General features: G+C 40.5%; 3 protein-coding genes and 1 long non-coding RNA gene across 9 annotated transcripts; 2 read left to right on the top strand and 2 right to left on the bottom strand.

Annotated features, from left to right (window-relative positions):
• The first annotated feature begins 2,375 nt into the window (after window positions 1-2,375).
• mon2 (MON2 homolog, regulator of endosome-to-Golgi trafficking) lies at window positions 2,376-36,769 on the top strand. Of its 4 annotated transcripts, XM_005451054.4 has the most exons (36): window positions 2,376-2,894; window positions 10,981-11,044; window positions 12,090-12,217; window positions 14,409-14,540; window positions 14,627-14,756; window positions 14,947-15,044; window positions 15,368-15,493; window positions 15,729-15,923; window positions 16,294-16,418; window positions 16,685-16,824; window positions 16,954-17,107; window positions 17,482-17,672; window positions 18,016-18,097; window positions 20,361-20,542; window positions 21,165-21,277; window positions 22,171-22,275; window positions 22,567-22,647; window positions 22,771-22,844; window positions 23,074-23,164; window positions 23,309-23,410; window positions 24,693-24,695; window positions 25,513-25,623; window positions 27,355-27,530; window positions 28,058-28,220; window positions 28,803-29,096; window positions 29,197-29,395; window positions 29,569-30,212; window positions 30,585-30,728; window positions 31,691-31,708; window positions 32,291-32,419; window positions 33,458-33,648; window positions 33,726-33,786; window positions 33,878-34,001; window positions 34,227-34,434; window positions 35,439-35,521; window positions 35,966-36,769. In XM_005451054.4, the coding sequence occupies exons 1-36, from the start codon at window positions 2,787-2,789 to the stop codon at window positions 36,127-36,129; spliced, it is 5,133 nt and encodes a 1,710-aa protein (XP_005451111.1). In that variant the 5' UTR covers window positions 2,376-2,786; the 3' UTR covers window positions 36,130-36,769. The 4 variants fall into 4 exon arrangements, with proteins under 4 accessions (XP_005451111.1, XP_013125991.1, XP_013125992.1 ...); XM_013270537.3 differs by lacking the exon at window positions 24,693-24,695; XM_013270538.3 differs by lacking the exon at window positions 31,691-31,708 and having other exon boundaries at window positions 2,377-2,894.
• Window positions 36,770-42,197: 5,428 nt separating this feature from the next.
• On the bottom strand, window positions 42,198-91,420 carry ppm1h (protein phosphatase, Mg2+/Mn2+ dependent, 1H). 2 transcript variants are annotated; one of them, XM_005451058.4, is made up of 11 exons: window positions 91,265-91,420; window positions 79,646-80,045; window positions 68,933-69,098; window positions 66,770-67,126; window positions 59,775-59,887; window positions 58,733-58,817; window positions 58,393-58,511; window positions 52,147-52,210; window positions 50,148-50,255; window positions 44,641-44,792; window positions 42,198-44,294 (listed from the first exon to the last, which is right to left on the bottom strand). In XM_005451058.4, the coding sequence occupies exons 2-11, from the start codon at window positions 79,876-79,878 to the stop codon at window positions 44,147-44,149; spliced, it is 1,545 nt and encodes a 514-aa protein (XP_005451115.1). In that variant the 5' UTR covers window positions 79,879-80,045; window positions 91,265-91,420; the 3' UTR covers window positions 42,198-44,146. The 2 variants fall into 2 exon arrangements, with proteins under 2 accessions (XP_005451115.1, XP_005451114.1); XM_005451057.4 differs by lacking the exon at window positions 91,265-91,420 and adding an exon at window positions 80,139-80,725.
• Window positions 80,044-88,549, top strand: LOC112847247 (uncharacterized). The gene is made up of 2 exons (XR_003220683.1): window positions 80,044-80,216; window positions 83,790-88,549. It is a non-coding gene; the product is annotated as an uncharacterized LOC112847247 (long non-coding RNA).
• A 10,782-nt stretch (window positions 91,421-102,202) lies between the features above and the next one.
• Window positions 102,203-107,068, bottom strand: avpr1aa (arginine vasopressin receptor 1Aa). Of its 2 annotated transcripts, XM_003443925.5 has the most exons (3): window positions 105,981-107,067; window positions 104,005-104,226; window positions 102,203-103,601 (listed from the first exon to the last, which is right to left on the bottom strand). In XM_003443925.5, the coding sequence occupies exons 1-3, from the start codon at window positions 106,927-106,929 to the stop codon at window positions 103,489-103,491; spliced, it is 1,284 nt and encodes a 427-aa protein (XP_003443973.1). In that variant the 5' UTR covers window positions 106,930-107,067; the 3' UTR covers window positions 102,203-103,488. The 2 variants fall into 2 exon arrangements, with proteins under 2 accessions (XP_003443973.1, XP_013125963.1); XM_013270509.3 differs by having other exon boundaries at window positions 102,203-104,226; window positions 105,981-107,068.
• Window positions 107,069-111,593: the final 4,525 nt, after the last annotated feature.

The raw sequence follows: 111,593 nt of genomic DNA, 5'->3' as shown, positions 1-111,593 counted from the left end.
CTTATTAGATTTTTATAACTTTATGCTATTTGTCATATCAGAATGTCTCTATGACTGCTGTGTGAAGTGAGTCTCAGTATAAACTGTATTTCTGTATTATTAATATTATTATTTACATATGACACATATGACACTACTTCTGCTTCTAAAAATCACCCCTGACACCTATCTATGCCCACTCCACCTTGCCTGCACTCTCTTCTTCACCTCTCTTGTGCACTGTGTTTTGCTTTGGAAGTCATTTAGCTCACCTCCCTTCACTAACCCATGAACCGATCTGTCACTCCTACCACACACCTCACCACTGTCTCACTATTCTCATACAGTGCCACCCTCATATACATATGCTCCTAACTGATCGTCGCCTCTCTTCTAAACCTAGACTTAACAATTCTTTCCCATATCGTAATGGTGTGACTGCACATCACCCTTTTTTTTGAAAATTTGACCATGCTTATCCTTTCCCTAGACATCCGCTCACTCTCCAACACTGTGTTAAACTATCTAGTCAAAAACTCCACTGCCCTGTCTTCTGGACATATTCATACTTCTACAGGTTTGATTGGCATGGCCTCTTAATTCCTATGGAAGCCATTAAGGCGTGCTTAAATTTTCACATAGACTGTGTGTCTGTATTTTGGCTTAGTTTTTCATCAATAAATAATGACACCATGTGATATATCATGTTTTGTTCATGTCAGGTGGTATTTACCTCATTTTAAGGCTGGGGTCGGACGATATTTTATTTTTAAATCTCCTGGTATTTGAACCTTAGAACTGAAAAGGGCGCACTTTCTCTTTACCATGACTGTAGATGTCATATGCCGCTACACATCATCAGCATGAGAAATCGATGTATATATGTACAACACCGAAATGTTAGGCAGTATCAGCCATCATACCAGGTATTCCAGGCAGATGCATATGCACTCCCGGTTTTAGTTTCTAATCATTTTCTGTCTTATATTACATGCATAAAAATGTAGAGGTTTGTGAATTTACTTCCCCAAGCCCTTGGATCTTCAAAGTAGCAGACATTGTCTTACATCAGTATAAAGTATGACAGGCATTTAACAAATTCAAAAACAAAACATCAGAATCTCTTGTACAATAAAGTATTTATAGGCAGTGACCCTGAGGAGATGGTATGACTAACACAAACACTTCCTCTGTCGTTTCTTCAAAGTGGTGAAAATCCTCAGAAATATTAGGGAATTGCTTGGGGTATTCTCTTCTAGTGTTTTGACAGGATTCAGCATGTGGTCCTGAAGTAAAATGTCACAATTTGACATTTAGTGTCAGAAGTGTAAGTTAGTACAAAAGGTGAGGTACTGGCTAGAGTGCAGCACCAAGCTATTTGGTGTCAATTATTTAGTGTAACACCAGGTAAATGTGTTCTATAGCTGTTTTGATACAGAAAACATTGAATTAATCTGGTTGATGACTGGTTTAACAGAACCAACATGTTCAAAAGTAATAATTCCACTCCAACTGTAAAAGGATTGTTGCTGTGCTGCTGATAATATCGGGGTTGTTTTTCCACTCTTTTCATAGCAGTTAAAAGAGTCTAAGGTGTGAAAGTTTGCACTCCACCTCCCTAAAGACAAAAGCTCATTCCTTAGCAAGGCAGCACTGAAAGCAGCTGGTGAAGGGATCCATGTGAGATGCAGAACAAAGACCAAAATTAACATATTTATTTATTTATTTATTTATTTATTTTTTAAAAATCTGAACCTGGATGAAAAGAAAATCAGAAACTTGGTGCTGCTTTAAGTGGAACATTACAATCTGTTCTGGGTGACTGTAGACTGTAGATATATTTTTCAATCTCACAAACAATAGACACGCTGAATAATGCTCATAATTCATTTTCATGCATCATATCTTATGATAACAATTAACTGGGAGGCACATTTATGTTTAAAAAGTGCCATTCATGAACCGATGGCTTCTTTATTTAAGTAAATGCAGTGACTATATTGATGTCAAGACAAACTACTCAGAAATGCATGTCTATTTAATTGCTGAATTAATGCACAAACAAGTGAAACATTTTACGTTATATTCAGTTAAATTGAAGCTTAATTAGTCAGTTAAACGTATTTCATAAAATAATAAAATTGTTGATATTGCCAATAATCGTTTTTTTTTACTTGTTTTTGTAAGCACTGCAAAGACATTTCTAGACAGCCTCCTGCAGCCTCTTTCCGGGCCAATAGGTGGTGTCTGTGGACAGGTAACCGAGCAGAAGCACTGAGACCGTGGTCCAGCAGATCGGACTCCTGTGTGCTTCGTGGCTATCTGTCTGTGCCGACCTCTTCCTGCAGGGGTCGCTGCAGTCACCTGCATACGCCACTGTTTACGGAAGTCCGAGTGACGTGTCAGTGTCCAGCGAAGCATTGTGGGAAAGAAAGTGGAGCTGACACGGCCGCTGATGGCAGACTGCTCAATTTAGCAGATATCTTCGACTAGTAAGCAGCCGTAAGAAGCAGAAATTTACGGTAACGATGCGACTCCTCGAAGCTAATGTCAGCTGGCTGTGAGGAGGGCGGACGTATGCCGGTGTCATCGCTGCTCACCTGCGCACGGGCGCTCGAAGCACAGAAGTGGGATCCTGTGTCAATGGACCGCAGCGTTTTTATTTTCTTTTCCGAGGGAGGCGAATAAAGTAGTGACGGATTATATCCCCCCACGGTGGATGGGTGGTGGGGGGGCGACCGCGCTCCCACATTCCTTTCAACGTTTAAAGTATTTCTGAGGTTTTCTATCGAAAGGCGCCGTCAAAGATGTCGACCAGCAGTCCCGAGGCGGTGAAGAAATTACTGGAGAACATGCAGACGGATCTGCGGTCTCTCTCCATGGAGTGCAAGAAGAAATTCCCCCCTGTCAAAGAGGTTAGCCTGCTAGTTAGCTTCACCGAGCCCCGGTCTTTAGCAGTTTGCCCCCGTTTGTGAAGCTGGTTTAATGTTTTTATTAGGTTTTACATTAAAAAATGTATGAGCTCGTTCTCTCACAGCAACCGTGGGGCCTTTGAGTTGTTCCCATACTGTACTTCTCATAAGTTGTATCAGCTGCTGGGCCTCCCTACGCTTAATATGTTTGGTGTAATGTGTTTAAACAGAAGCAGATTCACAAAAACACTGAGCTAAACTTGTTTACGTAGCTACACTTTAAGTATCTTTGTTAGCTGTAACTTATGTCAAAGGCACTGAAGTAAAATTTTGAGTGGCTATGAAAAGGCAACTAAAAGTGAGAAAACGTGTATTTTGGGGATGGGGGTGAACTTACTATAAAAGCCAAGCAATGTAAATGTATTTTATTTTATATTATTTTATTTGATGCTCGCATCTTTGGGCAAGAGTGGTTGGACCACTGTCACCCACCTTGCATGGGGTTCACATCAAAGTTATTATAGTTAAGTAAAACTAAAAGATGAGAAAACTTTTTAGTTAGCTAAAATAAAAATAAAAACTAGACCACCTAGAACCAGAAGCAATTTTGTGAATGGGAAAAACAAACTAAAATAAAATGTATTATAGATGAAATATACTTAGTTTCTTATCGGTTAATTTGTTAAAATTTGCTATCACAAACTACCTGATGAGGCTTTTATAATCATGGTTTTTTTTTAGGCTTTTGATGTCTTCAAGACTGAGTCAGCTGATTTCAAAAGGTTCTGTTTATTTTTTAATATCTACAGATTGTTCTAAAATCTAAAACCAACACTGAAATTAATAAAAACTAAAGTTAAGCCAGTCAACCAGCTACTCACTGAAACTTAACTGAATGAAAAAGAAAAATTAAAAATGAAATAAAAAGTAATCAGAAAATACAAAACTGTATTAACTCAGACTCAGTGTCCATGCAGGTGGGTGGCTGCAGAAATCAAAGATATATGGGAAACGTAGTCATTTTTAAAACCAGATGCGATATGAGCATGGATGCCACAGATATCATTTGACAGGGAGTGATTCTCATGATATAAGGGAACAGGCCCTTAAAACCTTTATTCCAATTTATCTTTATTTTTTAAAGTAAAAAGTCTTTGTTTTTAGGGGCTTTGGTGATACTCGGCCTCTGTTAACCTGTCCTGTCTGCAGTCTGACACTGAGAGTTGGTTTCAACAGGCTTGCTAGTACTGACACAGCCAAGTGATTTCACACACATATTGTTGTTTGAATGACTTACTGTATTATTAAGGCCTTCACACTGGCTTTGTTGCGTGGCACTGTTCTGTTGGTGACATTTCTGATTACTCAATGACTGGAAAAACAATACAAGGCCGCGTACAAAAGAAGTACACTTGAACGTTTCACTTAGAAATGTAAGCAGTAGTAGCATGATAAAATGTCAAGTTTAACTGTGCAGCAGGCATATGCGGGGGCATAGACAACAATGTCGGCAACACTTGTAACTCATCAGTATTCATATTGGAACAACCGCTGGTAGTCGAGGCTGACGTCTTTATGTGAGGCTTTTGTGACCACAGCAGTACTCGTCAGCCAGCTCAGCAGAGCAATTCATATCACGCCATGGCAGCTTAGTTTGTTTCCCCTCAGGGTTCACCTTGGATAGAAGCAACATTCACATGGAGAAAAAAAAAGGGGAAATAGCTCAGCAAGGGCTTCCATTTCCTTTATGTTTCAGTCACTACAGATTTAGTCCATTGACTTCAGTGGTTGATGTTTCAAAATGAGTGGTATGGCCATCAAAAGACATGGCATGATGCGACTGATCTTACGTGTTGAACTGATTTCTGGCCCTTGCCTAAGGGGTCTTATGAAGTTGCTTCAAATATTGATTTATCATCAGTGAGGTTTTCCCATCCTTATCAGCCTTTTTTCCCCGAGGAATCAGAGTAGTGAAGAGATCCCTTTTGATGTTCCTCACAACCTGAGCTACCTCCTGCTCTGATCGATGGTGTTGTGATTGAAACAACGTTTTCCAGTCGAAACTGTCATGGTTAAATTTGTGGTGATGTTATCATGCGAGAAACAATCAGGGTTCTGTGGTTGCTCTTTGAATTGATTTGTGCAGCTTTTTCACCGTGCTAATGTGGCCATTTTTTTTCCTTCTCTTCCTTAGCGTCTAAGTTTTAGAGAACTTTTCTAGGGACTTCTAAGGGACTTATGTCTGTAGTTTAATTGTAAAACTAAAATCTCAGATCCTTGCAGCTTTACTACTGAAGAGCAAAATGTGCTTTTTCCATTTCCATTTCCTCTCCTGTTTCTCAGTCCATCTCCCACAGTGACACTACATGGAAGAGAATGAATCACATTGATTTTTTTCCTTTTTTCTTCTCCCCCAATCACTCATAGCCTGTCTTACAAAAACAGCACAACACATGTAATAGAATAGAATAGCCTTTTATTCTACAACCAAATTATTATATACATTTCAATTAAATAATGAATGAAATGGAAATAACTATTTGATCACTTGAATTTTTGTGTTCACTTCCAAACAAATGAACAGTCTCTAATTTTTATTGTATATAATTTTAATGGAGAGAAACATTATATCAACCAAAGATTTAGAAAAAATCCACTGTATAAAAGTTACAAATTAATTTGCATGTCATTGGGTGAAAAAAAAAAAAAAAAAAAAAAAGGTTAAGCTACAATTCAGAAAGAATCTGGCCTAAGCCTACCCCTAACCCATTGATTGATTGATTAGATTACAGATACTTCTGACCTCAACTCATTATGTGTCTAAAGCATACCTGTCCACAGAATCAGTTTCTTCCAATCCAACCTTTCCACCACCATGTGTGAGACCAAACAGGTGCCAAAAAATGTCAAGGACAAGGCTGTAGAGCTGCACACAGCCATCAGCAAGAAGCTTGGTGAGAAGGTGAAAACTGTCAATGTGGTTATTTGGAAATGACCATCAGTCACCCTCTGTCTGGAGACAAGAGCTTGCTGCATGGTACAGGACTTCACCAAACTAAAGGGCTAATGGATTGGGCCATATATCAACAGCCTCCTCTCCCTTGACTAGAAAACAAGATGGGTCTTGGATGAGTCTTTCAGCATGACAATTACCCAAAACATATCACTAAGGCAACAAAGAAGCAGCACATTAAGGTAATGAAGTGACCATAGCAAGTCTCCAGACCTCATTCCTATAGAAAATCTGTGGAGTGAGCTGAAGCTTCAGTCGCCAAGTGACACCCAAGAAACCTAAAGGATTTAGAGTTTCTGTAAAGAGGAGTGGGCTAAATTCCCTCCTCAGATGTTTCAAACCTGGTGACCAACTACAAGAAATGTCTTCCTACTGTGCTTGCCAACTAGGGTTTCTCCAAATACTAAGCCATGTTTTCACTGGGGCTCAAATACTTATTCCACTCAATGACATTGAAAACTGTTTATAACTTTTATGTAATGTGTATTTTGTAGGTTTTCGTTGATATTTTCTCCCTCTATCAATTACAATAAAATTACAATTAAAAATTAGAGAATGTAAGTGAGCGATCCTATAAGAGTGTCAAGTAATTATTTCCAGCCAGCCTTTGGCTATCTGTAGATTAGTCAGGTGCTCCCAACAGTATGTAGTTCAGAGTACCTGCTTGTCTTGGTAACCTCCAGAGTTACTAAGGGACTTATCAGCAACCCTTGTATGATTAGCAACTCACTTCCTAGATCTGCCATATATACTATACAGACACAAAATACCAGGCAGACACAACTCTCACTGTTACATTGAAAAAGGCCTTTCAGCAAGCGACTTCCAGAAAGTTACTCAGTTTAGTCTCACAGCACAGCATGTTTAAGGAAGTAAATCTGTGAGTTTCGCTAATGTTGTTTTTAGAAGACAGGAGCTGGTTTGTAGATCAGGGTCAGTTTGACTTCGGCCACTTCTCAAGAAACTCAAGAGTAAGAAGTACTAAAGTCTAAGGAGCTTGGAAAGAAAAGCGTCTGGACTTCTTTGAGTTGCTTGAAGACGTTTCACCTCTCATCTGAGAAGCTTCTTCAGTTCTAAGGGTCAGTTGGTGGGGAGTCCCAGATTTAAACCCAGTGGGAGCTTCCCCCCCAAAGAGGGACAAAGGACCCCCTGATGATCCTCTAATCACATGAGCCAAGGTGTGAAAGCGGGTGGGGGTCCCAATCAGCCAGGGTTTCGGGTGAGCTCATTGTGAAACCTGGCCCCACCTTATCATGCGATTTCCTGAGGTCAGATGGCCCAGGATGTGAGTGGGCGTTAAGGTGTCTGGGGAGGGAACTCAAAACTGGATTATAGATGGCAGACAGTTGGTGTCGTAAACCACCGCCTCTGTTCAAAGATGGTCGCTCACAGTGGACGTAAATGGCTTCTTTCACTCCTCTTTCAAACCATCTGTCCTCTCTGTCCAAAATGTGAACGTTGGCATCCTCAAAAGAGTGACCTTTGTCCTTTAGATGCAGATGAACTGCTGAGTCTTGTCCCGTGGAGGTGGCTCTTCTATGTTTTGCCATGCACTTGTGAAATGGCTGTTTGGTCTCTCCGATGTAGAGGTCTGGGCATTCCTCGCTGCACTGTACAGCAAGAAGTACTAAATGACTTTTTTTGTTTTTCTGTTTGTGTACTCCCAGTCAAGTCCTGAGATTTCAAACTTAGCATCTCATTCTTTATGTAATGTCCTCGAATCCCATATGTGGTCATGTTTACACAGTGTTTTGCATGATACTGATAATAGTCAGATAATAATATACTGGTGGTTGGTATCAGATTACCAGATAAATGATGTCTATTCTGAAAAGCAGTGACCTTTTGACTCTTTCCTTGTGTTGAGCACATTCAAAATTTTGTTTAGTGATGGCCTAAATAATCTGCTTTGAAAGCTGTTAAAATGAACACATACCAAGTGTTTTTGAAGATGGATACAAAGTCAAAGAATTAATTTTCAGCCAGGGATTCTCTGCAGCATGCTGCTTAATGTGACTGATAATGTATCTGTTCAGTGATACCAGAATAGTTGACTTTATGACTTGGATAAGAGGTCAAGGTTTTTAACTGGTAAGTTTCACTAGAGTAACACCTGCAGTTACCTTTGAATAGACTTTCAGATACACCAATAAAAGAACTCGTGCATTAACATAGACAGTTTCTGGTGCTTCTCTCTGTTGCAATGGCATCATCAGGCCAGTGGCATTTTCCTCAACAGTGTGGGGGCTTTTTAATGCTGACAGTTTTCCAGAGACAAGTGGAGGGGATACTTTTTACACTAGAAAGCTTAAACAGCACTTTCTATAAGGAAGCAGAGAGGAAGATGAGTTTGTCTGCTTTGAGAGAAATGTTGCAACTTCCTGTCAACCACAGACTCCAACAATTAGTAGGCTAATGTGAAAATATTTTTATTGTGAAAAGTTTTAATGGTTTTGTGAAAACTCACTGGCATTTTTTTCATATGGGAGGTTTCAGTTGGAGGCTGAATAAAGGAAACACAATCTGTTTCTAATTAGAGAACTTGCTTGTCTCTGTTCAACTGACACACAGATTGGCAGTTCATATATGCCTTTAGTTCTCCTTTTATTTTTATAGAGTAGTCACTGTGGTTATTAACAGATATGGCTACTTCGGCAAAGGCAAGCCTTTTAAACAGTACAATCCATTCTCTCATCACAATGTCAAAAACTTTGACTTAACAAAGTGTGCACATATTTCCCATGACTTTGTCTGCATGCTGCAATATTTTTAGTGCACTCTTTTGAGTTGAATAGATAGTTGTTGTTGCACAGGTTGCAAATGCACTCACTGGCCACTTCATTTATTACATCTTGCTAGTAACAGGTTGGACCCACGTTTCCCTTCAGAACTGCTTTAATCTTCATGATGCAAATTCAACAAGGTGCTGGAAACATTCATTAGAGATTTTTTTTGGTCCATATTGACATGACAGCATCACGCAGTTGCTGCAGATTTTTCAGCTGCACTTCCATTATACCAGTGTCCCGTTCCACCACATCTCAAAGGTGCCCTATTGGATTGAGATCTGGTGACTGGAGGTCATTTAGATGCACTGAACTCGCTGTCAGGAAACCAGTTTGAGATAATTTGAGATTTGTGACTTGGTGCGTTATCCTGTTGAAAGGAGTCCTCAGAAAATGGTTCAACTGAGGCCATAAAGGGATGGAAACGTTCAGCATGAATACTCAGTAGGTTGCAGTGTATTAAACCTGGTGGAACCTGGTGCGGTCTTCTGCTGCTGAAGCCCATCTGCTTCAAGGTTCAATGTGTTTGATTTAGAGATGCTCTCCTGAAAAACACCTTGGTTGTAACAAGTGGTTATGTTTCAGTCAGCTCAAAGCAGTGTAGCCATGCTTCTCTGACCTCTGACATCAATGAGACGTTTTCACCCAAAGAACTGACGCTGTTCTCTGTAAAGTCTAGAGATGGCTGTGCAGAAAATGCCTGTAGATCATCAGTTTTTTGCAAATCCTCATACCTGCCTGTCTCGCACCAACATCTGTGTTCACAGTCACTTAAATCACATTTCTTTTCCATTCTGATACTCACTTTGAACTTCAGCAGGTCTTGATCATGTCTACATGCTTAAATGCATCATGTTGCAGCCATGTGATTGGTTGATTACATATTTATGTTAACGAGCAGTTAAACAGTATATATTGTATTGTTTTAAGGGGTTCACAGTTGTGAAGATGGCACAATCCATCCTGGCCTGCAGTTAACAGCAAATGCTCATATTTGATATGCTGTGTAATTGTGCCAAATGTCTGTCATTGCTAACAGTTAATCATTATCAGAATTATTTAATATTAATTTTCTGTTGATTGAATAAACTATGTCGTAACTAATTGTTGCAGTATTAAACTCTTTCTGTCACAGCTAATGCAAAGCCAGAATTTGCTGTTCTGACGCTGGACTCTTCACTCGTCTCTGCTGATGGAAATATCAAAAGTAGCAACAGGAAGGTTGCAATTATTTCAGACTAAAAAAAGCTCTCTGCACTCCCCTCATTTTCCTGCAAGCCGTTATGGCTCAGTTTCTGAAACAAAAGGAGAAGAGGGAGAGCAGCATTTTTTTAAATTTTTTTAATTTTATTTTTTTAGAGATTAACTTTTAGGGAACTGTATGGTAAAAGATTTTCTGAAAAAGCTTAGCCATTAACCAGGGGTTGCTACCAGCCGTTTAGTAATTTGTGAATTGCGAACCTCCAAAGTGTCTTGACTTTTGTGACATGTTGGTGTAGTGTAATCATGTTGTTACAGTATTTATCCTGTCAGTGGTGCCTAATCCAAAGAGGTGTGCCTTTTTAAAAATGTCTTTCTTTAACCATCTATTAAAATTATACCAGCCTTTTAAAGAAAGAAGTGCACACACTGTACTTCTGTAGCCACAAAGGTTAAAGCATTATGTTGTTTTCGTGAGGAGAATTAATTAAAAAACTGCGGTAATGAAAGCCTGTTTTGCAGCAGAATACCTACAATGGCAAATACTAAATAGTATTTAAGAAAGAAAAAAAAAAAAAGGCAAGACAGATGGCAGTACTGGCCCTGCAGATGGCCTTTGGTTTAGAAGAACTGCTCATAATAACTTTTAAACAGTTTTTTAAAACATGTCTAAACAGGTGTTTTTGTATGTGGAACAACTGGGGCAAGAAGTGAGATTACAGTTAAAATTGAGACCACGTAGGAATGGTGAGTGGAGTATTGATGGGAAACAAAGATGGGAAAGAAAACATCTTGACAGGCTTGCCGTGGCATGCAGTTGTTGAAGAAAGATAAGAGCGGCCTCTCCGTCCCCACACGCCATTCTTCTCCTTTTACCCTTCCCCATTCAGCTTAGAGGAATACCTCACTGGGTGTTCCTCATAAGGTGAAGATGTTTTTCTACAACTGGGCCTTCCTATTTTCCGCTACACCCACCATTACAAGTAGCCATGTCTACCACCAGCGGTGCATGTATGCTGCATTGTCAGCATCTTTCAATTTGATGTCACATCAAACGGTTACCTAAATGTCTGCCCTCTTTCCTCTCTAGGCTGCAGAGTCTGGTATAGTGAAGATTAAGACGATAGCAGCCAGGAACACAGACATACTAGCAGGTGAGTGATAATAGAAGTACTTTGTTGTTCTTCAATTGGCTATGTGTGCAGAGCTAGTGCTTTAAACTGCAACAAGCTCATATTCAAATGTACAGGGAGACGGCAGTATTCACGATTTTCTGTTCACACACAACTGCATCCTGCATTCAAGTGACAGACTGAAATACTCACTGTGCTTTCATATATTTTCCTTTCATAATGCATGCATTCAGCCAAAGGCAAGTCATGTACAAACGGCCTTTGACTCCACCCCAAAAAAACAAACAAAAAAAAGTCATTGTGTTGTATTAGGTTATAAGATAAATGAGTCTTTTATTAACCTTCCTCTCTGAGCTTTGTTTGCAGTCTTTTTCTGACTCTTTCTAGCTTGTTGCTCTGAATTATTGAAGTATTTTCAAATGGGGCTGGTCTGTCAGCACTCGTATAGAAAATTGGTTCTAGCGCTGTCTCTGTAAACAAGTCCAGCTTTTTGGTAGCGTTTGCAGAGTTGACACATAGTTGACATTTCCTGAGTTCCACTGATGACTGTCCACAACCTGCTGCCCCTCTGTAGCTGTGAACTAGAGCTACAGAGCTCACTGTTCACTGTTTCAACTATAAGTTTACTTGACACATCAACTTTATGGGGATTAACTGTGAAACCTGTTGTGTAGGTGTAAATAACTGGTGAACCTAAATTCAGTTTAATGGAAAAGGAAATAATGCACTTTTCACTTTTAACTGCTGTTTAAAATGAGATGATAAAAACCTCAGTGCAAAATGGGAACCTTTTTTTTTATTGTTAGAGTAGTGTTGCATGATTCACACTCGAGAATAATTGTTATTATAAATTGGTACCTGAATTTATTCTTTTCATTTACTCTCCAAATTTTTGTTCTGCAGTACCAAACTTCATGAAATCAGAAGCCAATCAAAAGCAAACACATATGTATATATATATTTTTACTTTAAGGCGTTTTGTTAGAAGTAAATTGCATGATGACATCTTTAAAAAAAATCTCTTACAGGACTTTTTTCCCTTTCTTTGTGTCCCTTTTTCCTGCAGCCCTAAAGGAGAACAGCTCAGAGGTTGTGCAGCCTTTCCTGATGGGCTGTGGCACCAAAGAGCCAAAGATCACACAGCTGTGTTTGGCTGCCATCCAGAGACTCATGTCCCATGAGGTCGTATCTGAGGTGAGGGCTATAAGCTAGCCTTGTATTTGAAAATAGGATATTTATATGTGCATATGTATGATCTGCAGATGTGTACACAAGAAGGGAATTTAGTGTGTGGAAGGCCAAATAAAACCACAGTGTGGTAACAAGCAGTGCCGAATTGAGGACACTTTGATTGATACATGTTAATTTACAAGTAAGTAAGGAAGTAAGTGAAGACTGTTTTAAACCTCAATGTTTCATGCTCACCTTCAGTGTGTATGCATGGACAAATTAAGGTTTGATTGATATCCAGTTGGGTCAATACTGCAAGCACTGCTACACATCAATACCCAATCAGGCAGTGTAAATTTAATTTGACCTCGTTCCTGTCACTGGTGGTTACATCTGAAAGGCGCCGACCACCTTTACCACTTCCACTGCTCATTTTCGTGAAACCCGTTGGCCTAGAAAATCTATTACTTTAACAGTTTAACATCATCTTTATGCGCAGTGGCAGTTAAACAACTCAGAAGAACTGAGTGGAATAAGGTACCGATCTCAAGAAATGGGAAGCTGTAATAACTTCCAAATTGAAAGCGTCGTTTAATAGTAGCCTGTGAGATGGGTGAAGGGGTTTTCGACCTTTTAAATAACGCAGCTTAAGGAAGACCTGAGATGGGAGCGATTTCGAAGATGTTACCCCAGAGCTGTTAGCACACTGCAAAGCACGCTTTCTTCATTTTAATCATCATTTGTTGGATTACACTAAAATAGATTTCAAAGCTCTGTTTGTTTTTGTTTGTTTTCTTTTTTTTCCTTTGGTGGGAGAAAAGATGGGCTCGGCATTCCCTGAGAAAATTCTTTGTCAGAACTGGTCACGCCGGGTTACTTAGCGCTAATTCTGATCAACTATTTTTGTCACAGATCTCGCTCTCACGCTCTGTCTCTCTCTCTTTCCAAGCAGTAGTTTACCTCAAATACTGAAATGTTCTGAATCCCAGGACATCCAAGAAGAAAGTTAACTGAATTTAAACCCTTGTTGCTGACTAGAGGAAAAAAGGCTGTTTCTTAAAGCTGTATCCTTGACAATAGCTGCGAATTTTAACTGTGAATTAAAAAGAATCATACATTTTTAATAATTCAGATTCCTTGTTATTACTTCCCCCACTCACCAGTAGTAGACGGGTAGTAATGTTAGTTAAACAGACTGAGAGTTTAAGCATTTAGTATTTTATTTTACAAATACCAAAAAGGTTGCACACAAAAACAGCACAGCAAGGAGAGCAGGTTGATGCAGGTCAATCCAATAAAATAGAAAGCAGCTTCTAACCTGTGCTGTTTTGTTTCATAAAAAGAAAGAAAAAGAAATCCTAAACTTCTTGACCTCCATGCCCAAAACAACAAAACAATGCAGGAGTAGCTCCCCTAAAACAGTGGTCTCTAACAAAAGCAGGCAGGAGCAGAGGACAGGTGAACCACACCAAGTAGGCGGGACATAGGAGAAAGACAGGATGGTGAAGAAGTAAAGGCATCTCCAAACCAGCTGAGATTTAGTTCCCATCTATCTCCCCTCCTGTTCCAGAGGCCCGGAGCTATGGCCAAAAGCATGTCTTGTCTTTTCACAGTGATCTCAGTGATAAATTCATATCATTTCATTCTTGAATCCACCTGGACATTTGTGCCAAATTTGCAGAAGTTCCTTGAGGCATTGCTGAGATATTGCATTGAGGAGAGGAGACGACTCTAAAGCAGTGCCTTCAGGCAGGGCTGTGGCAGAGCATAAAACGCGTTCATATTTGAAAATTGAGTTTGTTTGTTATCTTGTGAATTGAGCCAGTTACACATAAAAGCAGCTGTTAGGGGGATGCATGTAGATTTATTTTGAATAGCTTGACCCGAGAAAGGACGTGCGGTGTCACTTACTATTAGCATCAGCAGAAACTGACAGTGAGATCTGGTGTTATTGAACTGGGTGATGTTGTAACCCCAAGCAGGCACAACCATCTGCTCCCACAAGAGTGTGTTTTTGTGCATGTCTATTATTTATGGCTGTTACCTTGGGCAAGCCAAAGGCCTGTTATCAGCTAGGAACTCTGATACTGCCTTCTAAATTCAGCTACGAGTGTGGCTGTGTACAGCTGTGTACGTATGTGCACAGATGCAGGTGTATGCACGAATTTCTCACAAAGATCAGTGGTTTAGTTTTGTGTGTGTTTGTGTGTAACAGGCAGCAGCAGGGAACATCATCAACATGTTGTGGCAGCTGATGGAAAATGGTTTGGAAGAGCTGAAACTTTTACAGACAGTCCTCGTCCTGTTGACCACCAACACAGTTGTACATGATGAAGTGCTATCCAAGGTAAAAACATATAATACATACGAACTGTGTGTGTCTAAGGATGAACAGTATAGTAGCAGTAGTTTGTTTCTTTCCCCTGTGCCCAGGCTATTGTGCTGTGTTTTCGTCTACACTTTACCAAGGACAACATCACCAACAACACAGCGGCTGCCACCGTCAGACAAGTTGTCACCGTGGTGTTTGAGAGGATGGTGGCCGAGGACGAGCGCTTTAAAGGTTAGAGTTCATTGGTTCTGAAAGTAGGAAGATGATGCAGTAAAATTCTGAGATGCTTAATATTATGGAGATGTGTGAAAAACTGAAAAGTACATCTTTACACCTTAAGCTATTTTAATAGAATATAGATAAAATGCTTTTTCATTGCAAGCTAATTTACTCTGTAATATATTTTGTATTTAATCTCAAGGCATTGTGGAGCAGCCCCCTCCTGTCCAGGGAAACACCAACCGTCGGTCTGTTAGCACTCTGAGACCCAGTGCAAAGGATGCATACATGCTGTTTCAGGTTTGTCCACCAGGGGGCGGTAGCCTTCTATCAACCGTCCTGCTCTCTTGTCAGAGTTGGTTAGACGCTGATTTTGAGATCTTTCTTATAACCTCAAATTGAGGTCCAGTAAAACTAATTCAGAAATATTTCTTTTCATCTCTGAAATGAAGGGAATTTTTTTAGAGCGATTCGGTTGTCTTGAAGTCTTTCACCCACATTACACTTTCATGTGATGATGATTGTTCTTCAGGCAGAGCTCAGTCAAAGCCCTGTTTCAGCCACTGTGATGTGGGTAGGACAACACTGCATTGTTTTGAAGGCTGTTGTTCACCTTCCTGCAGGACTTGTGCCAGCTGGTGAATGCTGACGCCCCCTACTGGCTGGTGGGGATGACAGAGATGACGCGGACATTTGGCCTTGAGCTGCTGGAGTCTGTTCTTAATGATTTCCCCGGTGTATTCCTGCAGGTAAAGAGAGAAAAAAGAGCGAGTTTGTGAACATCTAGACCAAAAAACAGGTGTCAGACCAGAAGTGGCAAAAAAGAGAAAAGTCTGCTCATTGTTAGGTTCCAACTTTTTTATTTTAAAAGGTTTAGATCCATCTGATCCGTCTTTTCCTTTAAATAAAATTCTTAATGAAACATTCTACAATAAAATAAATTAATTCACAGGATGTTTTGGTCTCCCTTTGTTTCCTACCCAGCATCAGGAGTTCAGTTTCCTGTTAAAAGAAAGAGTTTGTCCCCTCGTCATCAAGCTCTTCTCCCCTAACATCAAGTTCCGGCAGGGCAGCAGCAGCGCTGCTTCACCAGCTCCTGTTGAGAAACCTTACTTCCCCATCTGCATGAGGTTGCTGCGTGTGGTCTCCGTCCTCATCAAGCACTTCTACAGCTTACTGGTAAGTAACCGATTTGTTGCGATGGTTTGGTGATCAAAACAGTTGCCTGATGGTTGTTTTTTATGTCTAAGGGATTTTCTTAAGCACAGAGCTGATGCACTTAATTGATCCAGTCAGATTAGCATTGGCTTACCCAAGCAGTAGTTTTGTCTTAGTTCTCCTCCAAGCACTTTAATGAGCTTAACTACAATCGAGTAACTCAGCATTCCAGCTGTTTTTATTCAGTGGCATTTATTCAATTTTTGAGATGGAATTAATTTTTTTCTTTTTGCTCAAATTGATCAAAAAGCCGTTCCACTTCCACAAAGCCAGAAGGTATTCAAAGGTTTTGCATCACTTTCAGTCTGATATGTTTGTGCTTGGTTTGCAGGTGACTGAGTGTGAGATCTTCTTGTCTCTGTTGGTGAAATTTCTGGATGGGGAGAAGCCTCAGTGGCTCAGAGCAGTGGCTGTGGAATCAGTCCACAGACTGTGTGTGCAGCCTCATTTGTTACGGTAAGCAGCTTTTAAAAACAACACAGATTTTTAGTTACAGGGTCTGAAAACCAAAGTTTTTTTTCCTACTTTAGTTTAAAAAAATTTAGCTGATTCTGTGCAATTACATTCATTAAACCCTTTTGTGCCTAAGGTTGTTTAACTGTGTCTCAGAGTGCAGTTTGGCCTAATGAAACTTGGCAAAGTCTGAAGTGTCCTTTTTTTCTTTTTTTTTTCTAATACAACCCCACACTGCTGTGATCTCACTCTGCTCCTCTCTTTTTCAGCTCGTTCTGCCAGTCTTATGACATGAAGCAGCACTCCACTAAAGTGTTCAGAGACATTGTCAATGCCCTGGGATCCTTTATCCAGTCCCTCTTCATCGTTCCCAATGCGGGAAACGTGGCTGCTGTCGGCGTGCCAGCTGGTAAGTTGACTGAGTTGTCCTTATTTAGAATTTCTATTGATGTACAGGAGATGTGTTCGAATGGGCCTGAAATTCAGATTTACTGCACTTATACCCCCTTACCTCATTCCTCTCCGGCTTTCGTTGTAGGTGGGTCAGGTTCAGGTGCTCAAGGCACAGCACAAGGCGGTCCAGGCACAGGAGGGGTCAGCGGCGCCCTGACTACCCAGGCTGCATTTGAATACCGTGGTACCTGGATCCCCCTTATGACTGTTAGTGTCCAGGGAAGCGCCAAGGCCACCTAGTAAGAATTTCTTTTGTACATACTGAATAATCTCCCCTTATTTATTTTCCTTCGTGTGTTTATAAGGATGTAATTCCAGTCACAGATGCAGAAAGTAAACAGTTCCAGGACTGGCTAGCTTTGTGCTGCAAAGTGGCATAAATATAGACAAGCTTGTAATTTTTTTTATTTATTTTTTCCCCCTAAACTCTCTGAAAGATGTTGTTTCTGACGTTAATGATACAGCAGATCAAAAGTTATTTGCTGAAAAGAAATGGCTGCCTAACATGTTAATGATCGTTGGAAAAGGAGGCAGCGCTTATACGTCAAACTTCCAGACAGAAACTTCAGTTCACGTACTTCACCTCATTTCGCTTTTTCCCTCTCTCTCCCAGCTTAGAGATGCTGGACAAGGTTGAGCCCCCATCCATCCCAGAGGGCTATGCCATGTCAGTGGCCTTCAGTGCTCTGCTCGACCTGGTGAGGGGCATCACCACCATGATTGAAAGAGAACTGGCCGCGGAGGAGGCGGCAGCTGCTGAATTTAGAGAAGCTCACCCTGACCAGGAGTGGAAGCCGCAACCTGGTGAGAATGTACAGAAGGAAAAAATGTTCTTTGGAGCGTTTTATTCTCATGATACACCCTGACAAGAAGGATATTAATCAGTTGAAAATATATGAAAGCAGACATTTGGAGATGGGGAAGCAGTAGGGGTGTGTATAATGGTCTAGCCTGTCATGATTCTGGGTGGTAGCACTTGAACAAACTCTAGTGGCCACAATTATAACTGAACCTCTTTATAATTTCAAATAAGAAGTGGAAAAAAAATAGAGATGATCAATTTCTTTTCTTTTTCCCCAACATGAGACTGTCCAGACTGATATGATACCATTTAGGAATAAACCCTGTAATGTTTTGTTTGTCTCAGGGGCTCACCTGGTGTGGGAGGAGATGGTCAACGCCTGCTGGTGCGGTCTCTTGGCTGCACTGTCTCTGCTGCTGGATGCCAGGTACGGATTCTGGAGTCAGCAGACATGTTATATATTTACAGCAGTGATTCAGACAGGAACGTTTTAAAGCTTTAGTCATTTGTAAATTGCACCACATTAAAGATCACTTTAAACGCACGATGTATGCTTAACAGATGAATACACATTTTATTTCCCGCTCAAGTGTTTGTTAAATAGCACTTGAGCTGCTTCCTGTGTTACATTTGAATGGAACTGTCTTCTTGGAAGGCTTTCTGACATTAATAGGGGGTGAGTTTTTGTGCTGCTGAATACAGACATTATGATGTTGTAGTTATTAATTAATATTAATAATAGCTTTGTGTCCTGCATAACAACCCTCAGGTCAGTGGCTTAGAGTTTAATGGCCCATGTATACTTTTATTGGCCTGTGTTTTTATATTTTTAAGTAGTCATGCAATTTAATTAAAACAATATTTTATATGATTTCACTTACAGTCTGGAAAATGGTACAGAAGCCTTGAAATTAATATGGCGTGACCATATTATGGTCTCTCATGCGGTCATGTTCCCCTTTAGACTCCTTCTCTGTTAGCTGCAGGTATCGCTCCTGTGTTAAATAGGACGGCTGCCCTCAGCCTTCACGGAGCTGTATAATTTAAACAGTCTGGTATCTGGTGTCAGACTAAGTTAACTGTTCATCTGCATATTTTAATACAACTTGTGCACATTAATCTCGGTGTAAAACAAACAGCGGTGGATGGCGCAGCTACAGAGTTTGCTTTTCTTCACAGTTTGTTGAGTTTGTTGATCAGGTGGTCTGATGCAGGACTTCCGCTCACTTTTTCCAGTTAAGGTTTTAATGGTGATCAGATGTTTTGGTGCTGCTGTTTTGTATGCTAGAAACATGTTTTCTTTTACTCTGAGTTCGCCGTCTCAGTAATGGCTCTGCCTATTTACTGTTCACAGCGTGTAAACGCCATAGACTCTGGCTCCACATTAAACTTTGCCAGCGTCACCATCTCTGCTTCGTTTTTGCTGAAAAACTGGAGGCTGTCTGGACTTAGGGTTGTCAGACTTTTTTATTCATACACTGCTCCTAAATACGTTTGTAGTGCAGGTCTGTTTTAAGTTGCAAATGTGGGTGTACATCCTTTAACACAACAGCCCGCTACACAGCCGTGCATTAAACAAAGTATAGAAGCATTCGTGTTGAGAATTTTCAATAATCAAATTATATGAATTACTCGATGAATCGTTGCACCCCAGAATTATTAGCCCCCCTGATGCCAACATCATTTTTTGCTGGTCCCCACAGCATAATATTCCTAGCCCTGTGTTTCACTGTGGGGATGGAGTTCTTGTGGTTGTAGGTTTCTCCCTTCTTTCTCCAAACATAAGCAGCGTCTCTGTGGCCAAAGAGCTCTAGTTTTATCTCACCTGATCAAAGGACGCACTTCCAGTCCAGGTTGTCCTCAGCATACTTCACTGTCTGTTCTTCCTGTGTTTTTTCTTGGTCTGCAACCTCTCAGCCCATTCCTGTGCAGGATTCTAGTGATTCAATAAGTAACTAGCAGTTGTGACTTTAGACACATTTGTCACTAGTTTTCTTTCCAGCCTTTGAAATATTTTGCTTCCTGCCTCTGTCAGGCTCTGTGGCTCTCTTTGAATTTCTTAATGATACTTCTCACTACAGTTCTTGACACTTGGAGATGCTGTGATAGCTTTCTATATCCACCTCCTGCTTTGTGAGCATTAGCAATTCTTTTTCTCAAGTCTAAAGAGATTTCTTGTTTTTGACATGATGCTTTCTCAAGTGACAGCTCAAACAGTGTGTCAGTTGGAAGAAAACCCTTAGTTTTAACTTGAGTTTACAAGTTTTGAGCATTACAAAGTTAAAATGCATCATTGCAAAGCAGCAATTTGCGCTTTGGCTCAATAAAAAGGTCAGCTTTTCAGCTGCTAATAACAGCGACTCTGCTCATTTTTATTATTGTGTGCAAACAGAAATAATTGATGGTTTGTAAAGAAGACTAATCTGTTTAGACATGCTATGTTGAAAATTCTTCACATGGTCATAAAAGGACTTTCAAAGAAATTCAAATTTCATTGCTGGGTTTAATAATTTTGCCTTTATCTGTGTATATCCTATCATCTTCTAATAATGAATAAAAGTCTGATATAGCCTTGGCAGCATTTCCTAGGATATAAATATTAAATTAGACAATAAGGAATACAATCTGCAGTGTGTTATGTTTCACTTTTCTGTCCTCTTTCTTCCTTTTCTCACGTCTTGCGTGTTCAGCACTGATGAGACGGCGACTGAGAACATCTTGAAAGCAGAGCTGACCATGGCCTCGCTGTGTGGTCGTCTCGGCCTGGTGACACCTCGTGATGCCTTTATAACGGCCATCTGCAAGGCCTCTCTGCCCCCACACTACGCCCTAACTGTCCTCAGCAGCAACGCTGCCACCCTCTCCAGCAAAGGTGGGTGACTGAGAATGCCATCTAAAGATAAATACAAAACACATTTTCAAGGGAACTCAAGTTTCATATAACCTCTATTTTTGTTGTACAAGTATGTCAGGCATGTAGTTATTCACTTGTACACACCAAGAAATGCAAGAGAAAATACATGTTTTATACTGCAAACCATTAAAAGTCCCCATGTAAAGCCCTGAGGGATGGCCTCTGGTCACATGTGTTTAATGAGCAGGTCTAATCTCCCACATGGGTAAGATGTGCTCAACATGTAAACTGTTGGCACTCTGCCTGTCCCTGTTCTCCTGCTCTTGTTGCATTAATCCATAAGTTTTCACTGTGGCTTCTAATTAGACACACCAAGGAGAATGTGCCTGGGGAACGTATCCGTCCACACACAGCTGCTCTCAAGCCGGCCGCTCAGACTCTCACTATTTGCATATCAGCTTGTAGAGATAAAGCCGGCAAATTGGGTCTTGACTCAACGATGGGATGTTTGTCTTGGAGTTAATTAAGAGAGCTTTTCTTGCATGTTGTAAGCTTGCTACAAAATCCCCTCAAAAACCTTGACTCCTGTACGTGTGCGCGTGTGTATCAATATGTTTGTGTGTGTGCGTTTTCTCCACAGCTTATTCAATCCAGGGCCAGAATGTGCAGATTATCAGCCCCTCCAGTGAATCTCATCAGCAGGTGGTGGCTGTGGGGCAGCCACTAACTGCCCAGCCCCAGGGCACTGTCGTGGTAAGGACACACACATTTGGAAGACTTGGTGGTTACATACTCGATAAATGTAACAGATTTGCACATTTTAATTTGTGTAGGAGTTTTCCCAAAACAAAGCTCACAAGTGTTTTTTCTCAAAACAGGTTAGATTAACAGTAATCTTCCATAATGGAGACAATAGCAGTGGAGCTCTTGCTGTTGGGCGGGTTAAATCCAGATAAGGCAGGAAAACCGCTTTTCCACAATAAATAAATAAACAAATAAATAAATAAATAAATAAACAAATAGCAGCAGTTTGGTGAGTCCAAATGGGCTCCAAACAATCAAGATCAAAAAATAAAGTTTGATACATCTAACACTGAACTATGAGTGAAGTAAAAGTATATGGTTTTAATTTGTTGTTACTTTCAGTAAATATGAATTATATGTTCAGAATCAATTTTTTAAAAAAGCTCAAAAACAGGTAATACTGCTTAATTATATTTCTCGCCAGTATCAATGTGCATAGTAGATTATATTCCACCAATATTGACTGTGTGAAATAAGATGCTTTTCTTTGTCAGGGCCTTGTTCAGGTTGGTAGTTCTTAATAGATGCGGGACATCGATGTTTGTGCGCTGAAATGTTTCTTGAGGGCAAAAAGATTTGAACGTACCTGCACAGTGACCTCGATCCTGACCTGGAATAATCATGCAGAGTTTAAAGTTTTCCCTATAGTAATGTTAGCATATTGTTTTTATTTCCTTTGCTTTTACACTATGTTTCCGCCGCCTTCTTTTTGTTAACACACTTCTCATCGCCTGTGGTAAGATGGAATACTGTCATAATAATTTGTTCTATAGAGGCGACTCACTTGGTAATATACAGTGGGCTTTAGAATTGACTGTAACGTTACTCTCTCCCTCTTTTAGCTGACTGCCAAAAACATCCAGTGTATGCGAACCCTGCTCAACCTGGCTCACTGCCACGGAGCCGTGCTGGGCACCTCCTGGCAGCTGGTACTGGCTACCCTCCAGGTACTACAACCACCTACAGCCACACGCTTGCTTACTTACTTGCAACCACACACGTATGTGCACACTCATCTAATTAGACGTCACATACAAAGCCATTGCATGTAGAAATGCACAAACCTGTTCTTGCACTGTCTGCATTGTGCTGCTTTATGCACCTCTCAGAGAGAAAGTGGAATCATTCTTAGCACATTTGCATAAAAATAAATGTCTTTCAGCATGTTGGTGTACTTTTTCAAGACCTGATATAAACTTCTTTTTTTCAACTCTCCTTAACCTTCTTTTTTCTCCCAGCACTTAGTATGGATCCTCGGGCTTAAGCCAGGCGTGGGTGGTGCCTTGAAGCCCGGTCGAGCAGTGGAGGGCCCCAGTACGGTCAGTGTTTTGTTTTGTTTTTACATAACCTTTGTATTGAACTTGTAATACACATTATGTTTCCCAGTTCATTGTTGAAGGTGATGGGCTTACATGCTAATCGTATGTCTCCAACCTAAACAGGTGCTGACCACAGCAGTGATGACAGACCTGCCTGTCATCTCCAACATCCTGTCCAGACTGTTCGAGAGCTCTCAGTAAGGATCAGTGTGTCTAAGCATATGTAGACACTTTACTTACTTACCTGATGATCTTAAAATGGATATGTACAATAAACATTTGTTAGTAAATATGACTGGGAAGGAGCACAGTATTTTCTTAGCCAGACAGGGTAGTGTTGCCTGTTGCAAAATCAGAATTTTAAGTTATTAATGCTAAGCAGAATAGGCACATGTTATCTGAAATAAGTATTTTTCTGTCATCTAGGTACCTGGACGATGTGTCCCTGCATCACCTGATCAATGCTCTCTGTTCCCTCTCCCTGGAAGCGATGGAAATGGCTTATGGAAACAACAAGGTAAACGGTTTCTCTAGTTGACTGATGTTTAAGAAGAGATTTGAGTTTGATTCAAATCTTATAAGGAACTTGTGCTCCTGTGAAACGTATCCAGTGTTTTATTTTGGGTTTTTTACACCTTCTGTTTTGTGTTATTTTTTTCAGGAGCCGTCTCTGTTTGCAGTCGCCAAGCTGCTTGAAACCGGCTTGGTCAACATGGATCGCATAGAGATCCTGTGGAGACCCCTGACAGGCCACTTATTGGAGGTAATGACTACTTAGAACAGAAGCCTACACGTACATTTCATATTAAATGAGGTACAGTCTATTTTTTCTGTACCTCTTTGATCAAATATTGCATCATTTTAGCTTAATAAATAAATTTACCTGTTAAATTGGTTCTCAAGGTAAAGTCTTTGTCTTTGGAAATGTAGATTAATTATGCAGACATGAGTTCATGTAGTAGCTTAGACCAAAAAATGGCTTCTTTTTTTTTTTTTGTTAAATCAACTATACATTATTTAATCGCAGTGAATGGTGGTATTAGGTTTGTTTTTCCAGTACATATTTGTCTTAATACCACCAAATTTCCACTATACTGCTTACTATTCCTTAGTGTTATATAGAGGTGGGAATCACCATACATCCCACGATACGATACTATCACAATACTTACCACACGATACGATATTATTGCAATTTTTTAAAATATTTTGCGATATTCAGATTCTGTACATAAAGGTAAACTTTATTAATATTCATTTTATCTAATAGCAAAGTCTCACACTCAGTCTTTCTCTCATTTCAGTCAGTTTTATTGTTGACAAACTGAACGGTTTGTATTACGGTCTAGTCCAACTTAACTGAATGCAACCATCTGGTACAATTATGGCTATTCTGAACTATGCAATTTGTGAAAACTATGCAACCCCTTCAGCAACTGAAGAATTTGAAAGTAAATTAAAATAAAATATTATTTTACATTAAATAAAAAAGTTTTAAACTTAATTAAAATAAAACATGTCTTAAATTAAAATAAGCAAACTGTCATGTTTATTGCTGCCATAAAAAAAAAGTTAAACACATTTGGACAGTGAAGGAATGTCAGGATTCTTGCTCAGAAAAAGGAGCTGATCAACATGCTCTGACTTCAGAGCATGTTGATCAGCTCCACAAAAACTTTTGTAACAAAATATCGATTTCTGCTGTCCCTGTATCGATACATTATTAGCAAACAAAATATCACGATACTACACAGTATCGATTTTTTCCCCCACCTCTAGTGTTATATACCCAGAGTAAAACCTGTATGTTGTAGTAAATAATGCAGCACATAAGTCATATCAACCAGCAAGTTGACCTATCATTTCAAAAGCAGTAATGCAATATAGGGACCGATATGAGCGATAAACTGCATTTCTTTTAGTAATTTCTTCAGCTGTCATCAGAAAATCCCTGCTATGTATCTGTAAACATCTGTGTTTTGAGGTTTTCTTCACATTTTCTCTATCTATCTCCTTTTTCTTTTGCACACCCGTTTGTTTTGCAGAAGGTAAGCTCAGCTCCTCTCCTCAGTAAACATTGACTTTCCCATCTCTCCTTCCCTCTCTGCCTCTTGGTTCCAATCTGTTTTTTGTTTTTTTTTGCTCCTCTCAATCAGACATAAACATGCTGGAGTTGAGAGGCCGCTGTGCCACAGTGTGTCCACAACATGTTTGTGCTGTTATCAGTGTTTGATCCTACGTTATTTTGCAAAGCTTTTTCAATGTGAAGTCCTGATTTGTCTCAATGTAGAATCCAAAGCTGCAAACTGGCAAAAACGTGCTTAGATAAAATGCTGAATATCTTTCTTTGCGACTTTGTCTACTATTCATACAGATAACGATAATAATGAAAAATGTGCGGCTTCAAGTAGATACTTAAAGCCGCACAGTATACAAAAGGGTGCACATGGATCATCTGGGTTTTGAAGCAGTAAATCTTGAGAATCGAGAAGTCTGATGACATAAAAGTAGAAGATTTGTTTGACAAAGATAAACAAAGATGACTGATTTGGAACACAGAAAACACGGAAATGTTTTCTCTCAGATTCTTCAGGTTTTGTACCACATAGTGTACTTTTCTTTGCTCAGCCTGGTCTCTCCATGTGTATCTATGCTTTCATGATTACACTGTCTAGCACAGCATAATCTGTTGTCACAGGGGGATCCCAGTCTCTATCACACAGTCTGTGGTTTATTTCACCGACTTGTTTCACACCCACCCACTGTGAAAACTGCTGGGAAACGCTGTTCTGAACCGCCTGTGCATCAGATCTGTCATTGCGCCTGTTTGTGTCTGCATTTGTCCGTAAATGTTGTGTCCTGCAGGTCTGCCAGCATCCAAACTCCAGAATGAGAGAATGGGGAGCCGAGGCACTGACGGCACTTATCAAAGCTGGGCTTGCCTACAAACATGATCCTCCACTGGCCCAAAATCAGGTAGGCAACGACACGATGGGTTATTATTTAGAAGAAAAAACACAAAGATGACAGCAGATGTGCACGGATCAGACATAAGATTACAACCATTGATAGAAGTGAATAATGCTGATTATCTTTTCAGCGTGGCACCTGTTAGTGGGTGGGATGTATCAAGGAGCAAATGAACATTTTGTCCTCAAAGTTGACGCATTAGAAGCAGGAAAAATGGGCAAGCATGAGAATGTGAGTGAGTTTCAAAAGGACCAAACTGTGATGGCTAGATGACTGGGTCAGAGCATCTGCAAAAATGGAGCTCCTGTGGGCTGTTCCCAGTCTGCTGTGGTCAGTATCTATCAAAAGTGTTTCAATGAAGGAATAGTGGTGAACCAGCACCAGGGTCTCGGGCGGCCAAGACTCACTGTGGGGAGTGAAGGCTGGCCCATTAGGTCAGATCTGACAGACGAGCTACTGTAGCTCAAATTGGTCAAAAAAAGTTAATGCTGGTTCTGGTAGAAAGGTGTCAGAATACACAGAGCATCACAGTTTGTTGTGTGTGGGGTTGCATAGCTGCAGACCAGTCTGGGTGCCCATGCGGACCCCGTCCACCACTGAAAGCACCAACAATGGGCACATGAGCATCAGAACTGGCCCATGGAGCAGTGGAAGAAGGTGGCCCGGTCTGATGAATCCTGTTTTTTTTTTATATCACATGGATGGCTGGGCGTCTGAGCATCGCCTACCTGTGGAACTCCTGGCACCATGGAAGAAGGCAAGCCCGTGGAGGCAGTGTGATGCTTTGGGCAATGTTCTGTTGGGAAACCTTGGGTCCTGCCATCCATGTGGATGTTACTTTGACATATAAAACCTACCAAAATATCATGCAGACCATGCACATCCTTTCATAGGAAACAGTATTCCCTGATAGCAAGTTCTGTCGATCTCAGTCAAGTCGAGCATTTGTTGGATGTCCTAGACAAACGAGTCCAATCAGGACTTTTTGCACTACTATGTGTAAGGGATATGTTGCTAACATCTTGGTGCCAGATACCAAAGCACACCTTCAGGGGTCTAGTGGAGTCTATATCTCAATGGTCAGGGCTGTTTTGCCAGGAAAAGGGGGACCAACACAATATTTGGGCGGATGGTCTTAATGTTATGCCTGATCGACATACTGCAGAATGTGTATGAATAGCACAATACTTGCCTGTATATGATGCTGATGTTCATCCTGTAAGCCGCGACAGAAAGATAGAAAGGTCACAGTCACTTTATCTTGTCATTAATAAACACAATCTGTGACCTTAACCTTGGTGAGACTGATAACAAGCCTTATCTAAAAGAGGATGTGTGGAGGTTATATGAATAATAAAAATGACAGCCAATGAAACAATATTTTTTAAAGCATTTCCTTGCATGTGGACAAGCTTTTACTACTTCATGTTGTTATTGCCAAACAAATTACTAAGCATAATGACTCATCATCAAAACACTGCGTTTGGAAATTCAGTAAGTCTTAATCTTTTCATTTTCAAACATGCAGAGTTAAAAAGTTTAATGCCAATTAGGAAAAAAATGTCCAAACACATCTTTCTTTAAACAGTTTGTACTTCACCCTTTAGTTTACCCTTCCAATATGAATGTTATACGTAGCTTTACAATTCTGCTCTTTTAAATTTTTAAAATACAGATTTATGAATAGAAAACTTTACAGGTAAGTCAATCACTATCTCCTTTTTCTTGATTCCTAAGCGGCTGCAGCTTCTGTTGCTGAACCCCCTGAAGGAGTTGTCCAACGTGCTGCACGCAGACATCCGGCAGAAACAGCTCGAGTGTGTCCTGCAGATCCTGCAGAGTCAGGGCGACAGCCTGGGGCCTGGATGGCCCCTCGTATTGGGTGTTATAGGAGCCATTCGCAATGATCAAGGGTAAGAGCGTAATAGAGGGGGAGATTGTTGTCTCCACCAAGGAGGTGGTAAAGTGTACATGTGTGCATGTGATTCTGTCTGTAAACCCAATAGCTCGAAAAGTTTTGAATGCATTTTGATAAAAATGTGTTGGGATGTAGAGCGTGGTCGTGTCAGCAGTCCATTAAAATTTGTGTGATGTTTATTATCCACATATAGAAAACATTATGTTGCATTTGACCTCTAACCTCACCAATGTCAAACTTTCATAAAATGTCTTTTATCTTTAAAACTATGCTTAAGATTCTGCTGTCTTTGTTGTGACAAAATGCTGTATATCTTTATCTATATAAAAATTCTATGCAAAGAAATAATACTATTCATATTATGCAGTGCTATTCCCTGAAAAGTAAATGATGCCCAGAGAGCAAGCTGCCTTGGTGAAAATAAATCATTAAAAAAGAATTTTAAAGTGATTTTATGTCCACAGTTACACTGCACATAGTTAATGAAACTAATGCGTGCCGCATGTCTTGTTCCGTCATTAGTGAGTCATTGATCCGAACCGCCTTCCAGTGCCTGCAGTTGGTGGTGACAGACTTCCTTCCCACCATGCCTTGCACGTGCCTCCAGATTGTAGTGGATGTAGCTGGCAGCTTTGGCCTTCAGAACCAAGAGCTCAACATCAGCCTCACGTCCATCGGCTTACTGGTACGATTACAGATGTGTACAGCTGTGGTAGTTATTATAAAGGATTATCAGTCAAGACTTTTTTTTTTCATGCTTTGCTGTCAGATGCCACCTGTAATTAAACAATCAAGTAAGCTTTTTGAGAGTCCACTAGCAGAGTAATGTGATGTAACTGGTGAATTAGCAAGTGCGATTGTAACTGTGAAGGAGAAGCAGGACGACTCTTGCTTGCGAAGGAGTGACAGGTGGCCCACGGCTTTACTCTTCAAACACTAGTTTTCAAATAGAAACCCTTTTTTTTTTTAATACGATCAAACAATTGCAGTTCCCCACCTTCTTATTTATTTATTTATTTATTTATTGTCGTATTATTTTCTTCTAACTCAACAGTCTTCTAATAACATTAGATAGATGCTTTATGCAGGATTCAGGACATACAAAACCTGTTATTGATCTGTGGTTTGCCGGATTATTTCTCTTGGAGTGTGCCAGTTCCTGTGAGATTACTTTATGGTAATGGATAGCAGAACTATCAGAAGCATCTTACTGCTTTCTCTCTCTAATTTATACCCCCACTTCCTTTTTTTTTTTTCTTACCCACAGTGGAACATTTCAGACTACTTCTTCCAAAGGGGAGAAGCCATCACACAGGAGCTAGAGAGGGAGGAGGAAGCGCTGCAGAAACAGGCCCAGGAGAAAGGAGAGACCCTCAACAGGCCGTTCCACCCTGCCCCTCCCTTTGACTGCCTGTGGCTGTGTCTGTATGCCAAGCTTGGGGAGCTGTGCGTGGACCCGCGGCCTGCTGTGCGTAAGAGCGCCGGCCAGACATTGTTCTCCACTATTGCTGCCCACGGAACCCTGCTCCAGCAGCCAACGTGGCACATTGTGGTGTGGAAGGTACAATCCCAGAAACGTCTCCATATAAGATGGAAAAAGAAAAACACGAAAAAATGTAAAATTGACAGTACGTGATTGTTTTGTCACTCGTCACCTCCAGGTCCTGTTCCAGCTGCTCGACTGTGTGAGAACGTCCTCCACCACAGCAGACAAGGAGAAGATCGAGTCAGGCGGTGGGAACATCCTTATCCATCACTCGCGCGACACAGCCGAGAAACAGTGGGCGGAGACGTGGGTGCTGACGCTAGCGGGCGTGGCGCGCATTTTCAACACAAGGCGGTATCTCCTTCAGCAGCTAGGTGAGCCCACACGTGATGCTCTGTGACATTCAGCAGATTGCAGTTGGTGCATTTCTGCTTCAACACCTGTCAATATGTTCTGAGCCATTAATGCTCAGGACGTCTTTGAAAATGGTGTCAAATATCAGAGGGCTAATGTTTCCATGCTGCCATCTTCTGCTGTGTATCTGCAGGTGATTTTTTTGAGGCCTGGGAGGTGCTGCTGAACCATATTCAGTCAGCTGCCCTCAGCAAAAACAACGAGGTCTCCCTGGCTGCCCTGAAGAGCTTTCAGGAAATCCTTCAGATCGTTACACCTGTTAAAGACTCGGACAAAGCGGGCGACGCACTTGCTGCAATGGGCGTCCCTCCAGTGCTCATTGACCCGCTGTCAGCGTCCGGTCCTGGCAGACCCCTGGTCCGTTCAGATTCACTACTGGAACGATTGACACGGTACAACGGAGCCGAGCTGCAGGCGCCCCCGCCAGGGGAGGAGTCGGCCTTGGAGGACTCGGCACTGTGGTGGTCTGCATGGAACACGTGGTATCGAATGGGAACGGACAGCACAAGGCCACCTAGTGGCCCAACAGAGAAGCTCTCTTTTATCCCCAGCCAGCCCTTCCTCACAGCATTGATCCAGATTTTTCCAGCACTCTACCAGCACATCAAAGCCAACTTTAGTATGGAGGATCTAAAAAAGCTAGGGGTCATCCTTCATGGGGCTGTTTCCGTGCCTATCAGCAGCGATGCCTCACCCTTCATCCTCCCCTCATATACTGAGGCAGTGCTCACCAACCTGCAGGAAGCCGTGCTCACCGCTCTGGATGTTTTGCAGAAGGTGGGAGAAGGAATATTGCCACCAGTGAAGCTTTTAGCAGTTTGATGTGAGGTGGTTTGTGCTACAGTGTAGCATCAAGATAAGAGCGGGGTCATGTTAACATAGTAGTGTAAAATGTGTGCCATGTAACCATCCTTTGTTAAAATCCAGCAGAAGGTCCCATGTTGCATCTCGTTCTTTCCTTATTAATTACTTAAATTTTTTCAGCATGCCTACCAAACATAGGCCCTTTCAGTTTAAAGTTAATTACTCCCAATTCGTTTCTATTCAGCCCAGGAAAGAAAAGAAAGTGTCAGTCTGCTAAATTGTGCAATATGCAGTCCTGTGGTGGAAGTCAGCAGTGTTTGTTCCTCCCTTCCCTCCCTGCTGCAGGCCATCTGTGTGGGCACGGAGAACCTGCAGGTCATGTACCCGGCCATCTTCGAACAGCTGCTCCTTTTTGTGGAGTTCTCCTGCAAGCCGCCTCAGTACGGCAGGATGGAAACCAAACACGTGGCCAATGCCAAATACAACCAGGTAGGAAATGAAAAACGGACATCTAAATATTTGGTTTTCATTGCAGTTTATTTGCTTTTACAGTTTGTTTCATTAGACTGTTGGATGACGCACATTGTTATTCACCCGCCTCTCTTCAGCCATTCTAAATAAGATCATATCTATTCTTTGATGCTCGTGAAGTCCCCCTTCCACTCCCTCTGCCGTCAGTCTTGTCTTTATAAGGCTTCTGTCACGCCTCTTCATGAGATTGACAGATTGTTCTCGACCCCCATTAGAAGCCCCAAACCATTCCTTCCTCAAATTCCTTCCCTCATGATTCATTATGCTGGGAGGTTGCCAGAGAAATGCTTCAGTCCAGCACAGTTCATAGTCATTTAAAAAAGGAAAAAAGTAAGTGTTTCCAAGGCACCCAGTAATGTTGAGCAAGACTATTGAAGTGACAAAAACAGAGTATTTTTAAATGAGTCTGACGTCAGAGTCTCTTAATCCTTGCTGTTCTGGAAACCTGGAAGTTCTGGAAAAGCGTAGCTCGTCAAGCATTATTCCTGCATCTCGATCAAATACTGAACGACTGATGGAGTCGGTCTAAATCCTGACCCTGCCTGTTTTAAATCTTGGCCGTGTGTCCGTCTTGCATTCGAGGTACAGTAAACTGGACATTTGTGTTGATCTGAATCTGTTTAAATTGTTTAAGTTAGATGGTCAAACAAAATTCTCACCCAGCCAAACACCATTATGGGTGGTCTTTTTATTGCCTTCTTGGCTTTTATTCAGTCCTGATGTCAGAGTGCCTCAAATGTCCTCAGTGCTGCTGGGAGGTTGTTTTGTTTTGTTTTCCCCTCTTTTCCCTCGGCCCAGATTTTGGGATCTCGCGTAGCTGAGAGACGCACTTTAGATTTGATACAACTATAAAACATCGGTTTAATTTCAATCTTGTCTCATTCTGTTTCTTCGAACTACTCACTGGATAACCATTTTAGATCCAGCTGTTTGCGCCGGTGAGTTTCATCATCTCTCTCACCCCCCCTCCCCCTCTCTGTAATTGTACTAAGCTGTGCTGAATGGTGATGACCTACCCTCTGCGGTAGATGAGATATCACTCCGCATGGTAGGCTCTCGCGTCTCATCTGCGTCTCTCACTCACTCCATGCTCCCCTCTTTCTCTGCCTGTCACTAACTGGTGGTTTTGCCTCTGTGTGCACAGCCCCACCTCCCTCTGTGGAGTTCATTTTCAGTTGATTTTGTGACTTTTGATGGTTTTTTTTTTTTTTTGTTCATATGCATACTTGTGGCTCTGTTTTCTATTTCCTAAAGACACACTTTGTAGAATAAAATCTTTAGTTTGGCTGTAACGTTTCAGTTGTGGTACTGTAAACCTAACAAAGCTTGAAGCCAACTAATAGCGACTGCAGTTTAAAAATAAAATGGCGTGTTACTTGCGTACTTATGCAAAGTGTGTCTTTTTTTTTTTTTTTTTTTTGGAAACAAATGCTTTCACCGTGGCGCTGCCAGAAGGCGAGCATAATGCCCATTCCTGTTTTGTTTGGTTTTCTTTTGTTAAATCTTCTTTACCCCTACAGGCAGAATGGGTTGCCTTAAACTATGTGCCCTTTGCTGAGCGCTCCTTGGAGGTGGTGGTGGACCTGTACCATAAAACAGCCTGCCACAAAGCTGTCATCAATGAAAAAGTTCTGCAGAATATCATTAAGGTATTTATCCCTGGGTGGTGTACTCGCTGTTGGTGATGGTGAGAAAGAGTAAATGTTTGATGTGTTTTATCACTGTTCCTGTTTAGTGCAGTGAAATTTACTGTTGAGCTGCTTTCTGCTGACCACCCAATTATGTTTGAACCCTGCATATTCATCCAGTGTGGAATATCACGAGAATGCTTCTTTCATTTTAACCTCCTAAGACCCGAACTCTTTCATGGCATGCATTTTAAATTTCTCTTTGCTATTTGGGCTGATTGGGACCTGAAACTGAAACAGTTTTCTTTATTAGACCTACAGACCTGCTCAACCTTTTTAGGATTTTAAACTGGAAAACAAGTTGGTGTGAAAATTTGGAAAATTCAGTTTACAAAAATGGGTGGAGGAACATAACTTTAGTACTATGCAATACACCTCTTCAGTTTTGAAATCGTTTGTTAATTCTGAGAGACCTCCAGCCTCTGGGCAGATTTTACTTGATTGCCCTTTGACCTCACTGTATTGATCGTAATATTGGGTTCATACTGTACATCAGCAGGCAGATGCAAAGTGTTCCCAGTATTTTCAAAACTTTTTTTCCAAATTCAGTCCATCAAACACTGAAGGATACTGTCAGTGTAAGCTATCAAAAAGGCCCAACTTATCTCAAATCTGCCAGTCTTCCTTTTCCCCCCTACTTCTGACACCTGTGTTTAACTGCTCTTTTCTTCTCAGTGAATTTATTAGAAACCCAAAACTGAAATGAGTCAGTTTACCAGAGAGATGCTCAAGAAGCAAAGCACTGGTATTTGTGAAATGTCATTGTAAGGAGCGCCAAGCTGCTCTTGGAAAAAAGATGACTTTGTTAAAATGACGGTGGCTGACTTTCTCTGGAGGTTGATGAGGCGTCTTTACATTCTCCACTTATATAAACTCTGTCTGTTTTTGTCTAAAAGGAAGAGGGTTGAAAGGTTTTCGTGCACCGCTGTAGAGATTAATTTTAAGTGTTCCTTTGTGTTTCAGTCTCATGAGCTTTCTTTTTTTGTTTTTGCCTTCAAGACTTTAAGAATGCCCTTGAGTCTGAAGTACGCCTGTCCGTCAGAGAGCACCTGGAAGCTCGCTGTGTCGTCTCTACTCAAGGTGCTGTCCATTGGACTACCTGTGGCACGGCAGCATGCCTCATCCGGGAAGTTTGACACTATGTGGCCAGAGTTGGCCAATGCCTTTGAAGACTTTCTTTTTACCAAAAGGTAGAGATTTCCCCCACCCACATGCTTATTGTGCAACTTTCAGAGGTTCTAAGCAGAAAACTGTTGTTCTGTTACAGTACTCCTCCAGATAACGTGTCTATCCAGGAATTTCAGAAGAATGAAGCCATCGATGTAGAGGTACGTGCTTGTTTCTAAACTCTGATAATATATCTCCAAATAGTTTGCGAGTTTTCCCCAAGTTTGCATCATCGTTCCCTCTTCATTTTAGGTGGTCCAGCTGATCAGCACAGAAATCTTACCATTTGCCAATTTCATCCCCAAAGACTTTGTTGGCCAGATTATGGCCATGCTGAATAAAGGATCCATTCACTCACAGTCCCCCTCATTCACAGGTAATATGTGGCTCTGGCAGCTAAGTTGCTTTGGTTTTAGCAGTTGTGTATTCCTGAAACTAGCGCAACAGCATGCTGGCCAAGTGTTGGAATCATAATTTAGGTCCTTGTTTTGTTGCCAGAGTCTTTCTTGCGGCTTATCAGTAACAACTGTGCATGTGTTGAGCAGTACAGCCAAACTCTGTCAGTCCTCTCACTGTCAATCGAAAATATTTCCTCCAACAGAGGCAGAGATAGATGTGCGGATGAGAGAGGAGTTTTCCAAAGTGTGTTTTGAGACACTGCTGCAGTTTTCCTTCAGCAACAAGGTTTCCACCCCGCAGGAGGGTTACATCTCTCGTATGGCACTCTCCGTGCTCCTCAAGAGGTCCCAGGATGTTCTCCGACGATACGTAGAGGATGAGAGGTTGAGTGGACGCTGCCCATTACCAAGGTACCCAGCCACCATGGGCATCTATTTGTGTGTGCTTTTGTTAGTGTGTGTTGTTTTACATGTTTTCCAAGAGGCCATCAATTCTGATGACTGTAATGCTACACTTTAACCACTGGGAGATTTAGCAAATGCAAAACCAAGACCAGCCCTGGCTTCATTTATCTCTTATTTCCCTTTCTAAACAATGTAAAACCGCCATACTTCTACCACATTTCTCCAAGACTCTGTGGAAGTTAAAGATGCCCATGGGTAAACTGCACCACAAGCAGAGAAAATAACAAAGGGAGAGAGGGGAGAAGTAAACTATATTCTTATGTCTACTGTATAAATACAACATTGGTTAAATAAAAAGGGCCTGCAATAAAACAGTACATGCAGAGCTTAACAAATCTATTAGAGCATCTATTAAAACAGCAAAACACAAATATCTCAGAAATCTGTCTAACACTTATTTAAAACCAAAAATTCCTGAATTAAGTTTTTTCAATTTTGAGCCGGCACGCTGGCCGAACCTTGAAAAGTCAGAAATTAATCAAGCGTAACATTCAGCCACTAAGTAAGTAAATAATTGTAATATGACATCTTAATTAAAAATAACGATGTACTTTACCATGTTTTTCTTCTTTTGCTGTAAAACTAAAGTTTGAAGATTCATGGAGAACAACAATAATTATATTTTAAAATTAAAAATATTTTTGTTTAGAGTTACTGGTTCTTTCTTATCAGGTTTAAGCAGTGTAGCCATTCTCCTCTCACCCTTTGCATTTTCACCCAGAGAACTGTCGCTCACTGACCAACAATCACAGTTCTGCAGCACTTTATACATATGAACAGTATTAACAGACAAAAAATATATAAAATGCACAAATATACAAACCACTGTAAAAAGTAGATATGTAATAAATAGTGTTATCTATATGTTATTGGCTCTCGCCCTCGCCGTTTGCCTCTTTCACTTCTGTGCCTTTGTAGCTAAGCAAGGCCTTTGTTGTTTTTCATTTTAGGCAACAAGTGACAGAGATTATCTTTGTCTTGAAAGCTATCAGCACTTTGATGGACTCCCTGAAAAAAACACAGCCAGAGAATGGTGAGTATCAAACAATAAAAATGGATAAATAAGTCTTGGAAAGATAATAAAGGAAAAAAAGACAAAAAATGCAAAAATGCCACCATATCTGTCATTCAGTCATTTGAGATAAATGTATCAGAGTACAGTCGGGACTGTTTCAGATGCATTTTCTGCCCATTCTTTGTAGTGTTGGTTGTGTTTCTGGCAAGGTCAGTTAGAAGGGAAAATACAATTTATTATAACTGCAGCAGATTGAAGTAAGACATGGTGAAATGGTGTTTGTGAAGTGCCCTTCCACATATTTGCATTACATCGGCCTTTATTCAGAACAAAACTTGTTTCCCTGTGCCTGTAGGAATTTTATCGAGCAAATTGCTTCTTTGATTGCTTTCTTTTCACAACTCATATTCCCTTCCTTCTTCCCTCCTCCTTTTCTGATATTCTCTTGTTTACTTCCTGCAGTGGATGGCAACACGTGGGCTCAGGTGATCGCCCTGTACCCCACACTGGTCGAGTGCATTACGTGCTCATCGTCTGAGGTGAGCTCAGCCCTGAAGGAGGCCCTGGGGCCCTTTAAAGACTTTATGCAGCCACCCGTCTCCAAAGTCCAGAACGGAGAGTCCTGACCAGGCGCGCTCGCAACCCGGCATTTTTTTGTTTAGTTTTTTTGGTCTTCTTTCTAAATGAAGAAATCTCGAAGGTGTCTTCTCGACTCGACTCGACTCATGCACTTCAAAAGTGCACGGATGTGAACTCTACGGTGACATGAAGCAACCCACGGTGAACAGCGATATCGAGGCTGCCTCAGACCGCACCATTGACCCCGACCTTCATGCACATTTTCATATGCTTTTCATGTGAGCTGATAATGGGCCAGCCCCCAACCCCCCCGCTTTCACACTCATATAGACTGGCTGCACTTGCCTGTTAGCTACAGAGAATTAAAAACAAAAACAAAAAAACAACAGCAGTGTTGCCTCTGGGTTTAGTTTTTGTTCTCCTGAAGAGACTGCATCAGTGTACAGTGTGTGGTGAAAGTGTTAATGATGTTATTAAGAGAAAAATGCAAAAAAAAAAAAAAACAACAAAAAACTGGGGCTTTACTGATCTTAAAAAGAAATGAACATTTAATCTTTTGCAACATTTTCAACAGTGAGGATTTTATGCAAGAAAACAAATCTTACTGTAACATTCCATGTCATCTTTAGCCAGCCATCGGAGAAGGGATGTATGTGTCTGTATAAAATAAATGGGACAATTCTACAAGCAGCTCTGAGTGTGCTCAATTACAGTGCATGTGATGGAAATGCGTTTTAAGCCCAGATATCCCACTTTGTACACAAATGATATTTCTGAGTCATCCTGGCTTGACATTGTTTGAGACCTTTGGCCTGTAAGTGGATAGTGTTGATGTCTAAAGGCCTGCTGTGTTGTTGTCTTGTAGCCCTCTGTCAAAGACTGTATATAAAAGAAGACAGCCACTGTAGTTTGCAAAGTGAAATTTGGAAGTTTTTTGAAATGAGACACGTGGAGAGACGTGGATCTGACTGAAACCAGTGATGCAGCGCGCTTACGAGGTGGTGACCTGCCAGTTACATCTACACGTCTATGACCTGCATTGGTGCTCTGTTTTACAGTGTGTTTTAAATTGGAACATAATTTGCATAAATTGTGTGAAGCTAGCAATGAATATCATAGAATAACAAGATAAAATCTTTACTCGTAACTCATAAATCAAGTTAAGCAAATATAAGAGAAGCATTTGGGTTTCTTTTAAATGTAGAGTTGCCCTCTGCTGGCTATTAGAAAGAATCCATAAGCCACAGTTTTCAGACCTGTGACTATATCCATCTTTTATATACAGTCTGTGGCGACCTTATACGTATATAGAACTCATCTGATAATAGCCAAATAACAGCCTGGCATGTAGGGAACAAGCTTGTTTACCTAAATAAATTACTGGTTTCAGGAGAAAAGCTCACATTTGAAACTGAGACCCTGAACTATTTTTCTCTATCACCTGACATATTAGACAAAATTAGGAGAAAAATAATGAGCAGTTTGACTGTCATATTGCAATATGGTCAACACGTCTTTATTTAAGTATCTATTATTAACCTTTTGTTAACACAGAATTCTTTACACCATCCCATTATAACATCTTTTACAGTGATTGTACTTATTATTTTACATATCGATACAAATGCTTTAAATAGATGTTTTTTTCTTTTTGAGCATTGAGAGTCGTGATGTGTGTATTCTGTACAGCAGGTGGGGTTATAGTTTTTTGCAGAGGCGTCTTGGACACAAAATATTAAAACAGTTTCAGTCACCCACGATTTTACAAACCAAACCACCATTACATTAAAGATGGGCCGCACTGCTGTCTCTCAACGTGCTCCTGGGGGTCCTCGAGCCCTAGCTTGGGATTATGCAGTGGGTCATATGAGGGGAAAGGACCTTTTTGTGGTTTGCACTGAACACGCGGAGGAAGGAGGAGGAGGAGAGCAAAGGGGAGTAAGTCTGCTTGGGCGGGGTTTCCCTCTTATTTCAAGTCTGCACAGATTCAGAAGAAGAGCGAAGCGGGAGAGAGGACGGAGCGTCTTCGGCTGCGTGGGAATGTTGCTTTCGTCGGCGAAGCGGGGCATTTCTGTCCCTTTACGGTATTTTTTGTACTGTTTCTGTCCTCGTTTTCGTCTCATTACCACGTACTGGCTGAGGTAGTAGTTTGTGCTGTTGGTTGGGTTGAGACACTGCCCGCTATGGAGATGACTGCGCAAGCTACTGCCTTGCTAGTGCTGGTGCCTCCACTCCAGCCGAAGGAGAGAGAGGGAGAGGAAAAAAGCCCAGCTCCCAGCGCTGTTAGACGGTTTTTCCAGGTAATGCACACCTAGCTATGCAGGCTAGCCTCTCGTGGTGTATTTGAAGCTGTAATTTAAACAAGGACATCTGCTTACCGTTGATTTCTAAGCTGAAGCAGTTTAATTACTGTATCATGTTTTTTTCTTCTAATAAAATAGTCAATGACTGTGGGGAGGGGGGAGCACTTTTGTCGATGTATTTTTAATTTTTATTGTGTGAGATTTGAATTATTTTTTGGAGAATGGGTGAGAAAGCTGGCATGTGTAGTCATATAATTAGCAAGTTTAAAAAAAGAAATGCACCTTTTTTTTTTTCTTTCCTTTTTAAGATGCACGAGGAAGTGTGTATGCTATAGATTTGCAGAGTTTTCCGCCACCTCGGGCGGAGTGGGCTATGTAGGAAGCATGTAGGTCAACAGTACTGTTGCTATGAGGAGAGCAGTGACGTGGCTGCTGCTGCCCACAGAGGTGTCCTACAGTACATCTGCTCTGATGCACACAAGCTGGCTTTATTGCTCTCCCCAGACTTCTTTGTTAATAAGAATGCATACCATCAAGGCTGTGTGTGCTTCTCCTGTACATAAACATCTCTCCTATATAAAAGCAGGGCATAAACGTGCACTGTGTTCTCCATGTATTCTGCCTATCGTGCTAAATCTGAATGGTGAACCTCTGTGGTGTCCACATACAGTCACACCACATGATCCGGACCCCCCCCCCTCCTCCTCCACACACGCACGCACACACACACACACACACACACACACACAGTCGGTTAAGCAGCGGTGTCCTCGCGGATGTCAGCCATGCCTTGCGAGTTAACCTTTGAAATCCTCCCTCAGCTGCCCAGCAGCATCTGGCTCTGCTCTGTAACACATCACTACGAGCCGTCAGGGGTCTCGTGATTGGGGTGTGGACCAGAATGGGTAATGAGCTTTGATTGGCTTGGAGCCTGGGTCGATTAACCCCCACCCCACCACCCTCCCTACACATCCTGAGATGAGAGCGAGCCACTCATTCAGTCGACTCTCTGACTTGAAGATTGAATTCTGCTTTGACCTTCCAAGAAGACTCCCCATGAAATATTTATGAGTTCACGCTGGATCGTGTGTTATGATAGAGTTATGTTCTTCCTGGGCCACAGTTCTGCCCACTAGCATCTGTGCTGACATTACACAATAAATTCTACGCCGGCTACTCGCCGTACACACACGTAGGTTGTAAAGTAGGAGCGCCTTGTGTTTGCAAAAGCCTCTGACTGGTAAATGGAGCACAGTGGAGAGGTGTAGTTATCAGGCCCGTGGAGCAGAGGTCCTACAGGCTTGCGTTGCATATATTCAAATAACTCCCCCATGTAAGAAATGCAAGTAATCCAGCCTGGAGGGCAAAACCAAACACCATTTATCATATCCTGACTGTAAAGGGAGCCGGTCTATGGATCACTGAGCAACACAGAGGCAGCCTACAGTGTGTCCTTCTCATCCATCTTATGCTGAAGCTCTCATTTGAGCCGGGCTGCAGATAAATCATACTTCAGGCAGCCGAAGCCCTAAAGCAGTAAATTACAGTCCCCTTTGTGGAAAGTCTGCCAGCTCAGATGGGTATCACAGCTGCACAGATGAAGCGGTACACCTTTGTGCACCGACAGGACAGTCAACCCTTGCGTGTCCTTTGCGTTATCAGATCCCTCTGCATGATTGTAAATGGGGGGGTGGGGACTTAAAGACTGAGAAAACCAGCAGTTTGTCACGTTCAAGAAGGTGACAGTGTTTGGCACCTTTGCAGACGTGTTCAAAAATAACTGAAATCAACAGTTTCTGAAAGCTTGTCTGTGTTGGTGTGTAGGAGGCTCGCATGATTATTAGATGGATTGTGAAGTATGTTTGAAAAAAAATTATTTTTAAATAATAAATATATTGTTTAATGTATAATGTTGAAGTAATAAACACTGATATTTAGCAAAAACTCTCTCCTTTTGCCTTTCATTGACAAAAACTGATTACATGCAGCCGTTTTTGGAAGGCAGCACTTTTTTTTTCTTTTTTTAAGGGCTGGGTTAATAAATAAAACTGTTATTTACTACCTTTATCCTCCTCCGAAAGGAGTTTTTCAAGGCCGTGCCCTCGACTGTCCCATGCGGCACTGCAGCGAGGTAACGCATCACCTTCTATTACAACAGATGAGTATCGCACTCCGAGCCCACTCAGCATCTCCCTCAGATCTGTCCATGGGTGGGGTGGGAGTGCTGTGACCTTGGAAAAACAAGCCACCCACAGGAATGACTGTGTCATCATTGTCGTCATCCAATCTGGACCACACACGCACACACGTGTGGAGAGTAGGAGTGGAGTGCCAGATCCGAGCTGGCCTGACTGGAGGAGGATGCGGTGCTGGCCTGTGGGGACCAGATGGCCCTCCAGCTCCTGCAGAGGACCCAAGAGTGTGAGATTCCCACGACAGCGCTTTAAAAATCTTCTGAGCGCGTTCCAAATGCTTTCATAAAGGTGATCAAGTATGCAATATCCTAATATTGACATGTTGGAAGGATAACATTGGTTATAACAGCAATTACAGCTCCATAAACATATTCCTAGGTGTTTATTTACTGTAGATTAACTGAGGAACTATAAAGTACAAATTTTACCAATAAAAATTGAACATGTAAAAAGAACAAGTTTAAATAACAACAAAAAATCGTAAAGATCCGGATGAAATGGCTGCAGGACCTTGCTCAAAATTCCACATCCATGTTAAACAGCATTACGCAGCAGTGCCTGTGAAAGGATGTCAGGAACAAATGGTCTTACTGATCACGGTCAGTGATACAACTCCGATGTCTGAGAACTAAACGAAATCCAATCTCCCCAACTTCCTGTGCACAAGAAGACCGTTCTTACTAATGCTTCATTCGACACGATCCTCCTTTCATATTCCTGCATGTATATTTAAAGACATTTGTTTTCTTTTGTTTGTTTGGGGGTTGTTTTGGCTCCATATTGGGGACTTTTGAGTGTCACAACTGGGGGGTGGGGGCACTATTAACCAATTAACTACTATTAACCAATCCAGAAACTAACACACACTTTCACTTTAAACATTTGGTTAGTTTTGCCAGGTTTACTTTTCCTCCTGACTCATATTGAATGTTTTATTCAAGTCTCCTGCCATGTTAATTTCATTTACATCCGTGGTCTCTCAGGTATTTCGAGTATTCAGTATGACATCACCGGAGAAGGACCTAAGTCTCAGCAAAAATACTGCAGATATTCGTTTTAGTTCCACAGATGTTTGACTTGCATTGACTGAATTTTTGGGTGAAAAAAAAATGGCCCACAATTTGTACTTTTTTTTTGGTCAAGCAATCAAGTTGTCGTGTATAATGTACACGTACATCCTTTTCAAAAAGTCAGATTACTTCGCTTGCAGCAGCCTCCACCATGAAATCTTCCTTGAGTCTGCTTGGCTATTGTATAAACTAATACCCTTCATCCACATTTTTGCTTCCGGACTGTCTTGACACAGTTTGTCAGAGCGGTGATGGTCTTACATGGTGCAGATGCTGTCTCCATTCAAGTCTAAGTTCCAGGAAAATTTCTTGTGTTTGATGCATAATCAGTTATATCCGATCGTATCTGATGAGTCATTTACGTCAGCGTTACATCAGATCACCAGGTTTTTAAAACATTTTTTTCTTTCATAAAGTTCATCTGATACAGTTACCAAAGAGGCCAGGCCACTGCTTTTCCCCATACTCTGAGCTGTCTGCATCCCAGAGCCAGGATCAATCAACACCATTTATTTTTGAAATCACTGAGGCAGCAGAGAATTGTGGCAAATGTTGATTCATTACTTTAATAGAGCAGAAAAATGAACTTTAACATTTATTTTTTTTATTGTTCCTATGGGGTTCTAAAACAGTACAAATCATGTGTTTTGGTTTCGGTAAGATATGCGTGACTTACAGTAAAAGGAAGGGCTGGAAAAGGTTATTTACATGTTTTACATTTAAATAAATTTACTCAGTTTCACCATTTTCACCTTCAAAATAAACAAAAAGTACAATTTGAACTAAAATATGGAAACCCACTCCTTAACGTAAGAACTGTGTTGACTGCTCAGACACACAAGTTTAGCAATGACGGGTCAGATTTATGCTCTGAGGGACATCTGTAACATCAGAGCGTCGTTACAGGTACCTGTTATTTATACATTTTGATTTTTTTTTTTTTTTAAATGAGAATAAATCTGAGAAAAGGTTCTATGAGGTAAAGCAGGGATGTCAAACTCCTTTTACATCATGGGCCACATGCGGCCCACTTTGATCTTAAGTTGGTCTGAACCAGCGATACTCCTCTCCTTCTGTCAGTGTAAAGACATTTGACTACACATTTAATCCCAATTACTATAAGAAAAAGAAGTGCAATTTTTAATTTTTCTACATGATAAAGAACTGTTGCTGTTGGAAATGAGAGAAATCTGTCAGTGCAAATAAATAAATGTGTAAAAATTACAGAAAAAGCTTCTGGTGGCTCATTACCCCCCGCACTCCTGTAATTAAAAAACTGAAGGTTTTTGTTAATTCATAGAAAATGTCTTCTTTTATTTTTATTTTTACTCATTAAAAAAAAAAGTTGAGTGAGAAAACAGGAACCTTTCTGTTTTTATCTTTGTTTATCTGTTACATTATTACCGGTGTTTTATAATTGGCAATAAGGGAGATCTTCATAAGGGGGAAAAGCTATGTCCTCTTTCACATATCCCAAAGCCACCCAGTGGGCCAAATTGGAGTTTTGCCAGGCCGATTCTGGCCCTGGAGCCTTATGTTTGACGCCCCTGCTGTAAAGGATGACTACGTAGCTTAATGATGGCACATGCAGCAGGTGACGACGTGCTTGAAACAGCATGTAAACGACAGCTTAAGGAGGAACATGTCTCAAACATGTTTGTTTTCCTTTGTAGAGCTCAACTGATGTTCAAATAAATACAATAGTAGAGAAATAAGGAGCGTGAAATGTATTGGGCCAAAATCTTTTAAGTGTCACTCCACCTGGTAGTGTACTCTTCATAAAAAAAATAAAAAATAAAATAAAAAATCTCTCCTTAGTAGCGAACGCAGTATCGAAATGGTACAAATGAGCAAAAAATGGCAACTGCAGCATTAGAAGAAACAGCCGAAAGTCAGCAGAAGGAAACTCATTTTTCCCACCCATTTCACTGGGAGATGTGGAAAAGTGGATGGCTGAACCTGGCTAAGTTAAAAGCGTGCATGGAACAGAGCTGGAATGATTCATATTTACAGCAGTCTTTAGGTTTTGGGAGGGTTTTAAACACTGTACAGGTGTTCAGCCAAACACACTTAACCAATGTCTTGTGTTTCGGGTTATTTACATTTTCACATTATTAAATATTGTGCATTAGTTAGTAACAGCAGTCCTGAGATGTCGTCATCTCATTCGAGAGTCCAGGTTTACAAGGTTTGCCCCCCGAAACACAGCTAAGGATGGCTTCCACCAGAATTAAAAAACAATAACAGTAATCATTAACAGCTCCTCTTATGATTGTTTCTTTTCAATATAAAAAAAAAAGAGACAGAGAGAGAGAGAGAGAGATCACCCTGATTGAGAATAATCAGGGTTAAACTGAGACAGATCAGGTTTTGATCTGAGCAGAAACAAAAGCACTTTTAAAAGGAGAAGAAGGAATGAGGTAAAACTGCGAATGTGAAGTTTAAAAGGTCAAGGCAGGGTTGTGTTTCAGCGACGGCTGCGGTTTCGTAGCTTGGCTAGTTCTGCTTGTTTCCATACATGAGGGGAATGATGTAGACAGAGATGTCATCTCCGGATCCTAATCTGTCGTTGGCTATCCTCCAGCCTCGATCCTTCAGCACCCCCCTCGCTCTCATTATGAGGTCTTGAGCTGCCATCGTGTACCTGAGGTAACGAAAGTGAGAAGTAGTTACGGTGTCAGCATCACACGGTGATATTCAACTAGATAATGATCAGAACAGGGAATAACGGCAACGTGCTGCCATTGAATAAGTGCCTCTGTCCACAGTCAGATGAAAACAAGCAAAAATAATTTTAAAAAAAGTAAAACCATTGAGGAAATAATCGGGGAATCCTGTTAATGAGCTGTTCTTTGACATCATTATCTGAATGTTTGGAAATTTGCGTAATTGTGAGAAAATAACAACGTTCACCCTCTCCAAACAAGACAGAGGTGAGAGGAAGTTCAAGCCTGTCTGCGACTGCAGCTGTGTGGGATGGGTGAACATGCCTGTGCTGATCGTCAGGGTCGCAGTTTGCCAGGAAACAGCCGACTGATTCAGCCACTTCCTGGTTGGAGAGGACGTCCCACAGTCCGTCAGTTCCCAGCACCAGAACGTCATCGGCTCCATGCTCACACTGCGCTAAAGGATAAACTTTGACCTGAAGTTAGAAAAAAAAGAAAGAAAGAGCAAGAATTGAAAAACTTTGCTGTTTCTAGGATCCTCATACACCTGTTACAGCTTTATAGACTGAAAACATTGTATAGATGGTAAATTGTGCATTTTAGCAGTGTTTAACCTTAAAAAGCTGCTGCAAAGCACTTTAGAATGTGCTGCACGTTCATCTGTTCAACACGCTCACTCTGTAATTAGTGGACAACACAGTCTTAAGCCTTAGCCATGGCCTCCTAGTGGTTATCTTTAATCTTGAAAGGGTAAACTGACCCAGATTATACCCTAATACCAGGTTGGTGAATCTGAATTACAGCAGTAAAGGCATTTAATAATTTCACGACAAACGGGATGCAACTTCAAGACTTCAAAACTAACAGAGCACACGATTTACTCTGTACATGAGGCTCAGAGTGAATCCTGGAAGTTCATCTCAGTAACTGATGGCTCAGCTGATACTCAACATACAACATATTTCCTGTCAAAGGTGGGAAGTAATGAAGCACAGACACTTTATTACTGTACTCGAGCAAAGTTTTCAGGTAACTGTACTTGAGTATTTATTTTTCTGACAACTTTTTACTTTTACTCTCCACACTTTAACACAATTACCTCTGTTTTTTACTCCTTGCATATTCATGTACAGGCATGTTATTTTTTGGTTCATGCATTTTCAGGGAATCATTGATTGTTTTTTATTCATCATTGGTCCTTATCAAATAGGATTCACTGCAAATCTTACTGTGCATATGATTCATTACATTATACTCAGGGGTTAATATGTTATAATATGTTAATAAGTTGTGAATGCACAATACAGCACCTAAGTATGTATACTCCTGCTTAACTGACAAATGTATGTACTTTAGCCACCCCTCTTGGCTGTTTCATACAGGACACATAGCTTCGGTACCTCTGCAGGCTGCTCTGCAACCCGCCTCAATCCCAGCTGTTTTTCTTTCTTCCTGCATCTGATTTAATCGGGGTTATATCTGTTGTCACTGACGCCTCTTCTTTTCTGTGCTGCTGCTCTCCCTGCTGCTGGCTTTCAGTGTTACAATGCTTTCCCACAATGCAATACAGAAGGCAAGCAGAGGAGAAGCTAGAAATGGCGTAATAATGAAACATTCGATTAAAGTACACCATCTTAGTGGTAAATGGACTGGTTCTTCTATAGCACTTTTCTACTTTACTTGAGCACTCAAAGTGCTTCTTGCTTCAAGCCTCAGTCACCCACATTCATACCAGCAGTTTTTCTACGCCTAAGTGCTTTCTATGTCTAACATTAACACTCAGAGGGCAACTCAGGATTTACTACCTTGCCCAAGGGTACTTTTTCATGCAGAGTGGAGGAGTCAGGGATCAAACCACCAACCTTCCGATTAGAAGATGACCTGCTCGATCTCCTGGGTATACCATAATGTTTGCTAATGGGTCACTAACCTGTGACTTAAGAAAACATGGATGACTGAACAGCTCCCCGAGTGGAGCCACGTTGGCCATCTTTTATACAGTCACTGGTACTGTTCAAAGATTTGACAGCTTGGAAACCAAAATTTTCATCTATCATTAGCGCTACATGCCAAGTCAAGGGATTTCCAATTTCATTGTCGTGCTTCAAGCAATTCTGGACCAAAGTGCCGGACCGCCCAACATTTTTATTGACATAAGCTACTGAGATTATAAGAAAAAAAAAATCAATGGCAGCCACAGAGCACCATGTAAACTGTTTTGTGGATTACCCGTACTGTAACAAGTCTCTTAGTGTGGATATCTCTACACGAATCTCTCAAAGTATCAGAAGAAAAATTACTTAGATGATCTTTCCATTTAATCTCTACTTTCTTAACACATCCACCTCCATATACTTGTCTAAACAATGTTGATGGTCTCAATCCTTCAAAGACATTCTGAAGCAGGGAAACTCGTGTTACTGTGGCAACTCTGGTGAGACACAGTCTTTCAAATTACTATGGGCGAACAGAAGCATACTCTGAAACAGCAGGCAAAAATAATACCCAGTGGCCTTGGATGGCTTTTGTTTGGTTGCTTCAAGTAATTCTTTTGCTACTGTGGAGGCGTTGCCTATTCACAGCAGACACACCAACTTAGGCTACTTTAAAAACAGAACACCACACGCAGGCAGCGAAAGTCATTGTAAGATTATTAAAATGAGTTCTGTGTGGATCACAAGACTCCATGTTATGGGGAACCTTGAGATGAACAGTAAGTCAGGCTTTGAAAGAGAGAAACACAGCGAGACTATCAATCTATGAGGCAGCATTTGCTAAAGTCAATACCTCAAAGGAGATTTCAATAGCAACAAAGTATGTCAAGAAGAGGGAAGGACCCGATCCTCTGATTTTTACTCAAATACCTAAATTCTATGTCAAAATGACTCAAACTGCCAAGGTCAGCCTGTTTTATTAGGCTCTATTTATTTATTTTTTATTCACAACCTGAGAGAAGTCTGTAATTCTAACTTGACAGTGTGCAGGGAAAACATGTCCCCGCAGGACGTTTTCACATTCCCTGCAGGGCACTCTCCCACACATTTCTTTGAACATATACACTAGTGGATGTCAAAAGAAGTGAATATCAGGAACAAGTTTTTCTTTTTGAATTTAGAATGTTTGTATATCTTCTCTGAGAGACCGGTGGCCTATCCAAGGTGTACCCTGCCTCTCACCCTATGACTGGGATAGGCTACCCTGAATTAGCTGAAAAAGCTGAAGACTGGAGTTTAAACACCTTTTCTCTCTATTCTTCCTCAAGACTGTAGGACCTTGATTTTCCCATAAAATGGTAATTTTACTTTCATCTGAAGAGAAGACTTTGGACCTCTGAGCTACAGTCCACTTCTTGCTTTCCTCAGCTCATGTCAGATGCTTCTCTGGTTAAGGCATAGGTTTTTATTAGCGTTTCAGTAGCCTCTTTCCTGAAGACCATCTGTGTGTGGTGGCTCTTGATGCACTGACACCATTCACTCCTTGTGAAACTCTCCCAGTTTGTTGAATTTACTTTTCTTAACAATTCTCTGAATGCTGCAGTCATCCCTGTTGCTTGTGCACAGCACTCTGACAATAGTCATGCCTTTCATAGTGACCCTCTGTGACTTTACCCTTAAGCCGATGTTTATTTGTATTGTTATTATTTTTCTTAAAAGAGGCTATTATGGCCCCTTAATGCTCAGGAATACCACGTCTTTCATATAGAAATAATGTTTTTATGTTTTATCTGGAAAAACCTTGACTACACTCATCTTATAGGAACATCAAAAAAGGAGGCTGAACTATGACTGAACTTTGAGTGCAATGAATTAAAGATCAAGAGAATGTGGAGGTTTTCATGACTACTGCAATCATGTGCAGTGGATTCCTTCTTGCAATCCACTGCACTCTCATCAGAGAGCGAAGCAGGGACCGTCAACGCACGTTGACCGCACAGTTCACAGTGCCGCCTGTTACTGGCTGTCAGCGGTTACCTCTGCGCTCTCGTTATATCAGGCTGTTGACACAATGAGGGTAATATAAAACTAAAGAGCCCCTCTAAAACACTGCACTACTGTTAACATACTGCCACTCTTGTTGTGACTTTTCCTTTTATTCAGTTTTCTCTCCTCCCCTCCTGACACATGCTCAAATGCAAAGGATTTTAAACCCTAACCCAGACTTCGGCTCCCTCCCCCAGAATAACTTAACATATCTCTCAGTTTTTAGTCATTCAGCAGTTACGCAGCAACAAGGCCAAAAAGGAGTAGGCACAGATTTCCTCACTAACAGTCCAAGCGATGTATGTGCCACAAGAGTGCTCTGCTTTCATCATTCTGTATTTGTGTACCCAAACACCCACTGTTTTATAGCAACAACTTTATGTAACCTGACGGAGGATAGATGCTGTGAAGTGACTGATGGAGGTGACTGTTTGAGAAGAGTGAGAAGGTAAAAAACAAGTACATTACAACTGCTAACATCCAGGTTTTTCTTCTTCCGCTTTGTGACAGACTATGTAATCATTGCATTTGATGCAGTCATGTGAAAAAGTGTAACTCACAGAAATCGTTCCTATTAAGGCAGGTTATAAACTCAAGAGAATGGCACACAAAATTCATATTTTGTAGACGATTCCTATTTTTTAAGTGGCTTTAAAATAAGTAGGTACATTTTCAGATTTGTTGCCATAGATTCAAACATCCTAAAGTGTAGTAGACGAATTAAAGATATTGTCTGGCCACAGTAACATTAGACCTGCTTGGTGAGACATAGGCAGCTCTGTGGGAGAAAAACCTCATACAAGCTATGAAGGACACTGATAGAAATGTTGTATTTTGGAGGTTGCTTCGCTGCCTCAGATACTGGGCACATTGCAGTCATTGATTCAAATATGTATTCCGCACCATATCTAAGAGTGTTGGGAGATAACACAAGGCCATCTGCAGAGCAAGGGTACGCAATTTCATTAAAAGAGCACCTCTCTAACTGTTGAGCACAAGGAAGGAGGATCGATAAGGCCTTCAACTTGTGCTGAGGCCAGTGGCCAGGGGAAGCGTTTTAGTTTAGGGAAGAATAGATTCAACTGAATACCAGCTGTTTCAAAAAGAAAACCATCTGTACGAAAAAAGAGAGAGAAACTGAAGATGAAAGAGGATATGATGATGCAAAACAAACCTCAAAAGCCACAAAAGCTTAAGGCATTCAAGTTTGAAGGTTTCACTGTGGCCCCCATAGTCCCCCGAAACACACATTATCGGAAACCTTTATATATGTCGTGCATACAAAACGGTCCAAGAGTTTCACAGAATTAGTAACCTATAGATAAGAATTACAGGAGAAAATCCACAGAAAGAACTGAAAGACTGCTGTTTACAAAATGCTTTTGTAATCTGTAATAGTTTGCCAAAGGACGGCCCGTGCAGTGTGTGGCCAGTCTTTGCTTTGACCCTGTAACTTTGTTATTTTGAAACTGAAAAAGATGGAAACAAAAATAGCGCGCTCACCGTCTCGACTATTTTTGCATATTTGCTGTGGTTGTGTTTGTTAATATCGCCATTATCTATAGTCAGTATTTCAACGATTGTCAAATGTTTGGTTGTTCAGATAAGCCATAAAAGCCAACAACCTCCCATGGGATGTACTTATTTTTTCACATGACTGCATATCCTTGAGAGCCTAGAGGGTGGTAGAGCCTGTTCTTGTCAATACTTGGCGAGAGGCCCAAACCCACTGGACAGGTCGAACAGAAAGGACTTGAATCCTTTTTCCTTCTTTGCTGTAAGGCAACAATTCTAACAACATGACCAAGACAGACATAGAGAAGGACACAAAAATGTAAAACTGGAGCGTACCTCTGGGCAGCAGGACAGGAAGGGCTTAATGTAAATGTTGGAGTCGTGCACTTTGAGACTGTGGTCTCCGAGGCCTCTCGTGACCCCGATGGTCGCCAGTACGCGAGCCTGGAAAAGATCAGAGGCATTTAAAGCACAGCCTCCGTATGAGTCAAACAAAGCAGCAACAAACTCTACGAAAGGCATTTTCATTTCTGCCCATGACTGATGTCTTATAATGAGTGAGATAGTTGGACTGTGAAAGGAGAAGCAAGGAATGGTATCTAGAAGGCCACAGTGGAAGCCTTTTTAAACTCGGGTCTCCGTTTTGAAGCTTGGTCGTCATTTCTGCTCTTCGTCACAAATTGCAGAGATTGGAGAACCTGATGACACCATGACTGGTGAACAGTTTAGAAACGAGCCAAAGGTTTTGATTATTTGAATCGCTTTGCTTTTAGGAAAATCTTACATCTAAAATCTTGCCTAAACCACCATGTGTAGAGCAGGTCGCATATAAACCAGGAAGATAGATGTCAACAACATCAGCCTGTGGTAATAATTCTACCATGCATTATAATTTTTCCAAATATTTGGAACATGTGGTTAACATTTGGGTTTGTTTAATTATGTCTGTGGGTTTTAGACTTCAGGCACTGACTGCAAAGTATTAAAAACAGCCCTTAGATTTTAAATTATGTTAGTTTGCTCAATTACTTTTGAGCCTCTGAAAATGTGGGATTCTGTATAAAAAGAGTAAATGTAGCACTTTTGATCCATCCACTGAGAGACAGACAGCCATTAGGCATCTAGAGCTAATTCAGAACTAGTTAAACTAACCCCACTAACTACATGTCTTTGGTCTGTGGGAGGAAGCCGGAATACCCGGAGAGAACATGCCTCACAGCAACAGATGGTGGGTTCAAACCCAGGACCTTGTTGCTGTGAGGCAACAGTGCTAACCACTGTACCACCGTGCTAAGCTTTTATTTTTCTTTTTTTTTTTAAATCCTGCAATTAAAGCTGAAAGTCTGCACTTCAATCACATACTGATTGTTTGATCCTCCCTGAAGCTGATTCATATTGTCTGGAAATCTCTACTGTACAGAGAAAGGACTTTTAGGCACAAGCAGAGCCGAGAAGGACTGAGCTTGGATCAGTATGCAGAACGACGCAGGGAGAGTGTTTTAAAGTGGCGGAAAGGTTCCTCCAGCAGAGAAAGGGGTAAAACATCCTGGGATTAATTGTAGAGCGCCGGGGCCCAGAGGGCTGCGCACCGGGGCTTTGAAGTGTTCTGGCGTTCCTCTCTCTCACTCTATCTAGCCATCCATCTCCGCTCCTCACTTCAAAGGGAGAGGACACGACGTGGGCACCGGCAGCTGCGCCGGGGTGAGTCTGAATGCGGTTGCGGGCACACAGAATACTGTAGGGGTGACATCTTTCCCCTGCTGTCAGTCAAACGCAAATGTACTGTCTGTATGTACGGAAGTGAAAACTGGAGAAGAGCACGGCGAGAGCATATTCAGGTCTATCACACTGCTCCTTTGACCTTTTCAAGTCAAAAAAAAAAAAAAAAAAAAAAAAAAAAGAGAGAAAGGTTTCTATACACCACTGCATGTACAGTGTAACTGAATAAGGGGGAAACTCTTGACCTTTTCTTCTGTGTCATTTCCCTTTTTTCAGCAATGACAAGATTTTGTTAGTATAAGTCAGTGTTTCAGTATTGATATATTCAATTAACATATGTTACCCTTCATCAGATCCGTCTAACACACGACTCAGATAAGACCATCACCTTACACCTTTGCCTATTTTTTTTTTCTTTTTTTGTTTTTAAATTGGCTTAAAGACATAATAATAAGTCCTTGGAGAGCTTGTCTGTGCTACAGGTTGTGCAGGATTGAAAAAGGGCAGGAATGTCTCTACACAGTTATTTGGGTGATGTGAGGTGGGGTGTACCAATGATGCCCCGGTGAGCTTTGATTACATGCATGGCACACGAGGCTGTGGAAGCACTTCTTACCTTCTTCCCTTCGCCATAGATCAGGGGAAACTTTAGGTCATCTTCCTCTATGGTTTTATACGCCCTGCACAGAGAATATAGAACACATTCATGTTTCTTTTTCCTCTTTATAGCAGGAAGCATACACGTGCCCTAGAGATACTTCACTTCCATACCCCCTCCACCCCCTCTCCTTCCCACAGGCCCTGCTGCTGCCATGAGGGGACTGGCACAGAGAGAGAAAAGGCAGAGTTAAAAATTCTCTCTCACACACACACACACACACACACACACTTAGCTTAATTCTCTTACTTTCTTTTTCCCCCATTTCTAACTGATCCTGTGAAGGTATCCCTAGCGACAAAGAAGACGCCTGCATGAGACAGTCTAGGTGCACTGTTGGTTTTCTGCAACCGTCTGCGGCGCCTGCGCATGTACGCCTCTGAAGGTCTGAAAGTAAAGCAGCTAAAATGATGCAAGAGAATCCACACTTTCCATCCTCCTGTTCTCAGAGCACTCTTTAAACTCCCCCCGCGAACTACCGGTAATGAATAATTTACCATTTTCACACTGGGACCAGACAGAGCTGCGCTGTGAGGAGGAAGACTGTACAATACTCGCTGTATTCATCTCAGATCTAAGAGATACACTTTTCACCTTTACAGCTCGGAAAGTCGAAGTGAAGAAACCCAGCACTCTTGCTCGTGATGCGTGTGCTCCTACTCATCTGCGAGCAGCTGTACTTCACAGGAGCAGCTGTGTAACTTTACTGTACCAGATACATAACGAAACCCAGCCAATTTCCACGAGAGCTGCCAGGTCAGAGTTTTCCATTCAGAACTCGCACCAGGTGCTGCGAATAAAATTCTGGCTCTTGAGCGAGCGCTGACCTGGATGAAAATACAATTAGAAACACAGGTTTCTCTTTATTTTAGCCGTCAGATCACAGGGAGCGAGGAAAAGAATATTCAGAACTGTCATAAAAGCGGCTTAATGTGGATCGGGGGATGCTTTTCATGTAGGGAAAGTTCCTGAAAATAAACGTTTAGTTTGAAAAGCTGCTAAAAAGACAAATGTTTCATTTGTGAATGTGACCCAAGTCTGCCCAGCGCACCACAGTCCATGTACTTCAGATTAGCGGGGACCAGGATGGTTTCTACATTACTGCTGGTTTCACTCAGAGAGACCATATGTTTCCACCTTAGGCGAGCGCTACACTGCTCCACTCAGCACTTTTTTTTTTTTACTGTGAAAAGCAAGAACTATCACAGAGAACACAGCCCACAAACACAGGAATACAGTCTACAGCCTCGTCTAAGCGAGGAGAGCTGTATTACCAAATAAGAGCCTTCAGAAGGATTTCCTCATCAGTTTCTTAGATCTAAAATAGCAGGACCGATGATACGAAACTTAAAACCAACTACCGAGAGAGGGTTCACCGTTTCTGTTAAAAAATAAAGAAGAAGAAGAAGAGGTGCTACTTCTGCTGTGTCACTCAAAACTTCTTTTGTTTTACCATTTCACCTTCAAGATTTGTTAAATCTCCTGAAAAAAACAACAAACAAAAACTACGAAACAGAGACACGCATTTCTGTCATTATTTCAAAGATGTCTTGGATAAAATCCCCAGAGCCCGCTGTCAGGGACGGCCTCCCCCTCGAGACGAGTGTTTACAGCGAATCCAGCCTGTCTGACTCGAGATAACAAGAGTGTGACAGAATGAGAAAGATACACATTAATCCTGTTATGATACCTGCTCCTTGCTCTGGGACACGGAGTTCTAAAAACGGCAGAGAAAGTTGTTCAGGGGCTGCGCTGTTTGACCACACCGACAGCTTCCCAGCTCAGGGGATGTTAGAGGTGGGCGAATCGAACCATTGATAGTGACAATACCAACGCTTGTATTGGTATCAGATCAATTGGGCACGTCTATTTTATTTATAACCTACAGTATAGTGCCATAGAGGCAGGTACATTTACACTCCAGATTGTCAAAAAACCCAAATCAAAATACATGAAATGTAAAGTAAAAATAAAAATCACAGTGATTTAGTGGTGAAAATGGGTTCAGAATTGGCAAATGAATGATGATTCATGTCATCAATCTCCCCTACATGACCTGCCTTTTATTGACCCTGTATTTGCTTGGTATTGGATCAGTATGAAAATTTGCAGTATTGCAAAGCACCGCAGGATGTTTGGTCGCCTGATACATTGCAGCATGTGACTAAAAGGGGGGCGGGTACACCAGGGAAGGAGGGCAGAAGGGGTTGTGTCATGTTTTCCCTGCAGGTGACTAAAAGGTGGACAGGAGGAAGAAGGTGGTGTCACCTCCGCCCGCTGCAAACAGGGGGTGACAGAAAAACATTGGCAGTGCACGTGCTGCGTCATAACTCGCTTGCACACTGCTAAATATACACACCTGTCAACAGATACTGAGGTGACATTGTAACGGGCCTGTGTCAGCACTGGATGAGTCACACAAATTAGTGCAATTGACAGTTGGTTTAAAAAAAAAAAAACTTTTTGGCCAACCTTGATAGATTGAGTGGTGCTTTCAAGAGCGAAGCAAGGCCAGAGAAAATGGCAGTGACCCAGCGACTCCTCTAATGCAAGCTGTAGGCATCAGTCATACCAATACAAAGCCATAATGGAAAAAGAAAGAAAGAGCAGATGGAGGGCTGGAAGACAGAGAGATTCCAGGCGGGCGAAATTAATACAGCACTTTGTGAAGTTTTCAGCACTATGGCCGTTTAGACGCATCGCACGCTATAATCAGGGAGATATCTAATCAGCCCCCAAATTCATTCATTCTGCAACTTGACAACAACCCAAAACATGCATCCACAGTCATGAAGAACCATCTCTAGCAACAAGGAGGCCTGCAACAGATGGTCTGGCCCCCACAGAGCCCCGATCTCAGCGTCTTGGAGTCAGTGTGGGATTACATGAAGAGAGAGAAGCAGATGAGACGAGGCGCGTTTTCCCGAGATGCCTGGAAAAATCTATTTGCCAAGTACCTTGAAAAAAGTGTTTGCCCACAAGAACCTGGTATTGTTTTCAAGGCTGACCATGGTACTTTCTTTTTCTTCTTACATACAACACTCTGTAAGAAGAAAAGTATCACATGAAGACTATTCACATCAGACTTTTGAGAGAGCCACTGATACGACTGTTTGTGCTTCACAACCATTCACTGTCATTCATCCCTTCCCTCCTTTGTGACCAACACAACATACTGATCATCCTTCCTTCATCTGTTTATCGATCTTTACATCTTACCTCAATCCACTTACTTCTCTTTCTTTTTCCTCACTCCAGCCACCCACCCACCCCTCTTCCCCAACCTCCTTCCCTCCCTCCACCTGCCCGCCTGTGTTACCGCAGTTTCTACATCACGGCGAACACGGCCGACTGCTCAACATCCATCATTCTGTGCAAATAAAACAGCCTGCCATGCCGGCCAATGACCACTATTACAGCCTACGATGCCAACGCCAGAACCTCAATCTGGTCCAACTGGCCGAGGGAGGGGTGGTAAAGAAAGCGAGGGAGGGAGACAGAGAGGTGGGCTGCAGGCCTGTATGCCTTCATTAGACTGCAGCCTTGATCACGGATGCCTTTGAGGGAATTGGACGCCAGCGTACGCCCACGCGCTCACAGCATGTGGGCACAGGCTGCACATACACATATACATGCACAGAGAGAAAGCTGAAGAAAGATTAAAAAAAAAAAGATAGATCCTCTCTCCCTATACAGCATATAATCTGCACCTATAGACGATGACACAGTTAAGTCAGAGCCATGCACTTCAGATCAATTAGCTACAGCAGCTGACAGGGTACTAATTTAAGACCCAGACTTAGTCCGGGTGAAATTGAGCCATAACTGGGTTATGGGTAGAACCTGATTAAAAATACATCACAGGCTGTCTCTGCTGCTCAGACAGTAAGCAGGCAGACTGAGTGAGAGTTTTGGGCCCAATAAGAAGTGCAGCCACTGACTGACCTACATCTGTTTCAACTGAGCAGAGCCATAAAACACAACTGCATGGAGGTGGAGTCAAAAAAATATATACTGCTCAACTCTCGTCAGTCACCCACTTCATCCTCAGTTCACTCTTTCCTTCGATAGAAGTGTCTCTCCTGTAAATGCGCCTGCATAGCAACACGTGTAGTTTTCTAGAAACATTACAAAACATAAAAGACACAATAATTAGCTCTGCCAGTCACTGCATGGATTCTGCTTAGTAGCTCAGCCAGCTCTGGATTGAATGCTGCCAACGTGTGTCGCAGTGCAAGTGATGCAAACGGCACTGAAATCCTATTTAAGAGCCCAGAGCATCCTGACTGAGATGTAGAAGTCTGATTGGAATCCCATTAAAAACCAGGCTTTCTAAACTGAAATGCCTTTTCCACTCTATAGTTTTGGGATTTTTAATAAGGGATCGTTCTATATATCAACTTAAATGATCTGTAATTATTAATAGTGGATAAAAACTGTTTTTAAACTATATTTAACTATATCACACCCTCTCAGTGTCAGCAGAGGTTACCAGTTCAATTTCCTAAAACAGTGAGTCTTTTCTAAGAAGTAGTCACACCTCAAGTAGAGCACCAATACTGACTGTGGTCCACCGCCACGAACCAGATACGTGAATAATAATAATAATAATGATACACCTGCATTTCGAAACAAGCATCTGGTTTCAAGCGTTATTCTTTTCTCACCCTTCTCTCTTTACGTGTGTCTGTGTGTGCTTGCATGCATGAGTCATTAGTTAATAAGAATACAGTCATATCCACAAACTTCATAAAAGGCTCTCTGAAAGTCTTTCAAAGATTTTATTTGGATATTGGCTGCTTTTTCACTCATTTTCAACCCCATCCTTGCACCTGAGCATTTTTAGAAGAATGTTTTTTTCCCCTTGTTGAAACACTTAAACTGACTTATGAATTATTCAAGCTTTAAAAGCGGTCAAATCGTTATCAGGATGTAAGGAGGAAGTCAGCTGAGAGGTAAAACACTGAGTGTCTGTAGCCATCTGTAAAACATGGCGGAGGCTCTGTCATGGTTTTTGGCTAGTCTAGATTTTGATTCACAATGCAACACCATTTGGAAAGCATCTGATTGGCTGAATTTATCAGCATGGCAATGAACCCGAACACACTGTCAGTGCTGTAAAATCATACCTGAATAGCTAATCTCATAGGCTAGCCTCAGCAGAATGAAGACCTCAACATTATTAAAATAAGGAGTGTTGTGTTTGCACGTATTTTTAATAAAGCAGTAACCCAATTTCCATTTTTTTTCCATTTATAGAGCTTTGCACTGTTCTATATGTTTAATTTTGTAATCCATCTTGTGTTAAGTTACCTGTTTAAATATGCTAAATTAGCTTTTTAATCGTAAAGGTAGTGATGAAGACCTTACTTTATTTCTGAGTGTTTTTGAATTGCAGTAATGCTAGTTTAATAGATTTTTTTTTACTTTTTCCAGCCATGGCAAAAGCTGAAGATTCAGCAGAGATAGCTAAAAGCTTTAGTAGTCCTACAAAATTAAATGATCTATCCTTGAACCCATTTCTACACAAAGAAAATGTAAACACAGTGTTTATACAATATATATAACCTTCCCTGCCTCCGCTTCTTTGGTGCCCTGGTCTCAGCTTTTTCTGTTTGTCAATTCTTAGTGTTTATACATTTTTCCCATTTCCCTCCTTTTCTCTCTATCTGTTCATTTTATATTTTTCTCTTCACTTTAGGACACAGAGCTAGGCCTTTGCTTTGCCTGCTAACACGCAAAAGAAGAAATACCAAGGACAGTTCCTGACCTCTTTATGACAACTGATGACTTGAATGGCTTTTTTTAAGTAAAGTTTCTTCTCCCCATTGTGGCCAGTGGGAATTGTTAATAATTAAGTACTGACCTTACAATCTAAAGTTCCCAAGATGATTGTGGAGTGCAAATACATTTGAACTGAATTACTCAGTGAATGGGACACAGATAATCTTTTTTATAGGGTACATTGCACAAACATCTATCGAATGTAAATAATAGTCTAGGCTGCAGAGATTTCTCTCAGAAGGCTCATAAATGCATTCAACCAGATATGTGGCTAAATAACATTGACAGCATTTCTAACAAATGTGAAGGACTTGAGTGCAGAAAACAAACTGTTATCCTCCCAGGTGGATACTGGACACTGACATACATTCAATCAGTAATTTCGTCAAAAAACAAAAAAAAAAGTATTAGTTAACCCACCATCCTGACATGGTGAAGTCACGATACAGCATCCTCTTCCCCACCTCCTTCCTCTGCACTCTCCTTGGGAATTCCAGATGTGTAAACTCATTCCCTAATAAGTGGGGCTGCATGTAGGCCTTTGATATGAAAAGAGAAAAAAAACAGAAAGAGAAGAAGATTGACGTGCCCTAGGGATAGGAAAAACAATTCCATAGTCTATTAAGCTGGCAAAGAGAGCAGGCCGTGTAAGAGAGACAGAGCTAAGCATAGCTGGTGTCTCAACAGGAGGGGAGGCCAGCTCTGCTAATATCTGACAGCTGTGCTTGCTAGAAAGGAGCTGAGAAAGGTTCTTTCTTACCAAGAACTGCAGTCGCTGCCTCTCTGACTCTGGTGTGAACTCTGCTGACATGGGAATGACTTCCCCAGACCGGATAATGATAGCTCTGAGGGAGAGGAGCAGACAAAGCAAAACTCTATTCATCCAGGAAGGGACACAGTTGTTCCTGTAGGCTAAAGGGCACAAGGAGGTGAGCGAGAAACACAGAGACAAAAACAAAGATGATTCTACAGTCTGCTACATCGGGGGAAATCACTATTTTTGAACCTCTTTCGAATTTGTTAGTTTTCTCACATACAAATAGACAACATTTTAATGAAAAGGGACAGAATATTAACCAAAAATCCAGAACAAATAAACACGTTACATAAAAGTTCTAAATTAATTTGAATATTATTAAGGGAAGTAAGTGTTTGATCCACTACAATCTGCTGCTACAGATTGTGTGCCACACAAGCACACGACCAGATTACAATCAACCAAGCAATTAGAGACACTCCTGATTATAGCTCATTATGTCCACAGACACCTGCCCACAGAATCAGTTTAATTCCCACAGTGGAGGGGATAGCCGTTAGACCATTAACAAGAAGCGTCATGTGAAGCTGACCACTGTTGGTGTGATTATTCGGAAAAAACAATCTCTCTTGGTCTGGAGCTCCGTTGTAAGATCTCACCTCATTGGGTGAAGATGATCATGAGAAAAGTGGTGGATCAGCCCAAAACTACACAGCAGGAGCTTGTAAATGAGCTGAAGGGAGTTGGACTGCAGTCACCAAAGATGACCATCCGCATAGAGGTGGAAGCATTATGCTTTGTTCGTGTTTTGCTTGGGGATACTTGTTTTACTCAGTGACACACAAATCAATGTATATTTTTATGCAATGTGTTTTTTCTGGATTTTTGGTTGATATTCTGTCTCTCCATTAAAATAAAACCAGCATAAACATTAGAGACTGTTCCTCACATCCAAGCGAGCAACCTCACAAACTCAGCAGGGGATCAAATAATCATTCCCCCCCCACTGTATCTTACATATACACTCATTGCATGCGTATCACACCTGCTGTCCCCAGCATTCCCCACATAGAGGTTGCCGAGTAAATAGACGACCACCAGCGCTGTGCAGCCACCTGAGATGTTGTAGACCGCCTTCTCCTTTTCTATCTGTGAATCCTAAAAAAAAGACAAAACACACAGAGACACAGACAGATTACTCTTCTGATGATGAGGACACATAATCCACAACCGATCCTCCGCACACCATCGTGTTTCTAATCACCACAGCTTTGAAGAACTGTTTTTCCCCATACAGCTTAAAACTGATACTGAGTAAAATATTGCCTTGATACTTAAATCCTGCCATGATGCCATTATTAATTATAGCACCATAATGAATTCATTTATCAAGAGTGCCATAAGTCAAGGAGCAATAAAAAATAATGGAAACCAAAAAGGACAGATGAGAAAGTTTGGAGGGGCCCACTGATTATTACACCAGCTAATTAGCCCAGATTAATTTGGTGCTAATTAAACCAAAAATGATTTGAAGAAAACCGTGCCGTCAGTTCATTCATTAGATGAATAATTAACCTGTCACTGAATTAATCAAAGCACTAACGTAAATTTGAACCAAGCCGCTCAGACTGCATTTAACCCTTTTTTGTGCTCTCCGTGTCCGTCTGCTGGTCTGCTAGTAACGGCTCCTCTGGGTTTTTTTTAAAATCGCACTACAGAAGCGGAAAGATATTTCAGGGAAACGAGTGACCCCATCAGGCACCTCATTCCCATCTCGGCGTCACTATCAACAGACTGAGTGGGGCCGATAATGTTGGCAAACACATTTGCAGCAAGTCCATCCCCAGCACGTTTTTCCCATGAGGGATGTCACCCCTTACTAAAGCGTATCGCCCTCTGCTCTGCCGCCGACGCCCTCCATCTGAATAAGCAGCAGTGGAATGCAGCGTGTGCGCACTCTGTGTGCATAACTATGTGTTTGTGTCCAGATGTAAGATGCATTAAGTGTGAATCTGAGTGCACGCGTGTGGGTTGCACTCCAGCAGACACTCCTGGGGGTAGGGGGCTGAAGGAAGGGGTTGGAGGATAGGAGGGGTGAACAAATGTGTCCTTCACCCTGGATGAATTATGAATCCATAGCGAGCTATGCATATTTATCCTTGCTGTATCCAATACCTCTTGCTGCAGGCAAGTCTTCAATAATGAAAATGTCTGCATAAACATCTACACCTTTCTCCTGTGCGCCTGAGCCAGGAAGGAGCAACTGAGCTTTAAACCAGAAGGCAGACAAAAAAAAAAAGAAAGAAAAAAAAAGAAAGAAAAAAAGGAAAAAAAAGAGGTAGAGCAGTTGAACGCTCATACATGCTCATCTCTTTATACCAAACTACTATAAATGCCGAAGCGCGTTTTGCACAGCCCTGCATCTTTGTTTCCTGGAAGGAAGAAAAATACCATCAAGTAATACTGGTAGGTCTGACATCCCTCAGTGTCACATCAGTCGTGCAACATATCAACATACCAACAATTAAAGGGACATTAGGTGAATTAAAACAAATTTAATCTGACATTCTAACAAGGAGAGTCCAACCACAATTAAGTGATTGTTTCCCACTTCAAAGTAAGCAAGTATACACAAAAGGTATCGTATGATTCACGCCTATATCGCATCAGACAGCTGAATCTCAACTCAGTGAAACACAACTGGGAAAAAATTTCATTAAAAAAAAAAATCTTTTAGCTGTACGCACCCATCAACCAACCAATCAACCCATCACCCATGTTCGGTATGGAAGATGACTACCTGGTTCTGCCGGATTTCTTCCTATTAAAATGAAGTTTTTCCTTCCCAGTGTCACCAATTGGTTGCACAGGAGGTCCCTCTGATTGTTGGGGTGTTATCTGTATTATTGTAGGGTCTTTACCTTACAACATAAAGCAGCTTGAGCTCACTGTTGTTGTGATTTGGTGCTATATAAATAAAACTTAACTGAATTAGATTTTTATGTATAGTGTGCCCATGAATAATTTGGATGCTGCTGTTTAAAAAAAAAAATCTTTAAGTTGCTCTAAAAGTCAAAAATGGACACAAGGTAGACTCACATTTTGTGTGACTGCATTTTCGAAGACCAACAGCTTTTTGTGTGTTGGTCTTCCAGTCAGGAAGGCCACAGCACTGCTCAGACCAGCCTTATCATTTAGTGAGTTTACTGAATCAGTGAGAGAGCCCAAAGCTATTAGGTCTAAAAGCAGGAAATGAAAAGAAATAACTCAGGACAGTCACAACAGAAAAAGAGGATTAATGTCAGGCAAGAGAGCTCTGATGATCGACAGTGTGGCAGGTAATTAACGGAATTAATCATTTTGAACTAATTAGCGACAGCAGTAACTATCAGTTGGTTTTGAATGCAGAAAAAGACCTTTGGGTGAAATCGTTTTGCAAATTAGAAAAACACTCCTGGCATCAAACACACTCACACAGCCACAAGTCTGTTTGACAGGTACCTACTGCTTACTACTGCTATACTATGGCTGTATGAAAAACAATGTTTTCAAATGACTGTATGCAGTCCTGGTGGTGGGACTCAAGTGAATAATATGAGGATATGAGGGATGAGTCAAGACATTTGCACAGTAGACTACTGTAAACACACAAAACCACCTGTAAAGAAGCAAAATACGTTTCCCAAACTTTCTTTCCAAGAGTTTCGTGATAAATACTATTTTTGTGTCTGCATGATAAATATACAGCTACAGTAAGCAGCTTGTTAGCTCAGTACAGGCTATAACTATAAATCAAAATGTTACACTGTCACATGAGAGGTTATGTGCAAAACCACAACACTTTCAAATAACCTGTGACTATAACATGTAAGCATATTTCTCTCGTTCTCGCTCTTCGGTATTTATAACTGATGAGCTGGTATTTCAGCCAATTAAGCTAATTAAGCTAACCTTGGTTCCAGTCTCTCTGTTATGCAAGCTAATAGGCTAGTTTAAAAAGTCAATAAGCATGTTGTAGCTTTTGAAAATGTAGTTCTAATGTAAGCTTACAAATCAGAGACCAAGCCCTACAGTTCAAAAATAGTGGTAAAATGTACAAAGACAGCATTATTATGGCTAAACTAGATTATACGATGTATACATAGTACGAAGTGTATAAATGATATGATCTACAAATAAACTGGACAAAGGGGGATAAAAGGTGAGTGAGCACTGACATATTTTCTGCCCTGGCTTAAGATACAGCTCAGGTGACACCTCCGTCTATCAGCTAACACTGGTTTTGATATTTACACAGGGTTTATCAGGCTTCAACAGTCCCTCTATTTCCAATAGGGATGTGTGCCAGAACTGAAGGTGGAGCCTGCTGATAAGATACAGAGATAGAGTGAGATTTTTTTTATGATACCAAACCTTTCCAAGACTCCCTGACACTTTCCATTTTCTTTCTTTCTTTCTGGGGGGGTAAAAACGAGCTTCTTTGAACAAAAACAGGACTAGATGCTTTGAGGGGTGAGACTCTGCCAAAATCAGCTTTGGGGAAGTTTCTGAGCAGGAGCAGAGCTGACAGCGTTTTGTTCCAAGACGAAATGTGTGCCATTTGAACCAAACTGCATCTAATTTTACGGAAAAATGATTACTGAAATTAAAATAAGTGACAGCTCGGGAGGAGAGTAAGTACTGTAATTAGAACCCATTGTGTTGTAAGAAAAAACACGCTGTGACCACCTGAAGAAACAAATTAGTGTAGCACTGAACAATGAACCTAAAATACACTGTATGTGCTTTAAAATATATGCTTTAAAAATAGCTCTTTCAAGGGCAAGTTCGGGAGGAGAAGAAGCCAATGTTGGTTTCAAGTAGAAAAAAAGAGTAAGGAGGACTCAGCCAGCGGAAGAGGACACCACAGAGAATGTGCTGCCTTTTCGGTGAAACACTGAATTGAACCCGAAACCTGATTTCTACTAATTCATGCCACAATGTTCAACAAATGTTAGCCTGACATTACACAACACACTCCGAATGTGTTTCAGTAATCACCCTGAAAGTTTTAAAAAACATCCCTCAAAACTTCGAATCAGCAGTTCAATAATCAACAATTCACAGATGAAGTTTTAGTTAACTAATCCTGCAAAAAGCATTGCTGTACCTACAAAGACAGAAGAGCACCAGTCCACAATTCCCCATTGGTTGGCAGTGCAGTGCGGCTTCTTACACATTACTAACCGCACACTACCACCTAGTGGTCAACAAATGGAAGCACTAGACGGCATTAAGCACTGATTTCTCCAGACTGGTCCACACTGCCATTCACCAATATCCAACCTGTGTTTTTATAGTTAGAATTTATGATTTTGCAATCATGGGTCGGCATTTTATTAAAGGAGAATTCAGTGTCAGGCCTAGCCTATTACAGGAGGGGGTTTACATCTACTACACAGACATTAGTCTAAACATGGGGATGTGTAGTTTACACAAGGAGACACACATTGGGTTGTGTTATGAAGAACATATCACCTAAAAATCTTCCAAATCAAACATGTGGTGACCTCTTGTGTATAACACAGAAGGCCAAAGTAACGTTCCCAGGAAACACACGTTAAGGGCTAAGGGACAAAATGATTCCAGCTTTAATCATTAGTAATTCCATGTTTGAGGTACAGGTGCATCAGCAGTTAGTTCTCACCTGTTTTACTGGAATTCTGAACATACTTAAACATTTTTGATTCAGTAAACTGGCTGACAGGCATTATACTGTTTACAAGGGAAACTTTGAATGACTGCGAATGAAACCCTCTTTGACTTAAGAAGAATTTAATCTCCCTATACAGGCGTGCATAGGATCATTACAAACAATCAAAAACAGAGAGCCTAAAGGTGAAACTGAAAAAGCGAACTTTGACCCCTCAATCACACAGGCTAGCACTGTTTTGATTAGCTCTGCTCTTGATCCCACGGGTTAAATCTCAAGCATCCACTTAAAGCACAGCCAAATGGCGAGTGCTTGTGACCTGCAGCAGCTTGTGGCGAAAGTACATTACTTCTCCTGGCTCTGCTACTTGCCGTCTGACAGGCCTCTGGTAAAGTTTACCGCGCGTGATCACACCATAAGTACCTTATCACCTTTAACCAGCTGTCAGAGACGCATAATCTCCTCTCTAAACTGCCGGAGGAAGATGCTCGAGACAAACTCATTATAACTTGCAGCCCTGTTAATAAAGAAACAGTCAATTTAAAAGGTACAATGTGGAAAATCTCACCACTGGATGGCAGCAGTTGGCTCTTTTTGCACTGGTTAGCTGCTGTTAGCCAGTGTTAGTGAAACTTCCTTTGATCTAACACTGCTGGACTCAGACACTTAGTAAAGAAACTCTCATACAATGTGAGAAACTGTTTATCAGAGGGAGATTGTGTCTTTTAGGAGCGTAATATTAGCTGGCAAAATGTTAGCTTATGATTGTTGCTACGTAGCCACCTCATTGGCAGCTTTCGGGAGACAGTAGGGTTCCACGTCTAATCTGCTGACAATAAGTAAGTGTCACAATATTGGGAAAAAATAAGCATGTTTATGGATTTCATGTGTTAGAGCCCCGACTTTGCATCAGCAGGCGAGGTGGAAGAGGATTGCATGGAAATTAGGGAGAAGAGAGAGCAGTGGTAGAGGAAGCAGATGAAGAAGACAAAGACGTAATGAGAAAGAGATGATGAAAATATGCATGTGCAAATGTTAAATGCTCATACAGAGTTTGAAAGAGCCATTTGTGATGTTTAAATTCAAAGGAGCTTCTAATGCAATTAGAACTGCGAACCCATCTCAGCCACTGTATTTAAGAGGGTGGAGCAACATGGCAGTTTCCACAAGCCTGCTCCTGTGTATTTTTAATGGATTAATTCAAGTTTATGAAAATGCATCAATTTGTGGAGCGACGTAGTTGGAGTCTAATCAATGTATATTTATGAGTACAACATTTTTTTTTCTTTTGAATAATCTCAAACAGTGACTTACTGTACCTTTAAGTTTTGAAATACTAATACATTGTAGGCTCTAATGGACAAAGTCATTTAACAGTGTAGCATGTAATCATTTTACAGTTGTATAACTGAACATACTGAGCAAATTAGCAGCAGAAAGGGTAGCTCGGGTAGTTTCTACACGGTTTAAAAAAACAAAAAACAAAAAAAACAACGAAAAACGCCAGCAAACATACAGCAATAAAATGTAAATGACCATTCAGGCACCGTGAACACAAACAACACTTTTCTTTGTAACAGTCAGACCATTAGAGAATGGATCTTTGATAAACAGAAACTAAAATATATGCTCAGATAATGGTTGCAATGGTTACTGTAAACAACAGAATATACTGTGTGCTGTATGTGTGTGTATGCGCTTACCTTTGCACTCCAGCAGGAAATTAGGAGGCTTATGTGCAATTGGCTTGACTGTCTAATCATGACAAATCAGCATTTACTGATAGCAGTTAGAGGCTAACAGATGTGAAGATTATTAATTTTATAGTATGTGCACAGGCAGTGATGAAGTGGAGCATGGGATGCAAAAGAACAGTAGTTTGGAAATTCCCTGTATGTGTATGACAGCTAAAGGTGTGTGCAGTGATCAAAAGGTATTATACGGTTATGAGTTTGTAGCTTAGCTTAACAGAATACAGTTAATCTTTTCATTTCCAGTAACGCCCTGCTTCCAGGCAAAACAGCTGGAAAAGCTTCATTTTATTAAGAGCGGAGAAGCTTTTCTTTGTATTCTTTTCATTGTTACAGCATTTTTTTTTAACTAGTGCATAAAAACAGGTGTGGGTGTGAGCAGTAAAGTGTTCTGCTTAGAGATACACCGTCTGACTTTAATGAAAGGCCAAAAAGTGCCATAGAACCAAAATGCTCCTCTCGAGCCTTCTGGATGGTATCCTACAAATCAATTTGACGGCACCGTGGCTAAATCCATCTTTTATATACAGTCTATACATTTGACATGGGACATTTACAGGTCAAAAGACAACTACAGATCATGCACATGCCTCTTACCATGTCTTTGAAGGCATTCTCGATGGCTCCAATCACCAGGCTCTCCTGCGACACCTTCTTCTCTGTGAAGAAGCGTGTCGGTGGGGTACTGGGGGAACCCGGAGCCCCTGCGGCACCCCGGAGCGATGCAGCCCTTGTAAGGACACGCTGAGATGAAGGGGTGAGGTGGTGATTGATAGCTTCCTCACCCAGGCACGTGGGCGGCACGAGGTTAGGAGTACAGAGGATCTCCATCACCTCCTGTAGGTGCAGGGCAATGTGGTGGTGGAGAAGACGAGAGGCCATTACAGCTGCCCCGGAGCCAGCGTGGCCATCGAACAACGCCCAGTAGTGTAAAGTTAGGTCTTCAGAGTTGTCCTGGAAACAGATAAGAATCAAAGTAAATAAAAATGTGTCAACATTAAGTATGCAAAATGCGAGAGGAGGAACTTCATCTGACTTTGCATTCCTACTGATCTATGAACTGCATGCCGAAAATCTACTGAATATCAAAGGTGGAAGTATGTGAAGTACAGCCTGATGGGCAAAGGGTCGTGACATTTAGGAACCACTGATGTAATATCAGGATAATGGTGTACAGAGAGAAAAAAGTGACCTTTTTAATACCAAACCGGAACCAGTTGAACTCAAAGTACAGCTCTCAGACACAAACAGGAAGCTGTACTATGTAAATTGCGCTGCTCACAGTTGGTGGGTGAGAGCGCCTTTCTACACAGCATTCAAATTCATCCCGTCGGTCTTCAGCGAGAAGACTTCGTAATCTGATCTGAGCTCAAACCTCCCCACAGGGATGCACGATGCCCATAAGTGGATGAACCTGGTGTTAATGTTTGCTTTCGCTTAAATCTGCAGGTATTAGTAGGTGCGGTATGATGCAGTTTGTGCTCTGAAACCGCACACCGCGTCCTCTGTGTTGATCTACAAAGTCTCACCTCCCACATAAGATTCAAAATGCTTTGTGATCTGGCTGATTCATTGCTCACCTTTGAGTTTTCGGTCTTCACAAAAAACAAAACAAATCAATGGCCTAATTTCTGTTTAAAGTCTGTTATATATCAGCACAGCTCCCCTCTCAGTAATGAAGTCACATAGCCACAGAGTTGCTGTTGCATACATCACATTTTGCTGCGCAAAGTAAGCCTCTGATTTTCTATATATGGCGCAGGCAAATTCTACAGCGCGAGTCTACGAGCCAGGCAAAGAGCACTAAAAAGGCTCTAACGCTACATCACTGCGAAAGTGAGTCATGAGATACTTGCATGAGTTTGCTGTAGGCTCCGGCTGGGCCTGAGTAAAGTACTGGTGAGCTGAGAGGAAATTTTATGAGCAGTATTAGTATACTGTAATCACAAAGGACTTTAAAAGAGCTGATAAACATTTTGTGCTTTTCATCTTTTCTCTGCCTCGTAGGGAACGGGATAAATTGCAAGCGATTGAGTTAAGTGTGTCAATATGTTGTGACAGTAGCGCAGTCACACTGCATTTTGGTATAATGATACACAGTTTTCTTTAGTACTCCATCTGACACAATGTTCCTGTGAAAGCAAACAAGGGTGACTTTAAAGTCAAGTGTGTGAAGAGTCACTATGAAGGCTACTGTGGAGTGTGAAGGACGCTAAGCTGTCCGCTCCAATAAACTGCTGGGTCTCACCAACAGGCCCCAGGGGCATTCACTGACTGAACTCATTCTACCTGCATTACCTTCATCAGTAAAGCTAAAATATAAAGGCTTCAGTCGGCCATGGCATTTTTCTAGAAAGGCAGGAGGCATTATAGCCCTTAAACTCATGCATGATCATCTGCTAAATTCTGTAAAATGTTTGGTCTGCAAATATAAGATTATCTCGTAGAACACCGTTTCACTTGCTCAGTGATCCTTTTTTAACTTTCCACCCGACTTCACCAAAAGACTTTTCCTTTTTTCATTCTTTTTACTTCAGTGCAAATAATTATTTTGGCTGCGCACATGTTTATCCATCCAGGCAGCGTGCTATTTCTAAAGATAACAAATGGAGAAGAAATGCAATAGATCACAGCACAGTTTGTACTGTATCCTTCTCTGTCATCCTTTCCTGTCGTGAAAATGTATCTGCAGAATGTCCGTGAAAGTGGATGTGGTGGCGGGGGGAGAGAAATAGAAACAAACCCTCCACTTTGACTTACCAGGTTCTCCCGGAGGCCCAGACTCTCACCATTAGGCAGGGACGATCTCCTGCGGGTCGTGGGGGTTCGGTTAGGCGCGAGGCTTCCTGCAGGTCTCCCTTTAACAACCAGGACCTCACAGCAAGCCTGATCTTCATTTAATGTGCTTTTCCCTGCATTGATTACCCTGGACAGAGATATTTAAGAAATTCCATATATGAAACTATCATTTATACACTATACACATTGCAATGGCATAAGAATCTTTAAATTAATGTAAAAAATTAAATATTTGTGTAAAAGAAATGTATATAATATAGTCTGGTACAGAACAAAAATGTTTAACAGACATGCTATACTGTGTTTACAGTATGGTTCTGTGGTATAGTATCAATATAGAATAGGTACTTTAAATAAATTCAAATATCCAGCAGCTCCATTTAAAAACAAAAATCCTTCCAAGAAATGAATACACTAATTGCATAATATTAAAAATAGGATTTGTAAACACATTTTTGAGGGAACTATATATAAGACATCAGTTGTCATCTTTGCTCAAATCACTTCAAGTACATCCTTCTACCAGGGAAAAAAGATTTCAATAACAGCTGTGGTCTGTGACTGTGCCTTTAGCGCAGTCACACAGACACGAATGTTCTACATGTTTAATAGTCTCAAAGTTTCTTGCTCAGCACATGGCTGCAGATGTATGAGATGGAAGCTGTGTAGTCTGTCAACCCAGTGATGTTTTTAGGACTGTAAAACCTTCCAAAAACACCATTTCTGTGAAACAGTTTGCATGACACCCATTTTGACAGCGAAACGTTAAGAAATAACATCAACAAGTACACTTTAAATACACATTTCTATTTAAGCCCCACACACGTAGGCCAAAGGACAGAAAGACACATAAATACTGCATTATACAACACCTGGCAGATGGTGCGCTGCTGCTGCGAGCTGCTGTGTAGACATTGACAAGCACACGCTGCTTAACACCACTCCAGGCATTCTCATTTTAGCCACAGTGAAGTCTAGTCAAGTGAAGTGAAGTCAGTCTACAGGGGGCTTTTCAAACTATGTGTATCATTTTTAAGATCAGACCACAAGAGAAAAAGAGCCAACATACGAAACGGGAATGTAAATTTATAGAAATTATGCCACTTTTTTTTTTTCCCTTTAGCCAGAACCATAACAAAGACCCTTTAATATTTCCTACTATCCTTAAAAGCATTAAGCTATTTTAGATCTTATGTGTCCAAGGGGAAATTAAACCAAATAAATGACAAGTGATATGGCTACATGTTGATATGAGAGGCAGTCATGATTATTTCCCAAAGGAGAATCCTTTGTAAACAAACCATGAGAATGAACATGCAGAGTCGAGATCCTCTGTCTCCAGCTAAGAAAACACTGAGCCATAAAACTGACAGGATATTTATAGGATATTATTATTGCTGACCTACACAGTGAGCTATTCACTGCTTCCCCACCCCAAAAAACACAATAGGAACAATGTGTGTCAAGGACACCAATAACCATTTGGTGACATAGTCATGGGCCAGAACTCTTAATCTGTGAATTCAAGTTTTTTAAGCCTATTGCCACAGGTCTGTGAAATCAAGAACGTAGCCATGCAGGTTGTAAAGAGTTCACTTAATTCGAGTCTGGTACTACAATAGGATGCCACCACGGCAACAATACAATACAATACAACACAACTTTATCTGTATAGCACATTTAAAAACCAGCGGTACACCAAAGTGCTTCACAGTAATGCAATAAATTAGAGATAGGAACAATAACAGGGTATAAATACACCAACAGGTGGAGAGCACTAATTAGCCACAGCACAGTGTAAGTAAGTAAAAGAAAATACAAAACACAACTCGACTAAGAGGTTATTCAGCAATAAAGTAAAATGATCAAAGCTACATAAGGGAACATTTGCAGGATACAGGCACTAAGTAGGGAAAGCTAGATTGAATAAATGGGTTTTCAATCACAATTTAAAAGATTGAATCGATTCAGACGCACGAATAGCAGTAGGAAGATTATAACAGAGGTTGGGTGCAGCTATGGCAAAAGCACGATCACCTCTGGTCTTCAGGCATGACCTAGGTTGCACTAAGAGCAGTTGGGCCGTTGATCTCAGTGCTCTCCTAGGAGAGTACAAGCTGAGAAGTTCAGTACGATAGCTAGGAGCAATGTTATTTATAATTTTAAAGGTAAGCAATAGAATTTTAAAATCAATGCGGTATTTGATGGGAAGCCAATGCAAGTCAGCGAGGATAGGGGTGATAGGATCAAACCTGCCGGTTCCCATTAAGAGGCGTGCCGCCGCATTTTGAACGAGCTGCAGTCTGCGGAGAAGGGTAGAATGGAGGCCAATATAGAGAGTTACAGTAGTCTAATCTAGAGGCGATAAAGGCATAGATAAGTTTCTCAAGATCCTTACATGGTATGTAAGGCTTGGCCTTGTCAATTTGGTGTAGTTGGTAAAAGCTAGATTTAACTACAGTGGACACTTGTTTGTCAAGTTTAAAAGAACTGTCTAAGAGAATGCCCAGGTTGCTTACAGTAAGAAAGTCAGAAAGAAAGGTAGCAAACGGACCAAGTGAACCTGTTAGGTTCTAGGAATATGGCTATCGAAAACTACAATTTCCGTTTTGTAGTTTACAATTTCCAATACAGTCTGTTAAATTTCTTCCCTCCAAGATCTTCTACAATGAGCAAGTGTTATTAATGCAAAGTGAAAGCACAGCAATCAGCCACGAAGCGGCAGACCACAAAGCTACAGAGGAGGGTCTCCAAGTGGTATGACACATGGTGTGTGAAAGTCACCAATGCTCTGAAGACTCCATGATTGGACTGTTCCAAACTTCCTCTGGCATTAACATCAGTACACAAACGGTGCTCCAGGAGTTTCATGGCATGGATTTCCATAGAGTTTGTATAGAAAGTGTAGTGTATATTGTAGGTGTATAGTGTAGGGGGTTCAGAACTATTTTCCACAAAGTGTGGATAGAAAGATTTTATTAATGTAGGTGACTCAAAAAGTTTCACCATTAGTTTTTTTTTTAATTTTCAAGCTACTACACAGCATTTTACTCTGCACTGATGAAAAATATAAGCTCATTTTGAATTTAAAAGGCATATAACAAAAGGCTGGTAAATTAAGTTGTAGTTAAAAACTGATCAACTGCAAAATGCTGCTTCAGCTATTTCTTTTTTAACGGCAGCAGGTGAGTAACATGACTGTGTATAAAAAGAGCATCTTAGAGAGGCAGTTTCTCAGGAATGAAGATGAGCAGAGGTTACCCAAAAAGGTTCACCAGTCAAATTGTGGAATAGTTCCAGAACAATGTTCCTAAACAAAAATTAAGACTACAGTACAATCTACAGTACATAATCACATCTCAGATTTAGAGAAATCTCTGTGCACAAGGGACAAGGGCAAAAAGCATTATTGGACAACCACAATTCCTACTTCTGGTAGCACTCCATTAAAACGGGATCGATTCTATCAAGAAAATCACTGCATGGGCTGAGGAACACTTTGAGAAGTCACTGTCTGTAAGCATAGTTCTCAGTGACATTCACAAATGCTGGCTGAAGCTATCACAAGAAGAAAAAAGAGGGGATGCTAAACAGTGGTAAACATGGCCCCGCCCCAACTTTTGAAATGTGCTGTTGACATCAAATTCAAAACGAGCTAATTTTTTTTTCTTGAAATGATCCATTTTCTCAGTGTAAACATTTGCTATGCATTTCATGTTCTGCTGTGAAAAAACCGTGAGCTTACAGGAACTGTATATTGTTGCATTATGGATTTATTTACACTTTATGCAGCATCATAGCTTTAACAAAAAAAAAAAGAAAAAAAAAAGTACTTTTCCTTACATAAATCACTTTCACTCAACGTTCACTCGCTTATCTTGTTTATCTCCTGTAGCTCTATTCCTCTTCAGTCCGGCTCGCCCTACAATTTCAGAAGCACACCACTCGAAGGCCACTAACTCCAACTCTTCATACACCATCATGCATGACTGAGGCCAAAGCACTGTGAGGCCCGACGTTCAATTGACCTTGTAAAATACACATAATCACAAGATTAACAACAGTTGAGGTTCCAATCCTTTCATCCCTTATATGACAGGAAAAGCCATCCACACCCGGAGGCATGAACTGTGTCCGAGAAGAGGGCTGTCATATTCACTTACTTCATTTCAGTTCTTCATATTAGAGACAATGTCATGACCTTAATTATCCTGTCAGATGTGTGATCTACATAACTATATTCCTTCTTTGGTTTAAAGGAACTTATTTTATTTTGTAATAATTTGTTTTTTTCTTGTTAACGTACATTTATTGTAGTTTTGTATCTGTATAATTGGATACTGTAAAATTTTACATGTGTATTATGGATGTAAAAGCCCAACTAGGGACAATGACTGGAAATTAGCAATAGCTATGAGCAGTAAGTCAGTTTCTTGTTTCAGTTAAGTTGTCACTATCAAATTAAAATTTCAGATAAATGCTTTGAGACTCATCCACCATATATACTGCCAGAAAACTAACACAGAAACACAGATACAACTAATATTGAAAAAATTGATTACTGGAGCTAAAAGAAAATACACAGATAAGAATTTTGATCTCTCATTTATCATTTAGTGCCATTTATTAAAGAGGATTTAATGTTCTTTGGAGTTTGTTTTTGCTGTTTGGGGATTTCCTAAAATCTATTCATCATTTTGCTTCAAAAAAAAAACCATTTTTCATTTTAGAAATTCTTATTTTGAATTATCAACAACGAAGATGGATTTTGGTTGCATTTCTAAATTGAATTTACACACAAGGGGTAACGAGAGAACAGGCCACAGGTGGGAACACAGATGACACTAATCTAGAAAAATTAGACAAGGGAAGCAAAACTGAATATGTAACACACAAGGCAGGAGACTATCAAAGTAACACCGTATGTAAGATAACCATGGAGACAAAGACTAAGACACACAGGCTTGACACTGGGACCGTAAATAGACATCATTATCTCCTCCTTTCCAAAAATACAAGTCCAGACAAAACCTCACAGAAGTGATGCCAAGTTATAGAAAAAAAACAACAAAACTAACCTTGAGGCAATGAACACATAATTATAGCTTTTCATGTTAGCTAATAGATGCTGAACATCAACCCACCTATTTCAGTGCTTTGTGTTTTTCAAAGTTTTATAATCTTACTATAATGATTGTAGCGTATCCATGTCTGTTCCCTCATTTCTCCTAGACACTTTAATAAGTCCTTTACTTGTACATGTATGTTGTTGTCTGTATGCAACTTTAGCATTTTTTAGTAAAATGGCACATGTCTGCATATTTGCTACAGCAGGGGTGGACAGTGAGTTTTCCCAAGAGACAACATAAGAAACTGGCACTGTTAGCTGGAGCGCTGAACAATAAGCACTCGTAATAATAATAATAATAATAATAATAATAATAATAATAATAATAATAATAATCAGAAGAAGAAGACGAAGAAGAAGAAGAAGAAGAAGACGACGAAGAAGACGACGAAGAAGATGACGAAGAAGACGACGAAGAAGACGACGACGAAGAACTCCGTTCTGCTCAATGTTGATTTTTATCTGTTCTTGGTCCGGCCCTTCACAACAGTCCTAGTTTCTCATGTTGACCCTGGGGAAAATGAATTGCCCATTCCTGTGCTTTACTGAAACTCCCACATTATTGCTGCTGATTGTTGTAAATATTCAGACTTACATTTAAACTAACTTAAAGGACAAACATTCCTTTGTTATGCATGTTTGGGTAATTCTTTCTACTTTTGTGGTTATATGCTGTTACAGCTTCCTGTCACTTCTTCTGCAGAATAATAATACTATGATATCAATCATGATAACTTAATTAAGGAAGTGCAACACGTGTTTTGTTCAACAGTTACTCATACTTAAGATACAGATAATCAGGTTTACGTCATTCCCGCCTCTGAGCGATGTGTATAAGCAACAGAAGCAAAAAGACCATGTGCTGCACCATGTGACTGAGCAAGCACTGGGAAACACTGTATGTATGAGGTGCTGCTCATGTGCCTCCTCTCCACAGTTGGGCCTGACATTTACTTTATGCATCTTCTTTCCCATGGGAATGATAAACTATGTAGGCTACCGGAAAGACCGATAATGCTCATCCACATTTACTATGCCACATGTTTGTGCTGCTTGAAAAAAATGTTATCTTTTGTTACCTTGGAAATGTTAGCTGAACACACCCTAGCTGTCAAGCACCCTGGAGCGCCCACTTTCTCACCTCTCTTCTGTTAAAACAGATTGGATCAACTCACTGGCATGCCCTCACATATGAATGCCAGCAGACCTGCAGATAAAACATACAGTGTGCAGTGGTGGGACTAGTGTTTACCTTACAGACACGCATATTGATTGAGTATTGATTGTACTGCTGAGGCTGCAGTGTCCACTGGGTCAGTGAGACAGTGAGTGATTGAATGAGTGGGTGGAGGTCAACACAAGCATTTGGCCTTCCCCAAAAAACAAATTTCAGTCATATTTTAGCAAATATTAGTAGGTAAGATTAACTGCCTTTACAAAAACCAAAAGCCAAAGTCTAAGAAATCTGTTTAATAAAGATTAGAATCACCAGATTCCCCATAATACGATATTATTGCAATATTTCGCTCACCATACAATACTACTGCGATTTTTAACATTATGTGATATGCTGAAGATTGCAATGACATATGTTGTGATTTATCACTTTTTTCCAGCTGCAAATTAAATCTCAAAGTCACAATTCTTCAGTAACCGTTTTATCCAATAAGATAACGTTATCTTACTTAATTTATTGTATTTATGCTGCACAATGAGGCTGTCAAGCAGAACAACACTGACACTAAAACCTGCCATAAATGTTGCAATAAGATGGAGTCAGTCTGCTGATTGAATGAGGTCATGTTGGCAGTTACAGACAATGAAATGAAACTGATGAATCATCAAAAAAAATTACTTTTATGCCTCTGTCTACATATGAATTCCCATTTGACAGAAATTTAATTATTACATCATTTTTCAACAACCTTCCTGTTTCATACGAGTACAAGCAGCTGACAGCCAACTGAGTTGAGTTATGCTCACTAGCTCTGGATTTATAAATTAAACAGTAGTTATTTACAAACTTTTGACAATTTCTCTGAGTGAGTCAGTTCAAGTCAGACTGCAACTGTTTGCAGAAAGGTTGCCTCCTGTCTGGCGACCTGTGCAATCACCTTGCAATCAAAAGTGGTGATGAGTGTACACCACCAATGGTTCGGGGCAAACAATATAAACCCTCACTGTCCTATTTTTACTTGTTTGACTAATTCAGAGCATTAGTTTGCTTTGAATTAGGAGGTCGTGTGTCCAGTGTTGGATGGTTTTTCAGTTGATTTGATTTAATGTAATTTTGCTTGGCTAACATTATCTCAGGATAGTGGCACATGAGATGAGCCCATAGTTTTCCTAGATTATTTTAACATATTTAATAAAATATATCGATATTTGGTGTCCCTGGATCGATACAATATTGCCACGCAATATATCATGATAATATATACTGATTTGTCCCCCCACCCCTAAAATTTAACACGATTGACCACTCTCTTTTACACAGAAACCTGTTATGGCTTGCTAACTTGCATACTAGCTGTGAAACTTCCCTGTTGTTCTGCAAGTACATTTCTGTTAAATAAGCCATGGACTTATTCCTTTCTTCCATACTGTTCTTTATTTTTTGACCACATAAAAGACTAACCGAGTCTTTTAAGAGGTAGATAAACTCGATTAAGGTGAGAGCAAGATAAACTCCCCTCAGCTTCTCAATTCTGGTAAAGTCAAGCAACACATAGCATGACAGTACTACACCCAAACAATAAAATGATCACACGAGAAGTTAGTGGTCTTTGTGTTTAGGGGAAGAAAAACATAAAACACTGGGGAAGAGCTGCTGTAAGTGTTACCTTTCTGCAAAAGTGAGGCATGCGAGCCTGCTGCAAAGAGACAGTGACACAATTGGAGTGAGCAATACTCAGTGATCCATTCAAATGTCCGCGTTCACTGGAGCAGACAGTGCACCCACTCAGAGACGGTGCATCAGAATCCTCCTCGTGAAGGCGAACTGCTCATTCTTTCTCTACTGGAAGCCACGAAATAACCCAGGATAACCTCGGAAAGCTCAGCAAGGACTACTCAGAGGAGCAGGAGCAAGAAGGAGAAAAACAAGGTTGTGCAGCTCACCCAGAAGCCCACGCTGACTTTTACTTTCCACCGCCAGTGATCAAATGTTTCAATCAAACCAACAAGAGGGATTAAATATTCATAATGTTGAAAAAGCAAAAAGTGCAACAAACATGAGCCACTTATGTAGAAACCCCCCCCAAACAAACAGCAGTCTTGAGGTTTTTTGGTTTATCAAAGTGATCCATTGACTCTGTTACGCCTTCTGAGTAGACCTGCAATGGATCGCCACTTCTCAGATGGGCTCAGGTTTTCTCAGCTGGCAGTGATATTTCATGACAACAAAGCCTGCTGGTCAGCCAGCTGTTGACAAATCCCTGGTATGACGTATGTCTCGGTTCTGGTTGATTCTATGCCAAGCACACACACACACACACACACTGCTGGCGGGAGTATCAGCTGAATGTGTTAAGCAGGACTGTTGAACTGATCCTGCAGAATTATGCATCCCATTTAAATATGTTGATTTTTATAGCCACAGAAACCTTGTGACGCAATGATGATGAATAACAATGACCACAGAATCTCCACAAAAATCTGTATTTTAATGGAAACTTTGATCATAAAAATAGTCGATGGCTTCTAAAAACAAAAGCCAGTCCTAATCTGCTCTTTTATGTCTTGAGATTAAAAATTCACTATGGTAGATTAGTTAAAATAAATAAATAAGGGCGACTCCCACAATTTCACTGTATAATCTACATGAAGCAGACAGCAGATAGCTCTTGCAGTATTGAAACAATCAATTTATCAACTAGCTGATCAGCAAAAAATAATAACAATAATCTGGTGTATTTAAGCAAGACAGCAAGAGATGTTTTTTTAATTCTCTTTTTCCAACTTCTAAAAATTCAGGATTTAGGAAGTAATGATTTTCAAAATAACCAGTATTGCCAAATCACACTGAGCTCTTGGAAATGATTCGGATCATTTCCTGCTATAGTTTAATGTTTTTACTGCATAAAGCAAGAGGAAACATTAACAAAAGATCAGGTCAACTGATAAGCCAAAGTGCTCTTTCAGGCCTTTGTCTCTATGCTGCTCAAGCAGTCTTAAGAAAAGAGTGCTACAGCAAGAAAACCTCGCTGACTTGAGATGACATTCGCTTGCACAACTAAACTGGCTTCCTAGCAGGACTGCTAAACTGGAAATATTAGATTTCCATCCTAGTGCTCTTACTAAATGTATTCGATCAAATAAGGAAAGAGAAACGTCTTTATAGAGGAACAGTGTGAAGATAAGACTGAACTGGGGCGTGGGGCTGTCACGCACTGTGAAGGTTTAGGATTTTTAGGACAGGACACAACCTCACTGACTTTTTGTGGGACTGCATGAGTAGGAGGGACTGTGACTCTGCACTCTCAGGAAGCAGATAATAACGAGACATTCCCAGATTACTTGAGCTGTGTACATCAAATGTAAATGGAACACGGTGATGAAGTGATTATTTTTAAGCATGTAAATCTCAATGACTCATTTGTTTCCCCTCCAGTGTGTAGGCTTTAGAAACAGGTCGAATAATTCACCATGTATTTTATCATGTTCTGCCATTTTAATTCAGCTGTGTTCCTTGCTGACCAAACGCCAAGTCAGAACTTGGCTTTTTATGACTCCAGCAGCTGCACTAAACGCTGTTTATAAAGCAGTACGTCCATTAAGAATACATCGCAGTTTGTATTGCACTTTACTGCAGCCTCGGAAGGAAGATTCGTGAGAGCCAAATGTATGCCTAAACAGAAGATGTGATATCAATAATACAGCAGATGATCTCAGGTCCAGTTGCAATTTTGGTCTCAAGTTATCATGTAAGAGGATCACGGGAGTGTAACATAAGCTACATTCGAGGTAATTCCCCAGCTTTAAACAGATTAACTGAGAAAAACTATTGAAATGAGATTTTTCACAGTGGGAATGAGTGAACCGAGTACAGAGATGAACCTGGAGACAGTTAGTCAGATCTTATCTATGAGTGCACTGCTTATCTCATACAATATCAAAGGCCTGTGACCTTGTGTTATGCAGCTTAACTGGCCTCGTTATAACCTGCTTCATGGTATCTTTCCTTTTTTTTTTTTTTTTTTTTTTTTTTTTTTTAAACACACCATTTGAAAAATAAAGCATTCTTATCTGGTTACAGGGGACAGATCACAACGACCTTCAGCTTGGTGGAGGTATTTTTTATGTCTTGGAATTATAGGAAACCTTGATGTTTATAATATTTGGCATAGTGCATTATGGAGCCATCAGCTGTACTTGAGCCCGTTTATCATCTGAAACACACGTGAAGTAGGTCATAATAATAAGAATAAAGAGAGGGGCTGGTGTTTTCTGTTTACGCCACTGTGAGTGCTCTCAGTGGTCCAGGAAGATCACTTCCAAAGGATGCTGCGTGGAAGAAAAGATGGACGCATACAGGTTATACTCACTCTGCGTAGCCGGTGGACCACGGCAGCCGCTTGGTCTCCTTCAGGATGAGGATCGGTCTTGCGATGTGATCCGCCGAACACTCGATCTCGTCTGGCGACAGTCCCAGGAAGTCCGGTCGGGTGTACGGGAATTTCAGCGGCAGATCGGAGACGCTGGGATGGTCTCCGTTGGAGCCACCGGCCATCATACCTCCCATGAAATTGGCTACCGCCGACTTCACCCGCGTGAGCATGGTCCTGCTGCGGCGTGGGTCCAGGCAATGCGATTGCGTGAATGCCACCCCACCCCACACGCAACCCCCCTCTTCCCGTCTCCCTGGCAGATCCCGACGCAGATTCGCGGCGTGGAAGAAAGCAAACACTCAGGATCCGCGGAAAGTCATTCGGCACAGCGATCCCTCTGCGAACACGGAAATAAAAGCTGAACAGACTCTCTCTCTCTCTCACACACACACAGAGTCAGACTGAGCTGCACAGCAGTCATGTGACAAACCGGTTGCTGCTGGTGGATTTGGTCGCTGGTAGCCTATCTCAGTGAGCCGCTTACTGTTGACAGTGCTGGAGGTCAAAGGTGCGTAATCCCGATGTGACGATTACCTCCCGAACAAGGTGCAACACAAGGCTTTGTAGCCCGAGAAAAAGGCGGTGACCCAAATACATATATATACACATATACATATATACACACACACATACACATATAAATGAAGCCACACTGACTGAACAACACACAGTACAATAAACCAGCCATGAGGGTTTCAGTGACTCTTTTATGGACATCTGCAGTCGTCTAGTCTTTGTTTTTTCTTGACAAGGTGTGGTTTGCGTCCCACAGACGCCACAGCTGTGTTAAAAAAAAAACAAAAAAAACAGCTGATTTGTTTCCATCTTTCTACAGTTTTCTTTATCAAAAGATTGGAATTACAGTCATTGGGGGAAATGTGGTTATTAAAGGTCAACGCCCACAACAGATCAAAGTTGTAGGCTATAACTTAGGCACAGAAATCAAGGCTCCATGTGTAATATTCTTTTATCAAAAAGGCAGTTTTGCACTTTGAAGCTAATGTCCACAAGAAAGGGCTCTAGTAAACACAGATATGCAGTAAAAACCAGAGCTGTTGTTTCAAATATGGCACTTACTGGGAGCCTTTCAGTGTCTAGTGGCATATTGCGTTACCACCTTCTGATTGCATTTTTTCTTTCTCTTCCAAGAGTCGTTCAAATCTTACTGGTTGGGCGTTAAGCCAACCCAGCAGGATGTCTGTCTAGAATTTATGGACTTACTCTGTCAACAAAGCTCCATTTTGGAGAAGTGAACCCTACTAAATGATATGTCATAAGAAAACCGCAGTCTGCAGAACGACCAAACCACAGAATCGTACTCAGCTGTTTCTTCAGCGTTGAAAGGTGAGGGCGATGCAACAAAATGACTTCAAATGATCTGCTCATGATCCATATTCAATCCCAAAAGTTCACCGAGGAAACAAAAAGCCGTGTGGACGCAGTCAGTTCTTTCAGCTTCCGTTTACTGAGCACAGACATGCCTTGAAATGTGAGCATTTCATGTCAGAGTCCCAAAATCCCAAGCCAAACTGACGTATTATTTCTAGTCTTTACCTTCACTTTAAATGCAAATGGCAAATCTGCTCTTAATCACTTCATCACCTATTATCTAAGTCATGCTCTTTATAATAAAATTCCACTTATTTGACAAACACTAATGTGGTTTGGGTTTCTTGTCAAGAGTCACATGCAAAAGTTTGCTTCAACCTACCAGCATCCAAACTCAAACAACCGTGTCATCCAGTGCCGTAGGACAGAACTGATTAAACTTACAGTTAACCTGCATATTTTTTTTCTTTTTTAAACAGAATGGCCCTCTTTCAGCACAAAACTAAAACTAGGTGTGGACGCAGGGCCGCTTTCTAAAACCGGTTCCAGTTCCCCAATCTCTTCACTGGTTTCACTGTGACAACTGTATAGTTGCTTTCTGTTTTATTTTGAAAACCACTATGAAAGATATTTTTTTAACACTGTACTTGTAATGTACAGTTTCTGTGTGGAGTTTGCATGTTTTTCTGGTCGGTGTGACTTTCTCTCATAGTATAAAGACATGTGGTTTAGTAGGGGTTGGGTTAACTGGTAGTTCTGCAAATACAGCAGGATCGGTATTGCCGAAACCAACACTGATATTTTTAACCCATAAAGGCAGCTTATGTAGGACAGAGCAATGTGTCATGATTTATGCAATTTATGAGCTTTATGAGATGAATGATCATCAGTTTGCAAATTCTCAATACATTCAGATTGTTGTGGTTTTTACTTTCCACAATAATTGGTTACCTTACCTTTCAGCTTTATTTTGAAACTGCTTCTTTTTTGTTGTTGTTTGGAGACCTGGAATGTGCCTGTCTCTAAAGCACTTTGGGTCAAAAATGTGCTACAGACTAGAAATGAAATAGACACAAAAAGCTTCAGACATTTTTTTTTATAGTGAATGTTTAAAAAAAAAAAAAAAAGGGGGGGGGGGGGGGGGGGGAGAACTTCAGTGAGCTACAAACTGAACTTTGATGACAGAAACAAAGTATTGATCCATATGTGCCAGTATCAATCCAATGCCAATACCAGCACTGGTATCAATATTACTGATATTTGAGTCTTCTCACCTATTATTTGGCCACAGGTGTAAATGTGAGTTTGCATGTTTGGCTGTCTGTGTCAGCCCTGACATGTGACCTGTCTGCCTCTTACCCTATGTCAGCTGGGATAATCTTAAGGCACCCCATGACCCTAAATAGGAAAAGCAGAAGAAAATGGATGGATAATGGGTTTGTGCAAAATTGCTTTATAAGCAATAAACACTGAATATGGAGTGCATGATTTGATTTGATTTTTAAATTTTTTGATGGGAGTGATTTTTTTTCTTGAGAATCCTGTAAAATACAGCATGAACTCTGATGATTAAAAGAAAAGCTTATGGTTTATATTGAGGAACACTCAGACACATTATCTCTTAAATCTTGCGGGCCAATTAAAATTGTGAGCACGCTTATTATACAGAATGTCTCCAGTGAAAATGAGTAAAGTCTGATGAAAGTGAAGTTGGGAAATTGGCAGACTATAGTAAATCAATAATTCATGAGCTTGGCAGCAAAGAGTTCTACTGACCTAATTACACAGGAAAAGCAAACAGTCTGTGAGCAGGATGCAGAAGATGATATACTCTACATGCGACTGGATTTTCAATCAAGGATAGCTGGTAAAAAATTAACCAGAACAGTGAGTGTAGCTCGTCTTTTCTGTGCTAATTATACCCCATAAACTGACAACATGCACAAAGATGAGCTCATTTCCCAGGAGACCTCACATACATTCTTTTGAAGTGATAAACAATTCAAATCTTCCAAATGACAATTATTTAATGGAAACCATGTGTTCAGCATGCGTGCTTTTTAGCAACAGCTGAGGCAGACATTCATTCATTTGATCTGTTGGTGTACAAGATGAAAAGTGAAGCATCACCAAAGTCACTAAGACTTCATCTGTGAAACATCTAGAGAACCCATGGGGTCAAATTTGGCCACTGTTAATTGCTGCTGCTCAAAATGTACAAAGGAAAAAAAAAGAAAAAAAAAAAGGTCAAATTTATCTTCTAAATCCCAAAGTGCCACTTCTGACCCCTGCATAGAGACATCTAGTGGATGCATATTGAACTGACATGAGCCAGAGTGGTAGTTCGAAGATGGCTGACCACATGCTGTTTTGTTGAGCTGGAAACTTTCCCCCCAAAACATCGTCTTCATAGCAAATCAAATGTTGGTAAAATTGTGTTTTATTTTTTAATCTACTTTGTAATAAGTTGCAGAATGCCTAGAAAAATGTTTTATGTTCTTTTTGTAAAAATTAGCCACTCTGAGCTAGTTAAAAAAAACAATGGGTCAAAAATGACCCTCCGGGTGTATGGGTTAAAAATTGTCGGGTCAAAAATGACCCTTTGGTTCTTTGAGTGACATTGTAGATGGAGAATGGTTACAGTCCTGTATTTGACAAAAGCCTCGAAATAAATTAATTTGTATAATACATTTTACTAAGTTACCCAAGTAGTACAGGGTCAGAGACTAATAAAGTAAATATATCTTTTCAGAGAGTATGGCTGCTCCCTTTTCAGGGCAGGGAAAGCACCAGAGAAAGTTCACTGCACAACAAGTATTGGATCTACTCGAAGCTGATGATAGTGACTTTGGCCCTGAGCTGGACAGCGACAGCGATTCTGATGAATTGTATCAACCGCATGAAAGCGATGGTGGTGAATCCTCTGCCGAAGACAGTGACTCATCCAATCACTTGTCCAGTGATGAAGATGTGCCATTTGCTGAGACTGCTAGCGTACAGATGGAGCCAAATCGTGCCGCAAAAAAACGTATAAATGGCGAAAGAAAGGCTTTGAGTTGCCTGATGTGAACTTTCTTGGTGAACACTGGTTTACTTTCGGCGCTTTGTTTCCTTTGATATGTTGGAAAATATTGTTGAGCACACCAATCAATACAGTATTCAAAAGCATGGGAAATGTGTTGACACTTCAGTAAAAGAGATAGGACAAGTTCTTGGACTGTATCTCAGGATGGGATTAGTTCAAATGTCTGGAGTACGTCAGTACTGGGAAAACGAAGTTCGTTATGGGCCTGTGGCAGACATAATGAGTCACAACCGATTCAGCCAGCTACTCTCTGTCATTCACTTTGTAGACAATGAAATGGCCAGTGAAGAAGTAAAAAAGGATCGACTGTGGAAACTAAGACCGTTTTTGGATTCTTTTCGGAGACAATGTTTGACTATTGCGCCTCGCCAAAAACAGTCCATCGATGAGATGATGGTGCTGTACAAAGGAAAATTTGGTGGCATAAGGCAGTAGATCAAAGGGAAGCCACATCCGTGGGGATTCAAAGTGTGGGGGCGCTGCTGTGTCACTGGCTTCCTGCATGATTTTGATATATATCAAGGAAAAGGAGGTGCCAATGAGCAAAAAGGGAAGAGTCAGTTGGGAGTTGGTGGAGACATTGTGGTGAAGCTATGCGACTCGCTTGCAGAGAAAGTATGTTTCCTGATTTTTGCTGACAATTTCTTCACTTCAATGCCTCTCATTGAGAAATTATTGGCAAAGGGAATCTACTACACAGGAACTATTCGAAAAAAAACACATGTCAAAGTGCACCCTGATGACAGACAAAGACCTGTCCAAGAAAGGCCGTGGATCATATGATCATCGAATCGAGTCCAATACCAATACTGTGTGTTTGAAATGGCAAGACACAAAAGCAGTCACTTTGATGTCAACAGATGCTGGACCAGAGCCTTCGGGAAAAGCCCGCCGCTGGGACAAGTCCAAAAAAAAGAGTACATCAACATTGATCAGCCAAACATCATCAAGGAGTACAACGCTTTCATGGGAGGAGTTGACATGCTGGATGCACATCTTGCACGCTGTAAGTTTCCCATCAGGACCTGTCGCTGGTATATGATACTTTTCTGCCATTTTTTGTCTGTTGTGGTGATCAACGCATGGCTTCTTTACCAGCGTGACTGTGAGGCCCAGGGAATCCCAACATCGAAAGTACTCAAACTTCGCAAGTTTCAGGGTTTGGTTGCTGAAGGCTTGGTTCAAGTTGGAACAGCAAGAAGTCGGGGTAGGCCAACAAGTTCTGGCTTCTCCTCCCCGCCACCACAAAAATTTGTTCGAGTTTACAAGAGTGCAGATGTTCGTTTCGACCAAATCGCCCATTGGTCTGTCAAGAAGGAACATTGCCATCACTGAACTGTGTGCAAGGACCTCAAAACTGATATGCAGTGACTGTGAAAACTGTGCCTCGTGTTCTTTTGTTTCAAACTGAATCCAGTTCTGACATGCAACAAATTTAAAAAAACAACAAAAAAAACAACAACCTTGTTAAATGTAGCTGTGTGGTTGATTTATTTACCCAACTTTAAAATAGTTTACATTGACAGTGTTTGTTATTGTGATTTTTTAAAATGATATGCCTAAAGCCCAATGGGTCAAATTTGACCCAAATCCTAAATCAGGGAATAAAGGGTTAATATTGAAAAAGTGGATATTTTGGTGTTCAGTGAACTTATATAAGTCATTTAATGCATAGTTCATAATTTTCCAAAGAAGGCAATGGTTCTTGGGTTCTCCAGGGTTAACTTGATGCACTGTGGTATCAAAACAGGGCCCCACCTTGCTTGCCTTTCATGAAATAAACTAATTATGTGTTTCACTAACACATTTATAGTCAAATTCTGAAGTCTTCTTACTGTTTCATCTTCACAGAATGTGCCATTGTGGTTCATGAAGGAGTGTACAGCCTTTCTCTATCATTTTCTAGGAAGATGGGAAATAGTTGCAGTGATTTATTACAGTATGTAAGGAAAAACAGTTTTGTACACTTCTTAGAAGCTTGAAAGTCAATATTTGGTATGATTGTCCTTTATACTTCAGTTTTGGCTCTCTTCGGTTTCTGTTCTCTATCACGATTAACCCACACTGCTTCAGTTATGTTGACATCTGAGCTCTGGGGAGGCCAATCCATCACTGATAATTTTCCTTGTGTGCTTTTCTATTTATGTCTATATCAGCAGTGTGTTTGAAATTGTTGTTGTGCTAAAAAATAAAGCTGTGGCTAATCAGGTGTTTTCCAGATGGTACTGGTAAAATAAAATCTGATGGGTTTTTTCTGCATTCACAATTCCATCAATGTCTTGTTTTTTTTTTTTTTTTTTTTTAACTGAAGGTGTGGAGTAATTTAAAATATAAATAAATAAATTAAACCTTATCTGGACTCCGATGTAAGTCTTAACTTTATGTTGTGGTTTTTGAGCCATGTTGAAGTATGTTTAATGTTGTTATCTGGCAGATTAAGACCTCCAACGCCACGGGTTGAAATGCAGCATCAAATCATGACAGAGCCTCTACCGTGTTTTACACATGGCTGTAGATACTGTTGTGTTTGAATGATATGTTAAATATGTATGATGTGTAAACGATTATGTTCGGATTCATCACGCCATAAAATCCGTTTCCATTGATTTTCAGTCATGTTAATGTGTAATCTGTCATACCTTGCCCCCCCCCCCCTTCCTTAAGAATGGCCTCTTGACAGTCAGCTTTCCACTGCGACCATTTCTGATCAGGCTTCAGTGAACAATAGATGAATCAACTAAAGGATCAGATGAATCTCTCAGGTTTTTTTGCTGGATTTTCTCTGTCTTAAGTACGACTTTTCAGATGTTTGCCTGCAACAGAGATTTTACGCCTGTCATGATTTCTTTTGTCCTCCACTTGTCCAGTTTCTTCAAATTTTTAACCACACACTGCACGTCATGTCAAGACATGTCAAGTTTACAGTAAATTGCTCTTTGGGAATCACCTCGTTGACTATTTTATGCCTGTCAAACTGTTATCTTTGGCATTTTCATATATTCAACTAAAGAAATCAGAACAAACTCAGTTTTGTGACGGGCTGCTACAAAGTGCCTAAAGATACAAATTGAAAATTGTTTCTTTGCCAAGTTGGGTGTAGACATGTACCTTGTTTATGCATGTCTTGAACTATTGCTCAAGACCACCTTAAACAAAAGAAAAGTCTGGCTTGGAAGAAAAATATGACAAAATGAAGGCTGGTTCAAGACACTCATTTTCCAGTTAAATGGGTTGATTTGTCTGCAGAGAGACAGGCAAATTGACTGGTGAGGCCTTATCTTGTAACATCAGTAGCTGACCTTACTAATAATCTTGTGGCCTTATGGGAGCAAAAATTCCTACTGCCAAAAGTAATAATGGAAAGCACATCCAGAAGAGGGAAGGCTGCATAGTCCACAGATTTGTAATGCAATGTGTATCATATTGGTGCAAACCTCAGCTGATCCCCCAGAATAAAGCGTCATCAGAAAAAGTTATTTTTGAATCCTGAAACCACCTTGAGTCCCAGAAGAGATGCAAGCAATAACATCAACTGTGTATCTCTCCCCTTGCTACATTGCATAGTTTGAAAACTACAGTTTTCAAATAATCTGCTAAGCTTTTCCCTTCTTTGCTCTGTCTTCAGCTCCTTGTTATTCTTCTCAGGATTATGACGGTGACGGCAGGGTCAGGATGGCTTGAAGAATGTGTTTGCATTTCTGTAATCAGTCTGCTACTTGAACTGATGACTGACTCACAGATGGATAGAGATGGCACACATGCATACTTGCAGCATGGGGTAATGTGGAGACAGGGAACTCACATATAAGCATGGATCACGGCAAAGACTTGTTATTCTACAAACCTAAAGTCAGCAATGAGTAAAAATGTCATTTTTGAAGTCAGAATAAAATAATTATTTTCAAATCCTGACTGTAATATCTGAGCTCAGAATCTTACAGTTAGGGCTGGATAAGGTGACCTTGAAGCATCACTTTTATGCTGCATAGGCTGCTGTAGGACTGTCTGTGATACACTAAGCATTTTTGCTATACACCTCTTTTCACTCCAGGTGTTTCTATAACACCGCTGTATGCAGTTTTTTTTCTTCCCGTGTTTTGTCTCCATCTCCCTCTGCTCTCCTTTTGTTTCCCCTCACCCCCAACTGGTCGCAGCAGATGGCTGCCCCTCCCCGAGCCTGGTTTTACTGGAGGTTTCTTCCTGTTGAAAGGGAGTGTTTTTTTTTTCCCCCCACTACTGATTTTGCAGTTTAGGCTACATCATATTAAGAAAATATGCAAACATATCAGTTCCTGTTGAAAGGGAGACATTTTCCATTACTTATTGTGATTATTCATCTCTGATATCATTTGTTCTGTACCTTGCAGCATATTGGGACAACTGTTGTTGTGATTTGGAGCAATATAAATAAGACAATGGAAAAATGATAAACTACTACTAGTGGTGATTAGTGTTATTACTGCCCATCTGTTTCCTTTCCATTTTATTGCAAACATACAAACCCAATTCTAAGAATGCTGAGATGGCAGCAACATATCTCAAAAGCACTGGGATAAGAACAACAAAAAACTAGACAAGTGGTACTAACAAGAAACAGCTGGTGGAACACTTTGTAACCAATTAAACAAAGTTAACTGGCAACAGGACCATAACATGACTGTGTATAAAAAGCATCTCAGAGAGGCAGCGTTTCTCAGAATTCGAGATGGGCAGAGGTTCAGTCTGCAATTTGCAAACAATTTCAGAATCATGGTCCTCAATGTGAAATTGCAAAGACTTTGAATATCTGGTCGTCAACGTCACCCAGCATCAGCGTTCTGTGGAAATCTGTGTGCGAGGGACAAGGCCAAAGTCATTATTGGATCCTATGAGCTAAGAGCCCTCAGAGAACACTGCATTAAAGACAGACGTGATTCTGACATGAAATCATGGCATGGGCTCAAGAAGTTAAAGCTCTGTCATGTAAAGAAGAAGCCAATATGTGAGTGACTTGCATCTCTGATGGTACATTAATGAAATGGAATTGAGAGCTTGCACAGCTGGAAAGGTAGCATTAATACTTTAGAGCACAGGTGTCGAACACGAGGCCTCGAGGGCCGGTGTCCTGCAGGTTTTAGATCCAACACATCTGATTCAAATGGCTAAATTACCTCCTCAACATGTCTTGAAGTTCTCCAGAGGCCTGGTAATGAACTAATCATTTGATTCAGGTGTCTTGATCCAGGGTGATATCTGAAACCTGCAGGACACCGGCCCTTGAGGCCTGGATTCGACACCCCTGCTTTAGAGGTTTAAGAGCAACATGTGCGCCCATCCATGGAATATTGTGGGAATGACTTTGCATATCTAAGCAAGAAACTGTTTAACTCTGTCCAATTCAAAAATTAAATATTGAAAAGGCCCAGGAGCAGCTAGAATCCTAAGACAAAGAGGTATAGTGAAAATGGCCCTGTCCCAACTTTGAGATGTATTACTGCCATCAAATTCTAAGTTAATATTTTTCTCAGTTTAATCTGAGATATAACAACATTAAACATACTTCAACATTGCTCAAAAACACCTCATACAGTATGAAGGCAAGTGGTGACATCTCCCCTAGCCAGCCTTACTTTATCCACACCCTGTAGATAGTTGGCAATTAAATCCTGGCAACACCCAGAGACTTTCACAAGTACAGGTTGAAGAAGACTTAAACAGTTCCTGTCAAAAGGGTCACTCCAAAAGCCCCAAATAGAACTCCTGGACTCACCCAAACTTGAAAACCACTGGGGAAAGCAAGCCATCAGGTGTCCTTTCCAACAGGGAAAATGTACTCATTTGTTAAAAATCTTCTAATGAAACAATAAGCAACCCTGCAAAGACTACTCAGTTGCTGAAGTGCATCATGCAGGTATCAGACCACTACACAACACAAACTCCATTTTAAGTGCAAGATGCCAAATATACAGGGATTCTCCAACATGAGAATCCCACAAGTTGCAATAATGAAAATTGTAACATGTGATCAACCCAAATGAGTACAAGAACCACAAACCGAAAGGATTAAACAAAATTACTACCACACAACCAAAAATAACCACTAATCTCAACCAGAAGCGATCTTTTGTGCCCACAAAACAAAGTCACATACCAAATGACCCCACACCACAACAAGTTGCTATTCACAAGTGAGAACTATACCCACATAATTATCACAAGGTTGGCTCAGCAGCACAGTTAATGCCGTCACGTGGCCAGCAACATTCACAAGTCATCCACCACAAGTCGGCCGACCTCGCCACAACACTGAAGGTTGCTGCACAAAACACTCACCTTCTCATTAGTCATCCATAAACACTGCTGCAGATGTACACGTACACACGCGTCTCCACACAAAGCTGAAACTAGACACCACATGCCAACTTAGCTAAAGGCTTACCTGACACAAGCACAGGGCCGTAACTAGTAAGATCTCAGTCTTCAGTTCAACTTCAGTGTAACTGGTTTAACAGACCGAAACAGCTTCTTCCCCAAGCACTGCTGACCTCAGTCCCACAGTAACTATGGAGAACCACCATGTGCAATATTCTTCTGGCCAATTCCACATCCTACCCATCGGGACATGGCTCCTCATGTACGTCTTATAATATGTAGATTACACGTGTTTAGTTTAAGTGTGCAATATTCTTACATCCCAGTGTTACTAGATGGGTAGGCATGGTACAAATATACAAACATTTCAATTTAATACATGTCAGTAAGTTGTATTTAAATATTGTATGTCATTTATAATATTTCAGTATATTTATGTTATTTTAGATTGCTTTAGTTTTGCTGTGCTTGCATAATGGCAAAGCATCTTGCATCTTGATCTTTGAGCAACTTTCAGCGTAACACAAAGAAAACTTTGCATACCTGGTTTTCAATAGCATGATAGCCCTAAGGCACATTTCAATGCTAAACTCAAACAGACACATCACAGATGTCATTCACTGCCAAACTCCAAAGTATAACCACCACCTGAGGCAAACTCCAAACACAAACTAAAACAAAGCAAAATAACAAACAAGTCCTTCAGTGGGAGGGCAGCACAGACACCCAGCGGAAACACTAAAGAGAGTCTGCTCAGTCGCAGCGAACACCTTAAGTAAACCATCGCTCACCCCACCAAGAGAACCGCTGATATTTAATCTCTTCCAAAGACTATTCATTGTGTTATGACCCTGCTCAAAAACTACAAAATAAAGGAGAGTTTCTTGGAACATAAATGTTATTTTAAATCCTGTAATAACCCCAACTAAAAACAGCCCACACAGCATGAAGGCAAAAAGAAAAACCCACAAATGTGCCTCAGGCATGCCTTTATCCACACTATGACAGGTGTAGACAATTGGCAATTAAGCCATGGCAACCGCTAGAGACTCTTGAACTGTCAACAGATAAAAAATTAAAATGGGCTCTTAACAGAAAGTGTACAAACAATAATCCAAAAACATGAACCAAGTACTATAGTAGGTCTGCAGATAGGGAACAAAAACTGTAACAAAAACAAGCAGGAAGACAGGACTATTTATACACAGAGTGCTGGTGAGGGAATGACTGATTAACAAGTCGTTACGTCCCATAATTAGTTACACGCGGTGGCTTGGTGGTTAGCACTGTTGCCTCACAGCAAGAAGTTTCTGACTTCAATTCCACCATCAGGCTGGGGTCTTTCTGTTTGGAGTTTGCATGGTTTGCGTGGGATCTCTCTGGGTACTCCAGCTTTCTCCCACAGTCCAAAGACATGCACTTAGTGGGGATAGGGTAATAGCTCCACAGGAGTGAATGTCAGCATGAACGGTTGTCTCTGTCTATGTGTTAAATGGAGGTAACCAAAAGGCAGATACTAAATGCAAACATAAGAGACACATTAATACAAAGAGGAAAACAATGAAACACAGAAGAAACAAAATATATGATTAATCTAAACAGATAATTATATAAACAGGTATCCACAACTCAGGAAAAGCTAGGAAGGAACCAGAGATGATATAGTGTATTAAGAAAATAGTTCAAAATACTAAGATAACAAAGAAATTATGAACCAAAACAGAAACATACTTGGAAAATCAAATCAAAGATTCACTTACTTCTTGAGGAAACAGACTCAGAATAAGAAATCAAAACAGGAGTCTAAAACTCAGACTTTGGAGACATGGAATAAAAGCTTCCAGGCTGTGTTTTAATGTTGCACTTTAGCTTTGTTCTATATTGGATGAAATCTTGATTTCAAAATTTGTGTGTTACTAGTTTTTATGTTAACAACCGACATCCCAAGCCCTTTAATATTTTTCTTTTCTTTTTTTTTTACATACCTTTGCGAAGTCTCTACAGAAATGTAAAATGCACCCCGATACTACCAGCTAATTTATTCTGTGTGTACCCCGTTGTTTTATTCTCTGACCAGTAGATGTCATCAGCTTACTGAAAATGTTCGAGGGAGTTCCTTTGACGTTTATTTTATGAAAACCACATATCACGTGGCGTGTCTGGCTGGATGTTGTTGTGCTTTCCTTACTAAAATACCGGAAAGTATACTGTTTTTTTTTATGTGATACAAGGAGGGGACTAATATCACACCAGCCTCAGACTATAAGAGATGAATGTGTGTTATTTATAGCTGTTATTGAGCCCAGATTCTTTTCCCATCTCTGCAGTCACAAAGATAAGCTCGGGGTGGTCAGATTCCCCACAGGGTGAGCCTGGACTGAGCGGGCTGGGTCTGTGTGTGTTACTGCTTTTTTTCACTCTTTGCTAAACAACATCTCCCCCATGCAGAGTTAACTGGAGAGACTGTCAAAAGAAAAAGAAGAAGAAAAAGTCTGGGTTGCTGTTGTTTTTGGAGAGGTGTTAGGAACATATTCAGTGACAGTGCCATATCAGTGTTTAGTAATTAAGAATGACATCACATTAAAAAAAACAAAAACCAACTCTCTTGCTTTAGTGTGCGAGAGAGATAATTTGCAGCCTCTAGCTAAATCTCATGTTACTGTGTGTGTAAGCATATAAATAAACACATACAAGCAGAGGACATAATGTGAAATGGTGCTTTTTATTGCTTTATAAATACACGTCAATTACAATTGAAAAAACTCTTTGACATGTGACTTACAACTAAATGGATCATGTTTTTTTCACTACTGATTTTGCAGTTTAGGCTACATCATATTAAGAAAATATTCAAACATATCAGTTGCATTTATTTCATATACTAATATTTGTATTCTGTGTATTACACTTAATTAATGGAAACTCATACCAACACATCGCTACGTTTTACCATCAAATTGTGCCCCAGGGAATGGTGCAATATCCCATAACGGTCATAATAAAACCTTAACTGCTTTTCTTCTCGTACATTTAGTCGAACAAACTGGTAGCCAGATGACCCACTGACATCATAATGCTGATGAGTCAGTGTTTTAAAAGGGATGTGGCTTTAATGACACCATAAAATCAAATTTATGCAAAAATAACACGCTTGACGGGGAATGTGGTTTTATTGTCCGTGACTAGCAGAAGTGGAGTTTTTAACCCCTAGTCTTACTATAAATCACTAGTTTATTAGGTTCAATGCATGAGAGTGAACAAAATCCACGGACAAGATATTTACTTTCCTGCTGGCAGACTCAGGTACTCATCCAGACTGACTAACACAGGGCTGAACAATCCTGATCATGAAGGATCTCAAGGGTACAACAACATAAAACTATCATCCAATTACATACCTCTTCACAACATGGACGCTCCTATCAGGCATCATAACAGTTAATACATGAGCACAGCTCAGAAAGTCATTGGAAAAAACACCAGAATGCCAAAGCACCAACTCGAGAGAACAGTACAGTAGATCTCCAAGACCAGATGGACCAATCTCAGCGCTGCAGGGATTAACTACAAGAAAGCGCACGACTCCATACATGGATGGCACTGTACAAGGCTCATAGTGGACTAATAACATTGATCAAGAACTCAGTGGGACTATAGAAGACAGCACTGAAGGCCAACTCCAAGGCAATTACACGACTCAAGGTGCTACACTGATGTTCTGCATGGGCCTCATCCCCTGAGCTAACGTATAACTAAGTGTTTATGTGGATATAGATTCAGGAGTAGAGTGACCATCAGCCACTTTAATAGCTGAAATAGAAGACAGTACCTGGGTATCCCACAGACCAACAAAAACCCTGATGAAGATGATCAGATAGGTAAATGATGTAAAAAAGATCGAAGCCATTAAAACATATGCCCTACCAATCATCAGAATCCCAGGCAGAATCAAAGCTAGCCACGGGAGGAGAGATAGATGCCACTTATGTCAAAACTAAAAAATTCTTCACAATACATGGAGGTCTCCGCCTGGAGTCCAGCATCCTGAGGGTCCACGAGCAATGGAAAGAGGGAGGGTGAGGGCTGGTGAGTGTCAGAGCAACGATCCAGGAGGAAACACAGAGCATCCAAGAATACATAAAGAATGAGATGAGCTGCTCCCAGAATGCCTCAGCCAGCTCAAGACAGATGGTGATGCAGAACAGGAAGAGGAACTATCGTGGACCACCAACTGGCTGGAAAAGTATACAGGAACATCTGTACTGCATATGGACTACAAGTCCAAATATGCTGATGGGAGACACCACCAAAGCTGCTGAGAACAGTACTGTGAAATTTTCAGTTCCAGCTGCTGGCAAACCAATCACACATCGTGGTGGTTAACAAGGAACAAAATTTTGTGAAACTTCCTCACTCCTAAGTATTTCGCAGTCAACCACTGGTTAGTGGTATTATAACAAAGTGGAAGGGACTGGGAATGACAGCAACTTAGCCATGAAGTGGTAGACCATGTGAAATCACACAGCAGGTTCAACAGTTGATGAGGTGCATAGTGTGCCATGGTCATGACTTTCTGCAGAGTCAATCACTGCTGATGTCCAAACTTCACGTGGCATTCAGATTATCTCAAAAACAGTACTTAGAAAGCCTCATAGAATGAGTTTCCATGGGCAATGCAACCAAGCCTGACATTACTAAGTGCAGTGCAAAGCACTGGATGCAGTACACTGCACTGTACCAGTACACCAGTGCAAAAAGCAAGGTCCATAAAGACGTAGAAGAGCGAGCTTGATGTGGAAGAACTTGACTCGCCTCCACAGAATCCTGACTTCAACCTGTCAGAACACCTTTGGGATGAATTAGAGCCAAGACTGCAAGCCAGGTCTTCTCATCTGTGTCTGTGGAATTCTTTTCCCAGAAGAGATGAAGCTGTTATAGTGGAACATTAAAGCCTATGGATTAAGAATGGTATATTTACATTCAAAAAACAATGCTAACAATATGACAAGTTCTGGTATGGTCTAATAATGGGGCCTTTCTTTGGGATAAATATCTCAGACTGCTATTTATACAGTCAACAATCAACTGTTATTGTACACTTACATTTAGGTATTTTGGTTATAGCTTAACAGGCTGTCAAAAACACAATCATAATGATTGAATTTCTGTTTTATTTAGTAATATCCTGTCATATTTTGAAATCACAGACATTTGTGGGCAGTTTACTTTTACTCTCTACATTTTGTCTTGTTTTGTTTGCTTTAACAATTTTCTGCCTCACCTGTCTATAATCAAAGTATATTATCATCCCAGTATATAGGCCTATGTTTAATTACCTTGCCAGTTGCCTTGTTGCATTTTGTAGATATCCAGGAAATTTCTCATACTTTTTGTAGTTCAAGTCTATTTCTTTTCCTAATGTATGACCTACCCTATCTACCTACAGCCTTTCTTTAGCACAGGGGTGTCAAACATAAGGACTGGGGGCCAGAATCAGCCTGGTGAAGACTCCAATCTGGCCCACTGGATGACTTTGGAAAGTAAAAGAGGACATATACATTTCTGACTTTTAACTGTGTTTTAAAAAGTTTTTCCTATTGATAAAAAACTCCCCCATGGCTATGCACAATACACCAAAGTAATTTAAATATAGATTTCAGTAATTTTACACACATTTACCTTTTATCATCTAAGCCCAAAGAGACATAGATATTGTTGAAATTGCACCAGATGTGTAGTTAAACTTCTTGAGCTTAGGAGCTAATATAGAAAAAAAAAGTTATAAAGCTACATGTTCTAAAGACTCTTGTCTCTCCTCCTTTTTATAATGTCCAGAAAAGTGAGCAGTACACATTAACAAGTTTACATAAAGTCTGTTTTCATTTATAAAAGAAATATTGTGATTCCTCTGGTTTTGGTCCTCAACATAGCCTAAAGATTCTCAGGAATTCTCGGGGAACACATGTCTAAGAAGGTAACAGATTGTGCTTGTCAGCTACTGGAAAAGACATCGATCAAGCAACCATGCAATACCTCATCTCTGTCCTTCTAGTGACCACAGAGAAGGCTTTCATAATTAACGAGGGTCAAGATTCTCTGACCTGTGTGCATAAGCAATGAAATCCATTGAGCTGACACTTTGTTAATCATTGTCCACAAAAACAGTTTGACCTGCTACTGGTGTCTAAGCAACAACTCTGCTATGAAGGTATCACTCTCCTCTCAGGTTCTGGCCATTACATGCTCCACATTTTTGTGCAAAATATACCTCAGACTAGTAATAAACACCTATAGAGCAATATACTGTGATGTTTTATCATCATAATTTAATTATGTTGCCAAATTCTTCAGTAAAGAATTTAATTATGTTTTGTATATTCTGTTTGTAACGCAGGGGCTGGTGAACTAATGAATAACATGTCCAGCAGCCTGTCATTTTGCCTCTCGTGCTCTGCCTTTGATTTTCACCTGGGTTCTGTTTTTACACAGCAAGTCTGTAATCTAAATGCAGACTACATACAACCCTGCGCTGTGATCCCATGGCACATCAAAGCACCTGTTTTGATTAATAAAATCTAAACATGTGACCTTTCCTTCTCTTTGAGAAATGAGACAGAGAGGTTGCTTAGGTGCATGCTAAAAGCACGAAATGCCTATCTAGAAAAAAACCCTGCTGGCTGTATTAAAGAACATTTATTTTTGAAAACATGTGATGTTTTCAGTGAAGTCATAGTTGCCACATTTCACTCATGTAGCAGTGGCAACAGAGAGAAGGTCACATTACTGAAAGGTCTCTGTATGAAATGTGTGACTTATGTCTTAAACCTCCACCCTTATAACCTTTAGAATGAAGTTTTTGTACCGTAGTTTTTGGATCTTTCTCAAAGTAAAAAATCAACACATTTACACCCACAACATACCGGGTGTGTACAGTTAAGAAAGTGTATGAAAGGCATTCTTGTTTCCTTATTTACACACCTGTGTTGTCACTTGGGTGGATAAAAAACAGACAAACAAACAAAAACAGCTATACTACTAATACTTTCAACAGGGGATTCTACTGAACAAAGTTGCCATCATCGCTCATCTTTCACAGATTAACACATCTTGCCCCTCTGTGCTGTAGTAGGGCAGTTACCCTGCTTTGGGTGCAGCTGTAAAGAACTGCTATAATCACTTTGAGCCTCAGCTGATGTTGAATGAACAAATTAGCTTTAGCATGCTTTGGCTTTAAATTTTCTGCACAGTGGATAAGATGAAACACATGACCGAAACTATCTTCTATCTTACTATATGTAATAATCTTTTCATCCAAAAATGTAACAAATTAATGTAAGTAACACATGTAACAACAAGTTAATGTAATTAATGTGTGTAACAACAAATCAGCACAAGTAATAACAAATTAATGTAAGTAGCATCTACCCACAAATTAGTGTAAGGAGTAGCAAATTAATGTAAGTAATGTCTGTTACAACAACTTAATATAAGTAGCAAATGTCACGTCTAATTAAATAACACACAACTCTAATTCACAAATTTAGTACAACCAAAGTGGCAACAGCCAGGGTTTTTAAAGGTCAATACACAAGTGCAAAACAAAAAAAAGAAAGGAAAAGAAAATTCTAATGACATGGCCACTTCATACCAGTTATATAAGTGAGAAAGTATCCATACATTTATATTTAAAAAAAAAACATTTTTTTAAATTGATATTTGGTAATTGTACAAAAGGAGGACGTCTAATTAGCAACTGTTCAAGTATGCATACAGTCTCTGAATGCATCTTGCTAACTAAGAATGCTCATATTAGCTGATAGCACCCCAGGCTCTAGTCCCAATATGCCCGTGTTCTCCTTTTTATACAGTCTGTGGTTAATGAAGCTATGCACGTTCCCAGAGTGGTTTTAGAGCTTAAACCAGCTGAGCTACCCTCCATCATACAGTACATCTTGATCATCACCATGTTAATTATTTGTAGTTTGTTTAGCTCATTGTCACCTACAAAAGTACTCAGCTTGTCAAGTCAGAACGGTCCAAACCAACCAGTCTACCTGGACTTTTTACCAAAAACACATCCAGATTCTTCATCTTTTGAATTTTTCTGTGGCAAACTATTTTTGTTGTGTTGTTGCGTACTACATATTTGAGAAATTTGTTTTAATAATAAGTTGATCATTACTACTATTAAGCTGTCCAGACCAGTTTTATTATTTTGATATCAACTTAATGCTGCTTCTTTATTTAATTTTGTTTAGTTTCACTTTAGTTTAATGTTGTATTTCTTTAAGAAAATCCCACCTTAACATAATGATTTTATAAGTAATCAAATTCCACTCATTCAGCAATCTGAACTAAATAAATTCTGTTGCAACTAGGAAACAATAACTTACAGTCGGTCATCTGGCCTAAGAAATTTGCTGACAGCTGAGACTAAAAGTAAACAATAGACATGCTGTCCACAATCTATGTGAAGGAAATTTGTTTGGTAACACAGAACATGAATAACAGAAAAAAAGTTAGTTATGCAAGCCTTGTCTGGAAGGATGTGAATACCTGAACTATAATGCTTTATTTTCCAGATTTTGCGTACTAGCATTATTTTTTTTTAGATCAACCTGTTTGAATAGATTGATTGATCTCTGGGGGGTGATTAAAGAACACAATGGTAAATAGAAATATGTGTTATTTTCATGGACAACAGAAGGAGAACAATGGAGCAGGAAGACAGAGGCTTCTATGTAACCGAGGCAAATATGCTGCCACTCTGACAGACCCTCTTCTCATTTAACTCTCATCAGAGGTGAAAGAACTTCCTGTATTTGAGACTCTTTCAAGTCGGATCCACTTAGAAGCAACACATCTGCTTTGTTATGTTACCATTAACCAATTGCAGTCTAATTCAGCCAAAAAAAGAAGAAAGAAATCTGTATCCCCCATTTGTTAAAATGAACACTTCTGTCAGATTATTGACTTTCTAAACATTTTGTAAAGCCTGTTTCGTTTACATTAGTATGCAAGCAAGAATCTCTGTACCGGGTTGAGGAAAGGCCAGGGTGTCAGGTGGAGGGAAGGCAGCTGTGGACACAATTGTCCAGATCATAACAGAAAACAGGACTTGGTTCCTGCTAGAAAAACACGAGTTGTTTAGTCATTAAGAAAGGGAGTATGAGTCTGCTTGGCATGATTCCCGAACAATGCGGGATCAATGTTTTTTAGGCTAAAGAATATGACAGATTGGATATTATTAGGAATTCTTGTGCTGAATTCTGTGGCATGAACTTAAATGCTGAAGGAGAAGGTAAAGGATTTCCAAGAAAGAGCAAAGTGGTGCTTGAAAAATCATGTTTCATGGCTTTGAGATTTTGGAGCGAAGTCGGTGTGAAGTCACTCTTCAGAAGGGTGCCAGCGAACAAAGACCTTCATATGCATCTGCAGCTCATATCTCTGCGTTTTTCAGCCCCCTTACTGACATCCCTCCACCTCTGTCTTTGCCTGAGGTATCCATAGATGCGGCACACAAAAGATATAAAAGTCTTTGATGCTGTCGCTCTTCACAGACCCCTGCACTCCTGTGAGATCCATTTATCCTTTTTTTGTTCATCTCCCAAGCAGCTCAGGGTGAATGAATGACTGTATGCTGAAAGTAATTTGCAAAAATAAGAAAGAAAAAGCCTTTCTCCACGAACTTCTATGTAAAAAGACCATCAGAATAAGGCATGATCACAGCCTGATACAAAATGCTCTGGTTTCTATAGGTAATAAACTACTTCATAACAAATCTAGGGGATAAATATTTTTTAGCTGTTTAATTTTTTTAAGGCTTCAAGTTACAGATGTATCCACTTTGACTGGCAGTTGGCTTCACCTAGACCACAGGTGTCGAACTCCAGGCCTTGATGGCCGCTGTCCTGCTTGTTTTCCAACTAACCTGCCCTTGTAGCTTCTTATTGGCAAAGCACACCTGATCCAGGTAATCAGTAGCAGGTAGGGCAGGGATATCTGAAAAACAAGCAGGATGCTGCTGGCCCTCAAGGACTGGAGTTTGACACCCCTGACTAGACGCTGTAGGGTTCACCTCTCCTGATAGACATCTCTGGCCATCTCACCTGCATTTGTGGTTTTGGTTTTGTACAAATCACATTGCTCCATGTTTCCAACACAAATATAGAAAACTTTGGGTTGTGGACTTATTCTGTGGATATGCTCCTAATTTTGAAGTCCTTATACTAAGATGTCTGTTTTCTGAATTTCTAAGTTGGAGTCCTAGTTGTTCGAAGTCTCTAATGAAGCTCAGTTATTATTTTCTAAGTCTAGACTCTGACTGCAGACCCTGTCCCCCTATCCCTGGCTCATGGCCAGCGTTCTTCAAGGTTGGCATTTTGTAATGAGATTCAGAGAGTATGCTAGGTGAGGAATTTGAGCTATGTTCACTATATCTAAAACAACTGTCTCTCCAAAACCAGTCAGAACTTGATGTACTCAGCGCTATTTGAAGGAGTCACCATTTCCTGTAACAAGTTCCTCTGTCATCCATCTATGGCACAGCCAACAGACCCTTGTATTCTTTAAATCACATGGTTGGTGATAAATTATACCATAGAGGACATAGTGGGGTTGAAAGGTTTTAGATACTGCAAAGGGGGAACTCCAAAAAGGGTCATTATCAACAGATGCACTAAGCAACAGCAGATATCATTCTTGTTCCAAATGCTGAGCAGCAGTGTGGCGTGGCTGCTAAAGTAAATGCCAAGGAAACCTTAGCATATTGCTCAAATGTGTTAAAGCAAATGTTGTTTTCCACTGAAGTACTTCATTACACAATTAGGTTTAAATGAGAGGAGTAAGACATTTTGGTTATTGTGAAACTGAATAATGCAATAATATGATGTGTTACACAATCATACAGTATTATTATTATATTACAGTATTACCACTATTATTAAATTAAATGAAATTGCATTTCTGATGGAATCTAATGGATGACTGAAGGGTCAGCTTAAATAGGAAACATGTTTTCTCACAACGCTGGTTTCATGTGTCTGGATTTTAAGGATTTGTCTCTGAGATTTGTAGAATTTTGATTTAATGGATGAAGACAATAAAAAACAATACAAATCTTACCAGAATCTGGAACAACAACCTGGCCCTCTGAAAACTATTAACACTCTGTTTTGTGAAGCCTGTTGGGAACTATGGTTTTTGGATGGATTAAAGCAATGGTCTGGTGTTTGGGGAAGTGTGCTCATCTGGTTTCTTGCGTTGAGATAGTCTGTATGATAAATGTGATGCTACTGCTCACAACTGGTTAGCTTGGTTTATCATAAACATTGGGCTAGTCTGTCTTTGTTGTAATGATAACAGAATCTATTAAAAAGTTATGACTCATTAAATCTCCTTTTAATCAGCTAGAGTTGCCAACAGCTGGCAAACTCAAAGCAACAACTACTTTGCATCAAAACCCAGGAAAACTGTGGCACATAACACAGTCAAATCTGTAAAAATACAGTACGGTTTTACTATGAAGGGATTTTTCTTGTTAGACTTTTCCCCCCTATTGTTTTTAACCGCATGTTGAATTTGACCCTTTATGAAAAAACGGACAAAATTACCTGGACATTTTCCATTTTTCCATTGACCATTTTTCTACTAAAGAAATCCTACAGATGGATGTATCTCAAAACCTCCTCACGCTGAAAATAAACAGTAAAAGAATCTTTACTCAGTTGAATCGGTAAAATGACCTTTTAATGCAATGATTTATCACTTTATTACAAGGTGCTATTCGTTCTATTGGGACATATATTATCCATCAGTATGGGGGTGGACAACATGTTGACAAAAGGCTGCTCATTAGCAGAATTTCCCATTCACACGTTTTCAATTGAAAGGTCAAGCAGTTGCATAATCCCAGAGCTTGGCAAGCTTCAAGTGCTTAGATTGGCAAGAGACATGACTTCACGAAGCACTTCATTTTCAACAGAAATAACACACATAAATTTCTGTGGTTGTGCACCAGCTTCATGAAGCACAAACTATGAAATGTTCCATGTAGTAAAAACAGGAACAAAGACAACGTAATATTTAGTACATTGGCGTGTATATTTCAACATAAGGTGTTACAGTAAGTTACTTCTTAAAGATTTGCACAAGCCATTACAGACCAGCAACTCATGCCCAATAGATTTACATATATTACTCCTATTTACAGACATTTAAGTGCTTTTAATATACAAATATGCAACATTTGAATTGATATTTACATACTTTGATACACAGTGCACACATATATACACAACATCTATGTACAATCTTGATTCAATATAGCTTTTTGGGGGTTGGGGGGGGATTAATTTTAATCCGACAACCATTACGGTGTCACATATCACATTGATTTCCAGGAAATTGTTTATCATGAGTGCAAATGAAGCCAAAACGCAGAACCTCCAGTGGTGCAGGATGTCCGAGGAAAATCAGGAAGTGTGCTGACGTGTTGTGTGTGGAATGTGTGAGCTTCTTCCCAAGATTTTATGAAAGACATGGGAACAGTTTGTGAGAAGGTGGGCTGACTTATCCAGCAGTGGTCAGTCTCACTTCATCAGAGCCCCCTGCTTTCTATCTGTGAGTGTATGTGTGCGTGTGTGTGTGTGTCCATAAAACTTGAAGGAGATCTCATTTACCAATGCTGAGCAGAAATGAAAGCCATCAAATTTAGGACTGTCTTGTGCAACGTGAAACAATTCCTTCAACAAATCATAAAAGTGCACATAACCACAAAAATCTGGTTGATAAATGTAACTCCACATGCTTCCCTTTTTTTTTATTTTATTTTACTTTTTTTCCCTCAGGTCAAAGCAAAAGGTTCAAATCAAATTTACAAGCCACTAAAATGTGGTTCTAAGAAAAACAAGAAAAATGGAAAGCTAAACACAAAGGATGAGGTGACTGCCTTGGTTACTTGGAGACGAGTGGTCTGGAAGAGTCGTTTTCACCATCACTACACACATCTCGGCTGCTATATGGGTTTTATCTTTGTAAACACTTTAACAGGAAAGGGTGTTCGGCAGCACTGCGGGGAGGCACAACAACCTTTGAAAGCATCAGGATTCCTGGAAAAAAAGGTTCTCGCTAAAGAAAAAAAAGAAAGAAAACACTCAGAAGAACTCATGCAGGAATCTGCAAAACACTGAATATTGAAGATTTATGATTACATTTAAGAGAACAACTTAAAGCCTGTGCACGCTTTTTTCTCATTATTTTTCTAACGTTTCTGCTGAGGTTATCTAAAGAAAGAAAGAAGATGTATGCACGTTCCCTAATGTGTCCATATTTTCTGCTTCTGTGAACCTCGCATCACCCTGCTTCATGTTTTTTTTCACACTAAAAAAAAAAGCTTGATTCTCTGTATAATTTTCAGAAATTGCAGTTCCTGTCATTCATGCCATTTGGTGCCACTGCCAAACATGTGTTTACTCTGCTTGAATAGAGGACTTGGAGGAATTATCCAGCTCTCTCCAGTAGCCGGTACTACCTGTTGGGCTCCGATTGGTCATCTTAGTCAGCAAAGTCGTTCTGCGGAGGCTACTATCTGAATCTTCTTTCTTGAAGTCGGTGTTGACTTTGCGGCAACACGAGAAGCACTGCACAAAATCCTGGAGGAGGTGGCCGCTGAAGATCATGTATATCCACGGGTTGCAGCAGCTGTTGAGACTGGCAAGGAGTGCAGACAGAGACACTGCTGTGTTCTCTGAATCTGGAGAACAGAGAGAGGAAGGAGGAAAAGGATGATTAATTCGCAAAACATCTGGTACAGGCTGTAGAAATGCCTGTTTAACTCAATGCCTCTGGTGTCTAAATGCTGCCTAAATGTGCCAGATACACAAACTCTGAAAGTTACAAAGGTGTGCCAAAGTTAGAACAAATCTCTGTTGCAGATCCAACTAGTTTTAAGACTTTTGGAAGAGAATGTAATTTTCATAATATAAGCAAAAGGCGGTAATCCACCTCCTCATACGCTGACACTTAGTCAGATAGATTTAAGTACAAATTCCTTCTCTCTTCCTACATCTGAAACACTTTAATTGGAGGATAATGTGATCACTGTCACAGAGTTCCTCACACTAGTATCAAAGGAAGCGACGATAAATTAACACATTTAAAAAAAAACAGGGTCTGTTTTCACTGCAGCCACGATCATTTTCTAAGCCAAGACAAGAAATTTTGGTGCCTAAAATTATAAGGAAAATAATCTGTAATGAAGACGAGGAAAGCTATAAACAGTGGTCCAACTCTGGGAGGAATTTGTTTCATCAGCTGCCAATATAGTAGGTCCATATATATTAATTAGCACCTTGAGACTTGAGTTTATAGAGCTATATAAATGTTTTATTTTTGTTTTGTTTTTTTACCTGCAATCCTTCGCAGGTTGAGGACATATATAACAACAACAACAACAACAAAAACTACCATGGTGCCTTTTTAGAAACCAGAATCTGAAAATGTGTAACTGTGAATCATCTGTAAATTTTCCTTTGGGCCCAATTATTTGTGGGCCTTGGCCTTCCAGCTAACTGCCACAATATCTGACTTTATCATCTAATTACAGTTGTCATTGTTTTTGTTTGAGTTGTTGAAATTATCCATCTCACTAGGACTTCAAAACCTTTATTTCAAAACACCAGAGATAATAATTAAAAGTGATACAGCTAACCTAAGAATTTTACTAGTAAATTTTAATTCTTAACATTTACCCCACGCCCACCCATCCCAACACTGTCACCAAAAGTTAACAATTGATTCAGCCAAGAACTGAATTAACTTATCAGCTAGTCAGCAATAATTAATTCCACTGATCCACAGTCAGAATGATAAACTTTGAACAAAAGGCTGAAATATTTTTCTCTGAATTCATTTTTAACAGGTTAAAATACTTCAAGTAAGGCAAAGTAGGGCATTTGCTGATTAGTGCAATAATATAGTATTGTTGTATTAGTACCATATAAATTGTATAAAACAGGTTTTGCTAATGTGACTTACAACTTTTTAAAAAAAATGATGTAATCTGATTTTATCAAATTATTTCCATACACGGTTCCAAAGCGGTTCCCGTAACATTTGGCCACTTAACGTCTCAAAATGCAGATGTAGGATATTTTACTTCCTAAATCTCCCCGGAAAACTCGGGGTTTCAAAACCTAAAATTCGGCAAATAGAGACGCACGGAGCATAAGATTTAATTTATTTGGTGAAATGTAGTTGTGGGTGTGCGTGTGTGCGCGTGAAAGGTTTGAAGCTGTATAGGTTTTAAATTTGTATGTTTACACATTTTGGTTTTGTTTGTCAAATACGTTCGTGCGTAAAGGCGCGCGATTCGTGGATTTTTTTTTCCTTGCGCAACGCGATTCTTAAGTTTCTGTTACTTTTCTCCCCCTGCAATTCTCAACATTTTTTAGAACGATTAAAAGTGTGACACTTAATAAGTATTGTGTTCATTTATACAGCACTCACCATCCCACTGGAAGTTTTCATCCCACACAGACCACATCTGCACGATGAAAAACGGTGCCCAGCAAATAATGTACGCCAAAACGATCACAAAAGTCATTTTAACGGTTCTCAGTTTGGCTCTTGAGATAGTTGTAACGCTGCTGACCGAGTTCTTTCCAATCAGTCCGTTCCTGCTTGCAGCACCAGCCGTCGTTTTTCTTTTCTTGTATTTAATATTCTTCCAAATACTGTGGCAGATGAACCCGTAGCACATCATTAGAATGACCACGGGCACGAGAAAGATGCCCACGGTTATCCAGGTAATGTACGCCCTGGCGCCCCAGGGCTCGATAAAGCGCGCCCAGCAGTCGTAGACGCCCGAGCCGTTCTGGATCTCGCTCAGGGAGAAGATGAAGTACTGTGAACAGCTGAGCACCAGGCTGCAAATCCACGTGGAGATGATCATGATGTACGAGCGTCGTGTGGATTGCTGTAGGGTTTTCAGAGGGTGGCAGATGGCAATGTAACGATCCAGGGTCATCATCACCATCATGTAGGTGGAAGCAAACATTCCCATCACCTGGAGGTGCTTCACAATCCTGCAGAGAAAGTCTGGGCCGTAGAAGCGGAAGGTGATTTCCCAGCACAGCTGTGGCAGCACCTGGAAGAAAGCAACCACCAGATCGGCCAGGCTCAGGTGTTTGATGAAAAGGTGCATTCGCGACATCTTCTTCTTTGTGTTGTACATGGCCAGCAGGACGCTTACGTTCCCAATCACAGCAACCACGAAGGTGATGCTCAGAACCATTATCTCTATTTGAGCCACCTCCTCGTTCCTTGCAAACGGATCTGATCCGTTATGGTGGTCGGTGCTGTTTCCAGACGTTCCCATCATTAGGTCAGTGGTGACAGTGAACACCAAAGTCTGGTTCTCTTCGTTCAGGAGCATGCGTTTGTCAGGAGCGTACATGGCACTGCCCCTCTGTGCGCCCTAGCAAGATTCAGTGCCAGAGGGGCTGCAAAGTGCCTCTCCAATCCGTATATGGAGCTACCTGGCGCCCACAGAGAGAAACTCGTTGCTTTGTGAATTGTGTCTCCTGTCAGCGCTTTTTAAACTCGAGTCAAATTTCAGACTGCTTGCGCAAAGCAGGATGCACTGCAAAAACACGAGGCACCTAACGGTTAATTTATATGGTGGCAAGTTTGAAGCACACATTTATGCAAGTAAAATGTAAAAATAAATACAAAATGAACACAGACACAAATGAAGGGTACTTTTCAGTGAAGATGTAGCCTACCCAACGCAATCTAAAGTGTTCAAATATGCAAAATATGCATTTTCTTGAAACTGCGTTTGAATATCAGCATAAATATAATGCAGCCAAAAATGATCCGTGCTGTGTTTCCTATTCCTTGTCTTGCTTTGGAGACAAAAAGTTTAAAATGTTTCAAAACATGTGACTTCCACAGCATTATGGCTAAAAAAAAAAACATTTTTTGCAGTGCAGAGCCAAGCCCTTCCCGATGCTTTGCACAACATCCACATCACCACAACTCCGCGTAGGTATTGCTTAGAAGGAACTTTTGTGGGTATTAAAAAGTCACAAAATGTGCTGAAAATGTAAAGTATTTAGAGTAGAATGAACTGAGTAACACATTTTTATTTTTTTTTTATTTTTTTACACACACTTTATAAATATTTGAGGTCCAATAAGAAAAGACAGTCTCACCCAACAGTTCACAAGTAAATTTAAATGCTTTTTTCCCAGCATAATAAGCTTTGCAGAGGAATTGTTATAAGGTAACGGTAGCTGAACCTGCAAACATTTGGTTCTCTAAATGTGTTGCTGTGATGTTGCTTTAATAGGAATGTGTTGGGCAACAGGCTGGAATGTTGTTTTTGTTAAAGCCCAGATAAAAACCACACTTGACAAAAACTGTTTAAACCGAACTGTGACTTGGTTTATTCTGTAATTAATTAATTCCAAGCTGAAAGAAATCCTCTTACTAATGATTAATAACATTAAAATTAGCTGATTTGCTGCAGTCGTTTTAGCTTCAGTTTCAGTCAGGTTTCCAGCAACTGACTTACTTTTAGCACAAAGTGGTTTTAGTTTAAACAATCAAAATGCACTGATTCATTTCCAAAAGAAATATCTGAAGGCATTTACTGTTCAAACTTGTGGAGAGGTTTACTGATGTTTTCAGGAAGCTATCCTGTTTTAGCTTCCGAGCTGCTACACAGAAGTGTTCAAAGTTTTGTTTGAAGATGCCAAAACATCCTAAATAATGTAAGTTTTCAGTGCTTTGAGCAACAGGTATATTTCCAAATACACTCTCTAGGATATGATTATAAAGGAACTTTCAGCACATGAGTGGGAACAAAAGATGGAGGTGAAGACAGCCTTGTGCTGCTCAGTGGGGATCAAACATCTTTAAATAACAAAGGAAAAGCACATTTATCAGAAGGACTTAATTTTTTTGCTTGACATCACTACAGTATTCTGCCCTGCCTGCAACATTTTCAGTGCATCACCTCTGGCTCTCCTGTCCTCCACAGTTTAACCTCTACTGCTGCTTTCTTACTTCTGTTGTTAGTGACGTTTCCAGGTGACCCATAATGTAACTTGAGTATCCCAGTTTCTATTAAAAAAGCACATGGTTGCAAACTGGCTGCGGATGTCTGGCAGCAATTCACCTTATCTGATCCATGTGCTGATACTGAGGATGGTTATCTTTATTGTGTTCACATTGCACCTATCATCCAGATCTGCACTTTCATTTCCGGTTGAGCTCCAGTTATGAGCACTGCAAACTGGAGCTCCTGTCCTAAAATTTCCTGTGCACTGGTTAAACTGGTTCACTGTTATAATTAAGTTTTCTCGGCGACCCCAAGTCCATTTTTTGATAATCTTTTCATCAGAATCATAAGCAAGGGTAATTTCTGTTGACCAGCAAAACTGCTTCCTCCCTGGGAGCCCTGTTTTGTGTCAGATTACTATCCATCCACATGCTCTACAGCAGCCTTAGTGTATCTTGAGGGGTTCAAGGACAGTATAGCGGATGTCTTCCTTCATGCTGGACTTAGACACATTACTCTCATCTCCTGTTTTTAAATATGTTCACCAGAAACGTTTTGTGCTGTTATTACAGCTCCAGGGTTGATTTGTCCCGTTGGTTACAAAGCGTGACAGCTCCGTTCACCAACCTAAACTGCGTGTTGTGTGTCTGGGCTCAGGAATCATGGGAATGCACGTTGTGTCTGCAGTAACCAAAGCAGTCAGTCTGAATCATGTCTGTGATGTTTCCCTCTCATTTGCAGGAGTATGTTTCAATAAGAGCTGCTCGGACTCTTTGAGCATTTTGGATTTTTTTTTTTGTTTGGTTTGTTTTAATGAGGGATAAAGAAATTTTGTCAAGGAATTCAAACAATGGATGCCACAATACTTTGTCCAAACCATCTTCTTGAGGTGCGTAGCTTATAGTATTAGTAGTTTGGGACTCAGAGTGCATTTTAAAAATTCCTTTCATTCTGTTGTTTGTACTTTCTCTGAAATGTTTAACTTTGCCATCCATGCTCATCCAATTTAGATTTATGGGGGCTGGAGCCTATCCCAGTTGCCATAGGGCAAAAGGCCCTATGGCAACTGGGCAGGTTTTGTTAATTAATTCTTTTTGGCCATTCTAGAAGGGTTTCTGGGCTCAGTCTTCAAGACTGAATGAGTAGAGTTGCTACTACTCCTCATTAAATGAGAGTTGAGATGATGTGAATAGGATGCTTTCTTTATGCAGGACCTACCAGATGGAGGCCCCAGGGCAGACCGAAGACACAACTACTTTAAGAACTCCCTTGCGTCTCCCTTCAGAGGAGCTGGAGAAGGACATCTCTGCTTAGACTGCTGCCTTGGGGTCAGACAAGCATCAGACAATGGAGGGATGGATGGTAGATTTTGATGTTGATAGTATTTTTAATTACAGGTCAGCAATTTTGATTAGAGTTGCTAAAAAAAGACTAGTAATTTAAAACAACATTAAAAAACGTTTGATGATGGTGCACGGTTGAGCAGTGGTTAGCACTCTTGCTTCATAGCAAAAGGGTTTGAATCCACAAGCCAGAGTGGTGCCTTTATGTGTGGAGTTTACTTGTCTATGCCTCTTCCTAACACATGTCACTTCATTGATAATTCTAAATTAGCTGTATTCTGCCTCTTGCCTCGGCTCCAACCCAAACCCTGAAAATGGATGGATTGATTGATTGATGAGCGCCCAGACCTAGAAATGCTTTTGTAACTTTTTTTGTTTTGCATTTCTAAAATGTTTTATCTAAGGTTCTGTGAAAGTGAATCATCGTTTTCACCAACGTCCAACCTGCTCCGTAAGTGAGAAGTCAGTGAGCTAACTTATGTGAAGCTCAGAGCACATTAAGCAAGCATTTGGAGCAGAAATTCTTGTAATTCCAACAGATTCCAAAGGATTTTCTCACACCTGTAAATCTTACCTTGAGATTGTATATGTTATTTATGTGACAGACATATGCAGTTTCACGCAGTAGAAGAATTTCCGCTCTGATAAATTGCTTTGATGCAGTTTGTTCTGTCTGGCTTACGTCTTCAATACCTCACACAACACAGTAACCCCGAGTTCATCATTTGACATATTCTGTGAATCTGACACAGCACGGCGCCAAGAAGGAGCACCTGCAAACGTGAAACAAAAGGGTCAAAAGAGAAACTTTAAAAGCCAAGAGCCTGTACCTTCTGATTTAGACTTCTGCTTCTCTTATAAACTCATGACTCAGATTGTCTCCTGGGCGACTTCAGTCCAACAAAGATCACATTAAACAAAACATAAAATTAACTCTGTTTACTTTATGACTAAAATGATGACAATGAACAGCGTCTCCAGAAGGGTCACTTATAATAGGTTCATTACATAAGTTTGCATGTACTTTTGCATGCTTTTGTTTGGCCTCCAGGCTGATGATAAATCAGTTCTTTAGTAAACAGGACATTGAGGTTTCTAATCATGACCTGCATAAATGACATAATCGAAATTTAACCAAAGTGTAATTTAGTAAACAATTGCTCGCACGATGATTAGAGAGATGATGATGAGAGATGATTGAGCCGACAGACATATGAAACAGTTTTTGTTTTAATTCAGCACATATCCCGGTCATTCAACTCAGGCATTTCCTTATTTGCCTGTTGTGTTGGTGCCCTAGTTTCAGTTCTTAAAATTAATGGATGCTGTGATCATCTTTAAGCTGGTGGACCTCCAGGGTATGAGCAAGGCAAATACAGGCTATATCATCTGAGGAGGGCTTATTAGCTTTGTCTGCTTTACACTCACCAGACACTTCAACTGATTGTTAATGCAAATATCTAATCAGACAATTACTTGGCAGCAATTCATTGCATTTAGGTACACAGACATGGTCAAAATGCCCTGCTGAAGTTCAAATTGCACACAAAAAAAGGCTGAGGCTCTGGCTGTGCCTGAGGAGCTTGCGTTCTGTTTGTGTATTGCACTGGGGCCCAGCCCTGACACTGGGGCCTTCAGTGCATTGGTGGAACTAGGGGCCTCTTTAGCTGGCAGGAAGGTTTTTACCATCTTTTTGCAGGCGGTCTCTGA

This window comes from Oreochromis niloticus, linkage group LG7, assembly GCF_001858045.2.
Source record: "Oreochromis niloticus isolate F11D_XX linkage group LG7, O_niloticus_UMD_NMBU, whole genome shotgun sequence".
In the NCBI taxonomy this organism is placed as follows: domain Eukaryota; kingdom Metazoa; phylum Chordata; class Actinopteri; order Cichliformes; family Cichlidae; genus Oreochromis; species Oreochromis niloticus.
Note: the sequence above shows the minus strand (reverse complement) of the source record. Positions and strands in the feature narration are given on the sequence as shown.

Excerpts from the sequence above, each read along its gene's own strand:
- ppm1h (XM_005451058.4), bottom strand. The coding sequence starts at position 79,878 with ATGCTCACGCGGGTGAAGTCGGCGGTAGCCAATTTCATGGGAGGTATG. Across the intron at positions 67,127-68,932 it reads TGGGCCTCCGGGAGAACCTG|GACAACTCTGAAGACCTAAC; the intron begins GTAAGTCAAAGT and ends ATCTGTTTCCAG. Across the intron at positions 50,256-52,146 it reads TCTATGGCGAAGGGAAGAAG|GCTCGCGTACTGGCGACCAT; the intron begins GTAAGAAGTGCT and ends GATCTTTTCCAG.
- mon2 (XM_005451054.4), top strand. The coding sequence starts at position 2,787 with ATGTCGACCAGCAGTCCCGAGGCGGTGAAGAAATTACTGGAGAACATG. Across the intron at positions 17,673-18,015 it reads GGAGTGGAAGCCGCAACCTG|GGGCTCACCTGGTGTGGGAG; the intron begins GTGAGAATGTAC and ends TGTTTGTCTCAG. Across the intron at positions 32,420-33,457 it reads TTCTGCAGAATATCATTAAG|ACTTTAAGAATGCCCTTGAG; the intron begins GTATTTATCCCT and ends TTTGCCTTCAAG.
- avpr1aa (XM_003443925.5), bottom strand. The coding sequence starts at position 106,929 with ATGTACGCTCCTGACAAACGCATGCTCCTGAACGAAGAGAACCAGACT. Across the intron at positions 104,227-105,980 it reads TGAAAACTTCCAGTGGGATG|ATTCAGAGAACACAGCAGTG; the intron begins GTGAGTGCTGTA and ends TCTGTTCTCCAG. Across the intron at positions 103,602-104,004 it reads GACCAATCGGAGCCCAACAG|CGAGAACCTTTTTTTCCAGG; the intron begins GTAGTACCGGCT and ends TTTTTTCTTTAG.